General features: G+C 39.1%; 1 protein-coding gene across 2 annotated transcripts; it reads right to left on the bottom strand.

Annotated features, from left to right (window-relative positions):
- Positions 1 to 64,761: 64,761 nt before the first annotated feature.
- On the bottom strand, positions 64,762 to 129,621 carry LOC149182980 (uncharacterized). Of its 2 annotated transcripts, none has more exons than XM_089417023.1 (6): positions 126,146 to 129,621; positions 125,252 to 125,409; positions 67,610 to 67,671; positions 67,419 to 67,507; positions 66,827 to 67,138; positions 64,762 to 65,123 (listed from the first exon to the last, which is right to left on the bottom strand). In XM_089417023.1, exon 1 carries the CDS (start codon positions 129,530 to 129,532, stop codon positions 126,677 to 126,679), a length of 2,856 nt encoding a protein of 951 aa, XP_089273149.1. In that variant the 5' UTR covers positions 129,533 to 129,621; the 3' UTR covers positions 64,762 to 65,123; positions 66,827 to 67,138; positions 67,419 to 67,507; positions 67,610 to 67,671; positions 125,252 to 125,409; positions 126,146 to 126,676. The 2 variants fall into 2 exon arrangements, with proteins under 2 accessions (XP_089273149.1, XP_089273150.1); XM_089417024.1 differs by having other exon boundaries at positions 67,610 to 67,652.
- Between the last annotated feature and the right edge of the window lie 14,558 nt (positions 129,622 to 144,179).

The raw sequence follows: 144,179 nt of genomic DNA, 5'->3' as shown, positions 1-144,179 counted from the left end.
GGTGGAGGAGACATGTTTCCTACACATAACAAAACTCACATATTCTTGAGATATATAAAAATATGTACATTTTCTAATAATTAATCATAAATTCACTTATAATACAAAAATGAATAAAATGGAAAATAAGAAGGTGAAACCCAAGTGTATGTAGGAAAGTGATATGATAACATGTTAATGGGATGATGAAATGTAAGGAAAAAGGTGGATGAAAATATGACATTTCTGAGTCCCAACACATATTGATAGGGGACGAGAAGCTCATCAATGACTACAAGAAGGATCTTGCAGCAGAGTTTGATATGAAGGATATAGGGCTTATGCACTATTTCCTTGGGTTGGAGGTATGGCAGCGTGATGGACAGATTTTATTATGACAATGCAAGTATGCTTTAGAGATTCTCAAGGGGTTTTGCATGCAAATTGCAAGCCCATGACCATGCCTCTAGTGACAAACTGGAGGAAGGTGGACGCTAACAAAGCAAAGTGAATTGATGCCACATTTTACAGACAATTGATTGGGTCGTTTATATCTTGTGAACATGCAACCTTATATTTGTTATGCAGTGAATGAGCTAAGCCAATTCATGGTTGAACCTACTAGAGTGCACTAGGTTTTTGCCAAACATATTGTTAGGTACCTCAGAGGCACAATGTATTATGGTTTTTTGTACAAATAGGTTAATGGAGTGAAGTTGAAGGCTTCACAAATAGGTTGATGGAGTGAAGTTGGAAGGCTTCACAAATGTGGATTGAGCAGGGGATTCCACAAACAGGAAGAGTACTTTGAGTTGCACCTTCAATGTTAGGACAACAGTTGTTTCCTGTTTTAGCAGGAAGCAATTATCAGTGGCATTGCGCTCAACCGAGGTTGAATACATGTCAGCCAGCCTGGCAACTTATGAGGCTATTTGGTTGAGGAAGTTGCTAGTTGGGCTTTTCAGTATACACTGTGATAATCTAAGTTGCATTAAGCTATCTAACAATCCCATGTTCCACAATAGCTCCAAGCACATCGAGATCCAGTACCACTATATTAGAGAGTGTGTTCAAAGGGGTAATATCAGACTTCAGTACATTCCTACAACAGAGCAGACATCGAACATATTGACCAAAACTTTGCCTAGAGGAAGCTTTGCCTATTTCAAGGACAAAATGGGTGTAGTTCGGAACATCTTCCTCTCTAAGAGGGAGTGTTAAATGGAGTTAGAGGAAGAAGGGTTCAATAAAATTTAGAGGTGTGCTAAGTTTGGCAGAGGGACCCTCATGTGGGCCAAGGTGCAATTATACTTTTTTTATTACTCCTTGACTTAGGAAAATTGACTATACTCTAGAATTAGAACAATCTCAGTCATCCAGGGAGACTTAATCTCAGCCCTTCGTGGGACTGGTGGGCCCAAGTCGATTTCTAAGAGGGAAAAACGACGCTCACTTGGTTCATTCATGCACTAGAGACTTGATGGCTAAACGCAACAAGAAGAAAACACTTAAAGCTAGGGTTTAAGCAAACTAGGGCTTCAGGTCAGTGCAACCAAGGGAGAGAAGAGAGAGAGAACAACCTCATTATCACTTCCAGCCATCGTCATCTTCGTCCAGGCTGCTAGCATCAACGCAGGAGGTCGTACGCATTCGTACAAGGTTGTACAGATCCATACAGTGCTTAGATCAAGAAGGTCGTGAGGAGACTAGGGCAATCAGGGAGTGTTGAAGAAGTTGAAGAGGATCAAGGAAGTTTCCCAACTCATTGTAATCAATTTCTGAATATTACTATTGTTGAAGCAGCCTAATAAAAAGCCACCAAGTTCGCAGGTTTTCCCCAATTAGGGGTTTCCTAGGTAAAATTTGTTGTGTACAGTTTTATGGTGTGTTTGTCTTCATTTGTTCCTTATCTTTCGTTTCATGCTAGTTAGGAAACTCAGTATATTTGTTGATTGAAGCTAAAGTTCATTTTTCAGCTCTTTGCTTAGCATAGTTCACAAATTAGATTGTTGGAAAATCTAACATAAACTAGAACAAGATAAAGCTAATAAATTATTGAACTAATAAATAATTCTTGAAGTAATAAGATAAGGTTTGTTTTAAGCATAAAGGTTTCATCGTACATATAAAATGGTCAAAAATAAAAGAAAATAAATGAAAAATCGAGAAAATTAAAGTATGAAATCATGTCTTCTAAATAACTCCTCAAATAATGAGATAAGATCTAAACATAATGTTTGTATATAAAGAGAAAAACATAAAGGTTTGATGACACATTTAAAATGGTAAAAGGTAAAAAACAAAAAGAAAATAGATGAATGGTAGGCTAAGAATTGATTCTCCTACATATATGCCAAGAAATGGGATCGAGAGGGATGGACAGCCAGTCCACGCCCCCGTACACTAAATTTCCAACTGGGATAACTGTTGCAGCTAGCTAGGCATCATGTTGGCCCTTCCAAACTCTTCTTTTTGTCCCTTGGGACCCCGAGGAAGAAAAGGAACCAAAGGCTTTGCCAGTTTTTTCAAAAAGTCCAATAATAATTAGGCGAAGAGAGAAGCCCATATCTAAGAGAGATGGCAAAAAAGTTGCTCCTATGTATAACTATAGTGGAATTGGAGAAGCCCTTTCTATCTCAAGCTAGCCTGATAATTATGATACCTACATCTCTAACATCCCACCCCTGCTAACTAAATGTTGACCAACTAATTTAATGAATAGTAATAAATGATTTCTCGGATACATGAAAAATGGATGATATAGGTGCAATGGATCAAGTTGTGAATGAAGGGCATTAGAAAAGGATTATACATTTTATAAAGTACTACATCGTAAACAAACAAGAGCTATGTGGTGGCAATGTCACTGCTTTTCTATTTTGTGCATGTATTTCACATGCAGAAAATACATCAGTGTCATTGCCACCATGTGGCTCTATGTTCCCTTTGCAGTCACCTATACACTGCCAGAGACAAATTAGCTTTGCTTAATCTATTGGTTGAGCCTGCAATGATAATAAGAGAATTGCTTAGCCTTGATGAGACTCAAATCACATTCCTATTGTCTAAGCTCCTCTTTTAACATTTCTTGAGTCACGGGACTTTTGAGGAACAACTCATTGTAGTGCTAGCAAATCGGCCTCATTATGACATACATACAAAAACAAGGCAAGAATCCTATGACTGGGAAACATTTGGCTTTGAAGGGCCGCATAAAAATTTAGTTCCATGAAAATTCAGAAGACAGGTATGCATAATTTGAGGAAATCCCATAGAGATCAAGCAAATCTACTACTGTAAATAACATTTTAAATTTTTTCTTACTTTAGAAAATAGTACAAAGTCCTTTGGTTAGCATCAACTTATCAAGTTTGGCTTTTGATAGTTGGACCTTGATTGGTTACTATCCAAGAGCTTGGCACTTGAGCATGATTCAGTCAAACCCATTTTAATGTACCCTTATGTGAAATCCTCAACAGACAGTGGTACAAGAACCCAACTTACAAGTTTATCAATAAATTGATTTAGTAGAACAAATTTACACTATATACTCTTTATAAATATCAATATAAAACATCTCTATTAAATCAAGCATTATATATATATATATATATATATATATATATATATATCCCCTTTTATGAATATGAATATAAAATATCTCTATTAAATTAAGCATTGTAACTGATAAATTCACACTATGTGCCCCATATATACCCTATAAATACCCTTTGTGAATATAAATATAGCAACATAAACGTAATCTACATATAAAACTTCAAACTTTAGCAATATGCCCATCTGATCATAGGCACTATGTGGAAGGCATGGTTATTGCCCCCATTAAAAAATCTACGCCCCTCCATATATTTTTCCCCAAAAACAAACCCACGTGCAAAAGACTTCAACTTCCATTATACCACAATAACTTTGTTTTTATTTATTTTATATTTTTAACTTATTGGTTATTTGTTTTACTAATTTGATATAGTATAGTCAAAGTAAGAAATAGTGTAAGAACCTTGTGACATAGATTTAAGAAATAGACATCAAAATGATGTGTAAGAAATAGAAAGCGAAATTATTTATATGTCTATATAACAAAAAATAATACTACAGGAATATGAAGAGAATGTAAAAATGACCGGTATAAAAAGGCACATATTTAGCACTTGAACTTTGGATAAGTGTGCCACATCCTACTCCTACACCAACTTGCCTGCTTTCATGGAGAAGTGGGGTTTAATGGCCATGACAGAAACCACCACCGCAGCATAAAAAGCATGAAATATTTATCAAAACCCTTGCTAGAGATTTTCATGAGCATGAACAAAATGTTTACCAAATTTATGGAGTAATGGCACTAAAGTCTAAAATTAATAGGGAAAATAAGAAATATCAATGTGTGCCTCGATCATGGAGTGAAGAGTCCAACAACAAACACTGACATAAATCTGTAGTTGACGACCTACCTTAGGCTCTATAGCACTGGTTCTAGCAGCGGCAAGATGTCAGCACCTAGGGAACGGGGAACACTAAAGTCTAAAATTAATAGGGAAAATAAGGAATATCAATATGTGCCTCAATCATGAAGCACAGAGTCCAACAACAAACACTAACATAAATTTATAGTTGACATCCTGCCTTGGGCACTATAGCCATGGATTTGGTGGCAGCAAGACGTCAACCCCTCGGGAATGGGAAAACCTAATGTAAACATTAAAGATCAAAAAATAAATCGAGTGGTAATGTCCTAGCATGAGAATTGTTTGTCACTAGGTAGTGACATAATAAATACTAACTATTGTGTTGTAAAGTACTATGTTGTAAAGTAGTGTAAAGTAAGTAAAAGAAAGATATTAAAGTAAAAAGTCGATATTAAGGTATACTAGATATGGAATATTGAGTAACGCCGCTCAAACTACTGGAGCTTATTTGGGTTTGAACGTGATTGTGTGGGCTCCAACAATAGTCAACCGTAGTCCTAAATTGGTCCTAAATTGGAATGGTTGATTTTGGAGTACAAAGATTGGAGTAAAAAATGATGTTAAGTTTAAATTTAGTCATAAATTTAATAGTTTTTCATTCCAACCAAAAAGAGGAAAACCAGAATGTAAACACCTTTGCTCTACCCAAATTTTGGGAACTCCTCGTTGCACAATTGGTGGGCTCTCGTGGCCTTATTGGTACCTGTTCATAAAAATAGAAATCAAGAAAAAACAATAATAATAAAAACATGAATGGATTTTTGCCCTAAATTACCATTTCATAGTAATTTCATATTCTCCTCTCCAAGGGCATCATATATATTATACCCTAAATCAAGATGATAGAGTACTCCAGTTTTACCTAATAATTAAACGGAGGAAGCAGTCCACTATAGAGGACCAGAGAGACTATGAATGTGGACGCATTCCACCATATAGACCATAATCATGATCCAGGTATTCATAAATGCAATTTAATTATATAATTAATGTGAACAGTATCCATGTATTATAATCATACCTCCTTAAATGTAAATACCTTTGTTCTGCCCAAACTTTGGGAACTCCTCACTACACAGTTGGTGGGCTCCCGTGGCTTTGTTGGTACCTATTCATAAAAATTTAATCTATCAAGCAAAATTGAAAACAGATTGAAGAATTAAAAATCAAGTAGACACATTGGATTTTTCCCTAAATTACCAATTCATATTCTCCTCCTTGAAGGCATCATTTAAATTGGCCTAAATCAAGATAATAGAGTTCTCTAGTTTTACCTATTAATTAAACAGAGGAAGCAGTCCACTATAGAGGACCAGAGAGAGTATGAAGGCAGAAGCAGTCTAGCATATAAACCAGAAAATATAACAGGCGATCCATAACCATGATCTGGGTATTCATAAATTTAATCTAATTATATAATTAATATGAACAACATCATATATTATTATAATTATACCTCTTGAAATGTAAATATACTTGATATGTCCAAACTTTATGAACTCCTTGCTGCACAATTGATGGTTGTCATGGCTTTGTTGGTACCTGTTCATAAAAATTTAATTCATTAAATAAAAATTGAAAACAGGTTGAACAATTAAAAATGAAGAAGACTTGAATGAATTTTTCCCCAATACCGTTTCATATTCTCTTCTCCGAAAGCATAATTAAATTACCCTTAATCAAGATGACAAAGTACTCTCATTCTACCTATTATATTAATCAAATAGAGGAAGAAGTCCACTATAAAGGACCAGAGAGAGTATGAAGGCGGAAATAGTGTACCATTTATACCAGAAGATATTAAAGGTGATCCATAATCATGACCCAGATATTCATAAATTTAATTAATTATATTATTAATGTGAACAATAGCCATGTATTATAATTATACCTCCTGAAGCCATGGCCATCGTTTGAGCACAATCGTCCCCACTCCTGGGTCTTTATCTTTTGAATTGAATATTTTTAAGAAAAAAATCTTTTAAATTTCAAATTTAAAATTTAATCTAATCTTTTAACTAATCATTAATTCTATCCAATTTTATTTAAAACAATTTAAATTCAATTTAGTCTTTTAATTCTAATCCTCTTTTTAAAATAAAACCAATTAAATTTAAATTTAATCTTTTCTTTTAATTTTAATATTGTTTGTAAAACAAAACAATTTAATTTTTTATTTTTTTTAATTCTAATATTGTTTTTAAAACCAAACAATTTAAATTTAATATTTTCTTTTAATTCTAATCTGGTAAAAAAAACAATATTTTTTATTAATTTTAATCTTATTTTTAAAACAATATTTTAAATTAATTATAACAAAATTAATATAATTAACAAAATTTCACAATATTAAAATTATAATTTATCTATTTATTTAAATTATCATTAACGTCACCGTAGTTATCAGTAACATAACTAACCCATAGCACATTCCATTGTAACCATTTACAACCATTCTAGCCTAGTTGTATGATAACTTGCAAGACTACTATAGTTTGTTTTGGTAGGTAATGAATATAAAGTATGTTAGGGTATATAATAAGGTAATAATAATATTTGAAAGGAGTGATATAATTACTTTCATAAATTTTAAAATATAATATATATTAAAATATTACTTCTTAATTATTTATCGTTCCGTAATTTCTATATTAAATTGGATCTTATTATTATATATCATAATTTTTATATTAAATAGGATCTAATTTTTCTTTTAAATAATAATGTAAATATTGGATATATATTGTTTTGTTAATATTTTGAAGAAATAGTATTTAAATATTAATATTTTTTTATATGTTATTTTTATAGATTATATTCGATTATTAATTGGTTTAATTTATTTTATAAAATAAGGAGATTTTGTCGAGTTACACTTTAAAATAATAAAATAATTTTTAATTAACAAGTAAAGAAATAGTAATAATAGTGAAAAAAGTCAATGTCAATCATAAATAAAAATTTCAATTTCTAGCTTAATTTTAAATCAACTTTATATAGAGAAATGAAAAAAAAAGAGGGTCAGCGGAGGCGGTTGGTTGGTAAAGTCGGACTCGTTAAGACGATGAGGTCTTGTGCTCAAACCTGAGCGAGGGCATTGACTAGTCACGGGGATACTTGCCTGGGCCAAGCCCGCTCACCTTTTAAGGTCGGCGGAGGCGGCTGGTAGGTAAAGTCGGACTCATTAAGACAGTGAGGTCCTGTGCTCCAACCTGAGCGAGGGTGTTGACTAGTCGCAGGGATACTTGCCTGGGCCAAGCCCGCTCACCTTTTGAAACTTCGGGGTTGTGGAGGCGATTTTCGAGCTAGGGTTATAGGTTCTCAGAATTTGTTCTCCATGGAAGCACACAAAGGAGGGAGCTCCACTCCCTCCTACAAACAGGCAGTGGCCAGCAGAGGTAAAAAACCGATAGAAGATAATAGAGGTCCTTCAGATGTAAGGCAAAGAAACAGGGAAAAGGAGCAGGATGGCTCTGAATCAATGGAGAATAATAACACTATAGAAAGCAAGGAAGTGGACAAGGAACAAGGAACAAAAGACAAAGCAAAAAAGGGACCATGCAAACCCAAAACTACAATCACGCCCAAAGTAGTTTTGAATGATCCTGCTCTGCAGGCGCATAGGGACCACATGCAGACCTATGCAATCATTTGTAAATTCATGGGCTTATGGCCCACTGAAAAAGCTTTACAAACATGGATTAAATACCACTAGAAACCAAAAGGAAGCATAGAACTACATTTGGGGTTAAAAGGATTCTTTACTATTGTTTTTGCAAATATTGAAGATAATGGCATAGTGTTTGAAGGAGGGCCCTAATTTTATGCAACAACAGGCCTGTACAATCGACCATGGCTTATGAATTTTTGCCCAAAACGAGAAACTTTTACCGCGGTACTGGTTTGGGTTAGACTCTACTCTCTACCTTTGGATTATTGGCAACTGGAATCCTTATCTGCCATGGAAATAAGCTAGGGTGTATTGTTAAAGCCTCTGAGGCTACCAAAAGGGGAAAATACACATCCTTTGCAAGAATATGTGTGGAAATGGATCTTTCTGGAGCTTTGCCGAATGAGGTAATATTGGAAGTGTTTGATGAAGAATGGGTGTAAACAGTGGATTATGAACATATCCCATTCAGATGTCGTAAATGCCATGAGCATGGGCACCTATTTAGAGATTTCCCTCCCAGTAAAACAGAAAACAAGGGTAAAGCAAACACCATGAAAGATACTGAAAGCTTTCATAAGGTGGTCCAGAAAGGAAAAGGAAGCAAAAGGGGTTCGAAGCAACTTCAATCAGAAAAGCAACGAGCCAGTCAAAACAGGTTTTAATCCCTAGAAGAGGAGGATGTGATAATGGAAGCAGGTAAGGTCAAGGGAGACAGTCCAGTGGAGGAGGTGAATGAAGAAAATGATGAGCAAACACAAAATAGCAATAAACAGAAAGAAGAAATGATGAGTGACATAGAACTGGAGATGGACCAGGAAATGACCCAGAGTGAGATGGAAATGGAGGACAACGAACTACAGGAGATTCTTGAAAAAGAGAACCTAGATCTAGAAGGATTCTTGAAACAAGGAACCAGGGAGGGAGTGGATTCGTTACCTCCAGAAGAGTTCCACAGAGTTCAACAGTTGTTCTTATGGAAAACTCAGACCAAAGGGCTGGAAAAGCAAGGGAAAAATGAAAGACAGGGTAGCAAAGGTGTGAAAGCCATGAAAACCACACCAAGATTAGCACCCAGAATCCCAGGAAAGAAAAGAGGCTGGAAAAAGCAGAACGAACTGTTGATGGAATGTGGAAAGCTAATGATAGACTCAGGTAAGATGAAATACCTATCCAGTTACTCCTTTACAAATCTTTAATAATGAAGTTCACTTCTTGGAATATAATAGGTCTAGGAAGTAAAAGGAAACAAAGATTACTTAGTAATAGGATGAAACACGTAGCTCCGAATGTGATCTTCATCCAGGAAACAAAATGTTCCATGCAAAAAATAAAAGCGATTCACAGCAAATGGCTCAATAAATTTGAGTTTCTGGAAGTCAAAGCAAAGAATATAGCAGGAGGAATTCTCACGCTTTAGAACCCCCAAAAAATTGACATCATAGATGCAAAAGCATCTAAAGACTATCTTTCAGTGGTCATTCAACCAGTGGGAGATAAAGAAATTTACCTGGTCACGAATGTGTACGGCCCCCAAAGATATGATGGTAAATTCAAGCTTCTAGACTCCCAGCAGCATCTTAGGGAAATACATGAAATAATCCCTTGGATCTTAGGGGGTGATTTCAACATGATAAAATCGTTGTCGGAGAAAAAAGGGGGTACTAGAATTCTAAACAAGGACTCTTGTGCATTTCAATCCTTCATAGACAATATGAAGCTAGTGGATATTGTAATGAACAATGGTACCTATACTTGGAACAATCAAAGAGGAGGAGTGTTTCAGGTGGCCTCCAAATTAGATAGATTCATAATCTCAAAAGATCTTATGATCAAGGATAAGGACATAGTTGCAAGAGTTCTCCCCTTTGGAGGCTCTGATCACTGGCTGGTGCAACTGGAAATTCAAGGCATTGGTACTCCCAAGAATTGACCTTTCAGATTTGAAAACATCTGGCTCTCCCACCCAGACTTCAGCAACAACATTGCCATCTGGTGGGCAGAAGATCTGAATATTCAGGGCACAAGAATGTTCCTTCTTCAAAAAAGACTCAAACATATCAAACTATGGCTCAAGGAGTGGAACAAGAAGGAATTTGGCAACATTTTTGAAGCAAAAAAAATTGTAGAGGGAAAAATGCAGGAGCTCAACCAAACCCTTATCATGGAGGGTTTTGATAAAGATATGAATGATCAGGCAACTCTATATCATCAAGAATGGGAGAACTTATGTAAACAAGAGGAATTTTTTTAGAGGCAATAATCGAGAGTTTAATGGCTAAAATAAGGAGAACGTAACGCTAAATTCTTCCACAGATCCACTATGGCAAACAGAGCTCACAGCAGGATTTCTTCGATTAAGGACAAGGAAGGTAACCTGCTCAACTCTCATGAAGAAATAGAAGCAGTGTTGGTTCAGCACTTTCGGGGTATTACACAGGAAACTGGTTCAAACAAAGATCAATCCATCAGGGTTATTTTAAGACATATGCCTAAGCTGGTTTCCAGAGAGGACAACTTCAACCTTAATAGACCAGTATCGGAAGAGTATGTCAGTGAGGCCCTAAAAGAAATGAAAAATGGTAAGGCACCTGGCCTGGATGGATTTAATGTAGATTTCTTTAAAGCTTGCTGGAACACAGTGAAGTAGGACATTCTGGAAGTAATGGAAGACTCCAAGAGGGACAAAACTATATTGAAGGCTATTAATACCACCTTTATATCCCTCATCCCCAAATAGGATGTGGCTCAAACTCCTGATAGGTTTAGACCCATTGCCTTATGCAATGTGGTCTACAATATTATATCCAAGTTGTGGCCAATAGACTCAAACCTCTTCTTCCCACCCTGGTGTCAGTTGAACAGTCTGGATATGTGGAAGGAAGACAAATCCTCGACAACATCATTCAAGCTCATGAGGTGGTGCACTCATTGAAAATCAATAGGAAAGTAGGAATGATCATGCAATTGGATATAGCAAAAGCTTATGATAAGCTAAATTGGACCTATATCAGAAAATTTCTCATAGCTTTTGGGTTTGATCATAACTAGATCAAATGGGTAATGGCCCTAGTTACTTCTCCCAGTTTTTCTATTCTTGTTAATGGTTCTCCCTCGGAGACTTTTACTCCTTCAAGAGGCCTCAGGCAGGGAGATCCACTCTCTCCCTTTATCTTCATACTCATGATGGAAGGGCTGGGTTGAGCGATCAAGCAAGCTGAATTAGTTGGTGAAGTCAAAGGTATCCAACTTTCTGAAGATGGCCAGGCCTTAACTCATCAATGATTTGTTGATGATACCATGCTACAAGATATCCCCACGGTCAAAGAAGCTCTAGCATATCGGCAAATCCTGCGAGACTTTGCTATGGCTTCAGGTATGGAAGTTAATTTCTCCAAATCTAAGATTTTTTTCTTTAATACTCACATTGCTATTCAGAGAAATATTTCCAGAATTTTGGGCTTTCAAAGGGAGTCCCTCCCTTCAAAATATTTGGGAGTTCGTCTAACAGCCAAGCCTTTACACAAGAGCATCAGGGAGCCAGTGATTAACAAACTGCAAGATAAAATAGGAAATGGACTACCAGAGCTTTAAATTTGGATGGTAGGTTAGTGCTAACCAAGGCAGTCCTACAATTAATCCCAGTTTTCATGCTATCTTCTCTTCCAGCACCAAAAGGAGTCCTACAGCAACTCAGAAATTTTCAAAGAGATTTTCTTTAGGGCAAGGGGGAATAACGAAAGAAATGGGCCTTGGTAGAATGGGAAAAAATCTGCAAACCTAAAATCTACGGTGGGCTTGGATTGGATGATCCTGAGATTCTAAGCATGGTTTTAGGAGCTAAATTATGGTGGTGATGGGTTAAAGACCCAGAGGCTTAGTGGGAAATGATTTGGAAAGAAAAATATGCCAGCACTTGGCCAAATAATGATCTAATAAGAATTTCAGGACGTAGAAAGGGCTCATACCTTTGGAATAAGGCCTGGGAAAACAGGGGCTTAGTCCAAGGAAATAGCTTCTGGGAAATTAGAGATGGAAACCTAGCCCTATTTTGGGAGGATAGATGGCAACAAGAACCCATGTTGTTAAAAGAAGACTGGAGGGATCTGAAGGAAGAAACAAAAACCAAATGGTTATCTAAAGTAAAAGACTTTTGGGATCAAACCAATAGTAATGGAAAATGGAGAACCTGGAGGAACTTGGATTTTAGGGAGAACATCCCCCTAAAAGCTAAAGCAGAGACTCTACAAAAAATGTTAGACCAAAGTAAGATATTAAAGTCAGAGGGGCAAGATCAGCTAAGATGGGGCTACAAGAATGAGGGTTCCTTTAATCTCAAGGAAGCAAAACTCATTCTCCTTGACATGAACTCTCAAGCTTCAGACAAGATTTGGCTAGAACTATGGAGACACCAAGGCTGGATGAAAATCAAACTATTCATGTGGTTGGTTCAACATAGGAAAATTATAACCTGGGATAAAATTAGGAAGAGGGGTATGCTGGGGCCTTCCAGATGTCAGCTCTGTGAAGCTCAAGAGGAAACTATGGAGCACCTTCTCAACAATTTCATTTTCACCTCCAGTTTGTGGGATTCTTTTGCCACCATTTTCCACCAGACTGACAGAGACAAAAGGAATATCATCAATACCCTAAACAATTGGAGAAGAAACTTTTCAGATAATGAAGTTCTTGGCTCAGCATGGACCATCTTTCCAAGCTTCATCATCTAGAATGTCTGGAAAGAAAGGAACAACAAAATATTTAAGAATGAAAAGAGGCCATCCCAATACATTTTTAAGCTGATCTTAAAACAACTCAAAGAAACAGTTGGCACTATTGTGAGAAATCTTCCTAAGAACCCTCCTTCTGCAGCTGATTTGAGAATTCTCTGTGATTTAGGTATGCAGGATCTTACTCCTCAGGTATTGGAAAGGAAAGTAATCTCCATGGTGTCTGAGCAAAATTTATGGCATCCTCCCCCTAAGGGCTTTTTGAAATTCAACATTGATGGGGCTTCAAAAGGCAACCCACGCACCATTGGATATGGAGGTGTGTTAAGGGATGAGAATGGTAGTGTCATTTGCATCTTCCACAGTCATTTAGGAAAATCCACCAATAACATGGTGGAATTGATGGCTATGGAGCAATGTTTAGGTCTCTTGAAGCAAGAAAACCGACAAAATGTGACAGTTGAGGCTAATTCTGAGCATATCATCAACTCGGTCAAGAGGATCAGCTGGGGAACTAAGCTAGAAAAAGTCTCAAAGAACTGGAGGCTGATCCAGGGCTTTCAATGGATTCAAATCATATCCAGAGCCTTCGCACATTCAGTGTTAAACATGTTCGAAGGTCAGCGAATAAAATGGTGGATCTTCTAGCCAATCAAGGTGTTATCAGCACACATAACAGGATTGTGTTGAACTGGCAAGAGCTGCCTCCGAGCAGGCTAAAAACGATTTGTCATGAGCAGGCAGAAGAAGATAGAGTCGTGTTTCGAAGTAGAGCTCTGGATACGGATTCCAGGTGATTTAGACAATCCGATTGGTAGCTAGTCGAATGGCTCTGGTTTTGAGAAGTTTGGCAGTTTGGGGGGAGTCTCTTCTTTCCTCAGTTCCGGAAGAAAAAACACATCGGAAAGCACTCTCGGTGGCCGCAATACCATGTGTTTTCCGTCAGGGTTCGGAATACCGGGTTGGGACGATTTTTCGGTGATCGCGGGCCTCGTAGGCAGAAAACGGTTTTTTCAATTTTGAAGCGATGACATACAGAGAGCAACACGTGGCGGTGGGGTCGGTTTGAAAACTGCCCTCATCGCACGCTAATGTTTAGTGACAATGGTCGGTGCGAAATGATCGTAGGTCGTTGGATCATTCGAAGCGAATCGACGGCTCGGAATGATCGAGCTAGTTAGTGGTCGAGATGGGTAAGGGTCGCGCTTCTTAACGTTGTGAAATAGTCCTCTGTCATTGGATTAGGTATGCTGGATCAACGGTGAAGATCAAAGTGTCAGGTTGGTTGGTTGGCGGGAAGTGCGCTTGCCCTCTATTTTTGGCAGGTTGGAATGTGGGTGGGTGTTTTTAGGTCAAGGCCCGCTCAACATTCCCACGGGATGATGGGACTCTCACTTATGACTTCTGTTTAGTTCATAGTTTTGGTTTTTCTTCTGGTTTCCTTTTTGTTCAGCCTTGTATAGCTTTTTTGAATTTAGAAGTCAAGTTTTTTGCTGGTTCTCGATTTGGTTTTCAGGTCCCTCCCTTGGTCCATAACTCCTTGTGGACTGATGAAATTTATGTATATCATTAATGAAAAATAATGTCCTACTCTTGCTTTAGCAAAAAAAAGAAAAAAAATACTATGTAATTTCTTAACTACTTAATATGGAGTTAATAAATGGCATGTAAAAATAATATAATTGATATTGCATTATGGGCAACTTATTCTATGTTCAGTTCACATGAAAATATTTATTGAATATCCATATTTTTAGCAAAAGGTTCTAGCATCATATATATATATATATATATATATATATATATATATATATATATATATATATATATATATATATATATATATATATATATAGAGTTCTTATTCCATTAATATGTGCTTCTTCTTCTTCTTCTTCTTCTTCTTCTTTTTATACGAAAAAAGCTTGATTGTATTAACTAGATAATCATAAAATCCAAAATACATCTTGATATGAGGTGTAACCAAATACTGTACAATATTGTAGAGGACAGAAAACTAGTTCTAATATGACATGAAGCCAAAAATCCACCGTAACTAGTGAAGAAAAAAGCTTTTGTGATGTCGAAAAGCAGTTAACCAGATGGGGATATAAAACTTTAAATAGATAGCAATTAGCTATGCTAGAAAAAGTCCAAAAAACCCAATAAGTGGCCTCTTCCACCACCTATAGGAAGGTATGCATATTATACTATAAGGTGCAAGTTAAACAGTATCTTGAAAACATACCTGGGAATTTTATGATGAAATATAAGATTTATGTGCCTAGAAGAGAGAATTCCTGAATCGAAAAAGTTTCCGCTTCAATGATTTATCCATATTCCAGAAGCCCATTTGTGCAAGGAGTCCTTTCTTTGATAATATATTAGCTTGGGAATTTTGTGCTCTGTTGACATGCTGAATAGAATAGTCATCCTTTCTCCCCCAGAGAGAATTGATTCTGTTCAACCAACCAGATAGATGTTGTTTTTTAATATGGTTCTTCCCTGTGACATGATCAATTATTATTTTGGAATCACTGAATATTTGAAGGGACTGGATATTTAGAAAAATACTGAAAATAAGAAGTCTTGTTAGCGCCATTGCCTCTGCTTTGTTATTGGTTCCCTTCCCCCCATTCCAGAAGATTTGGAATTGTTGATCTTTATCCATAACAATAAGGACCCCACATCCACATATGTCATTTTGTGCTGCCCCATCAAAATATGCTCTACGGAAGGCCAAGTGATTTGATGAAAGCTCTATTGATTTTTCCTTGCTATTCTAAGAAATTTTTACAAGAATAGAGTTATAGAGAGAGATAATGTCGTCAAAAACTACCCCAAAACCCACCTTACTGTTTTGAAACAAAATATTTTTCCTCCATTTCCATATAGACAAAAAAACCAGTTGAGGAATTGGTCTCCAAGATTCTTTCTGGCTACTCCACCAATCAATAGCCCCTATAATTGAAGGAAGTAATATAAAATTGAAATTAAAATGTGAAGCAAGGTTTCTCCAAAGCTGTTTGGATATAGGACATTGAAAAAACATGTGGTAATTTTTTTCTTCAGCTATTTTGCAGATATAGTATAATCCAGGCCCTAACCACTTTCTTTTCTGCAAGTTTTCCCGCGACATATTTTTATTATGGTAAACTAACCATGAGAAAATGATGATTTTATATGGACATCCTATTTTCCATAATGCTTAAGGAAAGATGGCATGTTGTTGAGCATTGTTAAAACTGATAAGATTTGAGTAGATATCTTTTCCAGTGACTGATTCCAATCCACTTGAACCCCTCCAGACAAGGACATCATCTTCCTTTGTGCGAAAAAAACCACTGGTCCTTAAACACCATTGAATCTGATCCCACTAATGCGTTGTAGTTCCTGTCATTCCCAAAACAGAGGCATTTTTCAAGTTTGGGAAAGGACCCTGCCAGTTAGCTATGACCTGATTCCAAGTGAAATACCCTTTTCTATGCAAGAAATTCAGAAGTTGTTGTGATATATTAATATCATCCTCCCCACCTATAAACTGATCAATCCCAATAAGAATCTTTTTTCTAGTTTGAAAGCTCCAGATTAGGTTTTTGAGAAAGATAGATTCAACCTTGTGGAAGCTCATCCAAATTGCTCATCCCTAAGAAGACCCCATCTTCCCCATCTTGTACCAATATGTGATATCTCTACTAGCCATGTATTTTTTCTTGATAGTTTTGCTCCATGATCCATCCCCAAAAATTCCCCTCCTTAGAGATTTGCATAATAAAGCCTTTCCAAAAGTCCAGAGGTCCATAATACCCCATCCGCCTTATTTCTTTGGAAGAGAGCGACCAGATATTTTTTCTAGGTGATGTTTTCTTTTCTCCTTGTTACCTCCCCAAATAAAATTTGCAATCATTTTGTTCAGCATATGAATGGTACTCGCTGGAATATTATTAAAGATGGGCCCAATACAAAGCTAATTGGACTAGAACTGATTGAGTCATAACCACTTTGCCTGCCATTGAGAGACACTTATACTCCCACCCAGAGATCCTTTTAAAATATCTATCCAAAATCCATTGCTAATCTGATTTAGAATAACCATTTGGTTTTAAATGAAACCGCAGGTATTTCATACCTTCCTTTATGGACCTCGCCTCAATCCCAAACAGCTGAATCAGATGTTCTAAAAATTCCATATTAACATCTCCATGGTAGAAGGAGGATTTTGATTCATTTATAAAAAGACCAGTCTCCTTTTGAAATCTATCCAAAATATCATAAAGATATTCCCAGGTAAGTCTACAGAGCATACCAAAAATCAAGATGTCGTCTACAAATAAATTGTGAGAAATAAAATTATTCCTGTTGATTTTCAAAGGCCTACACATTTTTTCCGAGACTGCCCTATTGATGTGGAGACTTAAAGAATCCATAGCAAAAATAAAAAAAGAGAGGGGATAATGAGCACCCCTGTCTCAGACCTCTTGCAGCTGAGAAAAAAGGGGAAGGCAGACCATTTATGATAATTGCATAATTTACTTTTTCAACACAGGACATAATCCCATTTATCAGCTGAGAATTTAATCCGATTTTTGCAAGAAGACATCTTATAAAACCCTAGTCAAGACAGTCATAAGCCTTTCTAGGATCAATCTTTAGAAAGACTGCTTCACTTTTTTTTGAATGCATAGAAAACAAACTTTCCTGTGTGTTTGCTACTGCGTCCAAGATATTCCTTCCTTGTAGAAAACCATGCTGATCCAGGGTCAAAAACCTGGAAAGAATTCCTCTAATTCTTCCAGAAATGATTTTTGATATAATTTTGAAAGAGATGTTGCAAAGGAGATTGGTCTAAAATCCAGGAAAGAGGATACTTCCGATTTTTTCGAAATGAGAGCTATATAAGTAGATGAAATGAGTTGATGGATATTTCCAGATTTTCTTGATTCCTCTATCATCCCCAATAATTCATTTTTAATGAGGTCAAAGAAATGAATAAAAATTCAATTGTCCACCCATCTGGGCCTGAACACTTGTCTTTTTCAAAAGATTTCATAACCCCCAAGAGTTCCTCTTCCGAGACCGGATTGTAGAGGCACTCATTTTGAGCTTCAGCAAACGTTTTAGGGTATAAGTCAATGCCCCAAAAAATATCCTCAATCCTAACTTCCCCAGATCTTTTGTACTAATTTTCAAAATATTTGACAGCCTCATTTGTAATGTCTCTCTATGAGTGAAGATAGTTCCCCTCCCCATCATTTATCCCCCAAATAGAATTTCTTTCACGCCTGGAGTTTGCAAATCTGTGAAAAAATTTAGTGTTTCTATCACCCTCTTTTAGCCAAATGGCACGACTTTTCAGTCTCCAAGTAGCTTCTTCTATATCCAACAACTTTGTTTTTTCATTTCCAGATCTTTTATGCGACATCGTATATCTAAAGATATGGTATTTCCTGACAAGACAACAGTGATGCTGTCCCATTCCATTTGAATATCATGAAGGGCTTTCCTATTCAAATGTCTTTTCCTGCATTGCCACTCTTTTACCTTCTTCCTGATAGATGAAATCTTGTTTATGAAAGACAAAGTGAGAGAAATATGGTCCTGTGAAGGGATATCCGACCGGGATTTTTGAATAAGATCACCAAATTCGGAATCCTCCAACCAAGTTCTATTAAATTTGAAAGGATAGCCTTTCCTAACACCCTGACTCCTCCATTGGAGAGAGATTGGTCTATGATCCGAGATGAAACATTTTACAATGTTCGATACTGGCAAGCCCAATCTATCAATAATGTTGTCATGGATAATAAAATGATCTAACCTTTTTGCAATATATGCATCTTCATTTCTACCATTATCCCAAGTAGGTCCCATCTGAAGTGGAAAAATATCAACAAAATTTCATTAAAGCATCGCATTTTTTATAAGGCCTGCTAGAGGGTCATTTTTCCTACCACTGCCCCATACTTCAACAGAATTCAAAGTACAATTCAGTCACCAGCAATCATCAAGGAATCAATGTCTAATATTTCTGATGACAAAAATCTGTCCCAGAAAGGGACCCCATCCTTGTATGGGGCATAAATATTCAAAATATGGAAAGAACCAGCATAACCCCGAAAGTTTGCAAGGAGCAAGGTTCCGGCAAAAGATCTGAACGCCCTTGCCTTTATCCAATCAAGATCCCATAGAACTACCAAACCCCCCGATTGACCATTTTCCTCTATAGCCACCATGTGCCAAAAAGGAAACATCCGTCTAAAATAGGATATGGATTCAGGAACATCATGCATAGTCTCCTGAATGAGTATCATTTTGGGCTGAACAGAATAAAACAGATTATTTAGGGCCAAGTATTTTTGGTCTGCCCCTAGACCTCTAATGTTCATTGAACAAATATGATTCATGAAGGTCTATTCTCGGGCTGGCTTGCTCTAAGAGGCCCATTTGCAGATAGATCAATGATAGGGATATCAATGAGAGAAAGGTCTCGAATTTCAATACCAAATATGTCCTTCATGCCTCTGAAATGCCTACTTCCTCTGTTATGCTTTCTCCTGACAGTTATGTTTTTTGTCGAATTAGGACTAATATGCGGAGAAGATGACTTACCAGGTTTGTGGATCGTCAGAGGATGTAGCTCAAGAGATTTTTTACTCTGTAGATAATCAAGGTCACTTCCCACAGTGTTTATGGGGGATGAGGCAGGTGAATTTTGAGGTGTGACAGATATGCATGGCTCTTTTCCTTTTTCTGAGGGAAATTTTTTTATTTTTGGGGGATGGAGAATAAGATGGAATATATGTAATGTGTGAAGTATATGGAAAATCAAAAAAGGGAGGCAGAATAGGATCCGGGGGACGAATTTCTATATCAACTGGAGGCTCCGGGGGATATTGGTTAATAATATTATGATTCCCCCTTCCACAAGGAGTGACCGACCTTTGGGACCTTTCAGATAAGAAACTATTATTCAAATATTTGGTCTTAGGAGAGATATGATTCCTTACATAATTCTTAAGTGGAGATGGAGATTTTCGGGGCAGATGATCAAGCGGAGCAATCTTTATGGGAGGATTTCTAGACAATATGGGGATGAACTGATTGGAGTAGATAATGAAGACATACATGTAGGAGAAGACCTCTGCTTCCATTTAGTCGAGATATTAGATGGAAAATTCCCCTGATGCTTCCTCCCATATGCTTTATGACCAGGACGGCGAGGACAATTTCTATTTAAATGTCATGTTCTATGACAGACCGAACATCTGAAAGGGACTCCCCAGAAATCAAGTCTCTATTTTATATTTAAATCTCCCCAGAATAATTCTATATGATCAGGAAATCCTCCTCTATATTCTTTTTCAATTAAGATCCATGCTACACTTTTGTCCTTTGCCCTGAGACACTTCGGGTCCACATAGACAAATTACCTATAGCGTTCCCTATATTAGACAGAGTTTCCTTCATCCATAATTCAATGGGTAGTCCAGGAAAATTTACCCAAATTAGATTGTTAAATGGAGTATTTCTCAAGGGATTGTAGCCTATGTACCATTTATGAAGAGCAAGAAAACTTTTTCAGTGAACCCATGGTAGATTCTGAATAATTTCTAGATCTTCAGCACTCATGAAATGAAAACTATACCAATCTTTCATAAGTTTGACTATTTGAGGAATATATCCCAACAAAGTGTTCCACTTATAACCAAGCCACTTTCGCATCTATTCATCATCCATTTCTGGAAAGAACCAGTGACCAACCAAAGCTCGGTTTTGTAAACTAGCTATACGGTCAAATAGGAAAACATTATCAAGGTGAACAGCAGAGGGTGGCAGGATAGTTTTGATAGGTCGCTGATTATGTTTGTGTCTCATGGGGACTTGTTCACCACCTTTTAATTCATGTCGCACAAAATCCTGGCTACCACCTTCCCGCACACTTCGCGAAATCCTGGCCGCCACCTTCCTCCTCACGTGCCAATAGAGTAGATGGAATTAATACCTCTGCCAGCGTGGATTTCCAGTCACTTGGGGGAATGGCGCCACCGTGGATCGCTTCTGCCTGAATGGTGGCCCGCACCATGGCTGACGAGGCCGACACATCCGACAAGAAATCCATGTGACTGGAAAGGACAAAAATAGGACATCAGCAATGCTGACAAGGATGGAAGATCTGAAACCTGATGTTGATTTCCAAGGGGAAAAGCTTTAAATGGAAACTGACAAGTCTGTGAGCATTCCGATAAGGAATGATATGGCCAGGTAAGGCGAGAAAGTTCCCATGATATGAACACTGACAAATTTAACCACGTAAAGGTAAAAACCCACCTTTCCAAAAAGATCTAAATCAAAAAGTGGAGAGACGCTGACAAGAATTTAATATGCAGTGACATCGACAGGAGAAGAAAGATGAAATAGACTCAAATGTTTTAAACAGCAAAAACTTTTTGAAATTTCCCTGACAAAACCTACCAGATGTCAATTCACATGTTCGTCCCGGAACCAAATTTTAAGATTGAAAAATCTGATCCCGAAAAATACCAAAAAAACTAAGATTTGAATTTCCCGATCCTGGAATAACCAGGTAGGTAGAAAGACGACTTTCAGAGGTTAGAACTTCTAGGGTATTCGCTTGATGCTCCAATACCCCCTAGTGATTCAGGAAAAACATAGGAGACTTATACAGAAACAATAACACCCCTTACATGTACACCACCAATTACCAAGTCTAAAACTAAAATCAACACATGGTCTGGAAATAACACATATTTCTGATAGGTTGAAGGGAAAATTACAGGAAAATTTCAGTAAAAGAACTTGTTTGACAATTCTGGCTTTTAAATCTGCCAGGTAACCATAAGAACAAAATATAGGCATCTATAAAAAGATCTTTAACTCTCCTAAGATACCATAATTTAAATGCAAGATGAAAGAAAAAAGACCCAAAACTCCAGTCTATTTCGATATGAGGATAATTATGACAAATCTGAGACCTACATTGTTCAATATTGTTGACCCAAAATGGGGAAAATAGACAGAGTATTCCAGATGTAGAAGTTATGCTTTCCGAAAATAAATTTACATGTTTTACTATAAATATGCTTCTGTAATAATGTGCTTACCTCTATATCTCGAATACGCTGACGCCGAGCCTCCCTAAGAACACCCAACCTCCTTTCAATAATCCACCAGCCTTTCTCAACTAGAACCAGAAATCGAATTAACCAAAACCTTGCCAAAACAACTACATAAACAGGAGAAAAACTAGTGAAATAGAGTAAAGAGTGAAAACAAGGTTTATCCAGAAAAAAGGAAGAAGGATCCCAACTCGTATATCAAAAGGTGACTCTTAAGCCTAAGATGAAGCGAAAACCAGACACCCTCATCATATCTTTGAGCACTAACAGGGGAGAGTTCAGAAAAAACAACGGCGAAAAAGACCCGACCCAAGGAAAAAAAACGCTATATACTATCAGAGCCAGAAAGAAAATAGAAATGATTGGAAACCGGCACATAAGAACAAAAACGACACAGGTACAAAAACGACACATGTAATTTAAGGTATGGGAGAAATTTGTAATTCCTTCAATGTTTAATATGGAGTTAACATGTAACATTTAAAAAAATATTAATAACAAAAATGATTCAATGTGTGTGTACACACACTATGGATATGTGTTTTGTACTTCTGATTATGAAGAGCATGTATTAAATTTTAATATGGAAAATGTCCATCACAAATAAAATATTCTAATGTCAACTATGTGTATATTATATAAAACAAGTGAAGATAAACATTTTTTTATGGTTAAAACATTTTATTAGTTTTTTTCAAAACCAACATAGATTCATATTAATTTTGGATCTACCAAGTTCCCAAGGGGGATCAAGTTTGTCGAGGTGCAAACATTTCCTCGATTTTCCACTTAGAAAAAAAATTTGCATCTTAAGAGATTTGATTCTTGTAGATCCAAAGTTAAGATGGATATATGCTAGTGTATAATAAAACTTGTGATTGGGAAAGATATTTAGGTAAGGAGGAAAACATATTGAAATTATAAGTTTTGAAAAAACATTGATAAATTATCTTTCAAGTATGGTATGGTATGTAATGAATGAATAATAATATTTTAGTGTGATATCATTTTAAGGTTAGGATTAAGGTTTTTGTATAGAAATAAGTATAGTGATAAAGTTACTTTTTATATCCAACCTATAAATAAGTGAATATGTAATACATATCAAAGTTATTATTTTACTTATTGTATTTAATAATAATTTTATTATTATTCTTGCCCATGGGATAGCTTAATTGGTGATCACCATCTTCTAAAATAATATGTAAAACATGATATTCAAAGTTCAAATCCCTTGGTCGAGCCAAAAAAATAGTATTTTTATATTAAATTGTATGCTATGGTAATTGTGGTAATTGTTTCTTCTCATAATAATGTAAATACTCATGTTCCATCTATATATTTTATTTTTCTATCTAAGAATATTTAATAGGGCATGGTATCTAGACTCATAGACTCTACTTATATGTTTTTATCATGATGTGAATTGATTTAGTTTAGTTCATTTTGTAATATTATATAATAACACGTGGGGAAGATATTTAGTTAGGGAGGAAACCATAACCACATTATAAGTTTTGAAAAAACATTCATGGATTGAGTTTAGCATCTTTTTTCTTAGGGTAAATGTAGACGTTAGTTCTATATTAATGACAATTAGCTATCTTATAATGGATAAATGAGCATTTCAAATAATAATACTCAACTATTCCAAACCCCATTTGGAATAATAAATTGCTACAACATCTAGGGATGAATACAAACATTTAATCGAGAGTGTATTGTTCAATGCGGTTTAAGGTAATAATATATTGATTTTTTATTAACTTCCATGTCATGACAAATGGGTTGGCTTTATATTGGGAACAACTAGCTATCTCGAAATGGATGGTTTAGAAATTTCAAGTAACAATATTAATCCATTCCAAACCTCAATTGGAATAATAAGCAAAAACATCTACGACTAAGTAAAAACATTTGAATGAGGTATTAGGCAATGTTGTTTAAGACAACATTGTAATTTTGTATTTGAATAATTTCCAAGTCATGACAATGGGGTCGATTCTATGTTGACAACTACTAGCTCTCTTGGAATGGATATATCACACACCCGAAGTAGCAATATTGATTCATTCCCAACATCGATTGGGATGCTAAATCACAACAACATCTAAGTTTGAAAGGAAGAATTTAAATAAGGAGTTATTGAACAATGCAGTTCAAGACAACATTATGATTTTGTTTTTGAATAATTTCTAAGTCATGACAACGTGTGTTCAGGATGGATGATTTTGACGAGGCTTTGTAAACTCAATCAACCAAAAGCTTGGGGTTTGCTAACCTAAAGAGGTTGAGTTCATAAGATCGAAGGCATTTACAATCTTATCAATATAGCTTTGACATGTCATGTAATTGGACTAGTCTACCAAAAGGACATTCACAAGACTTTTCCAGTTAACTTCTTACCTCTTTCCATGAGAGGCAAGAATTTGACACATTAAAATACGTAAGGAACGATTGGCATATAAATATGTACATACTTCAAACTGAATGATATGATTATTTATCAAAAAAAAAAAATTTGTATGTATGTCCATAAAAATCAAGTATCTTGGAATTTTATTTGTAGAACTGACAAAAACCAAAACCTATTTGTCAGAGACCAAGGCATGAACTATGAGAAACAAATAAAATCAAAATAGAGGCAAAATATCCTCTAAGGCATAGAATATGATAGATAGAGGTCAAATCAACACAAAAGAAAAATATCCATGCATAAAATTCCTTGTTAATGAAAGTTGAAAGGGAGTTTTATCAAGAGAAGAAAGGGAACTACATTTGAATGGCTAGCCAATTGAATGTTATGATATTTTCCAAAAAAATGAGACAAAATAATATAATGATTAATGTACCTATGAGTTCAAATCGGCCACCCACCACACACTTGATGATGACCAGAATGCAATAACCTTGATGCTAAGAAAACTATTGATATGAAAACCCTATATGCTTGATTTATATAAACTCATTGATGCAAAGGCACTAGAGGCTTATTTGTGAACATGGATTATAGTGGGATTTTAATAGGAGTCTTTAGTTGGTTATGTGGCCACATTTTTACTTCCTACATAGAACAATTTAACCTATTAGAAAAGAAAAATAAACAAAAAAGGGAAGATTAATCACAAAACTATTATAGATGCGAATATTGACCTTCTTACAATCGCCACGGAGAGATCATATAGATCATTTTGGGGCCACCAAAAGATGCTCCATGCATAAAGATGACAAAGCATCATAGTTTAATTTGTTTATTGAGTAGAGGGGAAAAATAAGATTATAAAAACATTTAATATATGGTGGGGGGGGGGGAAGGGGGGTGTGGTTCATTCTCAATTCCCCCATGGAACCAATTAAGAAAATAGACAAAAAAAATTGAGTGAAAAATCATGAGATAGATTATTTTTTTAGGAATACATGACCATAAGTGATTGGCTTTTTGATTCTCAAGCTTTGAAGGGGCACATATAATGAAGGTGATTGTCCATTTTAGGGGCTTAAATTCGAAGCCTTAGGAGGATCTCATAACATGATTCGTGGATTATAGGAGGAGTTGGTATCCAAACACATGGACCACTATTTGCACTGATAATTTTAGTATTAGGTTCATTGATAAGGCATCTGCTAAAAAATAACCCATCATGGACCCAAGAAGATTAGACCATAGAAAGTCCTCTACAATATAAGTAGCATGCATGCTAGTTGATGAGATTTAATAAGCAAGTGCTATTGAACAATCCCTTGGATATCCTACTCACGTGGAACAATGAAACTATGGAATGAAACTTTTTGAATAATATCTCAATGGGTTAATGAGAAAAGAATAACATTGTTAGGTTGTGTTATATTCTTTCCATGACTAGCCCTAGTAGTTAAACCAGGGGGTTAGAGGGGGGGCGGAGTCCCCCCTTCATTGCTCTGGGCATAGTGGGGGAATCACGGGGGGGTGGCACCCCCCCTGTCGAAGGGTTTGAGGGGGCGGTAGCCCCCTCTACGGGGTCCAAGGCAATGCCCCGAGGAAAAAATTTTGGACCCTATATTAGATGGGCAGACCTACCTATGGTTTTGTGCATGAATTTCACACATGGTTTTGGATGCGATGGTTTTTGGTCCATGGTATTTTGTAGATCCGATAAAGGGAACTATTATTATGTTCTAATCCAGGGTTAATGGATTGGGGTTTATGGATGCTTTGGCATGTATATATATGTATTGTAACATTGAAAGGAACATAATGAAAAATCAATCTGGTAGTCTTGGTTTTGGGATCCAGGGGAAAATATCTGTGTATATTTGTTTTATGTGTTATGCTCTCACCATTGTTTATTTTCTACTTTTAGAATTCGTATGCAGGTAATTTCTGTACGGGGTTAAAACCTACAAACACAACATTTGCCCAAAATGGAATTTATTTTTCTAAACAAGAGTGGAAACATAATATTTTTGCTACGGTTGAATGGTAGTCCAAAGATATTGGGTTTTATGGAAATCACAACGATTTCCTCTCAATGAATCAATAAGAAGTTGGTCTAATCAATTTTTAGTTAGAATACACCATTGGATCACAAAGACCATTAAGATTAAAAAGCTACAAATGGTCATAGATCATGGTATTTCCTAAAAAAAAAACATAACTACATTCCAAAAAATCAAACTTAAATCAATGCTTTAAATAGATACTCTCTCTTAGAGAATGAAGAAATAAAACATTAAATTCATGAGCTCATCCAAAGGGGCCACATTCAGTTGAGATATTCACCTTGTAGGAGTCCATTATGTTGTTGCAAAATAAGGATGGGACATGGAGACTCTGCGTTGACTATAGAGCATTGAAAAAAATTATTGTCAAGAACAAATACCTGATCCCATGAATTGACGATATTATTGTTCATCTAAAAGTGCAAAGTTATTTAGTAATTGAAGTCAAGCTACCACCAAGTTCTAGTTGGATAAAGTGATGTATGGAAGGCAATATTCAAATCTAAAGAAGGCCTTTTTGAGTGGTTGGTGATGCCCTTTGGCGTGACTAATGCTCCAACGAATGTTCATTTGATTGATGATATCTTGCTTTCCTTTACAAATTCTTTTGTTTTTGTATATTTGGATGACATCCTCATCTTTAGCAAGACTTGGGTACAACATTTTCATCACATTCAGTAGCTCCTAGGCATCCTTTGACAACACAAGTTTTATGCCAATCTAGAGAAATGTTCATTTGGCATGCACATAATTCGATATTTCGGATACATAATGGATGAATATTCTAGAGACAAAATCCAATTCATTCAATATTTTTCAACATTGATGAATCTAACAGAGCTTCTTTGCTTCTTGGGCCTTGTCCCTTAATTCAAGTGACAAAGGGTGGATTTAAAGCAATTTTTTCCTATTTAAAGTCACAATAGAAAGCATTTGAGGATATAAAACACCACCTATACTCTACACTAGTCCTCACCCTGTCAATCCTGCAACATCAATTTGAGAATGAGACAGATGCCTTCAACTATGCTATTTATGTAGTCCTCACTCAATAGGGACATTCAATGGCTTATCACAGTGAAAGACTATCTGACATTGTTTGGAAATATGCCACCTATGACAAGGATATGTACTCCATCGTGTAGACACGTCAAAAGTAGAAGCACTATATTATGGGAATGAAGATGATCGTCCACATTGATCACAATCCTTTGAAATTCATGTAGAGACAAGGAATGTTACAGAATCATTGCCATAAAAAATGCTCCACATACCTGCAACTATTCCACTTGAGCATCAAATACAAAGAGGGTAGCACCAATCATGTTGTACACTACCTCAGTCGGCCCCTGTGTAGGTTTTAACCTTGTACATAAATAACCTGCATACGAATTCTAAAAACAGAAAATAAGCAATGTTGAGAGCATAAAACATAAAACTGATATACACAGATATTTTCCCCTAGATCCCAAAACCAGGACTACCAGATTGATTTTTCATTATATTTCTTTCAATGTTACAATACATATATATACATGCCAAAGCATCCATAAACCCCAATCCATTAACCCTGGATTACAACATAACCATAGTTCCCTTGACATGATCTACAAAATACCATGGGAAAAAAACCATCATGCCCAAAACCATGTGCAAAATCCATGCAAAAAACCATAAGTAGGTTCTCCCACCTAATATAGGGTCCAAAAAAAATTTCCCAGGGTGTTGCGCTCGGTGCAACGGATAGGGGGGGTTATCGCCTCCCCTGTGACCCCCCTGCATGGGGCTAGTCGTGGAAATAATATAACACATGCCCAACATTCTCCCACTCTTTTTTTCTTTCCACAAGGGGGTACAGGAGAGCTTAGTCATTGGTCCAGCCCTGCAATGCCCATTGTTTCTCTACACAAAGAAAACTTCTTAATGCTCATAGAATTTTTTAATGCATCTGCAATATTATTTAAAGTGTCCACCTTTGTCAGCAACACCTTTTTGTCTTCAACCATATCCCTTACAAAGTGATACTGAACATTAATTTGCTTTGTCTTTGAATGATAAGCAAGGTTCTTTGCCAAGAAAATTGCACTTTAGCTATCACAGTCTATCCTTATAGCTCGTTGTACTAACCCCATACTTGAACACAATCTCTGCAACCAAAATTCTTCCTTGTTTTCACGAGTGGCCGCCATGTATTCTGCCTCTATAGTTGAAAGTGCCACTACAGACTGTTTCTTACTCATCCAATTGACTGCACCTCCAAACAGGTTAAACACATACTCACTTGTAGATCTTCTTTGATCTAGATCTCCAGCCTAGTCTGCATCAACAAAGCGACAGATGTCCAAAACTTTGTCCAATATTGGTCTTCTTTGGTAGCATAGAATATAATCACTAGTGCCACGCAAATACATGAAAACCCGCTTCACTGTTATCCAGTGCTCCTTCCCTGGTTTTGACATAAACCTGCTCAATACTCTCACTGCATGTGCAATGTCTGGTCTAGTACAGACCATTGCATACATCGGGCTACCGATTTCACTTGCATATGGAACAAGAGACATGTCCTCTTCCTCTTCTTGTGTCTTGGGACATTGTTCAGCAAATAACTTTAAACCTACAGGAATAGTTCATGGGTTTACTATCCTGCATATTAAACCTCTGCAGTATTGTCTCGACATACTTCCTCTAGTTTAACCAGAGCTTCCTCTTTGCCCGATCTCATTTAATTCCATACCCAAAATATAGTTTGCAGCACTGAGATCCTTCATGTCAAATTTGGAGGATAATTGGGTCTTCAAATCCTAGATCATTTCTTTGTCATTTCCAATCAAGAACATATCATCCACATACAAGACCAGATAAGTAACATGGTCACCAATTAATTTAAAATACACAGTGATCCACTTTTCTTATGGTGAAGCCAATTCCCCGTATAAATGTATCAAATTTTTTATACCACATCCTTGGTGACTTTTTTAACCCATACATAGACCTTTTTTAACCTACATACTAGTTTTGTCTTACCCTTCACCGTAAAGCTTTCATGTTGCTTCATGTAGATCTCTTCTTCCAGATCCTCATGAAGAAATGTTGTCTTCACATCCATTTTTTCTACCTCAAAAACAAAAGCAACAACAACATATAAAAGTAGTCTAATAGAAGCTACCTTGGAAATAGGAGAAAAAATATCACCAAAATCGATTCCCGACACCTGGGAATAACCTTTTCCTACCAATCGAGCTTTGTATTTCTCCACCTTGCCTTCTAGATTCATATTTTTTATAACACCCATTTGTTTCCAATGGGTTTCCTTCCAGCCGACAACTCCACTAGATCCCAAACCTTATTTTTGTACAAAGATGCCATTTCATCAACCATGGCCTCTTTCCAGAGTTTACCATCCTATGAATCTACTACCTCCCTAACAGTGCCGAATCATCATTTGTAATAGATAAAGCAAAATTTGAACGGAAAGCAGATCAACTATACCTTTCTGGTTGCCTTCTTTTCTCGAACTGATCTTCTCATGGCTAGAGTTTGTGGCTCTTCATCTTCTGATTCTTGTTCTATTGTAGAATATGATTCTTCCTCCTTTAGCTCTATATTCTCAGGTTCCTTTGGTAGGACTTCATGTTTAATAACATCTTTCATTTCTCTAAACACCACATCTCGGTTGAACACAACCTTCCTTATTTCTGGGTTCCAAAGCTTATAACCTTTTAAACCATCCTTATACCCCATAAAGATGCACCTTTCAGATTTACTATCTAGCTTGGTTTTTTTCTCCTTTGGAACATGTACATATGCATCACATCCAAATACCCTCAGATGTGAAAGAGAGGGTTTCTTACCATTCCATACCTCTTGTGCAGTGTTATCCTCCAACGTTGATGAAGGTGATCTGTTGACCAGGTAACATGCAGTCTCCACCACCTCTGCCTGGAATTCTTATCCTAACCCAACACCACTGAGCATGCTTCTTGCCTTTTCCATCAATGTCCTGTTCATTCTTTCTAGAACTCCATTTTGCTGAGGTGTGTGTGGAGTAGTCTTATGACGTGTTATACCACACTTCTTACAGAACTATTCAAATTCCTTCTTGTAAAACTCTCCACCATTATCTGTCCTCAACACCCTTATTTTCTTCTCTTTTTTTCTGGTTTTCCATTAGAGCCTTAAATTCTTTAAACTTGTCAAAGACTTCAGATTTCTTCCTGAGGAAATATATCCATGTATTCCTTGAGAAGCCATATATAAATGATACATAGTACCTAGATTTACCTGGTGATGGAACCAACACAGGTCCAAACACATCACTGTGCACAAGCTCTAATATTTCTTTCGCCCTCTTAGCACCAGAGGGGAAACTCACCCAATTCTACTTCCCATATACACAATTTTCAAATAAATCAAAATCTAGAGAGAAATTAGACATACCTTCTACCATACCATTATCATGAAGTATTTGAAGGTCTTTCCCTCCATTATGTCCAAGCCTTTGATGTCATAACATGGTCTTTTCTCCAAAGACCACTAGATTTTCTGCTCCACTTTCAGGAACCACAGAACTGTTGCACCCATCAATAACAGTGCTACCCTAAATCTTGTACAAATTTCCAATGCGAACTTCGCGCATCAATACCAGTGCTCTGTGAACCATCTTGTAGGTATCTTTCTCGAACACTGATTTTAAACTTGCATCATCCATCTTGCTTACATAAATCATATTTATAGCCAATGCAGGAACATGAATAACACCCGTAAGTGTTATAATCCTTCCATCTTGCAACTTCAACTTGACTTTTCCACCACCAATGATTCTAGCCTTCCTGTCATCCCCTAAGAAGACATCACCACCATCATATTTATCAAATTCACAGAAATACTCCCTATGGGGAGTGAAGTGAAAGGATGCACCTGAGTCAATCAACCATGCCTCATGATCTACATGTGTACTTGAAGAAGAAGCCAAGAACACATTCCCACCTTCATCTGAGGTGGTTTTCACCTTTATAGAAGGAGCATCATCAGATCCCTTTCCTTTCTTAGGAGATTTAGATCTACAGTCCTTTTTGAAGTGTCCTTCCCTTCCGCATTTCCAGCACACCTTTACAGGTTTTCCTAGAGATTTAGTTCTCCCTTTATATTTAGGTCTCCCACTTGAGGACTTATTTTTTTTTTTTTTTTTTCCTGTTTTGGGACCATCCCCATAGAGACAAGGCATCACGTTCTGGCCCTCCATATTTTTCCGTCTCATCTCCTCTGATAGCAAGGATGAGACTATTTCATCAAACTGCAAGGAAATTGCATTGCTACCTATTGCAACAACTAGACTATCCCACGAATCTGGTAGACAACACAACAAACTAATGCACTTATCTTCATCCGAATTTTTTATATCAACAGATATAACTGGCTTACCACAGTGTTAAAGGCGTTCAAATGCTTTGTCACCGAGTCTCCATCCTTCATCCTCAAGTTATACAACTTTTTCCATAGGAACAATTTTTCACCGGAGACTTAGATTGGTACAAAGTCCGTAACTTGTCCCACAAAGCCTTCGCCGAAGCTTCCCTTGACACATTCAACGATACTAAATCTGAGATACGCAACCATATTGTACTCTTTGCCTTCTAATCCTTCGCCTAGTCTTCAGCTGACATTATCGTTGGTTTAGTGCTCGGATCTACTGTGATCCACTGATATTTATCCACCAGCAGATCCTCCATCTTGAGTTTCCACAACTGAAAACTCTAATCGTTAAATTTCTCGATCTCTCTCTTTCCACTTTTCACCATCTTCTTTCACCACAATAATCGATCCTGTGGATCTCCCATTGAACAGGGTTTACCACACGCCCGAGAGAAACCCCTCAATAGCAAAGGCATCCTCTTGAAGCTGAAACAACTCTGATACCAAATGTAGGTTTTAACCCCATACAAAAATTACCTGCATACAAATTATAAAAATAGAAAATAAACAATGGTGAATCATAAAACATAAAACAAATATACACAGAGATTTTCCTCTGGATCCCAAATCGGGACTAGCATATTGATATTTCATTATATTCATTTCAATGTTACAATACACACACACACAGACACAATATATATATATATATATATCTATATATAGATATAGATATAGATATAGATATAGATATATATATATATATATATATATATATATATATATAATGTCAAAGCATCCATAAACCTCAATCCATTAACCCTCGATTAGAACATAACCATAGTTCCCTTGATCGGATCTATAAAATACCATGGGCAGAAAACTAGCATGTCCAAAATCGTGTGTGAAATCCATGCACAAAACCATAGGTAGGTCCACCCATCTAACATAGGGTCCAAAATAAATTCTTGGGGCATTGCCCTAGACCCCATGTAGGGGGGCTTCTGCCCCCCACACATGGGGCTAGTCGTGGAAACAATATAACACACACACAACACCTTGGCTGTGGCACTAACCATAATTATTAAATCTTGTGGGCATGAGACCTCTAGGTGGCCACAATTACACAATAATGTCTATGACTTTTCTAACACATATGAGGCATTGATTACAAGCAAACAAGTTAGACTTACACCTTCAAGATGCACCATTGCGCTACTTGGGCCACCTTTGTGTTCCTTTAAGAGAGCATGACAAAATAATGTGGGAGACATACTACAGTCGGGTCATAGGGTACTTTGGTGTGGAGAAGCAACAATAGTTCTTCATAAGTAATTTTATTAGCCAAATATTCAAGAGGATGTCAGTTTCTATATCAAATAATGCATGGTATGTGCCATTGCTAAGCTCACCATCAAGAAGCATGGGTTGTACTCTCATCTACCTACCCTAAAAAAACCTTACGAGTCAGTCTTCATGGATTATATGTCAATTTTTCCCTCCACCAAGCATGGTAATGATTATGTGTTTATGGTTGTCAACTAGTTCTCTAAAATGGTCATTTTGGCAATGTATAAGAAGAGTATGATAGATGAAGCCACTAATAATCCCTTCTTTAAGCATGCTTGGCTTTATTTTGGATACCTCGAACCATAGGTTCCTTGGTACCTTATGGTCTAGCCTATGGTCTCTAATGGATACCAAGTTGACCAAATCAATTATCTTTCATCCCCAAATAGATGGACAAACACAAGTGGTCAACAAGATGATTATGCATATCTTGCACATGTACAAATCCAAGCATTTGTGTACATGGGATAAAATCCTTCCCTATGTTCAACATAGTTATAACAAATCCCTCCATATCTCTATTGGTCATATCCCTTTTCAGGTGTGTTTGGGGTTACAACCATTAGCCCCAATTGATGTAGTTATGCCCATTACATCTTTGCCGAAATGGTCCTTCCATGCTAAGGTCGAAACAAATAGAAAAATTGTTGGCATTGTAGTGTTGGCATTGACGTCAAGAGGGTCTTGGCACTATACATCATATGCTTTAGGTTAACCTGATAGTGGTAGTCCTCCCTATGTTTGTGATAAGTGTTGTTGGTATGGTGCAGAGGAATAATGTTCCTTGGTTGTTGCAATGATGTGATATGTTTGTTGGTTGATTGGTTGGCATTGATGTCAACATGGTTATGACCTAGTGCAGGATCTAGAGGTTGAGTATAGATGTCATGGAGTTAGTTGCAGATGTTGATGATGGTTTGATGTTGTTGATACATGTGTTGATGATGTTACTATAGGTGTTGGAAGTAGTTGATGTTACTACAAGTGTTAGAGGTGTTGGTCATGTTGAGGTTTTGGCAAACTAGGGACATACTAAGTCTCCATGTCCCTGACTTGTTGTTGAGGTTCTTGGCTTGTGTTATCAGTTGTAAAGCATGTCACTGATGTTCTAAAGGGTGTACATATGCTGATGAAGGAGTGGATACAACTGGGAGAAGTATTGACCTTAATACTTTATGTTTTCTCCTATACTTTGTCCCGGTCATTGGGAGGAAGGTCTGTGTAATGCCCTACTTAATCTTATCATGCAAATTTTACTAGTGTTTAAATTACCTTAAAATATTGACTTATAATTATCAATAAATATTGGTACATACCTACATCGGTGAAACTGTAAATTTATTACTGATATAAATTTTATTATTATTCAATTCCCAAATTACTTCATCAAATTCACATTTTGATAGGATATGGTCTCCTTCCATTTATTTCAATTTAAATATCCATATCCCCAAAATGTCCTCTCAAATTTACTTGGGAGAAGATATGGTCCTCTCCAATTAATTATCAAATTATATATTCATATCTCATCCCCAAAATGTCCTCTCAAATTTACTTGGGAGAAGATATGGTCCTCACCAATTAATTACCAAATTATATATTCATATCTCATCCCCAAAATGTCCTCTTAAATTTACTTGGGAGAAGATATGGTAAGAAAAGTCAAATGTAAGGATGAGGGGGTAGTTATGACATTAATGACAGGTGGTTGAGGTGGATGGGAGGAAGAGGCATAAATGGGGAAGGATGATGAGAGGAGAGGGGGATTCTTGGTCTTGGTTTTGGTTTGGTTCTGTTTTGGAGGATTTTGTTTTGGAGGAGGGATGTGGAGAAAGAGGAGGGAGATAAAACTTGGATCTGGAGAGTGTTTGTTAAACTTGGACAAACTACATCTGGTTGGACTTGGGCTTGGAGGGCTAGGGAACCTGTGGAGGTTTCCTAGGCTAGGAATTACTTCCTAGTTGGTTGGGAGGCAAATCCAGTCAGGTAATCAAGAGGAGCATGGAGCTCAGGAGCATCTCAACTAAGCTATTGGAATAGGTATTATCCATCATCTATTTTAGTTATGTACATTGTTACAATGTATACCTGTTGTAGTTTAAATTAATTTATGTTCATGATTATGATTTTTTATAAACCTGAAATTTTCCTTGTTATGAAAATTAGCGAAATTAATTTGAATGAGTATAGTAGTAGTTAGAGGCTTTATTACCAAAATGGTCCTTCCATGCTAAGGTCGAAACAAATAGAGAAATTGTTAGCATTGTAGTGTTGACATTGACGTCAAGAGGGTCTTGGCACTGTACATCATACACTTTAGGTTAACCTGATAATGGTAGTCCTCCCTATGTTTGTGATGAGTGTTGTTGGCATGGTGCATAGGCGCAGTGTTCCTTGGTTGTTGCAATGATGTGATATGTTTGTTGGTTGATTGGTTGGCATTGATGTCAACATGGTTATGACCTAGTGCAGGATCTAGAGGTTGAGTATAGATGTTATGGAGTTAGTTGCAGATTTTGATGATGGTTTGATGTTGTTGATACATGTGTTGATGATGTTGCTACAGGTTTTGGAAGTAGTTGATGCTGCTACAAGTGTTAGAGGTGGTTGTCATGTTGAGGTTTTGGCAGACTAGGGACAAACTAATTCCCCATGTCCCTGACTTGTTGTTGAGGTTCTTGGCTTGTGTTATTAGTTGTAAAGCATGTCACTGATGTTCTGAAGGGTGTACATATGCTGATGAAGGAGTGGATACAACTAGGAGAAGTGTTGACCTTAATACTTTATGTTTTCTCCTTTACGTTGTCCTGGTCATTGGGAGGAAGGTTTGTGTGTGTGGTTGGACACATTTGGCCGTTGGGAGGAAGTCTTGTGCATGCGGTTGTAGTCGAGATATATTCTTGTGCTTGGTGTGTGCAACTGAGCCTCTTCATGAGAATTGCTCTACATTCCTTGAGCACATCAAATGTTTATGTGTTTTTTTGGCTTGCCTTGTTCAAAAAATTTCATGTAAATTCAGGAAAAGGTCAGGGAGCCTCTAGAAAGTGATTAACATTGAAAATGTCCTTCATGAAGTGGATTTAGTGGCAAGATCAAGTCAAGGAGATGAATTTAAATCAAATCAAGTGTATGAAAAAAGTTTTGTTTAGCTCGGTAATTCTTGGTAATTATTGAGTTAATCACCTCAGTTCATATATATATTAGAGAAATCTCAATGATAGTTAGGTTAGATGTATGATGTGTTGAGTGAGAGTGAGAATACATAAGAGTGTGCAAGTTGTGAGGGTTATGATGTAGATTTTATGAAGAAGTTTGCAAGAGTTGCAACAGGCAGCAGAGACGTGCTTCAGTTAGCATTTTTTGCAAAGAGTGAGGAAATGACGTAAATATTTGTTGTAGATCTTCTTGGTGATCAATGACAACCTTGTTGTTCTTCAATTTAATGATTGTGAGCAGCTTTTATTTGTGAGAAGATTTATTTATTGCAGAGAGGGTTTTTGCTAAAGTTTTTATTAAATTATTTTATGCAATGTTCGTGTTGATTCATTTTGTTTTGGATACTAATATGTTGTTGTTGAGCTATGGAGTTCTCCTTGGAGTCCAGTTTGAAAATGAATGAAAGTGTGGCTCCAAGAGTTTGAGGTTGGAGCCTCTATTTAGTCGGTGCTGAGCAAAAATTAGTTGGTGGAATTTGGCAAAATTAGTATAGGGATAAATTTTCTCCATAGTCTAGTAGTATATGGAAGAGGTTTGTTAGTTGTGGTGCTTCCGGTGAATGGGTGTTTGTAAAGTCATGAGTTGAGAAAGAGACTTCCTTACTAGAAATAGCTAGCAAAGTTCACGATGTAAAAGATTTATTTTGATTAATAATAGAACTAAAAGCAACAAAATAGCAACAAGGGTGGTTTTTGGTCCCGGAGGGGGTTTTCCACCAGGTATCCATGTGTCTCATGAGTTGAATGTTTTGTGGTTTCTTGTTTATGATTAATGTTATTATCTCTCCTTATGTGCTTCAGTTTATGCATGGTTTAAAGGTTTATTTAATTGGAGAAAATTTATAAGTGCCTTCACTATTGATTCACCATCCCCCAGCCTCTAGTAGTGATCTAGTTTCTAACAAAGCCAAATTTGTTGAAAAAATCTAGCACCTACAAAAATAGGTTCATGATATCTTGTAGAAAGCCAATTCCAAGTAAAAGCAGTGATATGACCAACATAATATTCCACACAAGTTTCAAATTGGTGATGAGGTGTGATAGTGTTTACAGAAAGAACACCTCACAGGCTTCCCCCCCCCCCAAAAAAAGCTCAAACCACTTTTACATAGGCCTTGCACAATCACAAATTTGTGGTAGAAAATTATTTTCAATTAAGTATCCCCTCTCCTTGGATTGCACCCATTATTTAATGTGGGGCTATTTTGACCATAATTTCAACCTCTATTGGACACCTTAGAGCCATCTGATCAACTTGGCCTCGCAAAACTCAATCTTGACTACATTGAACAAGCTACAATGGATCAAATCATCAACACTAAGATAAAGGACACATGTGAGTAACACATACAACCCTATCAAGTTGTCAAAGTAGGGCAACTTCTTCTCCAAGGAATGTGGCTCACTAGGAATTAAAATCAACAAACATTTCCCCATTTAATGAGGGAACTTAATGCAATGGAGACCATTGCTTCCTAAGGGGGGAGGAATAGTTTATTTGGATATTGGTGACTACCCACCTCTTAAAGAAACTCAATGTTTCTCTCTCTCCTTAGCAACATTTCTATGTTTTTTTGTGTCTCAAACTCTCAGCGTCATTTTGTGGCCCTAAACATTTTTTTTGGGCAATTCTAGAGATCAACGTATTTTTTCACAATGCTTAGACCATATTAAAAGTTGCAATCCTTGCATAGATATTTCTAACAAGCTACTATGTGTCCCTAACAAATATCATATGCAAAAGTTACATGACCAAGAAGTTGACGTACCAACTAACCACCTTCGGGCCTACAACTTTATGGTGCTTCATCGTCCATCATTAGGGGTTTGCACCTCTAAAGATCCTTTGTGTTAAAATACCATTCTTTTGACTTTGTGTAATATCTTTTGAGGATGCATGTAGTTTTCGTCTCCCTCTTCGGAGATAGCTACCACCATTGTAGACATATTGTGTTCTACAATATTTTGTTATTTTTTTTATTAATAGATGCTTGGTCTATGTTACTATGTTATCTATCATATTTCTTTAGGTGTGTGTTTAATTCCCTTTTTTGTTTGCCCAAGGATTAGCTCAGTTGGTCAAAATCTACGCCTCGTCGTTCGGGGAGGTCATAAGATCCATTATGCCCGAAGCCCTTGGGGTTAGGCCTTGCTAGTGGCCCGCGGGACTAGATTCCCTTTGGGGTCGATCACCTTAGATTTTTCCATGGACGTAGCGACCACCCGTTAACCAAGGTGTTCGTGAACCACAGCCAAAAAAAAAAATCCTTTTTTTGTCTTTTATTTCATTCATTGTATAATCCAATTTTTGGCATAATGTACCATTGACATAGTTTCTATCTTAAAAATTTTGTTTACAAACAATTTATTAACAATACAACTCTAAATATAAACATTGAATTTGTTGCTTACAAACCCACATTGAGAAATGGTTAAGTATCTCTATAGGGAAACATATAGACGATGCCTTCAAAGAAGATGTTTATGAATTAATGTGTTGAGAACATTATGAAGACACTCTTAAAAGTGAGGGCATAAAATTATGAATTGTTTTTGGCCTCTAAGAAAACATGCATGAGATGGAATGGAATAGATCCGAAGCTTGAATTGGCTTAGAATACTTGAATGAGATTGAACATTGAGTTGCAATGAAGATAAGGAATACACAATGGCTAAAGGGAGAAAAGGTATTTGATGTTGTAACATAGTCATGTGCACAAGTAAAACAAGGAAAAATTCAATTGAAATTTTATGTATGGAAAACATAATCCTACATTTTAATTTTTGTTACTATAGGTTGTTAAAATATGCATAACCTAGGTGATGGGTTGTGGTGTGGGAAACAAATGCATATAGTGAAAACTCCTAGAATGGTGAGGGGCTTGCTCTTTATATGAGTAGTGGAAGGTGTTTCAAGGTACTTAATGTTGATTTCAGATGCATAAGTCTCAATAATTTCCCTTCATGGATCCCCCAAATTTATCATTATAAAGAGAAAACCATATTTGCTTTTGTAGCATCTTGCACTATCATTGTTTCATCTTTCTTATTGTTGGAACAAAGGTTGTTTCTTGAAAATAAAAGGCAACATCTCCCATAATCTTTTAAGATGAATTTCACTCAAATGTTCTTTCCAATTCCATTAAATCATCATCACGAGCTTTCCTACTTGTGTGAACCTGGTGTTGTAGTGGAACTCCTACAAATATGTAACTTGCCTCAAAAAGAGCTTTTTTTTTTTGATATATGGTGGGGGGTGAAGAGAAGAGTATGAATATGAGCACTGCCTACGTTAGCATTCATTAGTGTGATGATATCGAGATATTATAAAGAACCTTTCTTGAAATCCTTACCCTTCATCCCAAGTCCTAATCCAAGGATTTGATTTTGAATTTAATCATTTATATACATAGTTGCTTCATCCACATGTTCAATATCCTACAACACAAGGGTAAAATAGCATGAAATCGACTATCTTGTCCTTGTTTTGCACTACACCTATGGAATCTCCTTCAACAATAACAATCTCAGCTTCACAAGAATTTGTGATAGTTCAAATCAAGCTTCATGAGGATTTTGTAACTTGAGGTTTACATTTTAACTACTCTGCATGATATTCTTGAATAACTTGGTCCACAAAACCCCTCACCTTTGAATACTACTTTTTTTTTCCCTTAAACTATGGTTTGGAACTTAGATGGAAACTATGACTATCCACCCTTCCCTCACATGCTCACCAGTAGGATTCCCATCCTTGTCCGTGACAAAACATGACTCACCAATAAGATACCCATCCTTGTTCTTTTGTTTAGTGACCAGTTGGAAGAATGGGTTGAAAGTATCTCTTCCAACTTATGAATTTCAATGAAGAGTGTTCAGACACTAGGTTAAGAATCCTTTAGCTCGCTTTCCAAAATTGAGTTTAGGAATTGGGAACATAAGCTTTTGGAGTTTTGATGATGGAACATGGAGCTTATAACAATGATGTAAAACTATTTTAAAATGTGATGCATCCAAATCACAAAATAAAAGAAAAGATAGATCAATGACTTGAGAAATAGCCTCTTAGAGGGGGCAACCTCCTTTACATCACATAAATGAATGATTTTTGGATGATACAAATGACAAGACCTCCTATCTATATATAGGATTCTAAGGGGTCACAATATAATAAGAGCCTACATAAAAATAATAATGTAAATGCATAACAATAACAATAATGAGCTTCTATGAGGCACAAGAATAACAATATGGGGGCTACATTAACAATAACAATAAGGGGACTACACTATTATTATGCGGACCTAACGTAAAATGATCGAGAGGTCTTTCAATGAAGTTTTCAAATTCAAGTTTCATGACTTCAAGAAATAGGTTGAAGCTCAATTTGGGGTATATCTAGAACTTGCAATGTAACGTGTTTATGTAATAGTCTAAAGAGGATTTTAGCATAAATCTAAAACTCCAAGTTAGTTGACCTTTTAAAATGGACAATGAATATTTCAAAGCATATTTAAAATTTGAAGTGTGATGAGTTATGAAATTAGTCAAGAGACTTTCATTGTAATTTGAAATTTACTTTGAATACTATGAAATTAACCTTGGGCTTATTCATGGACTTTAAATAAAACGAATATAACTTCCCCATATGGAATTTGATTGAGAAACTATTTTTCTAATACGAAGAGGATGGAAAAAAATTTAACTGAGTCATCGCACAACACAAGTGTAAATCTTGTGTCATTCATAATTGATGAAGTACATATTGCCTCATTCAATAGAAGGTCAAATTGCATGTTTTCATGCATGTGGATGTCAAAACTGAGTTACAAAAGTTGCATTGAGTTTACAATGCAAGGAAACCTACACGAGCCCATTTTAGAGGTAAAAATTGCATATTTGGTCAAAAGAAAAAACTCACCAAAACATTTTTTAACATAACTTTGAGCTCCATTTAAAGCATTACTGCGAAAATTATATTATGCATGCTCATCCAACAAGTATGTTATATAGGTTTCTACAATGATAATTGACATTAACGGAATTCAACAACATTTGAAATATTTTAATCCTTGACAATTTACAATTGACATCTAAAAATATGAATACCAAACACCTAGTGAACTTGCGATCCTCCCTAGAACACAATTTTGACTAAATTAGAGGTGAAAATAAATTTATTATCCCTAAATAACATACACTATTACAAAGTCAAAGCTACTTAGATACATTAGGTGCAACATCAAGGTTATGATATGTAATATACCTATGGCACACTACATTTATTAACATAATGTAATAAATACAATGTATTAGTAGTCATATGACAATCATTACGTGATTTAGTAATTAAAAAGTGATAGTGATAAGTCATGCCCTTTGCCAATGTCACGATATATCATCCCCACGTGTATTTATATGCACGCCATTTTTCCTCACGAAGATGTCAATAGATAATGAATAATAATTTGTGTCTCTTAAGGAATATATGGATTCGTCCTTGTCATAATGGATCTTCACTCCATAATCCATGCCATACAATGATTGCAAGAAAGTGATCTTGTGACATGAATATACATCTCATAGTGAAACTAAAACATGTTTTCATGATTGTGTATTAAAGCAGGAAACGAAAATGTCCATTCAATACACAATTAGGTTAGTCAACAACACTAAATTGTTAATTAGTTTTTAAATAATGAAGCCCAAAAAGTAGCACTTGGATGAAAAGACTTGATTGAAAAAAATAGAAGGGAGTCCCCCCATTTAGTTGACTCATAGCATGTTAATAGCTCAACAAAAGGTGAATCATTAGTTGAAACCATGAAAGTTTGAAGTGAAACCATGAAAGTTTGAAGTGCAATGCTAATTTGTTGAGGTAATGAAGGTAGCCAAGGAAGAGGCATGGTCATACTTTAATACATAATTCCCACAAAGAATCTCTTTAGAGTTGAAACCTCATCTTAAGTTGATTCCCAATTTTAGACAACTTACAAGGTAAAATGAAGGGAAATACTGATGGATTTTATTCTTTAAAATGTGATCCCAAGTCTCAAGTTAGAACCATTATCATAGAGTTAATTTAGATCAAAGGTTTTTTTCTTTATGTTAAAAGACCATTTTTCCAACTTCTTGTAATATCTTTTGCGGATGCATGTAGTTGTCCTCTCTCTCTCTCTAGAGATAGCCACCACCATTCTAGTCAGTTTGTGTTCTACAATACTTTGTTGTTTTATTTATTAATAGAAGTTGGGTTTTCATTATGTTACTATGTTTTGCATCATATTTCTCTAGGTGTGTGTTTCATTTCCATTATTTTCTTTCATTTCATTCATTGTACAAACTAGATTTAGGTACCAACATTGGGTTAATGCTATGGAAGAAGAACTAAATGAATTTGAGAAAAATGAAACCTGGGAACTTGTCCCATTACCAAAAGATAAAAATGTGATTGGGACTAAGTGGGTATTTAGGAACAAGATGAATGAATAAGGAAAAACTATCATAAATAAGGCAAGACTTTTTTGTAAGGGCTATGCACAAATTGAAGGAATTGACTTTGAATAATTTTTGCTCCAGTTGCCATATTACAAGCAATAAGATTGTTCTTGGTAGGAACTTGTCCCATTACCAAAAGATAAAAATGTGATTGGGACTAATTGGGTATTTAGGAACAAGATGAATGAATAAGGAAAAACTATCATAAATAAGGCAAGACTTTTTTGTAAGGGCTATGCACAAATTGAAGGAATTGACTTTGAATAATTTGTGCTCCAGTTGCCATATTACAAGCAATAAGATTGTTCTTGGTATTTGCATGTTCAAAAGGCTTCAAAATATACCAGATGGATGTTAAACCAACATTTCTAAATGGAGATTTAAGGAATAGGTATCCATCGAACAATCATAAGGCTTTGACTTGTTTGAAAACAAAGGTTATATGTGCAAATTAAAGAAAGTGCTTTATAGGTTAAAACAAGCTCTGAGAGCTTAGTATGCCAAGATGGACCATTATATTCAATAATAAGGCTTCGAAAGAGGGGTAGTTGAAACCAATCTCTACATCAAGATGTAAAATGAAAATTTACTAATTACACTTGTATATGTGGATGATCTAATTTTTGGAAGCAATAAGGATGATATGAGCCAAGGATTTGCTCTGAAAATGTAAATAGAATTTGAAATGCCAATGATTGTATAATTATCCTTCTTCCTTGGACTAGAGGTTCCATCAAAGAAAATACTGAGGATTCATCTTGTTTTTCTTCCAAAACCTTTCTTTTGTATTTATAGAACAATCTCATGTCTTATCTCCAAAATTGTTGCATATGCAACACTCTATACTATACTTGAATAAAAGAGAAAATGAATTGTGATTTCTATCATTGAAGCCATTAGTATCTCTAATTCTTTTGTCTACAAACTTATTCATAAAGGTTTGGTGAGAACCTCTGTCATTATCATCACTACAACAAAAAAGGTCATTGGTGAGGGTCATGCCTCTGACGTACCTTTAAGTTCTGTCACCAATGTCGCATATGATGACGGTCCTTAAAAAAACGCCGTTGTAAGTGTGTATAGTGATGGTCCTTTAAGGTTTGTCACTAAAGCCATTTTCAATGACACTTTTAGTGAGGGTCATTAAAGGTCCATCACTAATTCTCTCTTTCGTGACATTTCTAGTGACGATCTTTTATTAATCCTCACCAATGCTATTTTTGGTTATTTTTGGTGATGGTCAAAAAATGTTCGTCATCATTGATCATTCCAATGAGTTTTTGATGACGCTATGTTCCCATTACTATATTTTTTGTCAAAAGATAACAATTTAAGACCATTATTGTGGAGATTTTTTCATTGTGTCCCGGGCCATAGTGGTTAGAGTCAGTCAATTTGTTAAGAAGTAATTAGTGTGTATCATTTCCCTCAAGTAATGAGAATAGAGTTTTCCTATGAGCCAACACATGATTAATCTCTATTAGGTTTATTATCTAGCAAATTCCCTTTAGATAAAGTTCGGCTAGTGTGTGTAGGAAATATATTATTTAATACATAATCAAGCTCTGTAAATTCTATTAATGGGAAAGACCTAACACTCCTCAACAATCCTAACACACCTTAAAATGCTTTGGCACACACTAACATTTCTTAGCACCTCACATGTCTTGGAACATATTTGTACCTAGAACATCTTGCCATGACTAGGATTCCCAAGCACATATTGGCGTTCCTTAGGACAACATAACACTCTCCTAACATGTGTTGGCATGCTTGTAGTCCCTAGCATTCCCTGGAACATCTTGGCATGCATTGACATACATTAGCATGACTTGGCACACATTGGCACTTGGCATGTAATGGAACCTATTATTAGTGTGCCTAGCATTCCCTTTTCGAAAAAGATAAAGTCTGGACTTATTAACCATCTCATGTGTTCATTTCCTTGCATTTTAGCGTGGTTCTTCCTTTTGTTGCCTTAACACTCCTTGACACATATTGACATACCCTGGCACCCTACACATACTAGCATGCCTTGGCACCTGGCATGTCTTGGTATACCATGGCACTATTTGGCACATGTTAGCACACCCTTAAACTCCCTAACACGCTCTGGAACTTCTTGACATGCCCTGATATTCCCTAGCATTCCTTACCAATTATTAGCTTACCTTTTCACTCCCTCCTTAGCATGATAGCTAGCACCGATTAACACTTTGTGACACACCCTCATATTCATTCATTTCCATCAATTTTGACCTAGTGCTCCCTTGTGTTGTCTTAGTACTCTCTAACACTCCTCAACATGCATTAGCACTCTCTAGAACACCTTAGCACTCTTCGACATGCCCTGCCACTTCATAGCATGCATATATCTCCCTGACACATATTAGAACTTAGCAAGTCTTAGCATGTCTAGAATCCGTTGAGATGCCTTGGTATGATTTGGCATGGTTTAATATTAGATTTATTTGAGATCAATTATTGGAAAGTAGATGAGAAGCAAGAGATGAAGATTTGGCACTTAGAATGCACTAAGACTTGGCACCTATTGGCACCTAGTGTTGGCGTGTCTAGCATAACCCTCTTGGAAAAGGTAAATTGATGCCTTACTAACCCTTTTGTGTGTTTATTTCCTTGTAGTTTAACTTGTTTCTGTTGAGAAATGGCAACAAGAAATTCCAGTTTAATTTGTTCTTGAATTAAACTGAGAATTAAAATCAAATTCTATTCTCATAGCAACTTGTAAATAGTCAATTAAATTTAATTAACTTAATTAGCTTATGAATTTCGAGTTGGAAGTCTTTTTGTAGTCATGTATATGTTCTCCCTAAATTTTAGGGGTCTAGTATGAGTTTAATTGTGAGTTTTAATTAGATAACTCAGTTGATTGAGTTATGTTCAATTAAATTAGTTCCAAATTGTTTGTGGAACTAATAGAGAGTTAATAGTCAATTGGTGCACTAATGCATCCACTAGTGCTACTCCAGTTAAATGAAGATTCCCTCATCAGAAACTCATGCATGTCGATTCTAAGAAAGACCTAGTTGAGACTAGAGTGCAGGGACAATGTACTATCAGTTGTATGATTTATTGAGTTGTATAGATCATGCATGCAATTAGGAACTGGACCTAGTTTGGATTGCGTAGTTTTGGATGCACTGGATTCCCGTTAATATGGGCTATTCAACCATATGAATTGTGCAAGGAAATAGGGGCTTAGAGAGCAGCATAAGAGGCTAAGGTTTGGCTTGAGCTTGCTTGTGAGCTGGGAAATTGATCATACTGATTGTTGGGATTGTTCTTCTGAGAACAAGCATTGTATTATCATCTTGTATATCTAATATATGCAATACAGATAATGGGGTTCTAAGTTGTGGCTTTCCCTAGATAAATATTGTGTTATGTGTCTTTGATTATCTTCCTCTTGTAGATTATTGCTTTCATTGATCTTTATGGGTTTCCGTTGTAAAGAGTAGAGTAGATTCTTGTCTTGTGTTTTAATACATTACATGAGTTGTTGAATCTACAGGAAAATCCACATGGTATCGGAGCTGAGAATAGTATACTAGAGGAGATTTCGAAGTTTTGAGTTTTGGGTTACAGGTGAAATTCAAATTTGCAATACATACTTTAGGATCGGCAGATGGCGTTTTATGATTTGTGGTTCGAGTATGCCTTGGAAGGCAACTCGAATCTTATAGCCTGGAGGACAGAATAGAGGTTGTGCTAGAGAAAAATGGCTTGAAGGAATCCATTGATCAAGAAATTCCTAAGCCAACAACATTAGATGCACAAAATTTGGCCGAATGGAAGAAGTGTGTGGCAAAGGCAAGGCGAATAATCCTTGAGGGAGTTCGAGACCACATTGTCTCGAGTCTCCATGGCAAGGAAACTTTGTATGCTATGAGGAAAACATTGAGCGACTTGTATCAGAACAACAGTGACCAAAGGAAATTGGCACTCAAGGACAAACTTCAAAAAATCAAGATGGAGAAAGGTGAGACTATTCCAAAATACTTGACCAAGTTTACTCAATTTCGTGATGAACTTGGAAGTGTTGGAATCATGGTTGCCGAGGAAGATATAGTGAGTCTTGCTCTGCTAGGAATACAAAAGAGTTGGCATAGTTATCAAGACTTTGTCAATGGTTGGGAGAAGCTGCCAGATTGGGAACGACTATGGTCAGATTTGATGCAAGACGAGATTAGGAGGAACACCAGGGATGGATCTTCAAAAAACATTGATGATGAGGAGAATTGTGCCTCAGTGATTAAGGAAAAGAAGGGGAAAGGGAAAGCCTCCCATTCCAAATCAGATTCTAATCATGGAGGTAAGAAGAAAGACATGACGAAAGTTAAGTGCTTTCATTGTCATGAGCTAGGCCATTTTGCTACAAATTGCCCACTCAAGAAGTCCAAGAACAAGTCCTCGGGAGGAGCAATGGGTGAGGGTTTGGCCTCTCAATTTGAATTGGACTTTTTCATCATTGCATGCATGGTGTCATCAATGATGGGAAGTGTATGGTAATAAGACAGTGGAGCTTCATTCCACATGACTGGCGACAAAGAGTTATTCAGTGACCTGGAGGAGAAAGATCTTGAGATGCATATCAAGATGGGTGACGATGGGAAGTATAGTGTTACTGGATTTGGCACGATTACTTTTCAAAGGGAGCATGGGGCTCCAATCACCTTGAATAATGTTATGTATGTGCCCTGGCTGAAGAAGAACTTGGTATCCATTTCCATGCTTGAGGATAGAGGCTATGATTTGATCATCTCGAAAGGAAAGGTGTTCCTTCGACAAATAGCCACGGGTCAGGTAAAGAAGATAGGGATTCGGGTGAAGAATCCCTATAAGTTGGAGGTAGAGGAGTGTGCTTCTTTGAGCACAAAACAGAAAAGGTGCAGGCGAGTTGTCGCATAGGCGATTGGGCCACTTGCATCATGGAGCTTTGAAGATATTGCAACAAATCTCTATCGGTCTTCCCAAATGTACGCTTGACCATGCAAGAGGTGTACTTTGGAAAAATACACCAAGTCTCCCTTTCACGACAGAGACAGTCAAGCAGAGGCTATTCTAGAGAGAGTTCATTAAGATGTGTGTGGACCATTATCGACAACATCCACGGGAAAACACAGGTATTATGTTATATTTGTTGATGAATATTCTCGTAAATGCTAGATATTTTTCATGCAAAAAAAGGATCAAACTTTCACAAAGTTTTGTGAGTTTAAAGCATTGGTGGAGTAAGAGTCAGGCAAGAAGGTTAAATCTCTATGGAGTGATAACGGTGGTGAGTATGTATCAAATGAGTTTAAGAACCTCTGTGCATCGGAAGGGATTAAACGGGAGTCGACGGCACCCCATAACCCTCAACAGAATGGGGTGGTCAAGAGGAAGAACAGAAGCATAGTAGGGGCAACCAGGGCAATGTTGCATGATCAGGGCCTACCACTACACTTGTGGGCTGAGGCATGCAACACAATGGTCTATGTTTAGAACCGTAGCCCACATCGGATATTTGAGATGAAGACACAAGAGGAGGCTTATTCCGGTAAGAGGCTAGATGTTGGTCACTTCAGGATTTTTGGGTCATCAGTTTATTTCCATGTGACCAAAGATGCACGGAAGAAGCTTGAGCTGAAAACAGGGTTGAGATATTTGTGGGTTACACTAATACACCTCACAACTATACCAACAGGATGATAGTGGTTTGCATGGTTGTCAGATTTGATGAGGAGAAGGACATGTGAGTTTCCCTTGAGAGGGAGTTTGAGCTACATGTGGATGAGGAGCTTTTAGCTCCTAAGGTTGAGGAGCCTCAGATTGATGTGGAGCAACCACATGCAAAGGATCCAGGAGTGGAGACATCCACTCAAGCAGAGTCTTCCATAGAGGGAAGAAAGCACACCAAAGAGGCTAACATATCGTTGGATGATGCACGGGAGAATGTGGGAGCACCCACTTCTCAACGCAGGCAGAGGAGGTCACCTGAGAGGTACACTGGATACATGGCTCTTATGGGCGAATGTGTTGTGATAGAGCCATCTTCCTTTAAGCAAGCAGTGCAATAGCCGGTTTGGGTTGATGCCATGGTGGAGTATGACTCCATATTTCGTAACAATGTTTGGGATGTGGTTCCGAGACCGGAGGAAAATTTAGTGGTGAGCTCCCATTGGATTTACAAGGTAAAGCAAGCTACAGATGGTAATGTGGAGAAGCATAAGGCTATATTTGTGGCCCCTGCCTTTTCACAGGTAGAGGGGATTGACTATGATGAGACATTTACTCCTGTTGCAAGGTACTCATCAATCAGATCTATGTTGGCACTATTAACACAAATGGGTTGGAAGATACATCAAGTGGATGTGAAGACAACCTTCCTTAACAGCATGATTGAGGAAGAAGTGTACATAGAGCAACTTGAAGGTTTTGAAACCTTTGACTGTGAGTCGCATGTGTGCTGACTCAAGAAAGCGTTGTATGGGCTAAAGCAAGCACCTCGTGCTTGGTACACCTGGATAGATAGCTACTTCATCGGGTTGGGCTTCACAAAGAGTGAAGTAGATGTGAACCTGTACCACATCATGGTGGAAGGTAATTTTTTGATCATTGTACTTTATGTTGATGATCTCATACTAACAAGTGATGAACAACTGATCAAATCTTGCAAGGAGGACCTTGCAAGAGAGTTTGAGATGAAGTACATGGGGATCATGCATTACTTTCTTGGCATGGAGGTATGACGGGGAGATGGGGAGGTGTTTGTGTCTCAGGGAAATTATGCCAATGAGATACTTAGGAGATTCCACATGGAGAGCAAAAAACCCATGGAGACTCCTCTAGCAGGTAACTGGAGGAAGGAGGATGCTACTTCGTGTGAAGTAGTGGAGGCTACTGTTTACAAGCAGTTTGTGGGTTCACTCATGTACTTGGGTGAACACACGATCAGATATGTGCTATGCAGTTAACCAGCTTAGTCAATCGATCGTTAGGCCTACCAAGTTGTATTGGAAAGTGACAAAGCATGTGTTGAGATACCTTAGGGGCACTTCTCAGTATGGATTATGGTACAGACAGATAGAGGGAGTGAAGCTTCAAGGATTCACCAATGCAAATTGGGCAGGGAGTCCATCTGACAGGAAGAGCACATCAGGAGGGATCTTCAGTATTGGGTTATCGACAGTTTCTTGGTACAACAGGAAATAGAGATTAGTTGCACTCAGTTCGGTAGAGGCAAAGTACATGGCTGCGAGTTAGGTAGCATGTGAGGTCATCTGGATGAGGAAGATCCTGGTTGGTTGGTCAGCAGATGGATCCAACTGTGATTTACTGTGATAATCAGAGTTGTATCAAACTCTCTTAAAATCTAGTTTTTCATGATTGGCCCAAGCATATTGATATCTGATATCATCATCTTAGAGATTGTGTATTGAGGTGGATTATGTTGTTATAGTACATTCCCACAGAGGAGCAAGATGCTAACATTTTGACAAAGGCATTGTCAAAGTGTAAATTTGAGTTTCACAGAGATAGGATCAGGCTAGTTGATAATCCCTTTCTTGTTGAGAGGGAGTGTTGAGAAATGGCAACAAGAAGTTCCAGTTTAATTTGTCCTTGAATTAAAGTTGAATTCTATTTTCATAAAAACTTGTAAATAGTTAAGTAAGTTTAATTAACTTAATTAGCTTAGGAATTTCGAGTTGGAAGTCTTTCTATAGTCATGTATATGTTCTCCCTAAATTTTAGGGGTCCAGTATGAGTTTAATTGTGGGTTGTAATTAGATAACTCAATTGACTGAGTTATGTTCAGTTAAATTAGTTCCAAACTGTTTGTGGAACTAATAGAGAGTTAATAGTCATTTGGTGCACTAATGCATCCACTAGTGCTACTCCAGTTAAATAAATATTCCCTCATCAGAAACTTATGCATGTTGAATCTCAGAAAAAACCCAGTGGATACTAGAGTGCAAGGACAGTGTACTATCAATTGTATGATTTACTGAGTTGTATAGATCATGCATGCAAACAGGAGCTAGACCTAGTTTGGATTGCGCATTTTTGGATGCACTGGATTCCCATTAATATGGTCTATTCAGCCATAGGAATTGCGCAAGGAAATAAGGGCTTGGAGAGCAGCATAGAGGCTAAGGTTTGGCTTGAGCTTGCTTGTGAGATGGGAGATTGATCATACTGAGTGTTGGGGTTGTTCTTGTGAGAACAAGCATTGTATTATCATCTTGGATTTATGATATATGCCATACAGATAGCGGGGTTTTGAGTTGTGGCTTTCCCCAGATAAATATTGTGTTATGTGTCTTTGATTATCTTCCTCTTGTCGATTATTGTTTTCATTGATCTTTATGGGCTTCCGCTATAAAGACTATAGTATATTATTGTCTTGTGTTTTAGTACATTACATGAGCTACTGAATTTATAGGAAAATCTACAGTTTCTCCCTTTTGTCACCTTGACAGTCCTTGGCATGCATTTTCACACCCTTGCACATCTTGGCATGCCTTAGCACTTGGCACAACTTAGCATGTTGACATGATTTCACACTATCTGGCACATGTTAGCATTCCCTAGCATGCCTTGGAACTCATTCCCTCACAAATAGCCTTACATTTTTTCATGACTTGGGAACCCAATCAAGTCCTTGGCTAATGTAGTTCATGTGAAATTGGCTTGCTTCAACAACAACTTCATGAATTGCACCTACTACAAGTAGAATGTGCCTTGTTCACCTAAGAATGACTTCCTGCATCTTTCCCAAGGAATAGATCCTTCTTCTTCAATCATGCTCATGAGATAGAGAATTCACCCATGTTATCTGCAACTATATGATGACATGACTTAATCTATCAAATATATACATACCTATTTTCTCCCTTTTGGTCATCTAGACTTCCTTCGACAACTTCCTTTCCTTGATTGAAATTTCTTCAACCATTTTGACATGTTTCACTCCTTTTTCATCATACCATCATCCTTCTAAACAAAGGATCCCACACAAGGTGGAATTATCAGTGAGACATTTGCTTCTTCCAAGTAGAGGTGAACCTTCTAATGAATATTCCAATGAGGATCTTGATTATCCTCATCCTACAAATGCTTATTTTTAATGATGATGTTGTATGATGAGTTCTTTCTATCTTCTATCATGCTAGATGACTTTCTTCATATATACTACTTATGCTTTCAATGAGGTTACCAAGAACTACTTCCTTTCTATGATGATTGCTACAACCATGTAGACTTCTACTTCAATTATTCTTTCAAGCTTCTATAATCTTTTGATGTCATCTCTATTTTGCTTCAATCATGTGCTTTTAATATGATGTCATCTTCTTAATATGATGCATCATGTCATACTTACAATGCTTCTCACCCTAACAACAATATTTTAACCATATTAGAGGTGTTTTCACCTCCTACTTCTCCTTGCTATATATCTGAGAGACCTTAATAGTGAATATCTTGGATTTCTTCTCATCAGGTTCTTCTACTTCTTCAGTGATATGGGATTCAATTCTTTCTTTCATTTTCTTATTATTGTCCTTCTTGAGTTTCAGACAATCTCTCTTGAAATGCCCATATTCCTGACAGCCATAACATTGGATCTTTGACATATTGGTCTTCTTCTTTTTTCTGAGGACCAAACTTCCCAAACTTTCATTTTCTCCTAGCCATGGAAACAAATGCTTGAACTTGTTCGCTTAGTCCTACATCGCTTTTTTCCTTCAACCTAGTTTCTTCAATTTTAACAATGACCAGGGCACTGAATGGGGTGGCTTCCTTCTTTCCACAGATGCTTGATACAAAGTTGCCCCATTCATTAAGTAGTGCATTGATCACCACGTGTTCATCTCTTTATTGGGCATTATTTCTCCCAACTCTTGCAGTTGGTCTTGAATTTGTAACACCCTCATAATATATGAAGCTATCCCTTCTTCCTTTGGTACTTCATCTTGTATATATAAATTCTCAAAGATATCACTTCTCTTGTAGTGCTTATGGAGAGTAACTCAACTAGTTTGTCATAGATTTCTTTTGACTTTTCCAATTTTGCTACATAAGGGATGAGAGAATCTTTTATTGATTTGAAAAGGATTCTTTGAGCCCTTATCCCCCCCTTCATATACTTTGCTAGATCTTGAGCTTCTTCTTTTGGTTGTTCAGTGATTGAACCCTTAACATGTCCAATGACTTCATTTTCTATGAGGATCAAATCAATCCTCTTCTTTCATGCAAGGAAATTTGATGACCCAATCAATTTATTTCTCTCCTTGCATAATGAATTAATTTTTATAGTAGATTCGGTCATAGATATAAGGATACTTACTTATCAAGTGAAGATTCTCATTTGATGGTGATATCTTCAACTTGATGCCTTCCTGATTTTGATGATAGTTGAAGATGAGATCTTTCTTGAAGATGACAATACTTCTTCCAGAGATGTCCTTCTTCAAATATGCTTATGATGAGATACTTCCTTCAAATAGAGGGAGATCACCTTGACTCTTTTGATGATGATGGTGATGCTTTTTCCTACTTCCTTTTGATGTAGATACTTCAAGATGCTTCAATGTGTAGTCCTTATTTATTTGAGTGGAGGTGGGGTCCTTGAGGTATACTTCTCCTTTTGATGATGATTCAAAAAATGTGTGAGCTTTCCATGAACGTTTTGAGTGTAGAACCCTTCCTTGGATAAGCTAGGGTTTTGAGGTCTTCTTGATTATTTCCTTATGCTCAGACCTTATGTAACCCTTCTTGATTGTTCAATGTCCTCCTTGATGCCTTGACCTTTCTTGATACTCATTTTGATGGTTCTTCTACAAGTTATCTTTCCTTGTCTTGTAACCTGGCTTTGATACCATGTCGAGAAATCTAGAATCAGCGAGATTATGTGATTTATCTTACTTTGATAACTGCTTGTGATGTATATTAGTTAACTTTATTAGCTTATTCTTTCACTTGATTATAATTAGTGTTATTATCATCAAACAAATACCAAAAAATAAAGAACAATTAGACAAGAGGACACAAGATATAGGCTATCAGCCGGGGCCAAAAACTCTCCTCTTGAGAGGAAAACCCACAAGAAATCTTCTCTTATTATAGAACTTCAAATGACAAATTCCAAGACCTAAGACTCTTGGAAAAATCTCCTCCAAGACCAAGTGAATCCTTCCTCCTTAATGAGCTTTCCTTCCAGCAACTTGACCCCAACTATTTATGCAACTTCGACCCCTAATTGTTTCTTCTGCAATTTTGACCCCTAACAGCTTCTTCTACAACTTCGACCCTCAACAGCTTCTTCTGTAGAAACCCTAGATTGCACATGTGAGATGAGTTTTCTTCCTTTCCTTCTTCACTTGGATAACCTTCTCCTTCTTGAGTACCCGGCCAACAAACTTAGTCTTTTCACACCTAATTTCGGTCTCCTAAGTTAGCTACAATTTTAGTCCTCCTGCTGCAAATGATGCCTGAGTTTCCTCGCATGTGTGAAGGACATTAGCCAAAAAACTATCCCAAAAACTTCTCTTTCTTCTTCTTCTTCTTTGGTAGGTGTTTGGATTACTTTTTCGTCCTCTGTGCTTCTTAGATTGAACTTATTGAGAGTTGATTGGATGATCTTCAAATGAGGTTGAAGTCTTCTTATATATAGGCTTCTTTATAAGTCAAATTGTTGTCTTTAGGTCGACTTGTCCACTCATGAAGGTTGACTTGTTATTTAGATGATGACAAGGTCTTCGAGGGTTTATTTGACACTTTTTGACTTTATATACATTTCCTTTGCAAGATGTAAAATTCCCAAAAGGGTCTTCAATACATGACAACGACTCAATTGACTTGTAGACTCAATAACAAGCCCTAGAAGCACTCAATGGGTGCTTGACCTATAAAAACGAAAATTCCCTTGAGCATGAAACCCATGCCTCAACAATGACAACAACAAATTTATTTTTCTCTTTACAACAAATACATAAAGTCATGACTGCATATGTCATTATGAAGACTGAACCTAGTTACATATTTCAACACTTGAGTGGTATAGATACCTCACCTAAACAAACCAACTACTATGAATGTTGAAGCCAAATGGCAGATTCAAAGAAAACACACACACACACACAAGTCTCCCACGTGGGAAACAATTTTTCATGGGTGTGCACTCGAGTTCACATCCTAAACCCTACAAGGAATTATGAAATCCCTTGAGCTAAGGGGTTTTGGTCTTGGTGATTTTGTTTAAGGCAACAAATTCATGCCCTTGAACATCTTAGGGATGACTATACCAAGTCACAAAAAATTTTCCAATGGTAAGTTTAATAAGTCCACACCAAATGTGGTATTCTTCCAAGAAGTTAAGTCCCCTGTTTTAGGTTACATTCTAGAATGAATTTTCTCTAGAATGGGTCCTTTTGGGCCACAAATCATTTGTAGGGTAGCATAGTTGTGGTCTTGATAATATACCATAACCTTTTATTTTTGTGATGGATAAAGGTATGTCATCCTAATAACATGTGTGTATCAATCACATTGATGCTACATGACAAGCATATGGGTTTTTTTGCACCTATGTTGCAAACTTTAGAATTTAGAGATGTGAAATCTAGGATTGTTTGGCCTCCTCGCTTCCCCCTGTAGAATGGGTACCTGGAGGTGATTTCAACATGGATGAATGGTGTGGTGACAAGGATAGATATGACCAAGGCTTTATTTCTAGAGTTGAGCAACAAGCATGGACTATGGGGGATGGTTTCCTTGGTGTAACCTTTAATAGAGCAGATAACTCCAAGGGCTACTATATTGGTTTTACAGACCCCATGATGGTAGATTCTATTCTAGTAAGCTTTGATATGTGAATGTCTTGACAGAGACCATAGGCTCAAAGAATTTTCCTATTTAATGTATCATCTCTTTAGGGCAACATGATGACTCTTTTCCATCATTTTCCTTAAAGCTTAATGCTTCTCATATTTATTCACTTAATTTCAAAACTTTAGTGCACAAAGTTTGGAAGCTCTCCCCAACGCCTCGAAGGGATAGAAGTTAGGGATGTGTTGAAAATGTAACTAGTGTCTATCTTCATAATGTAATAAAATGTAATTTTTATCATTGACATATTTATTATTATTATTATTTATCTTTGGTCAAAGTGCGTTCTTCATTCCTATAAGAGTCAAAAATAAATTATTTTGAGTAAAAGAAAATGTACATGAATCGTCCCATTTGGACATTTGTAACAAAAAGAATTTTGATTTTTTATTGAGTCAAAGTCAACCAAAATGTACAAGTCGACATGTATTTCCAAGAGCCACCTATTTGACCTCCTGGACAAATATATATAGAGGAAAGTTCGATCACTTTGGAGGACATTCACTCATCATCATCATACATATCTTTTGCACCTAACTAACAAAGAAAAGGACAAAGAAGAAGGAGAAGAAGAGCTTGAATATGTGGAAGAGGTTTTGTGAGGAAAAACCAAAATTCTGATCTAGTTGCAAGGCTTAATTTAGAGCTAATTGCAGGCCTGAAATTTCAAGAGTTATATTTCAAGAAGGCCCAAAATTCAAGAGAGAAATTTCAAGAAGACTAGTTTGACCTATGTTGACTTTTGACTTTGGAGGTGACTTGGAGGAGGGTTGGACTTGGAGTTTTGGTGGAAATTTTGGGTCTTGGTCTTGGATATCTCATTTTGATTTGATTCTATAAGAGAAGGATCGTTGTTGGATTTCCCCCCTTGTGGGGTTTTTCCCTGGATTGGACCCTAATTTCAGGTGTCTCTTGTCTTTTGTGCACTATGATCTTCATTTTCTTGTTTTAAATGGTAATTGCTTGATGAATAATAAAGGAAAACCAAATAAGAACATTAAATAATTTCACAAGTAATTATCATGTTAAGAAACTCCCTCTTTCACTGGAATTCAAAATGTAATTAAAGATATGGTAAAGGCATGAGCACAATCGAAGAAACAGATCCCTATGAAATAATTAAGGTTCAAGGAAAAAAGTTTGAAGTTGAATCATTGTTCAAATCTTCTTACTTACTGTAGGAACACTTGTTTGTGATATCCAAGCTCATTAAGGCATCATACTTCTGGATTATTTGAGTTAACTATGACATTGTTTCTACTATGAATTATAAGGTATCTCAACTCCTTAACTATTGTAGATGCATGTTTGATCCTTTTAAAATCACGTGGAGAAGCATTCACTCACTCTTTGAAGAAGACAAGGCTATAAGGAGATGAAGAAAGAAAAAGACAATGAATTTATATATCTTTGAAGTCTAAAAATCATATATAAGGACAAAAGGAAAAATCTAAAGTATTCTTGCTCAAGCAGAAGGAGAATTTTGTTATATATCTTTGAGAAATAATAGTTTGTTGTATAACAATTTGATATATATTATTGACGCATGACAAGACAATGCGAAGAGTTTCAGAAGTATAGTAGCAGTGCCAGGAAGACTAATTAACTTTGCAATGATGCAAGCCACAGGAGGGACATTATCTCCAATAATACTTTATAATGTGAGCTACAGGAAAAACACCCATGATGACACCTAACAATAACATATACAATACATAACACCCAAACCTTCTATAACACTACGACTTACAAATTTCTTTGTGGCAATCTGAGCATGACTATGCCCTCCTTTGCATCAAAGACCAAGTGTATTCATGATATATGTATAGTCCAAGTAACTAAAATGTTGTAGCTAACATCTATTATTGTTCGAGTTCAAAGGATACACTGAGCTCTCTCATATTAGAGCATGAACAAGTCCAAAAATTGGCATAATGATAATTCTTACCTAACCAAACATGTTTTTGAAAATGACAAAAGGATTAAAGTGAGTTTGTTTGGGAAAATGTGAGTTCTGAGGTTATATGTGAAGGAGCAGGTCAAAAGAGTTAATTAGATTACAAATGTGAACAAAGGTCCGAATTTTGTGAACTTTTTGTGACTTTGATCTCGGATAACCAAGCTTACCTTTGAAATTCAAGGCATTCATGATGACACCAAGATTCGAACTATCCAAGGAATCTGAATCCTCTAAAGTTTAAGTAAATAAGTTTTTTGGAACAAATGATGAGTTTAAAGAAGTTCATCTTGTTCTTTATGCAGCTAGCATCAAAGTCTAGGGGCACTATGTTTGTATGGAGTAAACAAAGAGTTTGAGGCAACATCTAATTTCAAAAGAAGAGTTTTTCTATGTACAAGCTATACCAAGAATTCTCAAGAACAATGTAGTGAACCTATGACAAATCCAAAAGTTGTGTGGTGACATTTGAAACCTATTGTGACACTATATTGAAGGAGCATCCAAAAATTTTTGTGGCATTATATGTTTTATCTGCTTATGTGGCATTGCCTCATATATGTGATGACCTTAGGAAAAAGAACAAAAGTTTGACTTTGTTACAAGGATGATCTTTGGAATTGACCTTAAAAAACGGAGCAATGACATCTTGTCAATAGTATAAAGTAGAAGGGACTGAAATTATAAGAACCATCTGTGTGTTTTTGCAAACTCCGTGAAAGAACTATGATTAGACATTTGAAGGCACATGAAGCTCATCTGAATGGCACAAGTATGTGAAGTTGATATGCTACTCTCCTATACATAAAAGAAGGAATATTTACATCAATGAAGTTGACATGTTTATGAAGTCGGAAAGGAACCAAGACAAAGCAAGCAACCTAAAGAAATTCTATGGTTTGTATCCTAGTACAGTGGTTGAAGGATTGAGGCACCTTGTTGGAGAAAGTTGGTATATTATAACTAAAGAAAAGTCATAGAATCAAATCTCTGCAAGGATGGGTAAGGTAAGATTGAAAAAAGTGCATATAATCTTTGTTTATTTGCAATTAATGACCTATGTCAATTGTAGTGCATATAATACTAAGATAATGATCTAGTGCTCTCGTGAAAGATAGCAATGCATTATAAAAAAGGGCATGTGTAGATATACTTTAGAAATCCTTGATATGTGAGTGTTTGAAGTTTCTCCTTGCATACAAAGTTTAGGTTTATGAAATCAAGAAATGAAATAAATTCAATCTCATGTATAGAGAACTTGATAATGACATTTCTATGGTTTGCATTAGTATTCTTGTAGAATTTGCAACTCTTAAATGGAAAATGGGGTATCTAGGGTTTTCTAAGGTTTGAATTAGAAAACCCTAGGAATAAAATCCTAACTAGTCATTTCTGTTGTAAAAAGAAAACCTAGCTCTTAAGTATGACAGGAATGACATCATGTGAGGACAAGGTTGATGAAAAGGTCCAAGATCAAGAGGGAGTTGACTCTCCTCAAAGAGATAAGTTTTCCACACTTCCTTTCTTTAATTATTACTGTTGTTATTTTGTCTATGCACTTTGCCTTTTGTTCTTTCATAGTCTTCTAATAAAGGTTGCAGGTTAAGGCAAGATCTATCTAAGCTTGACTAACAAATGGAAGAAATGAAAGAACGTAACAAAGCATGAAGAGAAGAAGAAAACAATTTATAGTATACATCAAAGAAGTTAATTAGATGGTAGCATGAAAAACAAGGAAAGCAGTGCACATACCTCAACTGGAAAGAGGGAGCTCTGATTGGTTCAATTCAACAACACATTGATTGGGTTGACAATACTAATGATGATAGAGATACTACTAATAATTGGAAGTTGATATGATTTCTTGGAAGAGCAAGAAACATAATTTTGTTGTTGCAATACAAAGAAAGAAGATGCAAAGGTTTGTGCAATCAACCATGAAGAAGTTTGGCTCCATAAGATGTTTGATGAACTACTTGCTGACATGTTGGATTGAAAGTTGCATGAAGAATGTCAGAGAACCAAGAAGCTCGAAGTGCTTTATAATTCGAGAATATGATGCAGATAGGAGCAAACAAGTTACCACAGATCTCCATGGAAGAACAAGTAGCCGATGCATTGATGAAGTTCCTTTTCAAGAATGAGTACTTTTTAGACAAGTTTAGGCTTGTGGTTATTTCTCCCCATTTGAGGGGGAGTAAGAATCTCCTCCCTAGTTGAGAGGGAGTGAAGGTGGACACCATCTTCTCCATGTGTCATGTATTATAGTCAAGACTAACAATCGTAAGTCTAGTAAAGGCATTGGAATGGAGAATGGTGGATTGGATAAGCATCAAGGACATACATTCTTGAGTCATGTATTGTGATTGACTGGGATTAACATCCTAACTTGGATACATGGACTTGGTAAAAAATGGACTAGAGGATGTACTTTTCTTTGGATTAGGAAATGGTCCTATGAGGTCATAGCTTAGGAACACTCGAGTGGGGTATGTACCTCAAAGGCGGTGGTGTCCAAATTTTATGCCTCCTAGCATTGTGCTCTGATCTAGTGGAGAGATAGAGCTTCTTAGTTAAGGCCTTGCTATTTTGACAATGTCAGTGATGATCATTGACGTTTATCAATCCAGATCCTTTCTTATATGAATATTTCAACTTGAGAGTATCATGTTGTGTCATTATGAATATCTCCCTAATTAAGGAGTGTTGAAAATGTAGCTAGTGTCGATCTTCATAATGTAATAAAATGTAGTTTTTATCATTGACATATTTATTATTATTATTAGTTATTTTTTGTCAAAGCATGTTCTTCATGCTTATAAGAGTCAAAAGGAGTCAAAAAGAAATTCTATTGAGCCAAAGAAAATGGACTGAAGTCATGTCCCATTTGGACATTTGTAACAAAATGAGTTTTGAATTTTTATTGAGTCAAGGTCCACCAAAATGTACAAGTCGACCCTCCTTGGGAACAAGTCAGATTTTTCTTCCAAGAGCCACCTATTTGACCTCATAGATAGATATATATAGAGGACAATTTGATCACTTTGGAGGACATTCACTCATCATGATCATACAAATCTTCTACACCTAACTAATCGATAAAAGGACAAAGAAGAAGGAGAAGAAGAGCTCACAAATATGGGAAGGCTTTTGTGAGGAAAAGCCAAAATTATGATCTAGTTGCAGGGCCAAATTTCAAAGCTAATTATAGGCCCAATGTTTCAGGAGGGAGATTTCAGGAAGGACTGAAAATTCAGAAGCGAAATTTCAGGAAGGCTAGTTCGACCTATGTTGATTTTTGACTTTGGAGGTGACTTGGAGGAGGGTTAGACTTTGAGTTTTGGTGGCAGTTTTGGGTCTTGGTCTTGGTCTTAGATATATCACTTTGACCTTATTCAATAAGAGAAGCATTGTTGTTGGGTTTTCCCCCTTGCAGGGTTTTTGCCCTAGCTTGGAGCCTAATTTCTAGTGTCTCTTATCTTTTGTGCACTATGATCTCTCTTTTCTTGTTTTGAATGGTAATTGCTTGATGAATAAATAATTTCACAAGCAATTATCATGTTAAGAAATTCCCCCTTTCACTGGAGTTTCAACAGGATGTTATTTGTCGATCAATGAAGTTTATGAGGGTATGGGGTACACTAATAGATCATGGTTGGAATTGAAGCATACCAAATGCTAGCCTGAGGATGTCCAAGTCACATTCTAGAATATCTCTAGAATAAGTCTTATAGAATCAATGGTTCAATGGGAGGAGGAATACATTGCCCAAGGAACTCAAATTCACGCGAAATTGGAATCGATTAAGAGGATGAGGGTTCCAAGTTCTACTTTGATTTCTTGCAATGAAAATCTTCTCCATAACATGTAATTGATGGAACTTTCAAGATTTCCTATAAGATCAAGAACATGTTTCTGCTTCACTTCCATAACATTTTTCCTCCTTTTGCCCTATCTAACATAGTGGAGGTTTTTTAGAATCTAAATTCGGATATTCCACAGTGTTCATCTTTACACACATTAAGGTAATTTCACCTAACATTTCTACCATCGATAAGAACACGTTGGATTATGATATTTTCAAAGAACTCCTGCTTCTCTCAAGTCATGGCAAGTCTCTTGAGAATGACAATCTTCCTTGTGAATTCTTTGGGGTAAATGATACAAATGGTGATATCTTTGTTGCATGGCCAAGGAGGTTTTTTCCTCGAGGGCTCCAACAAAATATCTTAGCTAAGGGTTCATTAAATTTATAACAAATAATGTGACTACAGACTCCATGGGATCGAAGACCCATCACCCTTGGCGATGCTTATTAGGATTTGGCAAAGGAGATTGCTCTCTACATTTGTAGACTCATTGCTAAAGTTGGCAAGTAGGACTAGACAAGTTCAATGCCAGATAGGTTTACCTTGGATACAATGTCTTTTACATGAGACATCATGGAATGGGCTAGGGAGGTAGATCAACACTCTTGTTTCTCAAAATTGACTAGGACAAAGCTTATGAAAGAGTCAATTGCTCTTTTATTACAAGGATGATATTTTGTCTAGGATTTGGATCCACGTGTTCCTATGTTGAACACTCTATTCTCCATTGCCTATTAGTTTGGTGAATAGGTCACTCTTGTCCTAAATCCCCTTGCATCATTTGATAACACAAGGTTCCCCTCTTGCTCCATTTTTCAATGTGTTTGTTGTTGATATTTTGGGGCATTTATTGGAGGCTAGCAAGATTCAATAAGGGATCAAGGGCATTTCTCTTCATGATGATTTAGTGATGATAAACTATCATTTTGTGGACAACTCTCTTACAAATCTAGGTTGACCAAAATTTGAATGTAGAATATAAGGGAATATTGGGATTTCTTTTGTGTTTCTTTGACAACTATCAATGAACATAACATACCATGTGTTTTACACTACTCAACATGTGCTCAAGGTTCATGGCTCTTTTGATTTGTGTGACATTATATGTTCCCCTCACTTGCTCAAGCTTTATGGGTCCTCCATTTGCAAAAGCACTTGGGAGGCTTGAAAATTTGTTGCCTAGCTCATCTAATGAAATATCTCAAGTAGTAAGTCAAGTTGACATTTGGCTTGGTGCTCAATTTGCAGTTGGAAACATTGGAGACAATGCATCATTAAACTTATGTCATTCCAAGCACTAAAATTGAGTAGGGAGGGCATTTTCTCCCCAAGTAATCTTTGGGATTTTCAGGCCAAGGCCTAGAAGAACTAGCAAGTATCGGCACAACAAAAGGCCCTTCTTCCCTCTAATAAAGATAGTCAGTAAATACATTGGTGGGTCGATTCCTCTAGAGGGCTTGTTCAAATTGAGCATTGATATGTGAGGCCGTTAATGGAGACACTTTTGGTTGGTTGCTTAGCACACAACTATGTAGTTTGACTTCAAAATGCTTAATCCTTGTTACATCAAAAACATATCCTTGCACATGTTCCCAATGCTCATTAAAATTCTTCCCACCCAAAGGAAGTGGATTCTCAAGTTGCATAGCCTTTGGTCCATTTGCATTAGTGGCAAATTGTTAAACTTTGCATGGTTTGTCATCTAATAAGGATTGCTAGCCAAGGTTCACTTAGCAAAAAGTGGCCTAGCATATGCATTTTTCTTAGTGCTATGTACCAAATCCTTCAATAATAATAAACAAAAGTACACACAATGAATACGATTACTTATTAGGCCAACCACTATTACATATACATTTAACCCCATTGTATCCCCACTTTGGGGTCATATCACTTAGTGTGTGGCAAACTTGAGATAATTAAGCACATATGTTAGGACCAAAGACTTGTCATAAATTTCAAGATCAAGGGATAGTTTTGTTTGAGGAAAAGGTGGACTGGAGACTTGCATGTTTGGCAGTTCTAGTGATCTAGTACTTTGCTTTTTCAAGAATTTGGCACTGCCTCACACATTATCTGGAGTTAGAAAACAAGCATGCTTTTGCTAATAAAGTTGGTTCTTTGCAATGATTTTACTGTCAATGGGGAAAAGGCATGTAACTGTTAGCAAAAGGCTTATTTAGAGATGCTAAACATCTAAATATGTTAGTTTATTCAGATTTTATATTTGCTCCAGCACTGAGGAAGATGATATAAATTTCCAATATATATACCTTTCCACCTTTGCTTACTGTATATATCTATGTTGATATACAACATTTTAGAAAAGAAAAATATAAAATGATAGTTGAAAACTCTGTATCATTTTTTGCAGTGATATAGTTCATTCACATAGTTATACATTTTTTATCGAATTTAAACCATCGTTATATACTCATTCTAATATAATTGAATATTAGATTATTCAACTGCATTGCTAAACCCCATACCATAAGCTTAGCAGATGGCTTGGGCCATTTTACTATAACAAATGTTACCATATTAAACAGAAATAGAATGCACTCACAAAATAAAGTACATATTCACCTATCTTTGGCAATTGCATGATCTTATTAAGTTTATATTCACCTATCTTTGCCAATTGCATGACCTTATAGTCCATAGCAGTCATCACAGGCTGCATCAACTTTAAGCCACCATGAACAACAGAAAGAAAACACAGTAATTTATGGATGTAAGTAATAATTCAGTACTCAAATGCAACAATTCAGCCACGGAAGTGTGGTGTAGTGGTGAACAGCAAGGTGATCAGGCTCGTCTTAATGCAGACATAGGTTCAAAACCTTGAGTGGGTGCCACTGAGGCCAAGGGTAAGTCCCAGGGAATTTTAACAGCGTAGATACACCCCTCATAGCACAACATCTTAGCCAAAGGGATGTGGTAAGTTTTCATATGCAAGCTTCCCCCAAAAAAATGCAAGGGACACAAATCTCAGACGGTGCATATCTTGATTCAACGTAGTTCATTTCTGAAATAACTAAATATAAGAGTGAAGAGACATCTTTATAATGTGTACGTTCAAGAATTTGTTTGATTAAAGACTCGCTGACATGCAACACAAACAAATCTGAATAACAAATCCATTGCAGAAACATAAAGGATCATTTAAGACATCAACGTGCTTGTCTCAGATTTCAAGAACATGTTATGGCTCTACCATTGCCTCTTTCTTTATATTCTAATGGAGTTGCAGTCAAGGAAGGATAACATCTGATCTCATTTCTCAAAAAACGTTAAGAAAATTGCTCCAAATGGCTTGTTGGTAAGTATCACTAGTAGTTAGAAGATTTAGTTCATCTTCAACATACTCTATGTCCATGCTGAACGCATGTTGCAACAGCATTTCTTTTTGCTGCTTTCCAATTCACACCATTGCAATTTGCTTCCAACTGCCCTGAGAAGAGATGTAGTTAGACAAACATTGCCACAAATATATAATCCCCAGAGCATAAACACGTGCTCCACTAGCATCTCAGTTAAGAAAAATAAAATAAAAGCAACAGGTCTAAGAATTTCACTTGCACTTTCAGCAGAGTGTAACAAGAATATATAATTGGAAAAAAGAGCAAACAAGAAAACTAGCTCCTTGTAATCCTGATCACACTGAAACTATTATCTATTATTTATATATGCCTTTTGATGTCTTCCAAGGTCCATTCATGATATTTGTATAATATAGATTTGGAAGTAATTTTGGCGAAAGTAAAAAAACACCAATAAATAGAAGTCATTCAAACTAGTTATTTCCATGCATAACGTTACTAAAGTTCCAACACAAACTCCTGAAAAGTGTTGAAGAGTGTAACTAGGTTCAGTCTTCATAATGACATGTAACTATGACTTTTGTAAATAATATAAAGAAGGAAAATAAAATTATTATTGTAAGACTTGCTTCATGGGTTTCATGAACAAGGGATTTTATTTTAGATGGCTCCCATTGTGAGCCTTTAGGTCATAGAGTTATGTATGGAACGCATATAAGTCTATAAAGGTGTCAAAAAGCCCTCAACCGACAAGCACTAGTTCTCATCTTCCTATGTCGGCCTCAAGATGAAGCAGAATTCATGTCGGCTCACAATTATGGAGACACAACCCTTCATATACTCAGGTCGGCTTATTTATGAAGGGCAACCACTATAAATAGGCATGAAGGGTCCTCGCATTAGGACAGTTCAGAGTTCGGATTCCTCTGAGATTTTTGGATGGTAATTACAGTGAACAGTTTGGACAACCCTCTGAGATTTGGATGGATAGCTACAGTGAAGAAGTTCGGAAGTCACACAGTGAAGAGAATTCAGATCTCTCTTATATTTTGGGTAACAAAGGACAGTAAAGTTTAGATACATCTCTGAGTTTTTCGGTGGACTGTGGCAGTGATAAATTCGGATCACAGAAGCTTGGATCACAGTTGCAGTGATAAAGTACATAAGGAACTCGGATCTGGGATGAAAAGGATATCACAGTAACAAGGGTTCAGATGTCTGAGAAAGAGTCTCAATGTTACAGCAGAGGAAGACCACTGTGAAGGAAATATGAAGGAGCTATAGTTCTGAGATCTATCACAGTGTCTCGGTGCTGCTACAGTGGTCATATCTCGTTGACATTACATTGACAATGTTTCGGTGCAATATCTAGTAGATCTACAGTTCGTTGAGGTGAACATCTCAGTGTCAAGAATGTCGAAGAGGAAGAGGGGTCGAGAAGAAGAAAAGAGCAGAAGATAGTCTGGAGAACTAGTGTCTTGGTCTTGGAGTGGGTCAAGGATCTTGGTCTTGGTATTCGTCAATTGGAATCTCTATGAGAAGAATCTGTGCGGGTTTTCCTCTCAAAGAGTGAGAGGTTTTGGCCCTGGCTGGTAGCCTATATTCTGTGTCTCTTGTCTATTTATGTTCATTAGTTACTACTGTTTGATGAAGAAGAACAATAATAATCTAAGAAGAAGAAGATCTTAATCTAAAGAAGTAAAAAGCATTCACAAACAGTTACTAATCAAAGAGAAATCACCTAATGCTAATGCCCTAGATTTCTCAACAAAGGGTACCCAGCTTAACCAGATAAAGACAACAGATAGAGAGATAATATTGATTCTTACTGTGGTGTGTTGGGATGAGTTGCAGCCCTTACAATTTGCTGAAACATATTCGTCACATTTATAGGATCCATCCCTAGAAGCTCAGTGGGGTTAGCAAAACGGGTTCAAATGGACAGTTTCAAGACAGAATTAGCCATGAGGTCTCCTGTTCAGGTCTGGCTGAGATTCAAGTCCAGCTAAGTCCCACTGGATTACCAACTTTCTCTTACCAGCTGTTATTGTGGCTGGCAGTTGAGCCACCCTCCGTTTGGATTTTCTGGTGAAGTGGGGGAACTCCATGAAATTTTCCTTGGAGAAAAAAAGGATCCATCCCTAGAGTAAACAAGAATCCAACATGTCAAAATGCTGACAATATGAGGGCATACAGAAAATATTATGCATATTCGATATTTGTGTAGATGGTTTAAAAAGTCTCACAAAGAGTATCAAGTTGCAGTTTACTTTCTTCACAATGGTCAGTAAGATTGAACCTTCTTAGCAATCTTTACCATTCAGTGCCAGAAGTATTATTGCCGACACTGTATTTACCTCCAAATCTGAACATAATAAAAACAAGGGTTCAATAGACCCACCATTACGTATTTTCACTAACCTTGGTTAATTGCATCTACCACAAGGAATTGAGCAATGTGTAAGGTCCTGCAGTGAAACAAGATCCAATATTGTTCACACTGAACGTTCCTGCCAAAAAAGTAACCATCATGTTAACATTACAAAAACCTTTCATGTTAGCCTAGCTCACACGTTCATTGTCCAATAGCTTGGAAAAGAAATAAGCCATACCCCTCCAGAATGATGATCGAGAATGATGATGGGCACTCAATACCTGCAATTCCCCAGTTTGCCTTTAATAGAATATAGCCAAAAGTTAGTATTATGACAAAAAAGCAACCACATCACTAAAAATCAAGGATCCTTTAAAATGGTAAAACTACGCCCGAGGACGAAAAATATTACAAGTCATTTATGGTCAAGTGTTATTGTTATGCATTCAATCAAAGTAATCAATGTGTAAACAAGAAAAGCTTCACATTCTAAAAGAAGAACATCTAAAACCCATATAAGAATACCATGTTTTTTTGGCAGATAAAAATGAGTCAAATAAACAGAAATCAAAATGCACCAGTTTCAAAGCACCAAATAATAACAAGTGTTGGCAAAAACGTTGCGATTGATGGTCAGAATTGAAAATATTTGCATGTTTAGGTAAAGTATCAAGATATTGTGGAGGTAAAAATGCCTGAATTTTGGCACCATACGTTCAATTACTTAGATGATTTGCAAAACGTTTGGCTACAACAAATTCATGAATATATCTATTCACCAATTTGATAAGTTTAATAAAACTATGGTTAACACATTCACATACCCTGGAAAACACCACATCGTAGGCACCCACGGAATTTGCAGACAGCATGCAACCATAATCTGAGCAAAGGCCTTACAGGTCTCGTGCTTCAGGTTTAAACATAAATTGGTGGCTATCAATTTTGCCTATCTATACTTTTTTTTCTAGATTTTGTGATCTTTTAAATAGTATTTTTTTAATTATGTGGACTTCCCCATGTCCAGATATTCAAAACTGCCATTTAGAAAATCCATAGTCAAAGCGGCAGTCAGTGAGTTAGACTCATGGACCACTCAAAGATTTGCAAGCACTTGTGGATCAAGGATTTGACTCGTGAGTACTTGTGAGATTTTGACTGGTCAACAGTTCCGACTAGTTGATGAGTCAAACCAATCCATTTTGTTTCCGAGTCAAGTAAAACTTGTGAGTCCCCAATTAGGCCCGCGCATCTTGTTACTGTGCTAAAAAGTTTGCTAAAGATAGACAAATGCATCTTTAGTGCTCATTATAATCATATCTACTATAATTTCTCATATAATTTTTATCTCTATAACCTTATCTATTGTTTTCTAGTATTTTCTCATTTGAGTGCATATGCTTCCCTTTTTTTGTAAAAAGTACCTTTTATATATACAGAATATACGTTTTATATATACAGAAAATATTTGCATGAAGAGCAACAAAAGGGTATATAAATTGATATTTACATCCTCTTCTTTATCACAATTAAAACAGCTATGAAATCAGAAGAAGCAGAATCTAACAGTTTCGCACCCTTAATCAACATTGACTGTGATGCCATCGGCTTCATATGTACCTCCTCTCTCCATAATTGACAAAAAGCAGTCAAACAACTGGCCTCATTATCAAACACAAATTTAAGCATAGTTTCCCAAGAACAAATAATGCTGAAATTCTCAAACAATGCCAGATACCAGCCAAAGAATCAGAAATCACAGATCTGGAAGCCCCCAACAACACTGCCCTCCAATGTAAATGTCCCTAAAGAATATTTGCAAACTGCAACCGAACTTGATCCCAGGAAGATCGCACAAAAGAGCACTCACAAAAAGTGTACTTTGCATTTTCTGCCTTATGATATGAGAGGCAGAGTCCATATAAAAGGGATGCTATTGGCCAATTGAGCCTTGGAAGGGAGACCCCAATATAGATCACCAATCAGGAAAACACATGAAGCTTATAATAAACCCACACTAACCAAACACTATGCAATTTCTAAATCCATCTGGTCTCAATCTCTGATGAAGCCCCCCGAGCATTCTAAAGTTCTAAACTAGGCCTATCACATGCCCCTAATGGAAAATGGAGTACAGTCTACGTGAAACATGCTGTTAAAATTAGCAACTAGGGCCAAACTCCATGTGGGTCATCTTATTAATGGCAGCTGATATTTTTCTTGGATCCCTCTCATCGAGAGGTGTAGGATTGATATAGAGATCATCCAATTCCAATAAGTATTCATGGAGATATGAATTTATTTGTGTTATGGGACAATTCATCAAGGTCAGCCAGCAACCAAATAAACCCCACATGTGCTCAACGTTTTAGTATAAATAGAGGTTGCCTTCCAGTCATTTCTAAACACTTGGGATCTCTTCCTCTCTACTTGTCTTTGGGTTTTAGTAGGAGGAGAGGTCCTAAGGGATAACGCTGCACTAATGGAGAAAGGATCTACGCTGCCCTAATGAAGAAGCCCTAGACGCAGGAAGGAAGGGAGATCTAGCATGGTGAGGGAAGCCTAAACAACAGACTCTAACGCAGCCTATCATGCCCTAATATATACGCTGTTCTGGAAGGGTTTGGGACAGCCCTTAGAAGCAGCAAAAGGGATACCCTAACAGCAGTAAGGAAGCTTCCATACACGCTGCCCTAATACGCAGCCCTAGCCACATGTTCTAGCCTTAGCCACAGTCAAAGGAGAGCTCTAGCAGCATTATGGAGGAGATAGTCTGCAGTCCAATAAGGTGCCCTAGCCGCAGTCTAAGGAGGCCTAATGAACAGCAAACAAAGGCCCTAACCCGCAGTCTAATCAAGAATATCTAGCTGCTTTTTGTCTCAATACGCAGCCCTTATCAACAGCACAAGGAGGCCTGATGTATGCTGTAGGTGACAGCATGTCTAAGTGCTGTAGGTGCCTAAGTGTGCTGGAGATGACAGCATGGACCAAGTGTTGTAGGTGCCTAGGTGACAGCATAGTGCTGTAGATAAAACAGTTACAAGGCATGAGTTAAGGACTGGGAATTCACTGTCATAAAGAAGAAACAGTGAAGTCTGCTCTCTAGGTTATATGTTATCTAGTGAACACATGACAGCGACATCTTCAGTTTGATGTATGGCATGTCAGATATATACATGCTGTAATAAATGGAGGACAGTCTTGTGGAAGGCAGTGACAGCCTTCCCTTAGAGGACAATTGCAGACAAATCAAGGCAGACATTGTGACTGTTAGTTGACTGCACTTTGGAGGAGTCCAGCTGCTCTGCTAGGCTGTAAGCCATAGCAAGCAGTTAAGACTGGTGAGTGTAAAACAGCATATTGGATGCAGTAATGAATGCAGCATGATGAGTGCAGCATTGGGTGCAGATCAGTGATGAGTGCAGCATTGGGTGCAAATCCGTGATGAGAGCAGCTTAGTGATTGGAGCAGCACAGTGACGGGCAGCAGCATGAAGTGCACAGCATGGTCATTAGGTCCAGCACTATGATGATGGGTGTAGCATGGTGCAGCACGGTGAGGTGCAGCATGATGACGAGATGCAACATGATGATAGGTGAAGGAGTCACCTTGGAGAATCAGTTGAAGCAGCTTGTCTTCAACTGATCTCATGTATAATCTTCTTAGAGATGATCTATGCTCTTATCTAGATAAGTCAAAGTGCTGACTTCTGTTGTAAATGTACTATCTCTCTCTCTCTTTGCTGAACTATTGAAAAATATATAAGAAGAATTGATCAAGGGTTTCCCCACATTGGGGTTTGTCCCTGGCTAGTGCCACATCTTGTGTCCTCTAGTCTTGGCTTCTCTTCTGCGATTTATGTTTATGTTCTATCTGCAGTTTACTTTAATGCTGATGTGATTGCTAATCTAGAAAATATATTGAGCTAACTGTGAAAATTGAATTAAATTGCTCTAAGCATAGAACATACCTAAACTTAACACATACTAAGTCAAAGGGCATCCAAAACTCCCTTCCCAATCGTGCTAGAACAATCATCTTCATCTTGAGCAAATATTCTTGCAAGATGAGTCCAACAATCTCCAAAAAAGCGGGTTAATCCATAGAAGACGATGAAAACTCCTGAGCCATCGAGCACCAATCCTTCCAAGAGTGAGAATTGGCATCCCTACAATTCCCTCAAGAAAAATATATTTTTCCTATTTAGCCTCCTTGCCTGAACGAGTGGAAGATCAGATGTACAAGTGTCTTCCAACTGCCAACTCCAAATTGGCCTTCTGGCCAAGTCCCCCCTAACTTAGTTGCCTAACATCCACTAATAGACAAAACCTACCACCTTCCTCCATGTTGCCCAAATATTCCTGAGAAAAAATCCTACAATTAAAAGTTATGTGCGGCAGATAACATAACACATAATCCAAATAGACTCGTGATTTTACGAACACACTGAATTGAAAGCTATATGTGCCACATCAAAGTCTGCCAAGGAGAACTACTGTCCAAACATATAGCCACCCATTTAGGTGCTAAAATGCTCCCCTACATCACAACATCTATCAAACCAAGGCTTACCACATCCATGGGCATAACACCAACATCCCAAGGCACCATGGGGAGACCTTAAAGCCCCACCACACTTGGTCCACAAATACAATCGCAACATATACCCCAACTAATGAAATTGGACTCTACTAGGAAACCTAGAGCATTTTGCTCACCAAAGTGAATGAATTTGTAAAAGAAAGATCATTATATTGCTAGCAGAGAATCTCACATTGTACCTACTCAAGACATCAATACCACATGGCAATTGGAGAAAGATTAACACCAAATGGAATACCAAGGTATCTCACGATAACACCAAGAGGAACAATATTCCAAGCAGTTGGAATCTAGGTAAGCAGCTCATCAAGACCAACCAACCAAAAGTCAATCTTGTGATCAATAACAATAGCCCTAGAAGTTTCACAGAACACAGTCAAACAATCTCAAGTAGCCAACACAAACTCCAAGTCTACGGTAACATTCTTCGAAATAAGCTTGATCAGAGCCCAATTAAGTGACTCTGAAAGGCTACCTAAAGAGAAAACCTCATAAGCAAGGTTACAAAAGTCATCTACCATCATATCCAACATTGTCTTGTAGAACTAACAACACAATCCTTCAATTCCACGAGATTTCCCTTTTTGCATTGCGGAAGAGGTAGCACAAAACTCTTCCTTCATAGAGTCCCTATTCAATATATCCTAGTCACCAATGAAACCATGTGAGGAACCACCCTTGTGATTAGCCAAAGGAGAGGCTAAGCACAAGGTTGAGAAGGAATTCATCCTGTGGACAAAGGAGGCTAATGTGACATAGCTGCAACCAAACAAGAGGAGCTGCAGCAAGCCTAACAAGGGTTGAGTTTCTCCATTATTTGGTCAGCTAAAGGAGCCAGTACCAAAAGGGAGAGGAAGGTTGAGTTATGTGATGATGTAGGGCTTGGTTTGGAGATTTAGTTGATGTCTGTGTGTGGAGCAGAAGTTTGGCCATAGCAAGAGAAGTTTGTTCTTAGTGTTATACGGCCTACCTGGTCAGTCACAGGAGGAATAAATTGGTCGAGGACTTAAACAGAACATATCACAGCTGGTTAGGGCTTTTGTAGAGCTGGCAGAGTGAGCAACACGGTTGGGTTGAGGGCTTTCGCAGGACAGAAAAGGACTTAGCCAAGGCCGAGATGAGTAGGTTGAGGGTTTGTTCTATGCGTTGTAGGCAAGCCCCAGCTAAAGAATGTAGAAATTTCTCATTTCCCACCCCGGTTTTCAGTTTCTCCTTATTTCTCCCATATAGTTAAATGCCCTTTCCCATAACCATACATTTAACAAGCTAGAAAAAATAAATTTGCTGAAAACACAAATTCTGGAAATTTTACAAAATGCTGGAAATTGCAGAAATAAAAATCAGCAGTAATAAACAGCCATTAAAACACATTTAAACACTGAGATTTTTGGTCAATGTGACCTTGGAAAAACCCCCTACAACTCTTGGGGAAAACCAGTTCGAGAGCTCTTCTTTATTTCTGAAAATGCCTTTTACACAGTGAGAAATATTCAACAAAAAATCAGCAAGAAAATTTACAACTTATCCCTTTTCCCATGCCTCACAGCAAACTGGAAATTACAGCAAACAGGACAGCAATAAATGTTGTACGGCCTCCTCGATTTTCGTGCCCACTTTCAGCATTAAATGTTGTTGTACAACCAGCATTAAATGTGCCATACGTACTGCAATAAATGCGTTGTACGGTCTGCAATAAATGCGCTGTACGGCCCTCTTTTTGGATGCAGAAAAATCAGCAAACTGCTTCTCGATTTTTGTGCAAACCACTCCTCGAAAATCGTGCCAAAATCTGTCTTTCACTGTGCTGAACCAACTGTACAAATCTGCTCAACTGCTGCCTTGGAATGTGTGCCAAGCTGTTGTCTCCTTCTCCTCCCTGCTCAAAAATCTCCCTTACTCTCTTGCTCTCCTTCTCCCAATCTGCTCATGAAAGAATGAATGACCTTTTCCTCCTTTTCCTTCTTTAATCTAACCCCAAGTGACTTTTGGGTGATCCAAGTGACTTTTGGGTGATCCCTAAATCCAATGGCTGAAATAGATTGAAATCTAAGGCTGAGATTAAATGCTCATTTAAATCTCACTTTTTATTTTTTAATTCACCCCATTTTAATAAAGACCCACTTAGTCATTTATTTCCAAAGTCACTTTTCCTTTCTAATTTTTCATTGACTTTATAAAAGTCATTTTAAAATTAGACTTAGTAACTTTATCACTTAAAGTCACTTTTAAATTAGATTTAACTTTATAAAAATTATAAAGTTACTTTACGAGAAAAATTAAATTCTTTTGGACACTTTTCCCTAGGCCAAATATCAAAGCCTAAGGGAACCACCTGTCCTTCGGTACCAAATTTCAACACTCCCTCTTACCGAGGAAGGTGTTCCTCACCACACCCATCTTGTCTCTGAAGTAGACATGCTTGCCCCATGGTAAGGCTTTGGTAAGAATATCTGCAACCTGCTCATCAGTGGAAATATACTCAAGCTTCACAGCTCCCTTCTGAACATAGTCTCTGATGAAATGATATCTGATCCCGATATGCTTTGACCTGTCATGAAATACTGGATTCTCCGTGAGTTTAATGCAACTCTGATTATCACAGTAAATCACTGAAGGTCTCAATGGCTGACCAAATAAGCCAAACAACATCTTGCGAAGCCAAATAGCCTCACAACTAGCTAGACTGGCTGCCATATACTCTGCTTCCGCTAAACTCAGTGCTACTGACTGCTGCTTCCGGCTAAACCATGACACTACTGCTGAACCCAACCCAAAACAACACCCTGAAGTGCTCTTCCTATCAGAAGCACAACCTGCCCAATCAGAATCAGTGTATCTTGTCAATCTCACTCCATCTCCCTGCCTGTAGTCCAGACCATAATCCATTGTCCCCTGCAAGTACCGCAAAATGTGTTTTGCAGCCACCCAGTGAACCTTCCTAGGCTCACACATAAACTGACTCATCGTGTTGACTGCAAAACAAATATCTGGTCTAGTGTTGACCAAATACATCAAGGAACCAATCAGCTGCTTGTACAATGTGGGATCCACCAACTCGAAATCCGAAGCATGAAGCTTCTTCCAGTTGGTGATCATCGGTGTCGACATGGGTCTACAATCCTCCATGTGGAATCTGCTAAGGATGTCCACAATATACTTCCCCTGCCCCAGGAATAAATGCCCCTCCTCCTGCCACACCTCCAAGCTCAAAAAATAATGCATCAAGCCGATGTCCTTCATCTCAAACTCCATCGCAAGATCTCTCTTGCAGTGCTCTATGAGTCTCTCTACACCTGTAATGACCAAGTCATCCACATACAGCACCAGAATGAGAGGCTCCTCACCAATCACAATAAAGTAAAGGTTCAGATCTGCCTCACTCTTTGTGAAACCCATCCCCTGCAAGTATGTATCTATCCTGGAGTACCAAGCTCTGGGAGCTTACTTCAGGCCATAAAGGGCCTTCTTCAGTCTACACACATGGGACTCCTTCCCATGCACCTCAAAGCCCTGTGGCTGCTCAATGTACACCTCCTCCTATATGAAGCCATTGATAAATGCAGTCTTCACATCCATCTGGTGGATCTTCCAACCCATCTCTGCTGCTATCGATATAATAGAGCGGATCGAAGTATATCGAGCCACAGGAGCGAAGGTCTCCTCATAATCAACTCCCTCTACCTGGGAGAACCCTCTAGCCACAAACCTTGCTTTGAATTTCTCAATGCTGCCATCTGCAGCATGCTTTACCTTGTAAAGCCATCTGGAAGTAACCACGGATTTGCCCTCAGGCCTCGGCACCACCTCCCAAAACTCATTCTTCATGATAGAAGAATACTCCTCCTGCATGGCCTCTCTCCAGACCTGCTGGCTAGCTGCCTCCTCATAGCTAGAAGGCTCAGAGTCAAGGATGCTAGTAACCATCGCCATATAGCTACAAAACCTCTCAGGTGGTCTACTCTCTCTGACCGGCCTCTTCGACTCAGCAACAGATGTGGCATCTCTCAAGGTGTCCTGAATCCACTTGGGCTTTCTCTTCCCTGAGCATGCTTCTCCCATAGGATAATGAAACTCCTCCTCCTCATCACCATCAGTAGCCTGAACTCCTGACTGTATGTCTGTTGTCCTCCTGCCTGCACCTGAACCTGTAGAAGCTGAGGTACCATGTGAACTGTCCATCAGTGGACTCCCTAGTGAACTGCTCTATGAACTGCTCTGCATGCTGCCCGGAGCACCACCCCTCTGGCTCGGCGAGCCACTGCTCACTGACGGACCTGACATCCTCGTAGATGTACCTCCTGATCCTCCTGATCCCTGCCCACTGGATCCCTGCGACTGACTCAACTGCTGCTGAGGGTCTGGCTGATCCAGATACTCTAACTCCCGTGACCTCCTAAAGGCCCTGTCCTCCTCGAACTTCACATCTCGTCTGACAACAACTCTCCTCTGTACAGGAATGTAAATCCGAAAGGCCTTTGAGGTCTCACTGTAGCCCACAAAGATACCCTTCTCTGCGGTGGGTTCTAGTTTGGTCCTCTTCTCCTTGGGTATATAGGAGTATGTAATGCATCCAAAGATATGAAGATGACCAATATCAGGCTTCTTCCCAGAGAAAGCCTCCTCCGGAGTCATGTGCCCCAAGGCACGATGCGGACTCCTGTTCTGCAAGTAAACAGCTGTGTTGCAGGCCTCTGCCCACAAGAACAATGGCAACCCCTGATCATGTAACATGGCTTTGGCAGCCCCTATGATGGATCTATTCTTCCTCTCTGCAACCCCGTTCTGCTGGGGGTTGTAAGGAACAGTGAACTCCCTCCTAATGCCTGCCTCCGCACAATAGTCAACAAACTCTCCAAGGGTGTACTCTCCTCCATTGTCCGACCTCAGGGACTTGATCTTTTGACCTATCTGTGTCTCCACAAGAGCTCTGAACTCCTGAAACCGCTTGAAGATCTCACTGTTGGTCTTCAAAAAATAAATCCAGGTCCTCCTCGAGTGATCATCAATGAATAAAACATAGTACTCATATCCACTCAAGGAAACATGAGACATCCGACCGCTCACATCAGAATGAATCAAATCAAGTATCTCAGTCGCTCTGCTGTCACTGCTGGGAAAAGGGGATTTGGCAAACTGGCCCATCGCACAACCTCTGCAAGTATCAAAGTGATCAGTAATGAAATCTGGCACACCTGTAGTGATCTCCCGCAATGTCCTCAAGGCTCCATGATACTATGTCCCATCCTGCGGTTCCAAATCTCACACAGCTCAGAACTGCTAGCTCTGCTGTTGGTACTACTGCTCAATGCCAAAAGGGGCTGGAATGCAAACTTGTACACCTTTGCATGGCGTACACCTATCACTTTAGCTGAATCAGCTGGAGTGCCCCTGGGATACATCAACACCTGTCCTCCCCTGAACAGTACCTCATATCCCCTGTCCTCCAAAGCTGAGACGGATATGAGGTTCTTCCTCATCCCTGGCACATAAAGAACATCTGACACTTTCAAGGGAGGTTTGGACTCCCTCTGAAATGTTAGTGTCCCCACCCCGACTGCTCTAACAACTCTGTCATCACCGAGTACTACCTCTATATCAGTGCCACTCTCTGAAAGCTCTGAGAAGTACTCACGGACTCCTGTCATGTGACGTGAAGCCCCACTGTCCACATACCAGATACCTGAAGATGCTCCGCTAATCGAGGGAAAAGCATGCTCCCTCTGAACCTGTGTGGCAGGTGATCCTGCACTAGAGGACTCACACGTAGTGAACGCAAACTCCCGACCAAAACGACCTGCAAAGTCCTCAATCTCTGCTGAAGCTGCCACGTCCTAGTTCTTCCCCTTCTTCTTCTTCTTCTCCGGACACACAACTGCATAGTGTCCCATCTTTTGACAATTCCAACACTTTACCTTGCAATAGTCCTTCTGTGTGTTCCCCTGTTTACCTTTACCTTTTCCTTTGCCCCCACCACTGCTTGTGGAAGCCTGCTTCTTCCCTTTGCCTTTCTTGCCTCCTGCCACCAGTGCTACATCCTCATCCTGCTCAACTGGCTTGGCTGCCCCAAGCTGACCTTTCCTGATCTCTGTCTGAATGCAATCATCCCAAAGCCTCTCCCATGTGAGAAGGGTCTCACGTGCACAAACCCCATCAGCAAAGTTCAACCATGAACGGGGGAGGCCATTCACTGCAATCCGCACCAACTCAGTGGGTGGAATGGCCTCTCCAATCGCTGCCAACTCATCTCTCACATTAGTAATCTTTGTGAGATATCCAGCTGCACTATCATTACCCATCATCATGTTCTTCAGCTTCTCCTTCAGGACCATCTTCCGGTTCTCATTGGTACTCTGGTAGAGATTAGACAATGTTGTCCACATCTCATGAGCATTGCTCTTTCCTCTCACATGAGGAATGCAATGGTCTTTGATTCCGTCTAGAATCAGCCTCTTACCCTTATTGTTCTTCTTATTATACTCAGCCAACTGAGTAGCATCAGTAGGCACAACAACAGGGTTCTGTGTGGTATGCACCATGATATCCCAGACTTCTGCCTCCTCAAAAATACTCTGCATTCTCTCCTTCCAAATGCTGTAATTTGTATGCCCATCCAGCCTATCCTCCACCCTCAATCCCAATGACATCCTGCTGTCCTAAAACTAAAAAATAGCACTGTTGTAGTAAAGATAAAACTGTTGTTTATGAAAAAATCAGCTTGCTGGAATTTTCTGAGTGAAAAATCAGCAACTGTAATTTTTCCTTTTGTTGTCCCAAACTGCCCTTCAGCACTCAAGCTCTGATACCATGTAAAAATTTCTCGTTTCCCACCCCGGTTTTCAGTTTCTCCTTATTTCTCCCATATAGTTAAATGCCCTTTCCCATAACCATACATTTAACAAGCTGGAAAAAATAAATTTGCTGAAAACACAAATTCTGGAAATTTTACAGAATGCTGGAAATTGCAGAAATAAAATCAGCAGTAATAAACAGCCATTAAAACACATTTAAACACTGAGATTTTTGGTCAATGTGACCCTGGAAAAACCCCCTACCACTCTTGGGGAAAACCAGTTCGAGAGCTCTTCTTTATTTCTGAAAATGCATTTTTCACAGTGAAATATTCAGCGAAAAATCAGCAAGCAAATTTACAACTTATCTTTTTTCCCATGCCTCACAGCAAACTGGAAATTACAGCAAACAGGACAGCAATAAATGTTGTACGGCCTCCTCAATTTTTGTGCCCACTTTCAGCATTAAATGCTATTGTACGGCCAGCATTAAATGCGTTGTACGGACTACAATAAATGTGTTGTACGACCTGCAATAAATGCGTTGTACGGCCCTCGTTTTGTGTGCAGAAAAATCAGCAAACTGCTCCTCAATTTTTGTGCAAACCACTCCTCTAAAATCATGCCAAAATCTGCCTTTCACTGTGTGCTGAACCAGCTGTACAAATCTGCTCAACTGCTGCCTTGGAATGTGTGCCAAGCTGCTCTCTCCTTCTCCTCCCTGCTTAGAACTCTCCCTTGCTCTCTTGCTCTCCTTCTCTCAATCTGCTCATGAAAGAATGAATGACCTTTTCCTCCGTTTCCTCCTTTAATCTAACCCCAAGTGACTTTTGGGTGATCCAAGTGACTTTTGGGTGATCCCTAAATCCAATGGCTGAAATAGATTGTGATCTAAGGCTAAGATTAAATGTTCATTTAAATCTCACTTTTTATTTTTTAATTCACCTCACTTTAATAAAGACCCACTTAGTCATTTATTTCCAAAGTCACTTTTCCTTTCTAATTTTTCATTGACTTTATAAAAGTCACTTTAAAATTAGACTTAGTAACTTTATCATTTAAAGTCACTTTTAAATTAGATTTAACTTTATAAAAATTATAAAGTTAATTTAGGAGAAAAATTAAATTCTTTTGGACACTTTTCCCTAGGCAAAATATCAAAGCTTAAGGGAACCACCTGTCCTCCGGTACCAAATTTCAACAAAGAAGGGGAGGTCGAGCATTATTGAGAGCCGTTTTAGCATCTTGGTGGTGGAAAAACAGTGTGGCAGAGCCACAGCTAAAGAAGGGAAGGTCAAGCATTATTGAGAGCCGTTGTAGCATCTCGGTGGTGGAAAAACAGTGTGGCCGAGGGTATGAAGGATCAGACCGCAACAGGAGTCCTAGGGGCCTCAAGGATTGTTGACAAAACAGATAGAGGTTGGCTGAGTAGAAAAGAGGCTAAAAGAAGATTGTAGCAACAAAGGATTCAGGGTTACAGCAAGGAAAACAAGAGAACTGAGGTCTGTGGGCTAAAGGAACCAACCTACGTGAGTAAGTATCTTGCTGATTGTGATTTGTAGGCAAAGGACAACCATTTGTATTTGTATTTGGGCAGATGAGGAATTGATGGACTAGGCCTCAGCCTTAGTTGTATCTAGTCGAAGGACAGACTTGTATACAGTGTATTATAACATTGTATCAGGGTTCGTAAAGGGCCATGATACTTGGTACGAGACAAGGTTACTTGTGATCAAGAGCGGAAGTAGGGAGCAAGAGCGGGGAGCGACATTTTCAAAAGCTCCTAGTTCAGGAGGGAATTGGGAGCGAATTTTTATATAATATATATTTATATATATTTTGATGCATATATGTCAACAAAAGCATGTAGAATGATGAATTAGATATAAAAAGCATAAAAGCATGGATTGAACCATATAACATTAATCATCTAGAAGTTATAATCTTCATCAACCATGTTCACAAGTTAGTAACATACAACATATCGTGTCTCATGATTCATCAATCTTAAAGTTTCAAGCTTTCAAAATTCAATATATAACATTTATCATCATTGATCACTAAAGTTGTACTTGTAACCAATGTTGCAGTAATTGTTATCGGGATATTATCGGCGAGGGGAAAAAATCGGAAAAAAATCGGTAAAAATCAAGAAAAGATTATAACATACAAAATATTCATTTTTTTCAATTTTTTTAAATATCTAAAGCATCTACAACATAAAATAAATACATTGGCACATAAATATGATAAAAGAACTAATATATAAGATGTGTAATATCATTTCCAGTGCTACATCAAACATAACAGTGAATCATGTCCTAAATAGTAACTCCTGAGTCCCAACCCAGCCTCAAAATATCAACAAAAAATATAATAATGTATCTCATATCATGAGTCATAATGTCATATACAATGAAATGAACCAAATAACTAAAGTCTAATACCACTGATTTCGTCTGCCCCTCTAGATGTAGATGCCGGTAGAGTTGGCAGTGGACTCTGCTGTGCTCTAGAAGTTGAAGAACTAGGAGCTACAGGAGGTAGACCACATCCACTACTGGTGACAGGGGTAGCCTGGGTAGGTTGTGTCACCTCCTCCTAAAAAAAAACCTTTTTTCCAAAGATTTTTTGTGAAAAAGAAATAATTTAGCGTAAAAATCGGGCGATAATATCACCAAACTCGGAAAATCGCGATTTTCTGAGTTTATCTCAATTTTTGCAACACTGCTTGTAACCATTACCATTACCAAGTAACCAAACTATATCAAAAAATATCTAACATGAAATGAAATGTTTCAACTTTTACAAGGCATCATATTCATAATTCATTACCAATGAGTTATAATTGCCAACTTCAAACTTCAAACTTAAATTGTCATATATTGTTTACAAAAAATATCATAATAAATATGAAAGATACAACAGTTATAAAAACTACTAGAAACTAGAAAAGACAATTAAATCTATTATCTATTGCTAATGCTTGGGCCTCTTGCCATGAGAAATGTCTAATTTCTGAGAAGGTCATGGTGGTCTACTACTACTGGGAGTCTCCTCCCGCATAGTCAAACGACCAGAACCAAAAGCCACATGCCCTCCACGTGAGGATGTAGATGGAGGTGGCGGCAACAAAGGCAATGATGTTGGAACTCGAGCACTGCTACTGGATGGTGCGGGTGGCATGGCTACTCTTGCTTCGTCGTCGTCTATCAAAAGTTTTGTTTGCAATTCTTCCAGATGTAGAGTACCATCCTCCAAATTATCTTCCTCTGGGTTGTCCCAAGTTGTATATGATGTATCCTCACTATCATGATCACAATAATGACTCAACAACCTCAAGTTGTAGTGCACATAAATCAAACTTTCTGCCCAATTTTCATTGAGTCTATTTCTTCTCACATTATGGATGAAGTTGTAAGTGCTCCAACACCTCTCTGCAGAAGAAGTATTTACAACTTGTGAAAGCACTTTTTTTGCCAATTTTGGCAAAAGTCCCTACCCGCCATATGCGTCCCACCATGTGATAGCATCAAATCTGTCCCTATCTTCCATTGCATGCAAAGAACCAAACACTCCAGTGCTAGTGAAGTATCTGCCTAATTCAAGATGCAGATTAGCACACTCCTCCCTGTCAGGGACCAGCTTGTCTAATGCTTTCATATATCCCTCTTGTACCTCTGGATATGTATGGGGTTTGGCATTAACCCCACCCCCAGGTGTAGGTTTGCCCAACCAAGATGGAGAGTAATATTTTGGCATAAGGATATACGCCAAGGCATGTAGTGGAACATTAAGTTTATTCCACCGTACACACACATTTGTGAATAATATCATACAAGTTGGGATCTTTTTCCTGAACAATATATTTTATTTGTCCCAACATGTTATCCATCTGCTCATACACCTCCCCAATCACTGGTGCATTTGTTTCTGTAAAACAAATCATGTTATAAATGGGCTTGGTGAATTGCAAAAATTCCCTCACGGCCCAAAACACACCATCAAGAGAAGTGTCTTCCACCTGCTCAAAACCTTGCTTGTCAACTACGGTTGGAGCCCTGTCCTTTAATACCTGCCAGTGTTGACTTGATACCATGCTAGCCAATGACTCTCTTACCTTCAAAAAGCACCTAAAAGTGAGGTAATAGCTAGCAAATCTAGTCTTCGGAATCTTCAATAGCTCCAAACTTGAGTGACTATAGAAAAGCCCATGGGTATTGCTATGATTTGTAATAAATTTTAACATTTTTTTGCTGCTTGTACAAATCACCAATCCATTTGTATTGAGGGTTTTTGTTCTTAATAATATCATGCATCAAACGGTTCATTGTGTGAACCAAACACCTAGACCAAAATATGTTGGGGTATCTATCCTCAATAATTGCTCCTACTGCCTTACAATTAGAAGCATTATCAATTATGACATGGATGACATTGTATGGGCCAATACGTTCAATTGTTTGAAGTAATGGTTCTGTAATGTTGATGGCAGCCTTGAACTTTTCTGAGTAATCATACGCTGAAAGGAAGATTGCACCACCTCTAGACACAGCAAGAACACTTATCAATGGCTTGCTTTTTACATTTGTCCATCCACTGAATACAATGGATACCCCATGCTCATTCCAAGAACTTGTCATTTGACCCAAAGCATGTGCTATTTTTGCTTTTTCATGATCAAGTCCCATAGTTCTAGCCTTGTCATACCCAAGGCTCTTGTATCCTTTGGGGGCATCATTAATGGCGGAAACCATTTCATGCCAATAAGGTGAGCGAAGAACATTGAATGGTATTCCACATGCATAGAGAAACTGGAAAAATTTTGAATCCACATCATTCCTACACCCTTCGTCAAGGAAATTTGATATGGTTCTATGCCTTAAAGGGATGTTTGTTCCTATGCCTCCATATCCACTGCCATGGGAGGATGTTGATGGAGTTCTTTGTCTATGTGATTGTGGGCTATCATGTTCAAAGTCACCCTTTGATCTTTTAGATTTATATTGGGCTTCCTCCTCTTCCCTTATGTATTTGGCTCTTTGTTGTGTTGTCACACTTACACAAGTTTTGATTCCTACTTGTTTACCTCCATCCCATGGCATTGTCCCACAAAGGTGCTTTCTAGCACAAGTGTATGAACCTGTGTAAGTGTTTTTGCAATGGAGGCATGTAAATTTAGTGGTTCCACCCCCTTTCCCTACTTCAAGCCTAGAAACATATTTCCACAATGGGGTTTGGTTTGCTTTCGTTTTTGTGCCCTCATCTCCACTCTCCTCTTCCTCCTCACCAAGGTACTCCTCCTCTCTAGGGTTTTCAAATCCACCACTACCCACTTCTTCATCATCTTCATCATGATCAACCCTCCTTCTACTCTCCAACACCATAATAACAAAAAAAGGAACCAACATCAAGAGAATGCCAAGCCATATAGCCATGATGTTTGAAGTTTTGATTCTTTGAACTTTGGTGGAGTTATAGTTTCTTGCCTACAATAAAATGGAGGAATGGGAATGGGAAAGAGAGAAGAGAACATTTTCATTTAACAATGAACATATAAAAAACACAAATGCTAGATTAGAGTCAAGATCCTACCTCTTTGGCCTTCAATCCCAAGCTCCAATCTCCCTTGCAAGCTCCTCAAGCTCCCAAGCAATCCTCTCAATCTTCCTCCTCAACTCAAGCTCCAATTCCAAAAGCCTTCTCTTGCTCTCTCAATGTGCAAATGGTAAATTATGGGAAGGTAGGAGGGCCTCTTATTTCTTTTGGCCAATCCCCTCCCTCCTTGTCGTTGCGCGGCCTGTCCATTTCGCCCACAAGGAGCGATTTTTTTAAGGCAGTAACGGTCGAGAGCGACCGCTCCCTGACTGCTCCCGCCTTAAAAAAATTGCTCTCGAAGCGAACGGGAGCGGTCAAGGAGCAAACACTCCCGACAGCTCCCTAATTCACTCTCGAAAAATCAAGGAGCGGTCTTTTTTTAAGGGAGCGTGCTCCTAAGGTTGCTCCCTAGCCGAGCGCACTTCGAGAGGGGGTTTGGGGGGGCGCTCCCCCGCAACCCTTATATTTGTCAAGGTTCACTCGAGTACGAGATGAGCTAGGTGGTGTTGGTATGATTGTACCAGGACTTCACAAGTCATGGTATGGTTTCGAAGATGCAATAAGTGGCAGAGAAAATTTTCTTAATGGGGAAGGTTATGGACTAACTGCATTCAAGAAGAGATCCAGACAAAGACTAGAGATGGTGTAGAAATTTCTCATTTCCCACCCCGGTTTTCAGTTTCTCCTTATTTCTCCCATATAGTTAAATGCCCTTTCCCATAACCATACATTTAACAAGCTGGAAAAAATAAATTTGCTGCAAACACAAATTCTAGAAATTTTACAGAATGCTGGAAATTGCAGAAATAAAAATCAGCAGTAATAAACAGCCATTAAAACACATTTAAACACTGAGATTTTTGGTCAATATGACCCTGGAAAAACCCCCTACAACTCTTAGGGAAAACCAGTTTGAGAGCTCTTCTTTATTTCTGGAAAATGCCTTTTTACAGTAAGAGAAATATTCAGCAAAAATCAGCAAGCAAACTTTTACAACTTATCTCAGCCTTGCTGAAACTCCGCCTTGCTGAAACTCTGCCCTACTGAAACTCCGTTGTACAGACTTGCTGAAACTCCGCGCTGCTGAAACTCCGCTCTGCTGAAACTCCGCTGCTGAAACTCCGCTGCTCACTGCCCAGAAATCTCCCTTGCTCTCTTGCTCTCTTTCTCTCAATCTGCTCATGAAAGAATGAATGACCTTTTCCTCCTTTAATCTAACCCCAAGTGACTTTTGGGTGATCCCTAAATCCAATGGCTGAAATAGATTGAGATCTAAGGCTGAGATTAAATGCTCATTTAAATCTCACTTTTTATTTTTTAATTCACCCCACTTTAATAAAGACCCACTTAGTCATTTATTTCCAACGTCACTTTTCCTTTCTAATTTTTCATTGACTTTATAAAAGTCACTTTAAAATTAGACTTAGTAACTTTATCACTTAAAGTCACTTTTAAATTAGATTTAACTTTATAAAATTATAAACTCACTTTAGGAGAAAAATTAAATTCTTTTGGCCACTTTTCCCTAGGCCAAAGATCAAAGCCTAAGGGAACCACCTATCCTCCGGTACCAAATTTCAACACTCCCTCTTACCGAGGAAGGTGTTCCTCACCACACCCATCTTGTCTCTGAAGTAGACATGATTGCCCCGTGGTAAGGCTTTGGTAAGAATATCTGCAACCTGCTCATCAGTGGAAATATACTTAAGCTTCATAGCTCCCTTCTAAACATAGTCTCTGATGAAATGATATCTGATCCCAATATGCTTTGACCTGTCATGAAATACTGGATTCTCCGTGAGTTTAATGCAACTATGATTATCACAGTGAATCACTGAAGGTCTCAATGGCTGACCAAATAAGCCAGACAACATCTTGCGAAGCCAGATAGCCTCACAACTAGCTAGACTGGCTGCCATATACTCTGGTTCCACTGAACTCAGTGCTACTGACTGCTGCTTCCGGCTAAACCATGACACAACTGCTGAACCCAATCCAAAACGGCACCCTGAAGTGCTCTTCCTATCAGAAGCACAACCTGCCCAATCAAAATCAGCGTATCCTGCCAATCTCAATCCATCTCCCTGCCTGTAGTCTAGACCATAATCCACTGTCCCCTGCAAGTACCGCAAAATGTGTTTTGCAGCCACCCAGTGAACCTTCCTAGGCTCACACATAAACTGACTCATCGTGTTGACTGCAAAACAGATATCTGGTCTAGTGTTGACCAAATACATCAAGGAACCAATCAGCTGCCTGTACAATGTGGGATCCACCAAATCGGAATCCGAAGCATGAAGCTTCTTCCAGTTGGTGATCATCGATGTCGACATGGGTCTACAATCCTCCATGTGGAATCTGCTAAGGATGTCCACAATATACTTCCCCTGCCCCAGAAAGAAATGCCCCTCCTCCTGCCACACCTCCAAGCCCAAAAAGTAATGCATCAAGCCGATGTCCTTCATCTCAAACTCCGTCGCAAGATCTCTCTTGCAGTGCTCTATGAGTCTCTCTGCACCTGTAATGACCAAGTCATCCACATACAGCACCAGAATGAGAGGCTCTTCACCAATCACAATAAAGTGAAGGTTCGGATCTGCCTCACTCTTTGTGAAACCCATCCCCTGCAAATATGTATCTATCCTGGAGTACCAAGCTCTGGGAGCTTGCTTCAGGCCATAAAGGGCCTTCTTCAGTCTACACACATGGGACTCCTTCCCATGCACCTCAAAGCCCTGTGGCTGCTCAATGTACACCTCCTCCTGTATGAAGCCATTGAGAAATGCAGTCTTCAAATCCATCTGGTGGATCTTCCAACCCATCTTTGCTGCTATCGATATAATGGAGCGGATCGAAGTATATCGAGCCACGGGAGCGAAGGTCTCCTCATAATCAACTCCCTCTACCTGGGAGAACCCTCTAGCCACAAACCTTGCTTTGAATTTCTCAATGCCGCCATCTGCAGCATGCTTTACCTTGTAAAGCCATCTGGAAGTAACCACGGATTTGCCCTCAGGCCTCGGCACCACCTCCCAAACATCATTCTTCATGATAGAAAATACTCCTCCTGCATGGCCTCTCTCCAGACCTGCTGGCTAACTGCCTCCTCATAGCTAGAAGACTCAGAGTCAAGGATGTTGGTAACCATCGCCATATAGCTACAAAACCTCTCAGGTGGTCTACTCTCTCTGACCGGCCTCTTCGGCTCAGCAACAGATGAGGCATCTCTCAAGGTGTCCTGAAGCCACTTGGGCTTCCTCTTCCCTGAGCGCACTTCTCCCACCGGAGAATGAAACTCCTCCTCATCATCATCAGGAACCTGAACTCTTGACTGTCTGTCTATTGTCCTCCTGCCTACACCTGAACCTGTAGAAGCTGAGGTACCGTGTGAACTGTCCATCAGTGGACTCCCTAGTGAACTGCTCTATGAACTGCTCTGCATGCTGCCCGGAGCACCACCCCTCTGGCTCGGTGAGCCACTGCTCACTGACGGACCTGACATCCTCATAGATGTACGTCCTGATCCTCCTGATCCCTACCCACTGGATCCCTGCGACTGACTCAACTGCTGTTGAGGGTCTGGCTGGTCCAGATACTCTAACTCCCGTGACCTCCTAAAGGCCTTGTCCTCCTCGAACTTCACATCCCGTCTGACAACAACTCTCCTCTGTGCAGGAATGTAAATCCGAAAGGCCTTTGAGGTCTCACTGTAGCCCACAAAGATACCCTTCTCTACGGTGGGCTCTAGTTTGGTCCTCTTCTCCTTGGGTATATAGGAGTATGTAATGCATCCAAAGATATGAAGATGACGAATATCAGGCTTCTTCCCAGAGAAAGCCTCCTCCGGAGTCATGTGCCCCAAGGCACGATGCGGACTCCTGTTCTGTAAGTAAACAGCTGTGTTTCAGGCCTCTGCCCACAAGAACAATGGCAACCCCTGATCATGTAACATGGCTTTGGCAGCCCCTATGATGGATCTGTTCTTCCTCTCTGCAACCCCGTTCTGTTGGGGGTTGTAAGGAACAGTGAACTCCCTCCTAATGCCTGCCTCCGCACAATAGTCAACAAACTCTCCAAGGGTGTACTCTCCTCCATTGTCCGACCTCAAGGACTTGATCTTTCGACCTGTCTGTGTCTCCACAAGAGCTCTGAACTCCTGAAACTGCTTGAAGACCTCACTCTTGGTCTTCAAAAAATAAATCAAGGTCCCCCTGGAGTGATCATCAATGAATAAAACATAGTACTCATATCCACTCAAGGAAACATGAGACATCCGACCGCTCACATCGAAATGAATCAAATCAAATATCCCAGTCGCTCTGCTATCACTACTGGGACAAGGGGATTTGGCAAACTTGCCCATTGCACAACCTCTGCAAGTATCAAAGTGATCAGTACTGAAATCTGGCACACCTGTAGTGATCTCCCGCAATGTCCTCAAGGCTCCATGATACATATGTCCCATCCTGCGGTGCCAAATCTCACATAGCTCAAAACTGCTAGCTATGCTGTCGGTACTACTGCTCAATGCCAAAAGGGGCTGGAATGCAAACTTGTACACCTTTGCATGGCGTACACCTATCACTCTAGCTGATTCAGCTGGAGTGCCCCTGGGATACATCAACACCTGTCCTCCCCTAAATAGTACCTCATATCCTCTGTCCTCCAAAGCTGAGATGAATATGAGGTTCTTCCTCATCCCTGGCACATAAAGAACATCTGACACTTTCAAGGGAGGTTTGGACTCCCTCTGAAATGTCAGTGTCCCCACCCCGACTGCTCTAACAACTTTGTCATCACCGAGTACTAACTCTATATCAGTGCCACTCTCTGAAAGCTCTAAGAAGTACTCACGGACTCCTGTCATGTGACGTGAAGCCCCACTGTCCACATACCAGATACCTGAAGATGCTCCGCTAATCGAGGGAAAAGCATGCTCCCTCTGAACCTGTGTGGCAGGTGATCCTGCACTATAGGACTCACACGTAGTGAACGCAAACTCCCGTCAAAACGACCTGCAAAGTCCTCAATCTCTGCTGAAGCTGCCACGTCCTGGTTCTTCCCCTTCTTCTTCTTCTTCTCCGGACACACAACTGCATAGTGTCCCATATTTTAACAATTCCAACACTTCACCTTGGAATAGTCCTTCTGTGTGTTCCCCTGTTTACCTTTACCTTTGTCTTTGCCCCCACCACTACTTGTGGAAGCCTGCTTCTTCCCTTTGCCTTTCTTGCCTCCTGCCACCAGTGCTACATCCTCATCCTGCTCAACTGGCTTGGCTGCCCCAAGCTGACATTTCCTGATCTCTGTTTGAATGCAATCATCCCAAAACCTCTCTCATGTGGGAAGGGTCTCACGTGCACAAACCCCATCAGCAAAGTTCAACCATGAACGGGGGAAGCCATTCACTGCAATCCGCACCAACTCAGTGGGTGGAATAGCCTCTCCAATCGCTGCCAACTCATCTCTCACATTAGTAATCTTTGTGAGATATCCAGCTGCATTATCATTACCCATCTTAATGTTCTTCAGCTTCTCCTTTAGGACCATCTTCCGGTTCTCATTGGTACTCTGGTAGAGATTGGACAATGTTGTCCACATCTCATGGGCATTGATCTTTCCTCTCACATGAGGAATGCAATGGTCTTTGATTCCGTCTAGAATTAGCCTCTTACCCTTGTTGTTCTTTTTATTACAAGCTGTCAACTGAGTAGCATCAGTAGGCCCAACAAAAGGGTTCTGTGTGGTATGCACCATGATATCCCAGACTTCTGCCTCCTCAAAGATACTCTGCATTCTCTCCTTCCAAACGCTGTAATTTGTATGCCCATCCAGCCTATCCTCCACCCTCAATCCCAATGACATTCTGCTGTCCTAAAACTGAAAAATAGCACTGCTGTAGTAAAGATAAAACTGTTGTTTATGAAAAAAATCAGTTTGCTGGAATTTTCTGAGTGAAAAATCAGCAACTGTAATTTTTCCTTTTGCTGTCCCAAACTGTCCTTCAGCACTCAAGCTCTGATACCATGTAGAAATTTCTCATTTCCCACCCCGGTTTTCAGTTTTTCCTTATTTCTCCCATATAGTTAAATGCCCTTTCCCATAACCATACATTTAACAAGCTGGAAAAAATAAATTTGCTGAAAACACAAATTCTGGAAATTTTACAGAACGCTGGAAATTGCATAAATAAAAATCAGCAGTAATAAACAGCCATTAAAACACATTTAAACACTGAGACTTTTTGTCAATGTGACCCTGGAAAAACCCCCTACAACTCTTGGGGAAAACCAGTTTGAGAACTCTTCTTTATTTTTGGAAAATGCCTTTTTACAGTAAGAGAAATATTCAGCAAAAATCAGCAAGCAAACTTTTACAATTTATCTCAACCTTGCTGAAACTCAGCCTTGCTGAAACTCCGCCCTGCTGAAACTCCGCTGTACAGCTTTGTTGAAACTCCGCCCTGCTGAAACTCCGCTGCTGAAACTCCGCTGTTGAAACTCCACTTTGCTGAAACTCCGCTCTGCTGAAACTCCGCTGCTGAAACTCCGCAGCTCACTGTCCAGAAATCTCCCTTGAATCTCTTCCTCTCCTTCTCTCAATCTGCTCATGAAAGAATGAATGACCTTTTCCTCCTTTTCCTCATTTTCCTCCTTTAACCTAACCCCAAGTGACTTTTGGGTGATCCAAGTGACTTCTGGGTGATCCCTAAATCCAATGGCTGAAATAGATTGAGATTTAAGGCTGAGATTAAATGCTCATTTAAATCTCACTTTTTATTTTTTAATTCACCCCACTTTAATAAAGACCCACTTAGTCATTTATTTCCAAAGTCACTTTTCCTTTCTAATTTTTCATTGACTTTATAAAAGTCACTTTAAAGTTAGACTTGGTAACTTTATCACTTAAAGTCACTTTTAAATTAGATTTAACTTTATAAAATTATAAAGTCACTTTAGGAGAAAGTTTAAATTCTTTTGGACACTTTTCCCTAGGCCAAAGATCAAAGCCTAAGGGAACCACCTGTCCTCCGGTACCAAATTTCAACAGATGGTAGATCAGTTGTGATAGTGGACAAGAAGAAGGTCCAAGGAAAGGCCAAGTCCAGTCAAAAGGGCAAGAAGAAGGAGCAGGATCGAGTGCTTCCATTGCCATGAGTTTGGACACTATTCCACTAAGTGTCCTAAGTAGAAGAAGGAGTCCAGTAAGGATCATGTAGTTGCGTTAGCGGAGGTAGATGCATTTTCTGCACAGTTCGAGAAATATTTTTCATTGATTGCTTGCATGGCAAGATTAGCAGATAGCTATTAATGGTATATTGATGCAGGGGCATCCTTCCACATGACTAGAAATAAGAAGAGTTTCAGCCACCTAAAGGAGAAGGACATGTAGTTTCAGATTGAGCTAGGAGATGATGGTTAGTATGCAACTAGAGGAGTTGGTACTGTCATTTTTCAGAGGGAGTGAGGTAATCCTCTTCATCTTAGAGATGTTCTCTATGTTCCAAGATTGAGGCAGAATCTTGATCAGTAGCTACCGTTGAGGACAAGGGATGTGATATCATCTTCAACAGAGGTAAGGCATACCTCTAGCACTTAGCTTTTGGATGTAAGAAGCAAACAGGTGTGAGGGTGAAGAATCTCTACAAGTTGCAGGTAGAGATAGGTGCAGCATTGAGCAACAAGGCAGGGAGAGCTCAAAGTAGAGAATTTGTGGTTGAGCGAGAGCAGGATATAGCTCTCAAGATGGAGCCTCAGCTAGCATCTCAGTTTGACTCTAAGCTAGTTGGCAGTTGGGTTGAGTGAGTAAGGTCTTCTTTGACTTGTGCCTTAGTCAAAAAGACCACAAGCAGTCTTTCCTTAACATGCACAAGTTCCTAAAAGTTAGGACGAGTTCCTAAAAATTAGGATGAATGCATGAAGCAGTTTAACTCATGTGATTAGTTGGAGACTCAGTTGTTTGTCTCCTAGTACAAGTTAGAAGTCTCAATGGTTATTTGTGGCTAGGACGAGTTGCAAGAGTCAGTTAGACTCAGTTAACTAGTCATCACAAGTCTAAGTTTTAAAGATAAATTTTCCAGATATAGATGGGTCAAAATTCTTATAAGGAGGATGAAGGCACATCTTTGATCATTATTGTTTGCACAAGGTTGTGTAAGCAGAGACTTCTAGCAAGGAGAGTGTGTGAGGAGAAGCCCAAATGCAAGATTGAAGGGAGGAATTCTTGCCAAATTTGCACTAGGAAATAGGGATAATTCCTTATAAGAAACGAGCTACTATTGTGCTAGGAAATAGGGATTCCCAAGAAAAGAAGAAGAGAAGTGGGTTTTCCCAGTTGGGTTCCCAGGAAAAATTGTATTGTGTTCTTGTGTGATTGTGTTCTTTATCTTTGCATATTCTTTTATTTTCATTGCTTATCTATGGTAGAGAAATTATGTGCCTTAATGAAAAGAAACTAGTGTTCAAATTGTTCATTATAGCAGTTGCAGAATTTTCAAGGATTTTCTACACAAAGAGAGCCAAAATAATGTCTTTTGGAGTTTGAGAAGACATGCTAGCGACCCCTCTATTTGTCCCTATCAATAACAATCCCTAGGTCTTCATACTCACATAGGATTCGTGGTTCTAAGATTGTTGAGTCACAAGAGTGTAAACCTTATCTTCCAAAAGCTTCAGACTCTTGATATGGCATAGAACTCCTGAACTCTTCCCAGCTTTGATACCATACTACAAATGAGCTAGATCACTAAATGATAAAGCCCTAGATAGCATTGAGTCACATAACTGAGCTCAAAGAAAGATACTCACAATAACACTGTGATATTATCAATGAATAATTGGAGCATTTATTTCAAAGGAGTTCACATCCTTATATATGATCACTCTGTTAAATTATGGTATGTTCAATGCTTAGAGCAGTTTACTTTCTTTTTTTTCTTCTTATTAGCCATAGATTAGCAATCACATATACATTAAGTAAAGTGTAGATAGAACATTAAATGATCAACAGAAAACAAGCCAAGACAAGAGACACAAGATGTGGCGTCTAGCCAAGGACAAACCCCAATGCGGGAAAACCCTTCGATCAAATCTTCTTTTATCTTCAATAGTTCAACAGACAGAAATAGTACAAAATCTGAATTTTGTAATTTTATATCAGCAGCAGTAAACCCTAGATCAGCAAAGTCAAACTTGGTCAAATTAGCTGAAATTGACCTCTAAAATACTTGGTCAATTTCCAGTCAACTTGTCCTCGAACAGCCTGAAGAAACAGCCCTTGAACAGCCCCAAAAGTTCAGTCAATTTGCAGATTTCTAAAGTCAACTGCAGCCCTAAACTAGGGCAGTCAATACCGGTCAAACCAAAGGTCAGATCACCTCAATTTTCGTACCAAAAATTGTGGCCTGCCTAGGAGAGGCAACCACACCCAATCCGCACTTCTAGAAGGTCAACGCTTGGTCAAAGAGATGACCTGCTGCCCTAGCGTCCTTCTTTCTGCGTCTTCTTTGCCCTAGGACGTCTTCCTTTTAGCCACACGTGTGAGAGAGAGAGAGGCTCCTTTTATGCGTAGGAGAGAGAGAGAGAGAAGATGAGTGAATTGAATTGTCCAAATGAGGAGAATGCTCCTTGTATTTATATGCAAACATTGAGGTTGAATAGACATGACTATTGGGCTTCTGAGCCTACATAAGTTTGTTGGCCGACCTTGACAATTTGTCCATAATCAAAATAAATTCATATCTCCATAAATACTTATCGGAATCGGATGATCTTTAGATCAATCCTACACCTCTCGATGAGAGGAATCTAGGAAAAATATCAGAAGCCATAAATAAGGTGATCCACATGGAGTTTGGCCCTAGTTGCCAATTTTAACACTCCCTCTCAACTAGGGAGAACTTCATCTGCAATCCGTCAGACCGTCGCTGCTATCCATCCATCAAATGCATTGTCCTGTACAACTTGACCCCACTCTTCTTTGCTCTATTCTGCTCTGCTCGAACTATGAAGAAGAAGAAATGATCGAGGATGTATCATACCATCCTCCACTGACCCGAAGTTAGTCTCAGAGTGTGAACCACTCTCACTGATCCCAGATCAGTATCATTGATCCCAGATCAATGGAGGTCATCCTAGCATAGGGAGTATGGTAGATACAGTGATGCGTCCATCAATAGTACTACTATGGTCCCTATCCTCATTTCCCTGCTCATTGATCAGATAAGAGGTACTTCCCATGAGTCCCAGACTACATGGGTAGGATGCCTCGACAGGAGAACTAATCATCCTGTCCACAGGAGAACGAATCATCATGTCCAGTGGATGCCACGGAGAACTAATCATCCTGGCCTACAGGAGAACTAATCATCCTGCTCCACAGTCGCCACAGAGAATGAATCATCCTAGCCCACAGGAGAACTAATCATCCTGTTCCACAATCGCCACGAGGTGTCACAGGGGAAGGTTGAACCTTTACCCTGTACATAGTGCACCACCAGGGGATGGTGAGTCACCCTGTGGTCACATGTCGCTCCAAGAAGTACCCCGCGCCCCCCTAGAGCTCCCAAAGCTCAATAGATCATACTCGACCCTCATAAGAGGGTCTCTGAACGACACCAAGTCGTTCCCGGAAAGTCAGGAATTTGACCTTTCCTAGGGGCTTTGTCAGAATGTCAGCGATCTGTTCATTTGTACTGATATGTTGGTGCCTTATTGCTCCTCGCTGCACCATATCTCGAATATAGTGGTACCTGATATCAATATGCTTGGAGCGATCATGAAATACGGGATTCTTTAATAAACGGATCCCGCTCTGGTTGTCACACAGAATCACGGTGGTATCCAATGTAAATCCAAACAACTCACTGAAGAGCTTTCGCAACCAGACTGCCTCACAGGAGGCCATGCTAGCAGCAATGTACTCTGCCTCGACGGTGCTCAAAGCCACCGACTTCTGCTTCCTGCTCATCCAGGATATCGAGGCAGATCCCAAAGAGAAACTATTGAAATTTGGTACCGGAGGACAGGTGGTTCCCTTAGGCTTTGATCTTTGGCCTAGGGAAAAGTGTCCAAAAGAATTTAATTTTTCTCCTAAAGTAACTTTATAATTTTTTATAAAGTTAAATCTAATTTAAAAGTGACTTTAAATGATAAAGTTACTAAGTCTAATTTTAAAGTGACTTTTATAAAGTCAATGAAAAATTAGAAAGGAAAAGTGACTTTGGAAATAAATGACTAAGTGGGTCTTTATTAAAGTGGGGTGAATTAAAAAATAGAGAGTGAGATTTAAATGAGCATTTAATCTCAGCCATTGATCTAAATCTATTTCAGCCATTGGATTTAGGGATCACCCAAAAGTCATTTAGGGTTGGGTTAAAGGAGGAAAAGGAGGAAAAGATCATTCATTCTTTCATGAGCAGATTGGGAGAAGGAGAGCAAGAGAGCAAGGGAGATTTCTGGGCAAGGAGGAGAAAGAGGCAGCAGTATGGCACACAAACCAAGGCAGCACTTCAGCAAATCCGTACAGCTCAAAGAACAAGCAGATAAAGACAAATTTTTGTGAGAAAACAGGGAAAAATTGATTTTCAGGCACGAATATCGAGGAGGCGATTTTCTGCACAATTTTCGAGGTCTGTCCGTACAAGTCCAGACAGTTCGTACATCTGTACGGTTCGTACAGCTCGTACAGCATTTTTCAGATTGTCTGTAAGGCTGAAAACAGATAAGTTTTGCTTGCTGGAAATTTCTGTTTTGCTGAAATTTATTTGCTGAAAATTTTCTCACTGTAAAAGGCATTTTTCCAGAAATAAAGAAGAGCTCTCAAACTGGTTTTCCCCAAGAGTTGTAGGGGGTTTTTCCAGGGTCAAGTTGACCAAAAATCTCAGTGTTTAAATGTGTTTTAATGACTGTTTATCACTGCTGATTTTTATTTCTAAAATTTCCAGCATTCTGTAAAATTTCCAGAATTTGTGTTTTCAGCAATATTTATTTTTTCCAGCTTGTTGAATGTATGGTTATGGGAAAGGGCATTTAACTACATGGGAGAAATAAGGTGAAACTGAAAACCGGGGTGGGAAAACAGAAATTTCTACATGGTATCAGTGCTTGAGTGCTGAAGGGCAGTTTGGGACAGCAAAAGAAAAAAAAAAATTACAGCTGCTGATTTTTCACTCAGAAAATTCCAGCAAGCTGATTTTTTTATAAACAGCAGTTTTATCTTTACCACAGCAGTGCTATTTTTCAGTTTTAGGACAGCAGGATGTCATTGGGATTGAGGGTAGAGGATAGGTTGGATGTGCATACAAATTACAGCGTTTGGAAGGAGAGAATGCAGAGTATCTTTGAGGAGGCAAAAGTCCGGGATATCATGGTGCATACAGCGCAGAACCCTGTTGTTGTTCCTACTGATGCTACTCAGTTGGCTGCTTATAATAAAAAGAACAAGGGTAAGAGATTGATTCTAGACGGAATCAAAGACCATTGCATTCCTCATGTGAGAGGAAAGAGCAATGCCCATGAGATGTGGACAGCATTGTCCAATCTCTACCAGAGTACCAATGAGAACCGGAAAATGGTTCTGAAGGAGAAACTGAAAAACATTAAGATGGGTAATGATAGTGCAGCTGGATATCTCACAAAGATTACCAATGTGAGAGATGAGTTGGCAGCGATTGGAGAGGCCATTCCACCCACTGAGTTGGTGCGGATTGCAGTGAATGGCCTCCCCAGTTCATGCTTGAACTTCGCTGATGGGGTTTGTGCACGTGAGACCCTTCCCACGTGGGAGAGGTTTTGGGATGATTGCATTCAGACGAAGATCAGGAAAGGACAGCTTGGGGCAGCCAAGCCAGTTGAGTAGGATGAGGACGTAGCACTAGTGGCAGGAGGCAAGAAAGGCAAAGGGAAGAAGCAGGCTTCCACAAGCGGTGGTGGGGGAAAAGGCAAAGGTAAAGGTAAACAGGGGAACACACAGAAGGTCTATTCCAAGGTGAAGTGTTGGAATTGTCAGAAGATGGGACACTATGCAGTTGTGTGTCCGGAGAAGAAGAAGAAGAAGGGGAAGAACCAGGATGTGGCAGCTTCAGCAGAGATTGAGGACTTTGCAGGTCGTTTTGACCGGGAGTTTGCGTTCACTACGTGTGAGTCCTCTAGTGCAGGATCACCTGCCACACAGGTTCAGAGGGAGCATGCTTTTCCCTCGATCAGCGGAGCATCTTCAGGTATCTGGTATGTGGACAGTGGGGCTTCACGTCACATGACAGGAGTCCGTGAGTACTTCTCAGAGCTTTCAGAGAGTGGCACTGATATAGAGGTAGTACTCGGTGATGACAGAGTTGTTAGAGCAGTCGGGGTGGGGACATTGACATTTCAGAGGGAGTCCAAACCTCCCTTGAAAGTGTCAGATGTTCTTTATGTGCCAGGGTTGAGGAAGAACCTCATATCCGTCTCAGCTTTGGAGGACAGAGGATATGAGGTACTGTTCAGGGGAGGACAGGTGTTGATGTATCCCAGGGGCACTCCAGCTGATTCAGCTAGAGTGATAGGTGTACGCCATGCAAAGGTGTACAAGTTTGCATTCCAGCCCCTTTTGGCATTGAGCAGTAGTACCGACAACGGAGCTAGCAGTTCTGAGTTGTGTGAGATTTGGCACCGCAGGATGGGACACATGTATCATTGAGCCTTGAGGACATTGCGGGAGATCACTACAGGTGTGCCAGATTTCATTACTGATCACTTTGATACTTGCAGAGGTTGTGCGATGGGCAAGTTTGCCAAATCCCCTTTTCCCAACAGTGACAGCAGAGCGACTGGGATACTTGATTTGATTCATTCCGATGTGAGCGGTCGGATGTCTCATGTTTCCTTGAGTGGATATGAGTATTATGTTTTATTCATTGACGATCACTCCAGGAGGACCTAGATTTATTTCTTGAAGACCAAGAGTGAGGTCTTCAAGCGGTTTCAGGAGTTTAGAGCTCTTGTGGAGACACAGACAGGTCGGAAGATCAAGTCCCTGAGGTCGGACAATGGAGGAGAGTACACCCTTGGAGAGTTTGTTGATTATTGTGCGGAGGCAGGCATTAGGAGGGAGTTCACTGTTCCCTACAACCCCCAGCAGAACGGGGTTGCGGAGAGGAAGAACAGATCCATCATAGGGGCTGCCAAAGCTATGTTACATGATCAGGGGTTGCCATTGTTCTTGTGGGCAGAGGCCTGCAACACAGCTGTTTACTTGCAGAACAGGAGTCCGCATCGTGCCTTGGGGCACATGACTCCGGAGGAGGCTTTCTCTGGGAAGAAGCCTGATCTTGGTCATCTTCATATCTTTGGATGCATTGCATACTCCTATATACCCAAGGAGAAGAGGACCAAACTAGAGCCCACCGCAGAGAAGGGTATCTTTGTGGGCTACAGTGAGACCTCAAAGGCCTTCGGATTTACATTCCTGCACAGAGGAGAGTTGTTGTCAGACGGGATGTGAAGCTCGAGGAGGACAGGGCCTTTAGGAGGTCACAGGAGTTAGAGTATCTGGATCAGCCAGACCCTCAGCAGCAGTTGAGTCAGTCGCAGGGATCCAGTGGGCAGGGATCAGGAGGATCAGGAGGTACATCTATGAGGATGTCAGGTCCATCAGTGAGCAATGGCTCACCGAGCCAGAGGGGTGGTGCTCCGGGCAGCATGCAGAGCAGTTCACAGAGCAGTTCACTAGGGAGTCCACTGATGGACAGTTCACATGGTACCTCAGCTTCTACAGGTTCAGGTGCAGGCAGGAGGACAGCAGACAGACAGTCAGGAGTTCAGGCTACTGATGGTGATGAAGAGGAGTTTCATTCTCCTATGGGAGAAGCATGCTCAGGGAAGAGGAAGCCCAAGTGGCTTTAGGACACCTTGAGAGATGCCACATCTGTTGCTGAGCCGAAGAGGCCGGTCAGAGAGAGTAGACCACCTGAGAGGTTTTGTAGTTATATGGCGATGGTTACCAGCATCCTTGACTCTGAGCCTTCTAGCTATGAGGAGGCAGCTAGCCAGCAGGTCTGGAGAGAGGCCATGCAGGAGGAGTATTCTTCTATCATGAAGAATGATGTTTGGGAGGTGGTGCTGAGGCCTGAGGGCAAATCCGTGGTTACTTCCAGATGGCTTTACAAGGTAAAGCATGCTGCAGATGGCAGCATTGAGAAATTCAAAGCAAGGTTTGTGGCTAGAGGGTTCTCCCAGGTAGAGGGAGTTGATTATGAGGAGACCTTCGCTCCCGTGGCTCGATATACTTCGATCCGCTCCATTATATCGATAGCAGCAGAGATGGGTTAGAAGATCCACCAGATGGATGTGAAGACCGCATTTCTCAATGGCTTCATACAGGAGGAGGTGTACATTGAGCAGCCACAGGGCTTTGAGGTGCATGGGAAGGAGTCCCATGTGTGCAGATTGAAGAAGGCCCTTTATGGCCTGAAGCAAGCTCCCAGAGCTTGGTACTCCAGGATAGATACATACTTGCAGGGGATGGGTTTCACAAAGAGTGAGGCAGATCCGAACCTTTACTTTATTGTGATTGGTGAGGAGCCTCTCATTCTGGTGCTGTATGTGGATGACTTGGTCATTACAGGTGCAGAGAGACTCATAGAGCACTGCAAGAGAGATCTTGCGGCGGAGTTTGAGATGAAGGACATCGGCTTGATGCATTACTTTTTGGGTTTGGATGTGTGGCAGGAGGAGGGGCATTTCTTCCTGGGGCAGGGGAAGTATATTGTGGACATCCTTAGCAGATTCCACATGGAGGATTGTAGACCCATGTCGACACCGATGATCACCAACTGGAAGAAGCTTCATGCTTCGGATTCCGAGTTGGTGGATCCCACATTGTACAAGTAGCTGATTGGTTCCTTGATGTATTTGGTCAACACTAGACCAGATATCTGTTTTGCAGTCAACACGATGAGTCAGTTTATGTGTGAGCCTAGGAAGGTTCACTGGGTGGCTGCAAAACACATTTTGCGATACTTGCAGAGGACAGTGGATTATGGTCTGGACTACAGGCAGGGAGATGGAGTGAGATTGGCAGGATACACTGATTCTGATTGGGCAGGTTGTGCTTCTAATAGGAAGAGCACTTCAGGGTGCTGTTTTGGGTTGGGTTCAGCAGTAGTGTCATGGTTCAGCCGGAAGCAGCAGTCAGTAGCACTGAGTTCAGCGGAAGCAGAGTATATGGCAGCCAGTCTAGCTAGTTGTGAGGCCATCTGGCTTCGCAAGATGTTGTTTGGCTTATTTGGTCAGCCGTTGAGACCTTCAGTGATTTACTGTGATAATCAGAGTTGCATTAAACTCACGGAGAATCCAGTATTTCATGACAGGTCAAAGCATATCGGGATCAGATATCATTTCATCAGAGACTATGTTCAGAAGGGAGCTGTGAAGCTTGAGTATATTTCCACTGATGAGCAGGTTGCAGATATTCTTACCAAAGCCTTACCACGGGGCAAGCATGTCTACTTCAGAGACAAGATCGGTGTGGTGAGGAACACCTTCCTCGGTAAAAGGGAGTGTTGAAATTTAGTACCGGAGGACAGGTGGTTCCCTTAAGCTTTGATCTTTGGCCTAGAGAAAAGTGTCCAAAAGAATTTAATTTTTCTCCTAAAGTAACTTTATAATTTTTTATAAAGTTAAATCTAATTTAAAAGTGACTTTAAGTGATAAAGTTACTAAGTCTAATTTTAAAGTGACTTTTATAAAGTCAATGAAAAATTAGAAAGGAAAAGTGACTTTGGAAATAAATGACTAAGTGGGTCTTTATTAAAGCGGGGTGAATTAAAAAATAGAAAGTGAGATTTAAATGAGCATTTAATCTCAGCCATTGATCTAAATCTATTTTAGCCATTGGATTTAGGGATCACCCAAAAGTCATTTAGGGTTGGGTTAAGAGAGGAAAAGGAGGAAAAGATCATTCATTCTTTCATGAGCAGATTGGGAGAAGGAGAGCAAGAGAGCAAAGGAGATTTCTGGGCAAGGGGGAGAAAGAGGCAGCAGTTTGGCACACAAACCAAAGCAGCACTTCAGCAAATCCGTACAGCTCAAAGAACAAGCAGATAAAGGCAGATTTTTGTGAGCAAACAAGGAAAAATTGATTTTCAGGCACGAATATCGAGGAGGCGATTTTCTGCACAATTTTCGAGGTCTGTCCGTACAAGTCCGTACGGCCGTCCGTATAGTCCGTACGGTCCGTACATACGTACGGTCCGTACAGCTCGTACAGCATTTTTCAGATTGTCTGTAAGGCTGAAAACAGATAAGTTTTGCTTGCTGGAAATTTCTGTTTTGCTGAAATTTATTTGCTGAAAATTTTCTCACTGTAAAAGGCATTTTTCCAGAAATAAAGAAGAGCTCTCAAACTGGTTTTCTCCAAGAGTTGTAGGGGGTTTTTCCAGGGTCAAGTTGACCAAAAATCTCAGTGTTTAAATGTGTTTTAATGGTTGTTTATTACTGCTGATTTTTATTTCTGCAATTTCCAGCATTCTGTAAAATTTCCAGAATTTGTGTTTTCAGCAATATTTATTTTTTCCAGCTTGTTGAATGTATGGTTATGGGAAAGGGCATTTAACTACATGGGAGAAATAAGGTGAAACTGAAAACTGGGGTGGGAAAACAGAAATTTCTACAGAAACAACACCTGAAAGTGCTCTTTCGGTCCACCACACTGCCTGCCCAATCAGCATCAGTATACCCAAGTAGTCTCACATCTCCGACAGTGTATCTCAACCCATGAGTGATTGTGCCACAAATATATCTCAACAGATTCTTGGCACCAATCTAATGTGAGTGGTGAGGCTCAACCATATGTTGACTCAATGTGTTGACTGCAAAGCATATATCCGGACGGGAGTTCACCAAGAACATTAATGTTCCGACGAGTTGACGACACTCAGCAGCATTTCGTAAAACCGGTCCGGCAGCACTACTGCTTAACTTCTTGAAGTCAAGCTCCATCGAGGTAGTTACGGGCTTGCAGTCCACCATGCCGAATCTCTCCAATATCTTCACCACATATTTTCCTTGAGATAGGAAAATCTCCCCTGGTTTCTGCCAGACTTCTAGTCCTAGGAAATAGTGCATAAGTCCTAGGTCTTTCATCTCGAACTCAGAAGCCAGCTCCCTCTTACATTCGTGAATGAGAGGGTCTGCACCTGTTAGAAAGAGGTCATCAACATATAGCACCAGTATGAGAGGCTTGTCATCTATAACCTTAAAGTAAAGGTTAGGGTCAACTTCACTCCTAGTGAATCCCAGCTTCATCAAGTAGTTATCGATCCTCTCATACCATGCTCGGGGTGCTTGCTTTAGCCCATAGAGGGCCTTCTTCAACCTGCACACATGAGATTCTCGATCATAAATCTCAAATCCTTTGGGTTGCTCTACATAGACCTCCTCTTTGATCAAACCATGTAAGAACGCAGTCTTGACATCCATCTGATGTAGGTTCCATCATTGCGAAGTGGCAAGGGCTATGATCGAGCAGATGGTGGTATATCGGGCAACAGGTGCAAATATCTCGTCATAGTCTATACCTTCCTTCTGGGAGAAGCCACGAGCGACAAAACGAGCCTTATACTTTTCTACACTTCCATCAACTGCATGCTTTATCTTGTAAAGCCATTTTGAAGTGACAACTGCCTTATCTTGGGGTCTGGGGACCACATCCCAAACATCGTTTTTCATAATGGGCTCATATTCCTCGTTCATAGCATCCTTCCATACTTGATGCTTGATGGCATCTGTGAATGACGAAGGCTCATTTTGGATGATCGTGCTCATGATGGTCAGGTATCCCTGATACCTGTTCGGCTTCTTACTTTCACGGAAGGTTCCTCGGGGTGCAATGTGTCCTTCAGCATCATCAAGTGTCCCCCTAAGCCATGAAGGCCTCTTCCTAGAAGAGGAAGGCTCTTGCGGAGGAGGATCAATAGGATCCATAGGTTCTTCCATATCGGGTATCGTCTCATCTTCCTTTTCCTTCAATTCCCCAGTGTCAGCTTCTTTAGATCCCCTTAAAGTAGGAAGATTGTCTACCTTGCTAAGAGCCATATCTTCGTCAAAGGTGACATCATGACTAATCTCGACTTTCCTTTGACCAGCTACATAGATTTTATAGCCCTTAGTATTTTTGCTATAGCCCATGAAGATTCCTTTCTTTCCAGATGCACGCAATTTATTCCTTTTTTCTTTAGGTACATGAAAATATACAGAGCTTCCAAAAATTCTAAAATGAGATACGTCAGGTTTCTTACCGGTGAACATTTCTTCGGGAGTCTTGGAACCCAATGCTTGATGAGGGCATCGGTTTTGTACATATACGGCGATATTTGCAGCTTCGGCCCAAACCAACTTCGGAAGCCTTTGATCATGGAGCATAGCACGGACAGCTTCACAATTGTACGATTCTTCCTTTCCGCCACACCATTCTACGCAAGGGTATATGGTGTAGTAGTCTCCCTCTTAATGCCAGCCTCTTTGCAAAAGTCATGAAACTCATTGGATTCATATTCAGTCCCATTATCAGTCCTTAAAATCTTGATCTTCTTTTCGGTTTGATTCTTGATCAAGGCTTTGAAGTGCCGAAACCAGGAGAACACTTCATCCTTCTTTTTCAAGAAGTATATCCAAGTCTTGCGAGAATAATCATCTATAAAAGTGAGGTAATATAAATATCCTCCCAAGGAGTTCACAGGCATCATACCGGATATGTCTAAGTGAACCAACTGTAATATATCGGAGGTCTTGCTTTGGCTTGAGGGGTAATGGTCCCTTTTTTAGCTTTCCTTTGGCACATCCTGGACATACACCTTCTTGCTCTAATCTGAACTCGGGCATCTCGGTCACCATTTTTCTTACATCGGGTAGAGCTTTATAATGAAGGTGAGCAAACCTCTGATGCCATAGTTCAGACTGAAGAGATGTGTCACAAGTCATGACACCCAGCGGACTTCCATCAACCTGATATAATGAATCAACTCGAAACCCAAGAGTAAAAACATCTTTAAAGTTCTTTTTCCATACACGTACCTTGCCATTGCTGAAGGCCACCTTGTAGCCTTTGTCTTCCATTGCCGAAATGGACACCAGGTTCTTTTTTAGATCAGGTACATATAATACATCTTGTAAGTGGATGGTATTACCCTGATTCAATTGAAGAGTGACATTTCCTACGCCTTTCACGGGATATTTTGAATTATCTCCAAGAACAATTTCCAAGTTGGTTTCCTTCTCTATCAGATTATAGAAAGCTTCTTTGTAACCAGTGAAGTGCCTTGAGGCACCACTATCAGTAAAGCCAATTTCCTAACGAGTCTGGGGGAGCAATAGTAGATAGAGCTGCTGGTAGATAATATTCATCTTGCTTATTGTTAACAGTGTTAGATTCATACCTGGAATTTCTTGCCTTCTTGAATGGTTGTCCTCTTCCTTGATTTTCGGCACTTCTTTTACCTCTGCCATTTGACCTGCCATTCCTTTGATTGCTTTGAGAGGAATTTTGATCATCGTCCCGGTGTGAGTCCCTTTTATCAGGGCACTCCCTTGCATAGTGACCCGTTTTATTGCAATTGTAACATCGTCCTTTTCTTCCACCCTTAGGTCCAGCCTTTCCTTTGAATTTAGCCCCGGAATTGTTTCTTCTTTTAGTATGAGAAGAAAAGGCAGAGGGATGACCTTTAAGTATGGGCATTTCTTGCTCTTCCATCCTCGTTTCTTCTTGAATGCATCTGGCCATTAATTCCTCAAATCCAGGAATTACGTTATTGTTGAGAAGAGTAGTCCTAAATATACCATTCAGATGGTAGTCCTCCAAGAGTTGTGAGTGTCATTTCCCTGTCAGGAATTACTTCCACAATAGATAGGAGATCGTTCTTGATCTCGATGATCCTTAAGAAATATGCTTGCACACTCTCATCTTTGCCCTTCTTAATTTCCTTCAGCTTATTTCTAAGAAACAAGACTTGATTTGCATCATTAACTTTAAATAAACTCACCAGTCGATTGTAGATTTCCTTGGAGGTGTTCAGCTCGGAAACATAGGCCACCAAGCGCTTGTCCCAGATGCGGATGATCTTCCTTGCTTTGACTTCTCCCTTAGTCCATTTGTTCCTAGCAGCAGCGGATGCATTTGATGGAGGTTCAACAATCCTGCCTCTCACATGGTCCAACACTTCCTGCTCTTCTAATGTTAGATCGAGAGACATCTTCCATCCATGATAGTCAGACTTCTCACAGAGTTTGTCTTCAGCAGGGAAGTGTGTTGAGGACCCCATGATTTCTTTTTAAGATAGCCTTGCCAACCTTCTCTTCAGTGATTGCTCTTGCTCTTGCTCTTGCTTGGGCTTTGTCTTCACCTCAACTCTGATACCATGTTAAATTATGGTATGTTCTATGCATAGAGTAGTTTACTTATTTTTTTTCTTCTTATTAGCCATAGATTAGCAATCACATATACATTGAGTAAAGTGCAGATAGAACATTAAATGATCAACAGAAAACAAGCCAAGACAAGAGACACAAGATGTGGCGGCTAGCCAGGGACAAACCCCAATGCGGGGAAACCCTTTGATCAAATCTTCTTTTATCTTCAATAGTTCAACAGTGAGAAATAGTACAAAATCTGAATTCTGTAATTTTATATCAGCAGCAGCAAACCCTAGATCAGCAAGTCAAACTTGGTCAAACTAGCTGAAATTGACCTCTAAAATACTTGGTCAATTTTCAGTCAACTTGTCCTCGAACAGCCTGAAGAAATAGCCCTTGAACAGCCCCAAAAGTTCAATCAATTTGCAGATTTCTAAAGTCAACTGCAGCCCTAAACTAGGGTAGTCAATACCAGTCAAACCAGAGGTCAGATCACCTCGATTTTCGTGCCAAAAATTGCGGCCTGCCTAGGAGAGGCAACCACACCCAATCCGCACTTCTAGAAGGTCAACGCTTGGTCAACGCTGGTCAAAGAGATGACCTACTGCCCTAGCGTCCTTTCTGTGTCTTCTTTGCCCTAGGACATCTTCCTTTCAGCCACACGTGTGAGAGAAAGAGGCTTCTTTTATGCATAGAGAGAGAGAAGATGAGTGAATTGAATTGTCCAAATGAGGAGAATGCTCCTTGTATTTATATGCAAATGTTGAGGTTGAATAGACATGATTGTTGGGCTTCTAAGCCTACATAAGTTTGCTGGCCGACCTTAACAATTTGTCCATAATCAAAATAAATTCATCTCCATAAATACTTATCAGAATCGGATGATCTTTAGATCAATCCTACACCTCTCGATGAGAGGAATCTAGGAAAAATATTAGAAGCCATAAATAAGGTGATCCACATGGAGTTTGGCCCTAGTTGCCAATTTTAACACACTCACTATGAAAATCATTTACACTTATGGATTTGGCATAGACCACTCTTTGCAAAAGTGCAAGAAAAGTATAAACTATAACCTGAAGCCATATAGTAACGTCGTTACAAGTGTAAGCCTTATATCTTGGCATGTAGCACTCACTGGGATGGGTGGATTGAAAACTGATCATGTACACTAGGTGGGCACGGCTTATTGGGCACGAACTAGAGCTTAATGCACTGAGTATAGCATCCAATGAGTATAACTTATTTTAAGCACTGACTGACTGTAGCTTCTAGGCACTGACTGTATCAAGCCGGGTTTCTAAGCATATTGATTAGCCAAACCAATTAGCCGAGTCAAATAGTCCAGTAAAAAAACCCAGCCCTGTATCACTCAAAGAGAATCCAAGCTCATTCACCTCGTCCAACCCTGGCTTCACTAGTCTGCTGGGGTGCAAGTATATAAAGTGATTAACTTGGACACCAACTGGGCGTTCAACTAGAGGCCAACTGGCACTGACCCGTGGGTAATGAGAGGCTTATCGGTTCACAGACAGACAGACAAGAAGGCAGTGGACCACCACCCCTCCTCTCGGAAGATGTGGACCCTTTAAATGGTAACGCCTTTCTTGTAAGATGTGGCTACATATTGGGCCATGAGGTGGGTAGAATGGGGACGTGTGAGAAGGTTATGATGGGGACGCTTTTCTCGGAAGATGTTGGCTGATATGGGTTGAATGGAAAGTGAACTGAAAGCAGACCGCGGATTGAATATGTACTGGGCCATCCCAGGGGAGTGAACTGGTAAGGTGGCTAGGTCAGGTGGTAGGTTCTGGTGTCTAGTGTTGATTCGTGGGTCCGACGGACCACCTATCTCGCTCAGTCGATGTTGCCTCATATTGGGACGTGAGATGTGCTACTTATTGGGTTGGGACATTAGATTGGGAATGATGGGGACGCCTCTCTCGGAAGATGTATCGGTTGGAACGCTTTTCTCGTAAGATGGGTCAGTGCTTGTTGGTAACACCCTTCTCGCAAGACTCATCAGTTGTGAACACCCCTCTAATTGACTAATCAGCATTACTCAATCAATGACTATCAAGCGTCAGTCCCTTGCGAAGCGGCCTACTCCATAAGATGTTACCGATCAAGTGAATCAATCTCATAAGTGACTTGCTCGTGTAGCGGCTCACCCCAAAAGAAGTGTTCGATCAAGTGAATCAATCTCATCACTCACTGTACGCCCCGCTCTGCCAATGTGTGTTTTTTCCGTCCTTCCGGTGTACCACCTATCTCTATGATGTTACCTCATATTGGGACGTGCTATGGGCAATTATGGGAAAGCATACAATATTGAAAGAAAAACATACTATTTGAAGATAAAACATGTTGACTAAATACTAAAACGTCAAAACCAAACATTCTTCATAAGCTCCTTGAAAATAGTTAATAGACCAAGTAGAGATCCATAAAGCTACTTCGTAACCCTCAGAAAGGCGTAGCTCCCAAGTTGAATTCCCGCATTCCTAAATTCTACCCTCCCAAACTTCCAAATTAAGAATCTCTCGAATTATTGGACAACCATCCATGTTGAGCTACATCCACAATGCTCCAACAAATTGTCCTATGACCCTCTAAGCCCCAAGGGTTAGCTCAGTTGGGAGGTCACGGGGTCAAATCTCCTCGACGCCCTTAGGGTTAGGCCCTACTTGTCTGGCTGGCGGGTAGATCCCTTCAGGTTGATCTACCTTGATTTTCTCCTGGATGTTGCGGCCACCCAGTGTTGCCAAACCACCTTATAAGGGTATAATACCAAGATTTGCACACTCTAAACTACTTGAGTAGTGATCCATGAAGAACATTATCAACATTAAATCCCTTTATGTTTTCGAGTAGATGTTATGAACATAAATATATATCAATTAATAAATAATAATATGTATAATTAATAATTATGAAAGGATGTGACTCTTAATGAATGGTCACTTCCGTTTAAATATATATATATGGGGCCCTAATTTTAATCTCATATCATAATTTCTCATTTTTTTAACTTTTTTAAATGCATAAAATGCTCTTTTTTCAGTAAGATCGTCATCACTATTACCATTTGATGGATCTTCAATAATGGCCACATTCACTACTAGTGGTTTGTGTCTGAGTTTTCCATTGAGAATATCAATGGCTCTAAATCTACAATTCCAAGCTTTGTGAGCCATTTTCTTACAATAATGACATTCCATCTCCCCTTTGCCTTTAGCTAATCTACTATGATTGTATCTTTAGTACAAAGCAATCTAAGGTTAACCATCATTTTCTATATCACTTACAATGGTTCTCTTTTCTTCAACTAAGAGAACCAATATCATGTTTTCTAGAGTTTAAGAAGACATGCTAGTGATCCCTCGATCCATCTCTACAACAATAACAATCCTAGGTCTTCACACTAGCATAGAATTTGTGGCTCTAAGATTGTTGAAGTAGTAAGAGTGGAAATGTTGTCTTTCAAAGGCCTGAGACTCTTGATACGGATTCGAACTCCTAGACTCTTCCCTACTTTGCCACCATGCTACAAAATGAGCTAGATCACTAAATAGTAAATGATGAAGGCTCGAATAGGTGTAATCTATTAGAATTCCATGCACCCCAAGTCTGGTCTATGTTTTAGTTGTTCGATAATGTAACTAGATTTGGCCTTAATAATTACCTTTGCACTTATGACATTGTATATTTTTGTAAAATGAAGAAAATAATTATTATTTTAAGCAGGGGTTTCATGCTCAAATTGATTTGTCTTCTAGGTCAAGCATGTTCTTCATGCTTCTAGGGTTTGTCAAGTCAAAAATATATTTGTCATAAGTCTTGGAGTCAAGTCCCATTTGGACTTTGATAAGAAAGTGGAAAAAAGAATTTTGTTTTGAGTCAAAATGTCATTTTTGTTCATACAGGACCAAGTCGGCCCTGTTTGGAGCAATTCGACCTCCTCGAATGTGTATATATAAGAGCATCTCGACCTCATTTGGCATTCACCATCATGCAAGTTCAATCTCTTGAGAAAGGAGGAAAATCAGCAAAAAAGACAGGGAGAAAAGTCAAAGACAATGAGAGAGAAAGCTAGGTCAAATGAGAAGGAAATCTAACCTAAAAACTCCCACATGTGCGAAATTTCAGAATTGCAAGAGGGTCGAAATTGCAGGGATGTTGCAGGAGGCTGAAATTCTATTACAAGGACCGAAATCTTAAGTTTTACCAATTTTGGAAGGGTTTGACCATTGTTAACTTGTGGAAACTTTGACTTGTTGGAAAAGCTTGGAAGGAGGGTTGACTTGGGAATTGTGAGTGGACTTGGTCCTGGTATTTGGGCCTTGGATTTCTCATTTGATATGATTCTACAAGAAGAGAAGAAATTATTTTTGGGTTTTCCCCTTTGAGGGGTTTTTGCCCTGGCTTGGAGCCTACATCTTGTGTCCATTGCCTTTTATGATCTCCATGGCTTATAGCCTTGATAATTGTTTTATGAAAAGAATCTTATAAAGAATAATAAGAAGCTAACATAAGTTCACAAGCAGTTATTAAGGATAGGAGAATTGTTTTAATTGTTGCCCTACTTGATTCTCCAACATGGTATCAGAGCTAAGGTGAAGAGAAGGCAGCTTGAAGATCATTCTTGTTGGCATAAGAGGAGGTTGCTTATCAAAGGAAATCATTTGCTAAGGACACAAGGAAGGGCATAAGGAAGAGGATCTATTGACCTAGAAGGAAGAAGACTATAAGCTCTCATTGAAGGCTCTCTAGTGCACTCCATCATCTTGAAGAAGAACATATATCTTTCTCTCTCTTGAAGGCTCTTTGCTATTGAATAACATCTTTGAAGTCTCTTGAAGGTTCTTGAAAGCTTCAAGATAGTTGAAGGCATCATCTAGAAGGACACTCATTTGACAAGTACCATATTATCTTCCATGTCTCAATCTACAAATCAAATGACTTCATTTTGCAAGGAAAGCAATAAGCTCAATGGATCAACAAACTTTCTAGCATGGAAGAAAAGGATTGATTTGGTGCTCATAGAAAATGAAGTCATGGACTATGTTCTTGGCAAAATTACTAAACCAGAAAAAGAGAAGACTCAAGAATTAGCAAGATACAATAAGGGAGAAGTGAAGGCACAAATGATTCTTATTGAATCTATAAAGGATCGTCTTATTCCCTTTATTGCTGATTTGAGTACATCTAAAGCAATCTATGATAAGTTGGTGAAATTGTACTCTATAAGTACCTCAAGTCAGAAAATATCCTTGAGGAATCAACTATATAAAACAAGGATGGCAAAGAACAAAGATATGACCACATATCTTATGAAGATCTTACCACTAAGGGACCAGTGGCAAGGGCTTGGGGAACTCATCTTCGATTCAGAAATGACTACTTGTGTACTAAATGCTTTGCCATTTAAATTGAATGGTTTTGTGACTAGTGCCGACCTATGGGCTCAATGTATCTTGGAAGAAACAAGATTGAAGACAAAGGAAGACGCCGAACCAAATAAAAAGTCTCAAGCCTTTGTTGTAAAATCGAAGAAGAAGAAAGGGAAGGTTGGAAAGTCCAAAGGAAAACAAGATATGTCGAAGATACAATGTTATGGATGTAATGAATATGGACATTTTAAGAGGGATTGTCCAAACAAGAAAAACAACAAAAGGAAGGAAAGGAGTGGAGCTCACATGGCTAAAGAAAAAGAAGAACCTGAGAAGAAGCCGAAAGGTGAAGATCCCAAGGATCTATACTATTGAAAGAAGCTCCATCTCTATTAGGTTTATTTGCAATTTGTCTTTCTTTCGTGAGAAAATAGTAGTTAGAGTAGCATGCACCGTTGCATTCTCTAGAAGAGTCTTGGTTTTTGTGAAGCATGACATCATAGAAGGAAGCATATGATAGTAGAAAATTTAGAGTCTACATGATCAAATTGCTTTGGAAGAAGTCATCTAGCTGACAAGAATGAGAAGATTTGGACCATCTTGCACATCACAATTCATCCAAGTATTTTCTAACATAATGTTAGAGGTAGTCAGTCATTTTGCAAAAAGGATCACCAAAATCCTCCAATAAGAACCATCATTTAGGGGAGGTTCTTTAATATTTGGAAGAAGCATTATGACATGACTAATATATATTCCATTTAGTATGGAAACAATAATCTTGAAGGATGAAGGGATGATGATGGTCAAGTTGCGGTTTGAAAGGCAAAATTGAAGTATTTCTCCTCTTGGGAAGGGAAGCTTATCTTGAATAAGGATAGAAGCAAGCTCATTCAAAGAAAAGACGACTAGATGGTTGTATGCATATCTTTAGTAACTCTTCTCTAGAAGGTAGAATTCATGTCTATAGGAATCTTGCAGAAAGAGTTGGTCATAAGAATGTGCTCAATAACATGAGCATGAGAGGTCTTCCATGTGGTTACTTGATGCTTGGAAGGAGGAGTTTGGTATGCTTTGGAATGGCTAAAGATCAAGACTCTTCCATAAGATAGCATGGCATAGACATGATGATATTGTTCAAACATCCAAATGGTCTCTTAAAGAAAGAAAGAAGTTTGGCAATGACAACTTCAAGGAGAAGATATTGTAGCTTGTTGATTAGTTCATTCCATGGGCACTTTGATTGAAAATTGAAATCATGGAGAAGGATTTTTGTACAAAATGGAGATAGACCATGCGGAAGGATGTTGATCTCAAAGGAAACAAGTAAGCAAAATCTAACCTCTTAACAAAAGGCTATCATGATGCGGTAATTAGGATTTGATATTAATTATTTGGTTAGTATATGACTTTGCTATCTAGAAGGACATGATGTATGATAGTGAAGACAATGTGTATACAACTGCCTGGTTTGAACTCAATTCAAAGAATACATGGATTGAGTGGATGGTTTTGGTAATCCTTAGAAGATTATATGGCTAAGATGTCTACACCATCTTGGCAGAGAAAGGTAGCAATACAAAAGATAACTTGATGATCATGTTTCAATGACAAGGAAGATCACTTTCTTGATAAATAGAGGAAGCTATGACTAGCTTTACGTTAATTGGGTCAATGTAATGCCTTCGTTAATGACGATTGGAAAGGTTGATTGCCTGAACCTTGTCACAAGTTGAAGGAAGAATTTGGCTCCATAAAATCCAAGAAGGTAAAAGCTCAATATGATGAGATGCAAATAAAAGGAGGAGCCTATAGATTTTCCTGTAGATTCACAGCTCATGTAATTTCCTAAAACACAAGACAAGAATCTACTCTACTCTCAAATAGCGGAAACCAATGATCGATGAAAACAATAATCAACAAGAGGAAGAACATCAATGGCACATAACACAATATTTATCTGGGGAAAGCCACTACTCAAAACCCCTACTATCTATATTGCATTAATTAGAAATCTGAGTGAAAATACAAAGCTTGTTCTCACTAGAACAATTCCTGCACAAGTATGATCAACTCTTTGCTCACAAGCTAGCTCAAGCCAAACCTTAGCCTATTCTGCTGCTCTCCAAGCCCCTATTTCCTTGCGCAATTCCTAGAGGAATCAACCTCTATTTAATGAGGAAATCCTTCTTCCACAATTGGGCAATCCAAACTTAGGTTCTCAACTGATTTCATGCACCATCTGTACAACTTGGAAAATTATACAACTGATAGTACATTGTCCCTACACTCTAGTCTCAACTGTGTCTTCCTCTGAAGAGACATGCATGAGTTATTCTTGAGTGAATCTTCAGTTAGCTGGTGTGGCACTAAGGAAGCACTGGTGCACCAACTCACTACTAGACCTCTACTAGTTCCTCCAACAGTTAGAACTAGTTTAACTGACTATAACTCAATTAGACTGAGATATCTAGATTCTAATTACAACTCCAATAAACTCAATCTAGACCCCTAAAACTTAGGGATCACACTTACATGACTCCAGATAGACTTCCAACTCGAAATTCCTAAGTTAATTAAGTCAATTTAACTTAATTAACTATTACAAGTTGCTATGAGAAAAGAATTTGATTTTAATTCTCAGTTTAATTCAAGGACAAATTAAATTGGAATTTCTTGTTGCCATTTCTCAACAGAGCCATGCAACTACTTCTTCAAGATCTCCATGGAAGAAAGAGTAGTTGATGTATTGATGAAGTTTAAGATAAGCTAAAGAGCTTGTGGTTATGTCTTCCTAGTTGAATGGAAGAAATATCCTTTATACTTAAGAGGAAGTAAGTAACCTCTCCATGGTTGAGAGGGAGGGATGTTAGACATCATATTCTCCATGTGTCATGCACTAGACCAGGACTAACAATCGTATGTCTAGTGAAGGCATTGGGAGGGAGAATGGAGGATTGGATAAGCATCTGGGACCGGTACTCCTTAGGGATTGGAAGTCCAAGATAGGAAGTAGTCCTATGGGTTGACACTCTTTGAGGATTGGACAGGGTATCCAAGATAAGAGTGGTCGAAGAGAACTGATATTCTTTGAGGATTAGGAATCCAAGATAAGAATAGACCTTGAAGGACATGCCCAATGAACATTTGGATAGGGTATATGCCTTGAGAGGTGGTGTGGTGTCTCACGTAAAACCTCCCAGCATTGTGCTTTGATCTAGTGGAGAGATAGAGCTTGTTAGTCAAGGCCTTGATATGTTGACAATATTAGTTATGATGCTGATGCTTGAGAATGGCTTATCAATTTGATTCTTCTTATGAGAATATTCCAGTTTGAGAGAATCCTCATAACAGCTATGTAATTACGAATACCTCCCTAGTTAAGAGAGAATGTTGGAGAATGTAACTAGATTCGGTCTTCATAATTACCTTTGTACTTATGACATTATATATTATTGTAAAAGGAAGAAAAGAATTACTATTTTAAGCATGGGTTTCATGCTCAAATTCATTTGTCTTTTAGGTCAAGCATGTTCTTCATGCTTCTAAGGTTTGTCAAGTCAAAAATATATTTATCATAAGTCTTGGAGTCAAGTGCCATTTGGAATTTGATAAGAAAGAGGAAAAGGAATTTTATTTTGAGTCAAAATGTCCATTTTGTCCATACAAGACCAAGTCGCCCTATTTGGAGCAATTAGACCTCCTCGGATGTGTATATATAAGAGTAGATCGACCTCATTTAGCATTCACCATCAAGCAAGTTCGATCTCTTGAGAAAGAAGGAAAATCAACGAAAAAGACAAGGAGAGAGAAAGCTAGGTTGAAGGAGAAGGAAATCGGCCCTAAAAACTCCCACACATGCTAAATTTCAAAATCGCAGGGGGGCCAAAAATTGCAAGTCTGTTACAGGGGGCCGAAACTCTGTTGCAGGGGCTGTAATCTGATGTCTGGCCAATTTTGGAAGGGTTTGACCATTGTTGACTTGTGGAGACTTTGACTTGTTGGAAAAGCTTGGAAGGAGGGCTGACTTGGGGCTTGTGAGTGGACTTGGTCTTGGTGTTTGGGTCTTGGATTTCTCATTTGATCTGATTCTATAAGAAGAGAAGAAATTATTTTTGGGTTTTCCCCTTGGAGGGGTTTTTGCCTCAGCTTGGAGCCTACATCTTGTGTCCATTGTCTTTTATGATCTTCATGGTTTATGGTCTTGATAATTGTTTGATGAAAATAATCTAATAAAGAATAATAATAAGCTAACATAAGTTCACAAGCAGTGGTTAAGGATAGGAGAATTGTTTTAATTGCTGCCCTAGTTGATTCTCCAACATTAGTTGGAAAACATAAACACACTAAAATGCCTAACTTTAAAACAACTTACACAGCAAAAAAATACACCAACAATTAAGTAAAGCACATAACACTGAAATTTAATTGCCAAAATTAATTTCTTATAAGTCCTTTAACAAGAAATACGAGGGCTCTCGTACCAAGAATAGTGGCCCTTTACAATCCTTGAAAATGCCCAAAAAACACAAGTACGAAATCCTTGGGCTAAGGCTAATCCTTCAAGCCCTCACTACCCAAAATCACTCAGTCCAACTTCTCCTTTAATGGACTTTCCACACAGCCACCTTAGTGCTTCCCATCCCTCCTTAAACACTCGGTCCACCTATAATCTTCCCTCTTTACAAGTATGTCCTGTTGTGACTACCTCCTATAGCCCACGACCCTCACACAAGCCCCTCAATTTGCTCTTATTACCTTCTCATGGGGGGCAATTGTAACGCCTAACAGCTCATGGCCCACAAATATTGTTAAAACTGGCAACTAGGGCCACGCACCACCTTGGACAGCTCATATGATGGAGATGATATTTTTATTGGATTCCTCTTTTCGAGAGGTGCAAGATTGATCTAAAGATCATCACATTCAAACAAGTATAAATGGAGTTATGAATTTATTTCTTCTATGGACAAATTGTCAAGGTCGGCCAGAAGTCTAATGTAGGCTCATGAAGCCCAACAGACGTGTCTCTTCACCCTCAACATTGTGTATATATAGAGGAGTCATTTTCCTCATTTGGACACACATCAACACACATTTTTCTCTCTACTCTCCTCATTGGTTCGTACAACAAACGGGAGCATCTCTTTCCTTATGCGTTGGCTTGGGTTGACTGGAAATTACACGCTGAAAATCGCAGATCTGTTTTTGGGCTATTACAGGGACGTTGACCAACATTGATCGAGGGTCAAACTTCAACTTTTGACTACGTTTTTCAGGCAGGAAATTCATTTTTCGTTGGTCGTAGCTATTGGCACAAAAATCGAGGTGTTTGCAATTGTTTGACCAACATTCGCTGCAGAGTCGTTGACCGCAAAGTTTATTGTGCGTTGACCAGGTTTGACAAAGAATTTTTGGACTATTTTGGGGTGATTTGGACTGTCTTTGGAGGCCGAGTTGACTGGGTTTGACCGAGTTGATTTGGAGGAGACTTTCTGCTAGTTTGACCAACGTTGACTTTCTGGTTAGGGCATCCTGCTGACTGCAATTTGACTGGACTGTTTTGACAGTGTTTGGGCAAGTGAATTTTGTATATTGTATTCTCTCTGCTAAACTTTTGAAAAATAATAAGAAGATTTGATCAAAGGATTTTCCCCACATTGGGGTTTTTCCTTGGCATCTGCCAAATATTGTGTCCTCTTGTCTTGGCTTGTCTTCTACTTATTGTTTATGTTCTACGTGCATTTATTATCAATGTTAATGTGATTGCTAATCTAGAAATTGATATCGGGCTAATAAGAAATATTGAAGTAAATTGATCTAAAGCATAGAACATACCATTGTTATCTAAAATTAAGATGGTATCAGCGCTGAGGTGAAGACAAAGCCCAAGCAAGAGTGAAGAGTAATCACTGAGATTTGTTGGACAAGGACAAGATTCAATGGCCTCCTCATTTTACTTCAAACCTGATGACAAGCTCCATGATAAGTCTGATTATCATGCATGGAAGATGTCTCTTGATTAGACTTTGGAAGAGCATGATGTTATGGACTATGTGCAAGGAAAGATTATTGAACCTCCTTCAAATGCACCGACTGTTGCTAAGACAAAGTACATGAAAGGTGAAGTCAAAGCTAAGAAGATCATCAAGGATTCTATTCATAAGCATTTAGTTGTTACATCTCCGATTCGAACACATCTAAGGAGATATATGACAAGTTGGTTGGTATGTTCAAAGCTAGCAATGCAAACCAATGTGAAAATTCCTAATCCTCAAGGAACCCTTACTGCAGCAAATCTTAATCTACTCCACCTACTTGATTTTTTAACATTATCAAGTTATTCTTCTGAATACTGAAGCAAATTACCTCTGCAACCTACACTAATTAAATGTTTGATCTCATGAAACAGAAAACAGAGCAAAGAACAAGATACATAGGACACACTTATTTTTGGACACAATAGTCCCCGAAAAAAGCCAATGTGGGAAAACCGGTGCAGCAATTCTGAGGGTTTTATTATTATGCAGGAGAAATAACTTAATACAAATCTAGGATGCTCCTCTAGCAATCCTTTATAGAAAAAAACACTGGCAGTAAATCTGAGTGAGTTTTACCTCACTTCACCCAGTAGAATTTCGGTTGGTCTGACACAAAACTGGCTAACCCCGACTATTTATGCGCTAGCCCTGCTTAGGCCCTGTGTCATCCTTACAAGCCCTACGTCACCTCTTCTGCCCTCTGCGTCAGCTATCCTGGCAGTTCCCAGCAGTTTCGATTGTTCCCGGCAATTCTGGTTTCTACCCTTTGCATCAGCTTTTCCGATTGTTCTAGCAGTTCCCAGCAGTTCAGGATGTTCCCGACAGTTCCAGGTGTTCCTGGTTGTTCCGGCTTCTACGTGACAAGCAGCTTTTTCTGCTTTGCTGGCTCTCTCTGCCTCTCTGTCTATATTCTCCGGAAAGTCCTCCCGGATTCTCACTGCCCCTCTGTTGCATAATGATCACTTAATTCGAAATCCTTAGCAAACCCTGCCCTAGGAATCGAATTCTTGATCAATTCATTCTCTTCGCGTGTGTTTCCAAAAGAACCCCAAGCCTCCATTTTATACTTTTCTGGTTGAGTCTTCAACGGCCAAGATTAAGTCTCTAATCAACGGCTAAGATTAAAACATGACTTGATCCGCTTTCTAGATCATTCTCACCCATATTTTGATTAATACCCATTAATATTTTAATCTCCCTAAGTTTAGACTTAGCAACCCCATTAAAAATATTAATTATTTTAATAAAATACAATCTGGGTGGAATTTCACCAAACAGTTTATGAGTTCTTTAGAACTCATGTGCCTTAGCCTCTCCACCAATTTTCAAGGCTAGAGCACTTCTGATGCTACCAAAAACTAACAACCAAGTCCTCTTTCTCAAGAACAAGTTGAAGGACCTAAAGAAGGGAAGAGGAGAAGATATCCAATCCTACTTCATGAGGATTACCAAAATGAAAAATGATCTTCTTTCAATTGGAGAAGTTATCGCTGACAGGGAGCTCACTCTCATTGCCCTTGGAGGTCTCCCTCGTGAATGGCATGTGTTCAACATTACTATCCTCAACAATGACCGAATTCCAGGTTTTGATGAATTGTTTACTACATGTACTCAAGAAGAAACAAAGATGATGGAGAGAGACATGCCTTCAAATAGAAATGATCCTACTGCATTCTCTGCTCATGCTAAAAGAAAGAATAATGCAGGTTCAAAGAAGCAATGTCAAGGAAGACTGGGATTCAAAGATGGAAGAAAGGGTAGATGCTTCATTTGTAACAGGTTTGGCCACTATGCTAGGGAGTGTCCTAATAGAAGGGATACACTTCGGGATGATGACAACAACAACTGCAACAATTTCAGGGACAACAACAACTGCAACAATTTTAGGGCAACAACAATCAAAGGAATGGCAGGTTCAACAACAAAGGAAAAAGGAATGCTCCCACTACTCAACATGGAAATGGTCGACCTCCCAAAAGATCAGGAAACTCTAGGTATGATGAATCTAATGTTGTAGATAACAAGCAAAAAGAATTCTATCTCATATCTTCCCTTTCTATTGCCTCTCCTCCAAATACCTTGGGAAATTGGTTGATTGATAGTGGTGCCTCAAGGCACTTCACTGGGTATAAGGAGGCTCTTTCAAATTTGATAGAAAAATATACAAATTTGGAAATCATTCTTGGGGACAATGCCACCTATCCCATGAAAGGAGTTGGGATTGTTACTCTTCAATTGAATCAAGGTAACATCAATAATCTACAAGAAGTACTATATGTACCTGATCTAAAGAAGAACCTGGTATCTATCTCGGCAATGGAGGACAAAGGATTCAAGGTGGCATTCGTTGATGGAAAGGTACGTGTTTGGAAAAGAAATTTCAAAAAAGCGTTTACTTTTGGATTCAAGGTTGATAGCCTATATCAAGTTGGAGGAAGTCCATTGGGAGCTATGTCTTGCGACACATCTCTTCAATCTGAATTATGGCACCGGAGGTTTGCTCATATACATTATAAGGCTCTACTCAATGCAAGGAAGATGGTGACAGGTATGCATGAATTTAAAGTAGAACATGAAGGTGTTTGTCAGGAATGTGTCAAAAGAAAACATACAAGGGGACCATTCCCCTCAAGTGATAGCAAGACTACCGATATTTTGCAATCGGTTCATTCTGATCTATCTAGTATGTTGCCAGTGACATCTTTGGTAGAATATTTATATTATTCTATCTTTGTGGATGACTTCTCTCGCAAATCTTGGATTTATTTGACGAAGTGTTCACATGGTTCCGCTCTTTCAAAGCCTTAGTTGAAAATCAAACAGGGAAGAAGATCAAAATATTGAGGATTGATAATGAAACCAAATATGAATCAAATGAGTTCAATGACTATTGTAGAGAAGTTGGGATTAAGAGGGAGACTACTACCACATATACTCCTGAGCAAAATGGTGTTGTTGAAAGGAAGAATTGTTTTATTATAGAAGCCAATCGTGCCATGCTTCATAATCAAGGCCTTCCGAAGTTCCTATGGGAAGAAGCTGCCAACACTCCCGTGTATGTTCAAAATAGATGCCCTCATCAAACATTGGACTCCAAAACTCTTGAAGAAGTTTTCACCGGTAAGAAACCTAATGTTTCTCACTTTAGAATTTTTGGTAGCCCCGTGTATTTTCATGTGGCGAAAGAAAAAAGAAGCAAATTGAATGCATCTGGGAAGAAGGGAACATTTGTGGGCTACAGTGAAACTTCAAAGGCATATAGAATCTATGTGTGTGGTCAAAGAGAAGCGGAGATAAGTCATGATGTCACCTTTGATAAAGATGTTGCCCTTGGGAAGATTAGGAACCTTCCTATTCCAAGGAAGGACAAAGAAGCAGATACAGGAAAGCAAGGAGAGCCGCAGGATAAGCCGATGCCCGATGTTAAAGAACTAATGAATCCCATTGATCCACCTCCTGATGAGCCCTCCTCCTCAAAAAGGAGACCCTCATGGCTTAGGGACACTCTCGAAGATGTCGAGAGACATATTGCACCCGGGGGAACTTTTTGTGAAAGTAAGAAGCCGAATAGGTACCAAGGGTACTTAGCTGCCATGAGCACCATTGTTCAAATTGAGCCTTGCACATTCGAAGAAGCTGTGAAGCACCAAGTTTGGAAGGATGCTATGAACGAAGAGTATGAGTCGATTATGAAGAATGATGTCTGGGATGTGGTCCATAGAGCCAAGGAAGAATCTATTGTCACCTCGAAATGGCTCTAAAAGATCAAGCATGGACCTGATGTAAGTGCTGAAAAGTTGAAGGCCAAGTTTGTTGCTTGAGGCTTCTCTCAAAAGGAAGGTGTGGACTATGATGAGATATTTGCACCAGTTGCCCGATATACGACCATTCGTTTGATCATTGCCCTTGTTGCCTCTCAAGGATGGAATTTACATGAAATGGATGTCAAGACCGCCTTCTTGCATGGTTCACTGAAGGAGGAAGTCTATGTAGAACAACCCGAGTGGTTCGAAATTCTAGATCGAAAGACACATATATGCAGGTTGAAGAAAGTCCTCTATGGGTTGAAGCAAGCTCCTTGGGCTTGGTATGAGAGGATCAACAGTTATCTGATGAAGCTGGGTTTTACAAGTGAAGTTGATCTGAACATTTATTTTAAGGATGAAAATGATAGACCTCTCATCTTGGTACTTTATGTGGACGATCTCTTTCTGACAGGTGCACACCCTCTTATTTATCAATGCAAGAGGGAGTTGGCTTCCAAATTCGAGATGAAGGACCTAAGATTGATGCACTACTTCCTAGGCTTGGCGGTCTGGCAAAAGCCAGGTGAGATTTTCCTTTCCCAAGAAAAATACATTGTGAAGCTACTTGAAAGATGCGGGATGGTGGATTGTAAGTCCGTGACTACTCCGATGGAACTTAACTTCAAGAAGTTATGTGAAAGTGTTGTTGGGCCCAAGCCGGGAAATCCTTTTGAGAATCGTCAACTCATGGGGCCTTAATGTTCTTGGTGAACTCCCGTCCAAACATATGTTTTGCAATGAATACATTGAGTCAATTCATGGTCGAGCCTCATCACATACATTGGATTACTGCCAAGAATCTCTTGAGATATCTTCGGGGCACAATCACCTATGGACTGAGATACACTGTCGGGAATTTGAGGCTCCATGGTTATTCTGATGCTAACTGGGCTGGCAGTGTGGTGGATCGTAAGAGCACATCAGGATGTTGCTTCTCACTAGGTTCTGCTTCGATATATTGGATGAGCAGGAAGCAGAAATCGGTTGCTTTGAGCACCGTTGAGGCCGAATATATTGCTGCTAGTATGGCCTCCTGTGAAGCTGTTTGGTTGAGGAAGTTCTTTACTGAGCTGTTTGGGCATGTGCTCGATACCACCGTAATCTACTGGGACAACCAAAGTGGGATTCGTCTTTCTAAGCATCCTGTGTTTCGTGACCGCTCCAAGCATATTGATATCAAGTACCACTTTCTCCGGGATATGGTACAACGAGGAGCAATAAGGCTCCATCACATTGGGACTGATGAACAGATCGTAGATATTCTTACAAAGCTCCTGGGGAAGGTCAAATTCTTAACCTTTCGTGAACGACTTGGAGTCATGGAGAGACCCTCTTATGAGGGTCCCGTTTGAGTTGGATATTGAGCTCTCGGAGCTCCGGGGGGCTTGGGGGTACTTCTTGGAGCTATGAGCGACCATAGGGTGATTGGTTCACCTTCCCCTAGTGGTGCGCTGTGTATAGGGTGAGTGGTTCACCTTCCCCTGTGATACCCCATGATGGTGGATATATGCATAGAATGAGTGGTTCACCTTCCCCTATGATACTCCATGATTAGGATGAGTGGTTCACCTTCTCCTGCCGATACATCCTACCCATGCAGTCTGGGACTTATGGGAAGTACCTCTCATTTGGCCAATGGGTAGGGAAATGAGGATAGGGACCAAGTAACACTGATAGACGTATCGTGTACTACCATACTCCCTATGTTAGGATGTTTGATATTGATCTGGAATCAATGGAGATTGACTTTAGGTCAATGGAGAGTGGTATGATACACTCTCGATCATTTCTTCTTCATTATTTCTTCATGGTTCAGTAGGGATGACAGGGATGGTACAGATTGACAGATGGTTTGGCAGGTGGAGTTCTACCTAGTTGAGGGGGAGTGTTAAAATTGGCAACTAGGACAAACTCCACCTTGGACAGCTCATATGATGGAGATGATATTTTTATTGGATTCTTCTTTCCAAAAGGTGCAGGATTGATCTAAAGATTATCTCATTCTTACAAGTATAAATGGAATTATGAATTTATTTCTTCTATGGACATATTGTCAAGGTCGGCCAGAAGTCTAATGTAGGCTCATGAAGCCCAACAGACGTGTCTCTTCATCCTCAACGTTGTGTATATATAGAGGAGTCATTTTCCTCATTTGGACACACATCAACACACATCTTACTCTCTCCTCTCCTCATTGGTTCGTACAGCAAACAGGAGCATCTCTTTCCTCATGCGTTGACTGGAAATTACAGGCTGAAAATCACAGATCTGTTTTTGGCCTATCACACGGACATTGACCGAGGGTCAAACTTCATATTTTGACTGTGTTTTTCAAGCAGGAAATTCGTTTTTCTTAGGCCGCAGCTCCTGGCACAGAAATCAAGGTGTTTGCAGTTGTTTACCAGTGTTGACTGCAGAGTTGACTGTGTTGACCATGTTTGACCAAGAATTTTTGGACTGTTTTGAGGTGATTTGGATTGTCTTTGGAGGCTGAGTTGACTGGGTTTGACCGAGCTGATTTGAAGGTGACTTTCTGCTGGTTTGACCAGCATTGACTTTCTTGTTAGGGCATCCTATTGACTGCAGTTTGACTGGAATGTTTTGACAATGTTTGGGAAAGTAAATTCTGTATATTGTACTCTCTCTCTCTTTCTGCTGAACTTTTGAAGAATAATAAGAAGATTTGATCAAAGGGTTTCCCCACATTGGGGTTATTCCCTGGCCAAATATTGTGTCCTCTTGTCTTGGCTTGTCTTCTGCTTATTGTTTATGTTCTATCTGCATTTACTATTAATGTTAATGTGATTGCTAATCTGGAAATTGATATCGGGCTAATAAGAAAAATTGAAGTAAATTTCTCTAAAGCATAGAACATACCATTGTTATCTAAAATTAACAAATATCTTTCCCCAGCTAGGTCCTGTAGACCTTTCACAAACTCAGCCTGCTTCCTTCTACTGTGGCTTGAGCAAAACAGGCCTTCTCTGCCTTTGCACAGGCCTCGGCCTGTTGCTCCTTGTTGCAGCCTGTTCCCAACCACAGTTCCGGACCTTTCTAGGGCACGAACTGCCTTTAATGCCCTCAACTGCTCGTCTCCTCCTTGTGCCCTTTTCCTTCCTTCCCCTAAGAATAACCTAACGGCCTCCTTCAAGATTTTTCCTAACAGATTTGCCCCATGAACTAATTTACTCACATCCTTCAAAAGTACCTTGCTGCTCCTTTGCAGGTCTACAGTTTCCTCAGCAAATCAGAACCCCAATCAAGAAGAAACATTTGTTATTCTCCTCTCCAAAAAAAAAATCAAGCCTCTCCATTGGCTTCTAATTTCAAAGGCTGCAAGACCATGGCTTATCAGAATACCATGGGTCTACAAGTACAATGCCCCATCACTTAGCTCATACACTCATACAATCACTTCCATGAGTGTTTTCTTCTCACATACCCAGCGCCAAGGGCATGTGAGTATCTCCCGATGCTACCAAGATTTCACATAATTGAGCTCAAAGAAAGTTTCTCACAATAACACGATATGATATTATCAAAAAATAAAAGATGCATCTATTACAATGGAGTTCACACCCTTATATATGATTGCTCACTAAGTCATTTCCACTTACGAATGTGGGATAGACTGCTCTATACAAAGTGAATAAAAGCATAAACTATAACCTAAACTCATAAATTAACTTTAATAGAAATGTAAGCTATATATCCTAACATAACCTCTATAACAGGACTCAACATGATGGAATTTTAGGCATATCAGATGATACATCACAAGTAAGTTCAAAAACTCCGAATTAAATAACTTTCTACAAATAGTTTGGGAATAACGATGGCATATCATATTGAAATGATGTATTGAAACCTATGAGAACTTCAATATCCATGAAATTTCATTATTCAAATTTTCATAAAATAAGTTTGAATTTTTACATTATGACTGGAGTCCAGTATAAGGGACTAGATCAACCTTACAACTTTGCGCACAGGTGCATTATCAGCTATGACTTGCACCATATAAGAGGGCCCAATGATCTTGATAATGTCATGGAGAAATTCAGCAATGTCATATGCCTTTATATCTAGAAATATATCATTTACCGTCAAAATAATGGTATGATTTACCTAAGAATGAGCTGCATCAATGGCCTATATTTCCCACTTGTTAAGCCATAAGACAAGGAAAACCACTAAATTTATCTAAAATTTTAAAAATGACCTATCAAACAATACCGTCTTATTTGCAAGTGGCTTAGTTCAGACCTTTTTTTCATAATGTGGGCTCTTTTATTCTCTGACAGTAATAAAAATCGCCAGCAACATGTCATGCCAATAGAGGAGAGGAAGCCACACTAAACAAAACTCCAAATGCTCTTTGGCGACCTGAAACTGTTTTGTGCACTGCTCCATCTCATCTTTACCTATAACGTAATCCATTGAATAATAACGAAAAGAGAGATATCAGTACCACTAGTGTAACCAGATCATTGATCTAAAAATAGCATTCTACATTATTCAGCGTCGCTGCAATACCTCTGACACTCAAATTTCAATAGAGCTCATGGTGTAAAGTCCGACTGCATGTGAGTTTTCCAAAAAGATGACTAGCAGATGATCTTTCCTTTTTTTATTGCCAGGTCCCTCAAGATGTGTACCGGTCACACAAATTTTAAGTTTAAAAAAAGGGTCTGGTTGATGAAGATCTTGTTGTATTGGAAATTGTGACTGGAAGCTTAAAAAGATAGCCCGTTGAAAGAGTCTCAAGTGGCCTTCCTTGCAGAAAGAATATTTTCAGGAAGTGGCGGTGTTTAGTGGTTTGTCTAGAGGGTTCAGATCACTGCCAAACCAACAAGTTCTACTTTCAACATGAGTGATAGGCCATGGCAAACCAATAGAAGGTACACCAGTGATAGTTGCCTGGGGGACTTTGTCCTCACATTGCAGATTCTACTTTATATATGAGAATGAAGGCACAGCAGTAAAGGGCTCCAAAATGACAGGAAGTTTAGGAAGCTGTAGTCAATTCAAAGATGTTTAGGGACTTCGTGCTATTAAGCCCAATATTTCCATTTGCAAATACAGACTCCATACTATTAAGAAAGAACCTTAAAATGCTAATTAAAATACTAGAAAAAAATAGAAAGAGGTAAGAATTACCCGATTAGACTTCTCGTTAATTGGATCCCTCGGAATTTAACTCGGTGTGTAAAAGCTGCAATCAGGAGCTTTTGTTTGCGAGCATACTTCACTGGCTGTAGCAGTCTTTGTATTCATTGCGTTGTTCAGCACCATGCTTCCTAAAAGTGACCTTCACCGCAAGGCCAATTGACTAACCACTGTATGCATCAGAACCAGACACAAAGCCCTTTAAGACCATCTCATTATGCATCTTGTGAACTTCTTGAAGAGTGCCTTTCTTGTCAAGCCCGTCGATGAGCACATTCTGAATAGGGGCCGTTGTCAAAAGTTCTCTTTCTGCCATCTCCTCATAAAGTTTTAGAGCCTCGTGCGGTTTGGCTTCCTTACAGTATCTCTTAATGAGGATATTGTATGCAACATGATCCACACACAAACCATTTCTTTGCATCTTCAAAAAGAGTTCATGAGCTTCTTGTGTTTTCCGTTTCTTGCAAAGGACAGAAATAAGTTCAGTATAAGTGAATTTGTTAGGAACAAGAGCTTTCCTTATCATTTCATCTTGTGAACTTCTTGAACAGTGCCTTTCTTGCCAAGCCCGTCGATGAGCACATTCTGAATAGGGGCCGTTGTCAAAAGTCCTCTTTCTGCCATCTCCTCGTAAAGTTTTAGAGCCTCGTGCGGTTTGGCTTCCTTAAAGTATCTCTTAATGAGGATATTGTATGCAACATGATCCACACACAAACCGTCTCTTTGCATCTTCAAAAAGAGTTCATGAGCTTCTTGTGTTTTCCGTTTCTTGCAAAGGACAGAAATAAGTTCAGTATAAGTGAATTTGTCAGGAACAAGAGCTTTCCTTATCATTTCATCATGTAACTCAAAAGCTTCAGATATCCAACCAGGTTTGCAAAGTCCATTTATAAGCAAATTGTATGTAACAACATCAGGTGTGAAACCATTTGCAATCATTTCAAACTTTAGCTTGAAAGCCTCTGAGATGTTGCCTTCTTTGCAAAATCCATGAATGAGTGCATTGTACGTAAAAACATTTGGCACCAAGCCGAATGCAGCCATTTCATCACGCAATCTAAAAGCCTCTGTCATATTTCCCATGTTGCAGTGCCCATCAATGAGAGCATTAAAAAATACATGATCTGGATTGATAGCACTTTCAAGCATTCTCTGAAAATAAGTATTTGCTTTACTAAGATCTCCATGCTTGCAAAGACCTCTAATAATTATTTTATAAGAGACAAGATCTGGCGCAAGTCCTGCATCTATCATGTTCACATACATCCTGCAGGCCTGTTGTAGTTCACCTTCTCTACAAAGTCCATTAATAAGTACGTTGTAAGTAATTAAATCGGGTACAAGGCCCCTTTTTATCATTTCCCCAACCAGTTTGAAAGCATATCCCATATTTCCTTCCAAAACAAATCCATTGATAAGCACATTGTATGCAACAGTATCTGGCAAGACTCCTCTTATCATTTCTTTCCACAGCTCTACTGCCCCTTGCATGTTGCCCTTGAAGCAGCACCCGTTAATCAGGATGGTGGAAGTAACTAAGTTAGAGGTCTTATGCCGGTCCAATATTTCAATTGAAAGCTTCTTTGCCTCCTCCATCCGGCCTCTTTTGCAAAGCCCATTAATGAGTATATTAAATGTAAAAATATTGGGTTGGAAACCATTTTGCACCATTGTATACACTAATGCGAGTGCCTTTTCCACCTCGCCTCTCCTGCAGTACCCGCCCATCAATGTATTATACGTGACACGATCGGGACAAAGACCGATCTCAAAAATATCCTTTAGAAGCTCATTTGCCCCCTCCATCCGGCCTCTTTTGCAAAGCCCATTAATGAGTATATTAAATGTAAAAATATTGGGTTGGAAACCATTTTGCACCATTGTATACACTAATGCGAGTGCCTTTTCCACCTCGCCTCTCCTGCAGTACCCGCCCATCAATGTATTATACGTGACACGATCGGGACAAAGACCGATCTCAAAAATATCCTTTAGAAGCTCATTTGCCCCCTCCATATCACCCAACTTACAATGCCCATTCATGAGAGTATTATAAGTAAATAGATCGAGACGAAGACCATTTTGCACCATTGTATACACTAATGCGAGTGCCTTTTCCACCTCGCCTCTCCTGCAGTACCCGCCCATCAATGTATTATACGTGACACGATCGGGACAAAGACCGATCTCAAAAATATCCTTTAGAAGCTCATTTGCCCCCTCCATATCACCCAACTTACAATGCCCATTCATGAGAGTATTATAAGTAAATAGATCGAGACGAAGACCCTTCCTGACCATCTTGTCTTTAATTCTAAAAGCAGCCCCAATTTTGCCTTTCCTACACAAAACATTTATTAGAGCATTGTATTTGATCACTGTAAGTCGATGACCATGAGCAACATGCTTCATAGCAGTGCTTTTTATGAATCTATTACTCCTCCCGGAAAAATCTGAACCGGCAGAAGAAATGTTGGTCTCCTGACACAGTTCAATACCCTCTTCCTTCTTTGTACCTACTAGTTTCAATTCCTCCCTTCCATCCTTGTAATAATCCCCATTCATTGGCATTTTACAGTTTAAATCAAACAAACCACCGATTCTCTCTTTCCTCCTACATTTACAGCCCAAACTCCTAGATTTAACCCAATACATTTCTCTAGTGCTCCTCGATTTTTTCTCCTGCACCATCGTAATGTCAAAATCTGAAAACAGCCCTACTTTCTTCAGACTTATCAACAGATTATTGTAACTCCTATCAGAATGACCAAACCCACACCCACATATGACATTAAACACTGCAATAACCTCATCAAACATCTTAGCCCTGGTTAACAAATCAATCAGCATATCCAAAACCATTGAATTCTGACATTCATTCACCAAATACTGAACAGTTTCCAACACTGAATCCTTACCCTTTTCCATCACAAAACGCTGAAGTAAAGCCTGGGCATATGCCCACATTCTACTTCTGCTCACAATATCGATTGTAACACAATACGATTCAACTGTGTGTTGAAACCCTAGCTGTTTTCCTATCCATAGAAAAAACTCCAGAGCAACTCGTGGTTCGTCTTTATATCTTGACAGCACTGTGACGACTCGGGAAGGCGTCAATCTGGGCACCATATTCTGTAGAAGATTCCATTGATTGTGACGCAGAAACCCGCAAACTTGATCCACGATATCAGACTCTGAGGGTTTTGACGGCGAGACTTCATTGCTTTCTGCAAGAAAACCATTGTTGTATGTCGAATCTGTTTCTGACAGGATATTGAAAGAACAGTAGCAGATTTGTGACGGATGTGAAGTGAAATTTACAGTTTTACAGTAAATGGAAGGATTTCTGAATGCGATTGGGAGCATTTTCCTCATTGTCTAGAGCATCCATCACAGTGCAGTCTGCTCGATAGGATTTTCTGTCAAGGAATTGGTTAAAATTTAGCGGTCGTATAAGTGATTAGTCTAGATTTGGCCGGCGTAGTTTGCCAATGGCCTCTGTAGGTAACGTTAGGGACACCTTCTTTGGTAGTATTGATTTCTTGAGAAGGTGTGGCCTAATTCTAATTAAGTCAATGATAAGCATGGCGTGTGTTAGAGTAAAAAGTTGCAGGGTAAAGCTTAATTCATGACATTTCCTCGGCGTTCATGTCTTACCATGCAAATTTTGAAGTGGTTTGTTAAATAATACAATTTATTAACTTGAATTTATTATTACAAGTTATATTTATATAGGGATAAATTAATTATTTATATATATATGAGAGGGTTTATATTTATAGTAATTTCAGAATTATTAAGTGTGAAGAGAGATTAAATCTAAAGTGTAAACTTTTTTTTTAAGTGTAAAATTTGAGGAAAAATTTACACCTTAAGAGATTTAATCTTTTTTGGCATTTGATAAATCTAGAATTAACATGGATCTAGTGTATATAAACTATTTTATTTTTTCTTTTTATTTTTATTTAACCAAGTCAAAATGTCTAGATGACATAACATAACAGGACATTACAACATTTCTTCCATATTGCCCTGTAGAGTGTCTCTCAGTGCAACAAAAACAAAACAAAAAAAACTTTTATTTCTAGAAGACAAAAAATACACATTATTGGATCAGTTTAAAAAGTATTGATCAAAGAGCAGTACAAAAAAGAAACATAGATCAACTAAATCATTCATACAAGTGTTAAAGATGAAATTCCATGGTCTCTTGTCCATCTAGTACCTCATAAATACCAAAGGACCCTGATGGAAGTTGTAAAGCTTTCTTAGATAAGGTGTCTGCTTTCATGTTTAGCTCTCGGAAAATATGTGGCTGAATACCAATCAAGCTTCCCTAATTCCTTGTTGATATGATTCAGAATGTGTTCCAGGCAAGGGGTATCAGTGACTGCCTTTCTTTCTTCATCAATTTTGAATCTCCCATAATCTGTAACTTCTTATTTTTCTTATAATTTGCCACATATAACAACGTCCATAGGGTTGTAAGCTTTGCTTTTGTGTTCATGCCCAATCCAGGCGAGTAGCGAATCAACATATGGTGGTTTTGATGAAAATATATGACAACACGGACACCACATATGGGAGGATATCCCTGACTAGCCCCATCAAAGAAGGCCCAAGGAAAGTTTAGGAGAAGAGGAGGCATGAATGAGACTTTATTTTTTCTTTTAAGAGTGTTCTTGAAATTTTTGCAAACTCCCTCAATGATGCCCATCATAACCTCAATAGGAATATAAGAATCACGAAAGATAGATTGCTTACGAGCCGACCAGATTGAGTTCCCAAAAGCAACAGAAAAAACAAATTGTTATCTAACTAAGATATGATTCACCCAATCTTTAACACAATCTGAAAGAGTGTCCTTATTCTAAATTGAAGAAACAGGGTTAAAAAGATTTTTTATCAGACCAAAACTTGAATTCTATAACTGCATGAAATAAAGACATGTGAGGTTATTTCAGCCTAGACTTTACATAGGGCACATTTGTTTGGGCCCAACCACCCCCACTTTTGGCCATTTTCCCAAGTTAAAATCTTGTCACTAAAGGTGAGCCAAAGAGTGATTTTGACTTTCAGTGGTCCGTTGTGTTTCCACATAAAATACCACCATCATTGCCTCTCACCTACAAAATCCAATTCCATCTTTGAAGAATAACCCAACTTAGTTGTGTACTCACAAGACACAATGTTCTTCTAGCATGTTAGAATGTCATCACATTCTAGATCTAGGCAAATAAAATAATATACAAGGAAATCGATATAACTACTCCATTCAATAGCAAGATTGTCTTAAAGCCCCAATCTACGATCGATCACCATGCTCAACACCTGATTTCATGAGGCTAATCAGATTAAAAACATAATACCGAGATTGTGAAGGTGAGTGAGTAGAGATTCAGAGAGAAAAATGTTGTCCCTAGTGTCAATCTTAGGATCCCTGCCAATGCAAACATTCTTACCATTTATGACTTTCCAAGCAACCCAATTCCTAACCAGTGGGAAAGCCCTCACCAAAGATCTCCATACTATTGAAGCATGTAGGACATTCTTTGACACGTCTCAGATCCATTCGTTTATGGAATTCCCCCCCTGATCAGGTGCTCAAAATTATGCTCAATAATCAAAGTTGTCATAATGATGTGGAACTTGAACAACCACGTAGTGCTCGTCATCCTGAATCTCATGCAACTTGTTTCGTGTGAAACAGACACCGTATGCTCCCAGAAACGTGATCTGTTCATTTTCCCAAACAAGCAAATTTGTTGCAGGAGCTGACAGGGATGCTAACTGGACATCCATACAACCCCACTAGCAAAAATAATATTCCTTGGAATATTTTGTGGAATATCCTCATAATATTCCTTGCAAGTGGCGAATCGGAAGGTGACAAGTGTCATAATTTCATTAGTCTACGTGTTTTGGGTTTCGACCAATAAGGAGGCGACACCTGGCTAAGCCGAAGGCCACCACATCTCCTCCTAATGGTTGATCAAAATTTTATTAGCAAGACAAGTTGGAGGTCAGGCTCGACCCCGCGACCTCCCACACAACAAACCAAAGGACTAACCACTTCGCCTACGCATTGTTTCTTAACTAACATATCACAAGCGAGTCGACGATTAAAGAATCAGCCCCAGAGCAAAGCTAGGGTGCGATGTGATAATCACAATCGCACATCGCAATAGGGAAAGGTTACATAATCGACCTCGACAGGATCAGGTTGCAATTGCAATATCACAATCGCATATCGCACAATGCAAGTTTTGTTATATGAATTACCCTGGCTCCACCGATTGCGATATATCCTAGATGTGATACAAATTATACAACAGTTGATAGTTCTATCAAGTTCGTCGCTTATCGCAATCGCACATTGCCCACAACCGCGTTCACAAACCATAAGACCCACTGATTCTTGCCGATTGCGATTTGCGATGGAGCTGTCGAAACCGTCGCCTTAACCAACGGACCTAACCACCTTGCATGTGATCACTCGACCTTAACCATTGAACCTAACCACCTTGCATGTGACCACTCAGCCTTAACCGCGAGATAGGCGAGGAAGTTGGCAGGACCGCCAATTTCGGCGAAACTACCAGAATTAACTCCAGATAATGAATTTAACTAGCAGTTAAGCATATTTGGAGGAGGAAATTGTGGAAAGGCTTGTAGAAGTCATAGCTAAGGCAATTTTCGACCAAATGAGGAGGAGAAAGAGGCCGAGGTACCATTTTTTAGTATTCTAGACTCATTGGAGCAGGTTTCAGAAGCATTTGAGCATTGTAAACACATCTTTTTACACTTTTGAGCATAATAGAGAGGCCCAAGCCATTGGAAGCTAGACCAAGGAGACGTAGCCCAAGAGGGGTGAACTCCTTTATCATGTTCCTGTTGTAATGTGTTTTTGATGATGTTTTGTACATGTTTATGTTGTTGTTCAGTCTCTTATTTATGTTAAATTGCTCATAAAATTAACATAAAAACTCATCATTTCACTTGCAAAAATTCATGAATCCTTAAGCACAATGAAAGCATTTTGTTTCTAATCTAAGGAGGATCTTAGCACAACAATCTAATATTCTAAATCAAATCATTTTTGGTATTAGAGCTCTAGGTTTTCTTTGTGAAAGAAGAATTTAATTGTTTGCAAGTTTATGTCATGCTTACAAGGCTAAAACTCAAAAGAGGAGAAGGGAAGCTGGTTGGAAGCCCTGAAGTTGGGTCAAGGGGAAGGAGAGCAAGGTTTCCACAATCTCCAACACCAGTTCAGCCTCAAGTTGCAGTTGAGACTCCAGAGATCATGTCTCATGAAGGAGAACCTACAAACATGATAGAAGATGAGAAGACCTTCAGAAAGGATTTCTTTGATATGACAGAGATGGTGAAGGTCCTCTATGAAGAGAGGAATACCAAGTTGTAAGGGGAAAGTTCCAAACCTCCCAAAGGAGAAGGCTCTTTAGGAGGAGGTAATGGAAATGGAGACAAACCTCCACCCTCTCCACCATCTTCTTCATCTTCTTCTTCACAAGCATATTCACCCTCTTCCACTAACACAACCCTTACTCATACCCATCATCATACTTCAAAAGGAACTGGTAAATCATCTTTTTTTAAACTTGAAGTTAAATTTGAGTTGCCCATGTATAATGGTGAAGTGAATGCAGAGAATCTTGATAATTGGATTTTTCAGTTGGAGGTCTATTACATGATTCAAAACCTTCAAGAGGATGACATAAAGATTCAGTTAGCTTCCTTGAGAATGGAGGGTGCAGCATTGGTATAGTGGGAATTAAAGACCCAAGAGGAGATTAAAAAATATGGTAAGATCTCAATTTCTTGGAATGATTTCATTGTTGCAATCAAAATAAAATTCTACCCTCTAGCTTATATGCAGAAAGCCATCATGAATTGGTGGAACTTTAGAAAGCTTAAAGGTCAAAATGTGCAAGATTACACCCAATAATTCAGAAAAAAAGGTCTTTGATGTTAGGTGTAGATTTGCAATCATAGGACACATTGTTGAAGTACATAGGGGGTTTACACAGTTACCTTAGGCATACTATCTTAATGTTTAATCCCAATAATCTAGATGATGTGTGTGTGCAAGCCACTCATCTTGAGGCAAGAGGGAAAAACACCCCAGAAGAAGGTAGTAAAAAGCCATTTAAGGGTAAAGAGAAAGAAAAGGGTTTCAAGGGAAAGAAAAATGCATCCATTAAAAAGGAAGGAGAGAAAACAATATGTAAACATTGTTCCAGAGAGGGTCACAATGAAGCTCATTGTTGGAAGCTTCATCCCGAAATGAAACCAAAGAAATTCAACAACAAAGGAAAAGAAAAGACAGTTGTCGTCATTCAAGAGGATTTGGGATCTGATTCAGGTGATGAAACTAAAATTACAACCATGGGGATAAAAGGAAAAGAATCCATTGCTAGCACTAGTATATCAAATTGTCACACTAGCACTCCAAATGAAGAAACAAGGATTGAATTATTTCATGTGAGAGTAATCTCAAAACATACAAAAATCGACACACTTTTTGATAGTGGGTCTCAAGCCAACTTGATATCTGATAACTTAGTCAAACAACTTAATCTTGAAACCATTTTACATCCCAAGCCATATCCATTGGGTTGGATATGCAAGGACACAAACTTATAGGTTACAAGAAAATGTATTCTTCGGTTTGCAATCACATCAAACTTCATTGATAAAGTTGAATTAGATGTTGTACCGCTTGATATACAAGGAATTGTTTTGGGTAGTCCTTACCTCTATGACAGAAAAGCAATCTTCTATCGTCATGAAAACAAGTACCACTTGTTCAAGGATGGTGTGGAGTATATTGTGAGAGCTCATCGCAAGAAACTAAATCTTTCATTAGTTAATGCAGGGCAAATGAAAAGACTAGTGAATTCAAGTAAGAATTTAGTGCTTCTTGTGATCAAACCCAATGCTGATATTGATTATGAAGCGTTTTATGGTTGTAATTCAAATTCAAAAACTAATTTGGTTGATTTTGCTAACCATGATGATGAGGTGTTTCAGAAAGTAAAATGATTTCCTTCCAAGAGGAGAATCCAACATGAAACACCATTGCAACAAAAGTGTCTTCTTTCTATCATTGACATGCATCAGATGTCAAGAAGGGAAAGTGCAGAAATAACAAAGAAAATCCAAGGATTGTTGAACAAAAGGATCATCTGACCTTCTCCTTTACCATGTGGTGAACCTCTTATTTTGATGCCCAAGAATAATGGTAAGCATTTCATTGAATGGGATTCAAGAAGTGGTTTTCATCAAAGTAGAGTTATTGAAGGAGACATATGAAAGACAACATTCAAAACCAAGCAAGGTTTGTTGGAATGGCCTGTTATGCTTTTTGGTCTTTGCCATGCTCCTACTACTTTCATGCATATGAAGAAAGATGTGTTGAAGCCATTTCTAGACATTATAGTCTACTTGGATGACATTTTCATTTTCAGAAAATTTCATTATGAACATGTCATGTATGAGAAATAAATACTTGATGTCTTATGTCAAGAACATTTGTTATTGAAGATGTCAAAGTATATGTTGGATAAAACTTCTTTGATGTACTTGGGCCATGTTATTGGAGAAAATGAGCTGAAGTTAGACTTCTCCAAGATTGATGCCATTATGGATTGGTCAATGATCAAGATAGTCATTTGGATAAGATGTTTTTTGAGAGCAGCCCAATGTTGGAGGAAAGATTTTGTTAAGTTTTCTTCTATTGTAGCTCATTTGCATTCTTTGACAGTTGTGCAAAAGGTCTTCCAGTGGGGAGGCAAACAACAAGAGACATTTGATGCTTTAAGACAAAAGATCAGTTCACCTTTATACTTATTCTTCTAAATTTGAAAAAATCACTTGAGTTTCATGTTGATATATGTGACTATGCCATGGGCACAGTCTTTATGCAATATGGTAAGCCCATTTCATTTCATTCAGAAATTTTCATTGGTGAAGTGTTTAAGTTGCAGCGACAAAGACACTTCCATTGGATGGGTTTTCTTCTACTATTCCACTCGGCCAGAAGGTATAAGAAAGGTATAAGAGACAAGTTTGTTGATGTACTTTCTAGGCCTATAGTTTGTATAACTACTTTCATCAAGCATCACGTTGTTTTACATGAAAGTTATGTTAAAAAAAATACATACTTTCAAGATGTATATTCAAGCTTGAGTTAAAGGAATCAAGTAGAGGAATTTGTTTACCATTTGCATCATAATGTGTTGTATCATCTTGGTAAGAAAGATGTTGCTACTGATAGTAACATGGACAAAGCCAAAGGGTTCATTGAATGACTCCAAATGGTACATAAAACAATGTAAGATCAACTTGAAAAGGGCAAAGGCAAGCACAAAGCAAGGCATGACAAGCATCATGTAGATCGCAAGTTCCAAGTCAGTGATAAATGGATCAAGATTGGAAAGGTGAGGGAATTGTACCCTCACCTGCTGGACAGCTGAAAGTGATATTTTGGGGTCCAAAAGGATTCGAGTGGGGAGGAGTGATTAGATGTTCAAACTTATGCTCAAAAATCAAAGTTGTCATAATGGTGTGGAACCTAAATGAACGTGTAGTTCTCGACATCCTGAATCTAGTGCAACTCATTTCATGCGAAACGGACACTGTATGCTCCCAGAAACGCGATCTGTTCATTTTCCTAAACAAGCAAACTTGGTGCAAGAGTTGACAAGGATGTTGACTGGGCATCCGTACAGCCTAGTCAACAAAAATAATATTCCTTGGAATATCCTTAGAATATTCCTTGCAGGTGGTGAATCAGAAGGTGACAAGTGTCATAATTTCATTGGTCCACATGTTTTGGGTTTGGACCAATAAGGAGGTGACACGTGGCTAAGCCGGAGGCTGCCACATATCCTCCTAATGGTTGACCAAAATTTTATTGGCAAGGCAGGTCGGAGGCCGGGCTTGACCCCCGCAACCTCCCACACAACAGACCAAAGCACTAACCACTCCGCTTACACATTGTTTCTTAACTAACATATCGTAGGCAAGTTGACGATTAAAGAATCGACCCCAGAGTAAAGCTAGGGTACAATGTAATAATCACAATCGCACATCGCAATAGGGAAAGGTTACATAATCAACTCTGACAGGATCAGGTTGCGATTGTGATATTGTAATCGCATATTGCACAATGCAAGTTTCGTTATATGAATTACCCCGGCTCCGTCGATCGCGATATATCCCGCATGCGATATAGATTATACTGCAGTTGATAGTTCCATCAGGTCCACCGCTAATCACACATCACCCATGACCGCGTTCACAAACCATAAGACCCACCGATTCTCGCTGATTGCGATTTACGATGGAGCTTTCAGCACTGTCGCTTTAACCGCCGGACCTAACCACCCTGCATGTGACCACTCGGCCTTAACTGTGAGATAGGCGAGGAAGTTGGCGGGACCGCCAATTTCGGCAGAACTACCAAAATTAACTCCAGATAATGAATTTAACTGGCAATTAGCTAGATTTGGAGGAGGAAATTATGGAAAGACTAGCAGAAGTCATAACTAAGGCAGTTTTCGACCAAATGAGGAGGAGAAAGAGGTTGGGGTACCATTTTTTAGTATTATGGACTCATTGGAGCAGGTTTCGAAAGCATTGGAGCACTGTAAACACATCTTTTACACTTTTGAGCATAATAGAGAGGCCCAAGCCATTGGAAGTTGGACCAAGGAGACATAGCCTAGGAGAGGTGAACTCCTTTATCATGTTCATGTTTTAATGTGTTTTTGATGATGTTCTGTACATGTTTATGTTGTTGTTCAGTCTCTTATTTATGTTAAATTGCTCATAAAATTAACATAAACATGTACAAAACATCATCACAAATATTGGCAAAATAAAGGCAATTATTTCCAGGCCCAACCACCCAATAGCTTTGGCTTTGTGACATAATTCCATTTGACTAAGGGAATGCCAAATTTCTACCTTCTGCTAGACCATAGGTAACAAACTCAGAGACTACAAATTTTCTCCATAACTCCTTTAGGAATAGTCACAATTGAGGGCCAATACACTGGAATGGCTTCTATAATTGATTCGACGAGAACCAAAAAACCCACTTTGGATAGTAATTTATTTTCCCATATGCCTATTCTTGCTTCAATTTTCTTAATCATTCAAACCCAATACGTTTTCTTATAGGTGTTTGGCTGGAGACGAAAGCCAAGATACTTAAACTATAGTAGATGAACTCTGAAATATAGAAAATATAAATGTATTTATTTATTATTGAATGAATTATTGATGATTACATGCTTTCATTGATCCAAATTTATGCAGGAACGAAATGAAATACAAATTTAAACATAAACACAAATCTATAGTTAAAATTAAACTTCAATTAATTAATAACAAACCTTGAAAATTGGTTACATGTAGAATGGAAACCAAGTAGCTCAGGGGACAATAGCTTACCTCTAAGAAGAAATGTGACGGCTACATGTCTTCTGAATTGTGTTACAATGAGGCTCAAAGGCATTTTTAGTATTGAGAAATAAGAGAACACCCTAAATATCCAAAAAATCTAACCCTAGGAGATGAATCACCAAAAGTTTGTGGGCCCTATTGGGGTTAGTCGGTACATCAACTTCTAGGGGTCATAACTTTGGCATATGATCTTTGTTTGACGTGTATAATACCTCACTGGGAATATCTATATGAGGATAATAACTTTAAACTTCAAACCCTACTAGAGGATTTGGGTTTGTCCGTTTTCCAAAAAAATGTCGTTTAGGGCCTCAAAACAACTTTGGAAGTTTGGGACCCAAAAAAATGCCAAAAATAGTAAATTGTGCTACAATTAAGGAAACTAAAAGGAATAGTGTTGGGGTCCATGTGGAATAGGCAGGTGGCCACCAATATCCACCTAGATCAACCCTCCCCCCTTAGGAAGCAATGGTCCCCGTTGCATTGAGTGCCTATATGAGATGGGGAAACATTTGTTGAACTTGGTCCCTGGTGAGCCACTCGCCTTGGTGCAAGAGTTGGCCAACTTTGACAACTTAATATAGTTGGATCCTCTATTTGCAAGTGTTCTTGATCTATGTGTCCATGACCGAATTAGTTGTGGCTTGTTCAATGCAGTCTGGGTTGAGCTTTGTTGGTGTTTGCTACTCAACAATGTCTGATGTGTCCAGCAATGGTGGAAAGTATGGCTGAAGGTGGTCCACATTGAATATGGGGTGCAAGCCAAGGAATGGGGGGATACTGAGCTCGAAAGTGTTGTCTCCCATAACCTTGGTGATGGTGTAAGGCCTGTATCAGAGTGGTTGAAGCTTTCAATGGGTTCCGACAAGGCGTCCTTTCTGCAAATGCAACCAAACTTTGTCGCCCACCTAAAACTTATGTGGCACTCGATGTTGATCATGTTGTTGTTTGTACTTGACATTGGCTTTATCCAAGATGTCATGAACCTGCTCGTAGATGTGTTGAATTCGCTCAATAAACTTGGTGGCTTTATTAGCTTCAGACTGAACATGGGCATATTGTTCCTATGTAGTTGCAAAAGGTAGTGCAACATTAAGGGGACATAATGGTTGAAATCCCAGACCCACTTGAAAGGGGTTGTGACTAGTCAAGTTATGGAGAACTTTGTTAGAGTTGTGTTGCACACGAGGAAGACTCCCATCCCATGTTTGTGGATGCTTAGAGTTGTACATGCATAGTATGTGCACACTCATCCTGTTGACAACCTCTGTTTGGCCATTAGTCTGGGGGTGGAATACAGTCGACTCGGTGAGCTTGATGTCCAACAATGACCAGAGGCTCAACCAAAATGCACTTAGGAACCTGCTCTCCTAATCTAATATAATGGTCCGTGTGACCCCGAAATGCATCCACACTCGTTCAAAGAAGACTTTGGCAGTGGATTCTACTACGATACTCTTCTTGTAGACATCCAATATGGCCATCCTAAAGAATTTGTTGATGACCACAAATACACAGTCCTTACCATTCTTGGTAGAAGGAAGACCAGACATATAGTCCACGGAGATGGATTCCCAGGGCCGACTAGGTGTAGGCAGAGGAGGATGCAAGCCTTGCTTCTTAATGGTTGGCTTGGAGATGGCACAAGCAGTCCAAGATCTGATATATTTCCCAACATCCTGTTGGAGATTTGGCCAATAAAAATACTTATGCAGTACTACCATTGTCATATTTACACCAAAGTGTCCTGCAACCCAACTGTAGTGCGCCTCCAACTCATCTTGGCGCGCTCACTTGAAGCAACACAAAGGTGTCCCAGGTAGCATAACAGTGTGTCCTAGAGGCGAAAGTCCAAAACTTTCTTGTTATCCATCAAAATCTAGTATGTGGTGGTGAATTTTGGATCATTTTTGTAAATTTATGTCCATCTAGAAGTCTCGTGCCCACAAGAGTTGAGGACAAAGTTCAGCGCCACAATCGGTGGCCAACTGAGGCAATATGAAACATTATTGGTGTTGTCTTTCTTGTACTTAATGTTCAAATGGAACTGTTGAAGATATATGGACCATTTCTGATGGCAGTTGTTCTGCAACTTCCATTGTGTATATATAAACTGGAGAGGTCGGTGATCTATGTGGATGATGGTATCCTTCTCCTTGATGTAATGTTTACACTACAAGCAAGCCTACATGATGAAATACATATCTTTATCATAAGGGGGGGGGGGGGGGGGGGGGTTATTTCTGAATTGTATCGGAGTGTCTCACTGTGATAGGCCACTGGATGCCCTCGTTGGGTAGAATTGCACCAATAGCATAGTCAGAGACATCTATCTCAATTTCAAATGGTTGTTGCAGGTATGGCAATGTGAGCACTGGTGCGGAGCAAAGGTGGTGCTTCAACTCAACAAACACCTTCTATTGTGACTCGAACATAAAAAACTTTGATTTCACTTTGCACTTAGTAACTTAACTCAAAGGCCAAGTGTTATGAGAGAATCTCAACATGAACCTTCAATAGAAATTGGCAAGGACCAGAAAGTTGCGAATCTATGTTAGAGTGGTTGAGGTTAGCCAATCCTCAATGAATTGGATCATAGATGGATCCACATGCATGCCTTTCTCATCAATGATGTGTCCCAGATATTAGACTTGGTTCATGCCAAAGGTGCATTTCTCCAAGTTGGCACATAGTTTGTGTTGCCACAAGGTTTGAAGGACTTATCGAATATGTTGCAAGTGTTCTTCCTAATTCTTACTGAAATTGAGGATGTCATCTATATATACAACCACGAATGAGTTGGAGAAAAGGCCATAAGATGTCATCAATCAGCCTCATAAAAGTTGCAAGGGCATTTGTCAACCTAAAAGGCATGACCAACCATTCAAAAAGGCCCTCCTTGGATTTGAAGCTGGTCCTCCATATATTTGTGGGTTCTATTGTAACCTGGTGTTAGTCGGACTTCAAATCAATCTTAATGAATTACTTGGCCCCCTTGAGCTGGTTAATAAGGTCACCAATTTATGGGATTGGATACCTATTCCTGACAGTGATTTTATTTAATGCTTGATAATCAATGCATAGTCTCCATGTCCTGTCCTTCTTCTGTACAAGTGCAATTGGGCTTCCACAAGGTGAGGAACTTGGTCGGATGTGCCATTTTTGTAGCAACTCCTGGATTTGTTGTTTGATTTCTTCATTTTATAGAAGAGAGAAGCGATATATGAGCCCATTGGGTAGAGGTTCCCAAGGGGTCAGATTGATTGAATGCTTGACCTGACAATGCAAAGGTACCCCTGTGGGTGAGGAGAAGATGTCCATGTATTCTTCCATGACCTTATCCACTTGCTTATGCTATGTGGAGGAACCCTTCTTGGGGACCATGGAGGTGGCCACGATCTTCCCCTTACTTTGAAAGTGAATTAGAAAGATAACAAAACTTTTTGGTTTGGGAGATGATCTTACTGCATTGCTTAGTAGAGATAAAAGAAATGGTGGTAGGCGGAACTACCTTTGATATCTTGTATATCTTATTGCCCAAAGTAATAATAACGGTGTGAGGCCTGGACTCATAGACAACATGATGCTTCCACAAGTATGGTTGGCCTAATAATACATCACAAACTTCTATAGGATCAACATCACATAGTACCTCATTTGTGAAGGGCTTGATGTTGTAGGGCAGGAGACATTGATGGTTGATGCAAAGATCTCACCCTTGGTGGAGCCATCCAATGGTGTATGACTACGGGTGTGGTTTCTTCGGTAGGCCCAACCACTTCACAACCTTGTTGAAATGATTTTATTTTGGCTCCCACTATCAGCAATGAACTGCAGCGGAGAACCCTTCACCCACATTTATGAGTGGAAGAAATGCTCCCCCTCCTCGGGGTCTTTAGGATCAATCTTCTAGACCTTGGTGATGGAAATGGTGGCATTGGGCTCTACATCAATAATTTGCTCCCCCTTGTCGTTCCCCTTGTTAGGTTTTCACTTAGAGTTGGAACATGCATCTAACTCTGAAGCTTTCAACTCGACTACTAGTGACTGCTTGGTGGGACACTCATTTGTGTTGTGAGTGGGACTCTTGTGGAACTCACACCATTTCCCTATGTCTGTCTTCATCTTCATGGTATTATTCTTTGTTTATGGCTTTCATGGGTTGTCCTACTACCTTGGGTCTGTCTTGTTTTGTAGTTTGGGGGTGATGTCTTTTCCCTGCTTCGGGTTCGCAGATCCATAGTCTCGCTTCTTCTATTTAAATTTCTACTTGATATTGACAACAAATCGGTATGTGGTGCCAAGCGAAGAGATGTCTAGGAAATCCATCTCTTCCTGGATGTATTTGTGCAAACAGACACAATACTTGAGTAATAGATGTCACTCAGAATTCTTGATACCCAACTTCGTGTATAGGGTATGGAAAAATATTTGTGAACACTGGCACGTCTTGGTCTCTTTTGTAACAACCCTGGTAAAACTTTCATGTAAAAAAAATATAAGGCCAAGGTCATGGGACACGTATTCCAAGTTGAATGGTGGGAAAAACATCCTAGTGGGTGTTCATTTCAGTTATTATGGCTAAAGGAAATCGGCAAAGGTAATGACAAAGACTTTGGAAATGCAAAGAGGCATTATTTTGCATTTTTATGAAAATAATGGAAAATAGGAGAAAGGGAAGGTGGAGAGTCATTGGTTGCGTGTGAGGAGGAAAATGAAGGAAAATGGAGGAAATTGAAGAAAATAGAGGCCTCATTGATAAAAAGGCTTCTTAGGATCGGATGGTAGCTTTTGTCAATTCTACCTTTTTTCAGTTTAGTTTTGTAGCTGTCTCTCTATTCTCTCTCTCTCTCACACTCTTGGACACTTAGAGTTTCTTGGAGCAGTTCAGCATTGGATCAAGAAAAGTAAAGAAGGCAAAGGAAAGCAAGGATCAAGCAAGGAAGAGCAGAATCTAGCAGCTACAGCGGGATTTGTTTGCAAGTATTGATTTGCATGTGTGATTTCTGTTAGAAAATTATATATGACAGAGAAATGCAAGACATATAATATGCGGAAAAACATAAACACATAAAACCAAGAGACACAGATATACGTTCACCCAGTTTGGGTTACGTTCACCTCGAACAGCCAATCCTTCCTTTCTATTATCCAGCAAAATGAAGAGACACAACCTACAACAGATTCGTTGTAATATCCTCCATTTTCTCTCACAGTATCACCTCTCTGTTTCTTGCTCGGAGAAATACACATCTATTAAGTAGCCTCAATACAATGCCCTCATACAAAGAGAGGGGTTGCCTTCTAGGGCAAAACACCCTAAACTAAACATAAATTCTACCGTCAGATCATCCGCCTAATGAACGACCCAGATTGACTAGAAATTACTATACTTTTACAAGGCAATTTTACATCTATTTTTAGCTTCAGGGGCGCTGCCCCCGAAACCCCCGCCGGGGGATCGCGGCCCCCGGAACCCCCAGCCGGGGGGGATAGCACCCCCCCACATGCAGGGGTGTACAATATTGTT

The sequence above is a fragment of the Pinus tabuliformis genome, chromosome 3_2, assembly GCF_031772625.1.
Source record: "Pinus tabuliformis cultivar Carrire ecotype Pingquan chromosome 3_2, CPIR1, whole genome shotgun sequence".
Lineage (NCBI taxonomy): Eukaryota > Viridiplantae > Streptophyta > Pinopsida > Pinales > Pinaceae > Pinus > Pinus tabuliformis.
Note: the sequence above shows the minus strand (reverse complement) of the source record. Positions and strands in the feature narration are given on the sequence as shown.

Excerpts from the sequence above, each read along its gene's own strand:
- LOC149182980 (XM_089417023.1), bottom strand. The coding sequence starts at position 129,532 with ATGAGGAAAATGCTCCCAATCGCATTCAGAAATCCTTCCATTTACTGT.